General features: G+C 43.0%; 5 protein-coding genes across 12 annotated transcripts in view; 1 reads left to right on the forward strand and 4 right to left on the reverse strand.

The window, feature by feature from the left end:
* Positions 1 to 382, forward strand: part of LOC129826478 (arrestin domain-containing protein 3-like) — a 3787-nt gene extending 3405 nt beyond the window's left edge. Inside the window, exon 6 of the mRNA XM_055887251.1 lies at positions 1 to 382. This exon is cut by the window's left edge and continues 885 nt beyond it. The gene's annotated coding sequence lies outside the window, so the exon portion shown is untranslated.
* A 5730-nt stretch (positions 383 to 6112) lies between these two features.
* On the reverse strand, positions 6113 to 44005 carry LOC129826479 (tricarboxylate transport protein B, mitochondrial-like). Of its 3 annotated transcripts, XR_008755040.1 has the most exons (10): positions 42263 to 44005; positions 24470 to 24577; positions 16323 to 16422; positions 13709 to 13847; positions 12636 to 12720; positions 12293 to 12397; positions 11942 to 12057; positions 11743 to 11816; positions 11425 to 11617; positions 6113 to 11177 (listed from the first exon to the last, which is right to left on the reverse strand). XR_008755040.1 is itself a non-coding variant. In XM_055887252.1 (9 exons), exons 1-9 carry the CDS (start codon positions 42372 to 42374, stop codon positions 11503 to 11505), a joined length of 954 nt encoding a protein of 317 aa, XP_055743227.1. In that variant the 5' UTR covers positions 42375 to 44005; the 3' UTR covers positions 6113 to 11502. The 3 variants fall into 3 exon arrangements, 1 of the variants encoding a protein (XP_055743227.1); XR_008755041.1 differs by lacking the exons at positions 24470 to 24577; positions 42263 to 44005 and adding an exon at positions 18722 to 19227; XM_055887252.1 differs by having other exon boundaries at positions 6113 to 11617.
* Positions 44006 to 44087: 82 nt separating this feature from the next.
* LOC129826476 (clathrin heavy chain 1-like) lies at positions 44088 to 103815 on the reverse strand. 2 transcript variants are annotated; one of them, XM_055887245.1, is made up of 33 exons: positions 102938 to 103815; positions 96446 to 96653; positions 91677 to 91945; positions 91325 to 91486; positions 82608 to 82721; positions 82060 to 82233; positions 81614 to 81811; positions 81121 to 81321; positions 80626 to 80778; positions 80273 to 80395; positions 79437 to 79574; positions 79196 to 79360; positions 78938 to 79118; positions 78133 to 78296; positions 77914 to 78039; positions 77609 to 77751; positions 77193 to 77427; positions 76982 to 77104; positions 76732 to 76877; positions 76387 to 76570; positions 75991 to 76183; positions 74992 to 75149; positions 73103 to 73267; positions 72895 to 73002; positions 72593 to 72760; positions 72334 to 72483; positions 72055 to 72186; positions 71811 to 71921; positions 71534 to 71704; positions 70681 to 70902; positions 70085 to 70111; positions 65688 to 65763; positions 44088 to 46214 (listed from the first exon to the last, which is right to left on the reverse strand). In XM_055887245.1, exons 1-33 carry the CDS (start codon positions 102977 to 102979, stop codon positions 46093 to 46095), a joined length of 5052 nt encoding a protein of 1683 aa, XP_055743220.1. In that variant the 5' UTR covers positions 102980 to 103815; the 3' UTR covers positions 44088 to 46092. The 2 variants fall into 2 exon arrangements, with proteins under 2 accessions (XP_055743220.1, XP_055743221.1); XM_055887246.1 differs by lacking the exon at positions 70085 to 70111.
* Positions 103816 to 103913: 98 nt separating this feature from the next.
* On the reverse strand, positions 103914 to 117983 carry LOC129826477 (B-cell linker protein-like). Of its 4 annotated transcripts, none has more exons than XM_055887249.1 (19): positions 117831 to 117983; positions 114371 to 114396; positions 114204 to 114238; positions 113969 to 114009; positions 113565 to 113658; positions 113217 to 113311; positions 113054 to 113105; positions 112651 to 112761; positions 112433 to 112461; positions 112213 to 112249; positions 111528 to 111606; positions 108786 to 108813; positions 108611 to 108641; positions 108097 to 108202; positions 107621 to 107658; positions 106916 to 106947; positions 106666 to 106734; positions 104868 to 105026; positions 103914 to 104587 (listed from the first exon to the last, which is right to left on the reverse strand). In XM_055887249.1, exons 1-19 carry the CDS (start codon positions 117837 to 117839, stop codon positions 104471 to 104473), a joined length of 1188 nt encoding a protein of 395 aa, XP_055743224.1. In that variant the 5' UTR covers positions 117840 to 117983; the 3' UTR covers positions 103914 to 104470. The 4 variants fall into 4 exon arrangements, with proteins under 4 accessions (XP_055743224.1, XP_055743223.1, XP_055743222.1 ...); XM_055887248.1 differs by lacking the exon at positions 117831 to 117983 and adding an exon at positions 115928 to 116057 and having other exon boundaries at positions 112651 to 112734; XM_055887247.1 differs by lacking the exon at positions 117831 to 117983 and adding an exon at positions 115928 to 116057.
* Positions 117984 to 131644: 13661 nt separating this feature from the next.
* Positions 131645 to 144179, reverse strand: part of LOC129826481 (tissue-type plasminogen activator-like) — a 21198-nt gene continuing 8663 nt past the window's right edge. For both annotated transcript variants that reach the window (XM_055887254.1, XM_055887253.1), the window contains exons 5-15: positions 143889 to 143999; positions 142764 to 142938; positions 142473 to 142564; positions 141791 to 141968; positions 141577 to 141662; positions 141199 to 141267; positions 140555 to 140762; positions 140244 to 140380; positions 139809 to 139949; positions 133352 to 133500; positions 131645 to 132983 (exon numbers count right to left, since the gene is read on the reverse strand). In XM_055887254.1, coding sequence (XP_055743229.1) covers positions 132816 to 132983; positions 133352 to 133500; positions 139809 to 139949; positions 140244 to 140380; positions 140555 to 140762; positions 141199 to 141267; positions 141577 to 141662; positions 141791 to 141968; positions 142473 to 142564; positions 142764 to 142938; positions 143889 to 143999 — 1514 coding nt within the window. In that variant the 3' untranslated portion in view covers positions 131645 to 132815. The remainder of the gene's footprint in view (positions 132984 to 133351; positions 133501 to 139808; positions 139950 to 140243; positions 140381 to 140554; positions 140763 to 141198; positions 141268 to 141576; positions 141663 to 141790; positions 141969 to 142472; positions 142565 to 142763; positions 142939 to 143888; positions 144000 to 144179) is intronic.

The following is a 144179-nucleotide window of genomic DNA, read 5'->3' on the forward strand; positions in this document are numbered from 1 at the left end:
ACTTGCTCTAACAAATCTTACAACATAACAAATTGTAGGATTTATGTTAAATGCCTCTTAAAAAGGTTGATTTGCAATAGTTCTCAGGGTTGTACCAAATACGGTACCATATTTTCTAATATTTTATGCATGAACTTTTAAAAGGTGTTTGTTCCATTAATATTTCTGTTACATGTTTTTCTAGCCATACAGTTTTATTTACAGTTGTATGTGTGTGTGTATATACACTGCTCAAAAAAATAAAGGGAACACTTAAACAACACAATGTAACTCCAAGTCAATCACACTTCTGTGAAATCAAACTGTCCACTTAGGAAGCAACACTGATTGACAATAAATTTCACATGCTGTTGTGCAAATGGAATAGACAAAAGGTGGAAATTATAGGCAATTAGCAAGACACCCCCAATAAAGGAGTGATTCTGCAGGTGGTGACCACAGACCACTTCTCAGTTCCTATGCTTCCTGGCTGATGTTTTGGTCACTTTTGAATGCTGGCGGTGCTCTCACTCTAGTGGTAGCATGAGACGGAGTCTACAACCCACACAAGTCGCTCAGGTAGTGCAGTTCATCCAGGATTGCACATCAATGCGAGCTGCGGCAAAAAGGTTTGCTGTGTCTGTCAGCGTAGTGTCCAGAGCATGGAGGCGCTACCAGGAGACAGGCCAGTACATCAGGAGACGTGGAGGAGGCCGTAGGAGGGCAACAACCCAGCAGCAGGACCGCTACCTCCGCCTTTGTGCAAGGAGGTGCACTGCCAGCGCCCTGCAAAATGACCTCCAGCAGGCCACAAATGTGCATGTGTCTGCTCAAACGGTCAGAAACAGACTCCATGAGGGTGGTATGAGGGCCCGATGTCCACAGGTGGGGGTTGTGCTTACAGCCCAACACTGCAGGACGTTTGGCATTTGCCAGAGAACACCAAGATTGGCAAATTCGCCACTGGCGCCCTGTGCTCTTCACAGATGAAAGCAGGTTCACACTGAGCACATGAGCACATGTGACAGACGTGACAGAGTCTGGAGACGCCGTGGAGAACGTTCAGCTGCCTGCAACATCCTCCAGCATGACCGGTTTGGCGATGGGTCAGTCATGGTGTGGGGTGGCATTTCTTTGTGGGGCCGCACAGCCCTCCATGTGCTCGCCAGAGGTAGCCTGACTGCCAATAGGTACCGAGATGAGATCCTCAGACCCCTTGTGAGACCATATGCTGACACATGCACATTTGTGGCCTGCTGAAGGTCATTTTGCAGGGCTCTGGCAGTGCTCCTCCTCCTCCTCCTTGCACAAAGGCGGAGGTAGCGGTCCTGCTGCTGGGTTGTTGCCCTCCTACGGCCTCCTCCACGTCTCCTGATGTACTGGCCTGTCTCCTGGTAGCGCCTCCATGCTCTGGACACTACGCTGACAGACACAGCAAACCTTTTTGCCACAGCTCGCATTGATGTGCCATCCTGGATGAACTGCACTACCTGAGCCACTTGTGTGGGTTGTAGACTCCGTCTCATGCTACCACTAGAGTGAGAGCACCGCCAGCATTCAAAAGTGACCAAAACATCAGCCAGGAAGCATAGGAACTGAGAAGTGGTCTGTGGTCACCACCTGCAGAATCTCTCCTTTTTTGGGGGTGTCTTGCTAATTGCCTATAATTTCCACCTTTTGTCTATTCCATTTGCACAACAGCATGTGAAATTTATTGTCAATCAGTGTTGCTTCCTAAGTGGACAGTTTGATTTCACAGAAGTGTGATTGACTTGGAGTTACATTGTGTTGTTTAAGTGTTCCCTTTATTTTTTTGAGCAGTATATATATATATATATATATATATATATATATATATATATACACACACACGTTTCATACTACTTACATGTAATGATGCCTTGCCATCCTTCAGTGTTTGAGGTGACAGACAGTGCTTTAAATATCTAATGGTGCAGTCGTCGTTCATCTCTTTCCAGGTCATGTTACTTAGCATTTCTTTCAAGGTGCTTGAGTGATTGTTAACATAAGATAATTGGGCTTTGTGACTGTGTTTACTCATGTTTGATCAATCGCTCCGTGGTGTATGTCTGTGTCTCACCCTACTTGTCTTTTTTATCATGGTTAATTTAAGGATTCGATTTGTTATTCATGGTCAACATTGTTTTGCCCCATTCATTTGGAAAAATAGAGTATTCAGGATGCTTGTGATTCAATCACTAATTAGTTTGTACGTCCGTTTTAAAATGACACTGTAATGCTACTACACTGTTCTCATGCTGTGGTCTGAATAACAAAAGCATGTTTTTACACTCCTAGTTGTATGAGCATAATCCAACAGAAAGGCTGAAACATTTGACATTTTATATGGTTGAGCTTACTATATGAAGAACCACTCAAATTCACACACAATAATATATTATTCATATGAATTGTATTGATGTGTGTTTGTGTAAACTATATATTGTATTTATGTTTATGTTATAACAGTGTTTTTATGTCTTAACACTCCCAAGTTCATCCATTGAGGACATCTACTCATTTTAAACTATTTCAAGCTCCCTTGAAGAGTTCAGTACTGCCGTTCAAAGATGTGCACAACCCATTGTTTTGAAGATGTATTGGTGGTAAATGCATTATGTTGTATTGAACGTGGACCTTTTTTTTTTTCATTTGATTTCAAATGTCAAAACTGGCCTTGTTTGTGACGTAGTCCTTGCCATTGAGTTCCCTTGAACCTTCTTAATGAAGACAGGGAAGTACACATCTCTAGACTCTTTGTGTATTGCCAAAAATGTATCACTTGTAGTATCACAATAGAAACATAGACAGTATTCTGATAACATGTTGCATTGTCTCTGTGTGTACATACATACATACATACATACATACATACATACATGTTTTAACCACAATACTTTTTAGCAATGTACTGTATATTTTGTTGTGTTTGTCAAACTGAGTATCAAGGTAGCACTTTAGGAAAGCCCACTGATAAACTAAGATCTTCACAATTGGCCACCTGTAGAATTTAACATTTTGTAAGTACTGTTTGAAGGATACTACTTATATGCCATGAATGTTATTGACCTGTAATAAACACATTAACTTCCATTTGACCATTTAAAAAAACATTTGAACATGATTTCAGAGTGGTTGGGTTAAATGCGGAAGACACATTTCAGTTGAATGCATTCATTGTACAACTGACTATGTATCCCCTTTTCCTTTCCCATTCTTGTTTCAACATCCATCAGTGTTTGTGACAATACTATACCTACAACGTACAATAACGAAATGTTGGTTAAATATTTCTTTCGTATATTTTATATACCTGCATTTGTTCTGGGTATAAATGGTATGAATTTCCTGTCCTTATATTTGAGATGAAGGTGCATTAGTTTTTATTCCTAACGAGGGCAATATGGGTCAGGGTATTTTCACATACACTGAGTGTACAAAACATTAGTTGAGTTGCACCCCCTTTTGCCCTCAGAACAGCCTCAATTCGTCCGGGGCATGGACTGTACAAGGTGTCAAGCGTTCCAAAGGGATGCTGGCCCATGTTGACTCCAATGCTTTCCACCGTTGTGTCAAGTTGGCTGGATGTCCTTTGGGTGCTGGACCATTCTTGATACACACACAGGATACTGTTGAACATGGAAAAACCCAGCAGCGTTGCTGTTCTATACACACTTAAACTGGTGTGCCTGGCACATACTACCATACCCTGTTCAATGGCACTTAAATCTTTTGACCTGCCCACTCACCCTCTGAATGGCACACATACACAATCTGTCACAATCTGTCTCAAAAGGGTTAAAAATAATTTAACCTGTCTTCTCCCCTTCATCTACACTCATTGAAGTAGATTTAACAGGTGACATCAATAAGGGATCATACCTTTCATCTAGATTCATCTGGTCAGTCTGTCATGGAAACAGCAGGTGTTCCTAATGTTTTATACACTTCTACAACCAATCTCAGTCCTCTTTAAAGTGAACTCCAAAAAAGGAAAATAACTCAGTTCTCTTAGTATTCACACTGCCTTTGATTGAGGACCAGTTCACTTCACCTATTTTGTGGTCCTCTTTGCATTCACATAGGTATGTTAAGAAAGGAAACAAGATCTTTTTCCAAAATTCACTGAATGCACTGGGTTTTTCCAAAGTGCAGGACAAGCCATTCCATCAGTTTGTCATCGGACAGCTAGATATACCTACTTACATTTTGGAAGCTACTATATTGCATTTAGTTAAAAGATGAGGCATAATAATTGTAATCAAAAGATACTATTAACATGTAAATATTATTGGTAACAGAATAAATAGCGGAAGAATAACTGCAGATTAAATAATGTTGTAATTATAAATTGTACACCCAAGGTAGGCTACTACCCCTTTAAGAGCTAGAATAGATTTTGTACCCTATGTGATTCTCACCAAATATATTGTCTTCTAATATTGTCGTCTTCTATTCAAAGCCCACAATCAATAAACAGCTTATGAGCCTCTCTAATTTATAGATCACATATGGCAAACAAATCATCTGAACTAAACTCCACATATTTTTGAATTTCTGTGCATCCTTGACAATCTCTAATCAATATCCAAAACTAGCACACGTTTTTTCCGGACCTGCACATCAACTTCTCTTTTTTTTTGTGGCACCAATATGTTGTGGCAGGGACAACAGCGTTGCAGTAGTCTCGTGCAGGGTTTCCCAAACTGGTAAATGTGTGGTAGGGTATTATATTTGTGGTAAATGGATGGTGGTGTATTGTATTTGTTGTGGTAAATGGATGGTGGTGTATTATATTTATTGTGGTAAATGGATGGTGGTGTATTGTATTTGTTGTGGTAAATGGATGGTGGTGTATTGTATTTATTGTGGTAATGGGGTTTCATTGATTCAAAAACTTCAACCTTCCTTAATTGATGGTAGTACCTAAATGTAATGCTGTACAGTATATGCAACAAAAAATACTATATCAAATAAGGGTAGTACAGATAGTATTTGTACAATGTGGGGCGGTAGGTAGCCTAGTGGTTAGAGTGTTGGGCCAGTATCAGAAAGGTTGCTAGATCGAATCAGTTAACCCACTGTTCCTAGGCTGTCGTTGTAAATAAGAATTTGTTCTTAACTGACTTGCCTAGTTAAATAAAGGTTAAATAAATGAATGTGCGTATATAGTGCATTGGAAAAGCCAATTGTGTCAGCAGCATTAGGCTTTCCCCTTGTACTATGATAGGTCTATTACGAAGTATTAAAACCCAATTTGGATAGTCCCAAGTAGATGGTTTGTAGATGTTCAATAACTGTCAACGTTTCAACTAACTATCCACTTGCCCTAAACCTAACGTTAACCTTAGCAAGCAGTTGCTTATCAACAGATAGTTTGTTGATAGTATGACCATCTGTAGATTGTCTATAATTGGACTATCTAAATAAAGTGTGACTTAAGTATTCTCCCAAAATCATATGATGGCCTATAAATGAGAAATTGCTCAACGCCATAAGGATTTCAATCTCTGTCCAATCTCAAGTGTGTGTATTCATTTGGGTCCTACAGTAGAAAGCCTACTCTTCAAATATTCTAAGGACATTTAATGGAGAATTTCCATGACTCAGCTGTAGCATCATGTTGCAGGTACAGGTAGTAGCCTCTTCCTTCTGCATGTTACAACCAGTAAGTCTATCCTGATCCCAAAAAGTGGTTTCCAATCCATTTAATTGTGGAGTGGAGGTATGTTTTTATCACAGCTAGATTATAAATCATGAGTGAGAGATCATCAGGCTAATAATCTCGGTCTTGTGACCAAATGTAATAGATCACTCACGTGTGACTCAGGTCAGGTGACCGTTCACCATGGCAACTTAAATGGTTAATTCAGATCCTCATCCCCACATGATTCATGACTACAGTCTATGTACAGTAGGATTACAGTAGGTGTATTATTCCTCTCAAAGAGCAAACATTACACCAGATAGCATACACAGTAGCCTTTAAGAGCATCTGGTATACAGAGTAGCCTACAATTACGCATTGGCTTGGCAGCACAGTCTTGTGTTATCCAGAGTTCTCAGTGTCATACAAGGCGATAGTCAAATAATTTTTTGAATGGAGATGTCATATCGGGAAATACAGTCTTTATTGTTACAAGCCGAGGGTAAAGCGTGTGTGTGTGAATATTACTGAACCTGGACGGCATGAGTATCTCACCCCTTTCCTTTTCAGATTTCTAAAAAGTAAGTTCTATTCACTCACTGTAATACACTTTGGATAACAGTTAAATTATATTATAATATCCCTTCTATTGAAAAAAGTAAACTTTTTTCTCTATGTAGCCTACAAAATATCCTGAAATGCACTTTTCACCTCTGTCATCAGAGACATGCCGTCATCAGCAGATCTATGCATTGAAAGCCCAATCTTCTTTCAACATTGTCTCAAAATGGGCTGCACCCACTCCACACCTGTTGTCGCCTTAGGATGCCACCATAGAGAAGAAACTGAGTTTTGGATTGAAGGAGAAGATTCCGGAGAGTGAAAAAGAGGTGGAAAAGGGAAGGAGGAAATGGAAATGAAAAAGAATGAGAGGGAGAGAGAGGAAGTACATGGAGAAGAGGGTGAAGAAGGGAATGGAGCAGATGAGAGAGTGAGAAGGATAATGGAAGGTGGGGAGGAGAGAACAAAAGAAGAAAAAAAGGAAGAGAAGGAAGTATATGAGGAGTCGTTAATGGAGCTGGAGAAAGACCAAAAACGACTGGAAAGTGTAATACAGAATCTGGGGGACGTGATGGACAGCGTAGTGATGGCAAGGGATTCCCTCAGAAAGAGCAAAGAGAGAGAGCAGGAGGACTATGAGAGGACGATAAAAGAAATGCAGGATGAGAGGAGGGAGTTGAAGACTTTTCAAGAAAAAGTGCAAGAAAACAGAATGGAAAATACAGGTACAGACACTTCACATAACAAGATAATTTGAGTGTACTAACTTCTGTAATTACCTCAACTGTAGTCTATAAGAGAATGATATTGACACCCTTGTTTGTGTACTGCACAACACCAGAGCCATATGAATAGAAGAATACTATACAAGTACCTACAGTTGAAATCAAAGGTTTACATACACTTAGGTTAGAGTCATTAAAACTCGTTTTTCAACCACCACCATTTTCTTGTTAACAAACTATAGATTTGGTAAGGCAGTTAGGACTCGTTTTTCAACCACTCCCCCAAATTTCTTGTTGACAAACTATAGTTTTGGTAAATCGGTTAGGACATCTACTTTCTGCATGACACAAGTAATTTTTCCAACAATTGTTTACAGATTATTTCACTTATAATTCACTATCACAATTCCAGTGGGTCAGAAGTTTACATACACTAAGTTGACTGTGCCTTTAAACAGCTTTGAAAATTCCAGAAAACTACGTCATGGCTTTAGAAGCTTCTGATAGGCTAATTGACATCATTTGAGTCAATTGGAGATGTACCTGTGGATGTATTTCAAGGCCTACCTTCAAACTCAGTGCCTCTTTGCTTGACATCATGGGAAAATCAAAAGAAATCAGACAAATTGTAGACCTCCACGAGTCTGGTTCATCCTTGGGAGCAATTTCCAAATGCTTGAACGTACCACGTTCATCTGTACAAACAATAGTGCGCAAGTATAAACACCATGGGACCATGCAGCCGTCATACCACTCAGGAAGGAGACGCGTTCTGTCTCCTAGAGATGAACCTGCTTTGGTGCGAAAAGTGCAAATCAATCCCAGAACAACAGCAAAGGACCTTGTGAACATGCTGGAGGAAACAGGTACAAAAGTATCTATATCCACAGTAAAAAGAAAGCTATATCGACATAATCTGAAAGGCCGCTCAGCAAGGAAGAAGCCACTGCTCCAAAACCAGCATAAAAAAGCCAGACTATGGTGTTGCAACTGCACATGGGGACAAAGATCGTACTTTTTGGAGAAATGTCCTCTGGTCCGATGAACCAAAAATAGAACTGTTTGGCCAAAATGACCATCGTCATGTCTGGAAGAAAAAGGGGGAGGCTTGCAAGCCGAAGAACACCATCCCAACCCTGAAGCACGTGGGTGGCAGCATCATGTTGAGGGGGTGCTTTGCTGCAGGAGGGACTGGTGCACTTCACAAAATTGATGGCATTGAGGCAGGAAAATTATGTGGATATATTGAAGCAGCATCTCAAGACATCAGTCAGAAAGTTAAAGCTTGGTCGCAAATGGTTCTTCCAAATGGACAATAACTCCAAGCATACTTCCAAAGTTGTGGAAAAATGGCTTAAGGACAACAAAGTCAAGGTATTGGAGTGGCCATCACAAAGCCCTGACCTCAATCCTATAGAAAATTTGAGGGCAGAATTGAAAAAGTGTGTGCGAGCAAGGAGGCCTACAAACCTGACTCAGTTACACCAGCTCTGTCAGGAGGAATGGGCTAAAATTCACCCAACTTGTTGTGGGAAGCTTGTGGGAGGCTACCCGAAACATTTGACCCAAGTTAAACAATTTAAAGGCAATAATACCAAATACTAATTGAGTGCATGTAAACTTCTGATCCACTGGGAATGTGATGAAAGAAATAAAAGCTTAAATAAATAATTCTCTACTATTATTCTGACATTTCACATTTTTAAAATAAAGTGGTGATCCTAACTGACCTAAGACAGGGAATATTTACTAGGATTAAACGTATTTGGCTAAGGTGTACGTAAACTTCTTACTTCAACTGTATATGGCCACCGCAGATGTCATTCACTAACTAACATTAGCTTGTATACATAGCCAGAGCCACTATTCAGTTGCAAATGAATGGTAGCATGGTCTTGTTTGAATGCAGAAACCACATCATGATGCTGTAACTATAAAACTGTTTCTTTCACTTTCAGATTTCCAGATAGGACAGCTACATCCCTGACCTCATCAAAGGGGAGTAGGATGGAGGAGTGCATGCACGCACACACACACAAGATAGTACTTTTCAAAAATGTCTTAGTGAAAAACTCAAATTCAAATAAAGGCATGCAAAGGCAAAGCGGTCATGTTTTGGTCCTTAGTGTACCACCTTAGCTTTAGAGGTTATAATAAGGTAAGAAACACAGCAAATTCCTCTAGGTATTTGAAATTATATCCATTTAATTTTGATATTATGGAATCTGGTTGGTTTCAATCCATATCGCAGAAGTATCACAGAAGATCTGCGTTATAGCTTGATTGAAATGTAAAGGCAATTGTCATGGTAAACTCTGCATATGTCGGCTCAATCGGAAATTACCTTTACATTTTAACACGAATCTTCTGCGATACGGATTGAATCCAGTCCTAAAACAGCATATGCTGAGGAGAGGACTGAGGCCTTCTGCACCTTACAGTACATATTTTATGCAGCACTTACTGTATGTAGGTAAAAGCAAGAGTCAAAACAGTCAATCTTCCGTTACTGACAACGCAGTCAAAACAGTCAATCTACCGTTACTGACATCGCAGAGTCAAAACAGTCAATCTACCGTTACTGACAACGCAGAGTCAAAACAGTCAATCTACCGTTACTGACAACGCAGAGTCAAAACAGTCAATCTACCGTTACTGACATCGCAGAGTCAAAACAGTCAATCTACCCTTACTGACAACGCAGAGTCAAAACAGTCAATCTACCGTTACTGACAGCGCAGAGTCAAAACAGTCAATCTACCGTTACTGACATCGCAGAGTCAAAACAGTCAATCTACCGTTACTGACAACGCAGAGTCAAAACAGTCAATCTACCGTTACTGACAACGCAGAGTCAAAACAGTCAATCTACCGTTACTGACAACGCAGAGTCAAAACAGTCAATCTACCGTTACTGACAACGCAGAGTCAAAACAATCAATCTACCGTTACTGACAACGCAGAGTCAAAACAGTCAATCTACCGTTACTGACATCGCAGAGTCAAAACAGTCAATCTACCGTTACTGACAACGCAGAGTCAAAACAGTCAATCTACCGTTACTGACATCGCAGAGTCAAAACAGTCAATCTACCGTTACTGACAACGCAGAGTCAAAACAGTCAATCTACCGTTACTGACAACGCAGAGTCAAAACAGTCAATCTACCGTTACTGACAACGCAGAGTCAAAACAGTCAATCTACCGTTACTGACAACGCAGAGTCAAAACAGTCAATCTACCGTTACTGACAACGCAGAGTCAAAACAGTCAATCTACCGTTACTGACAACGCAGAGTCAAAACAATCAATCTACCGTTACTGACAACGCAGAGTCAAAACAGTCAATCTACCGTTACTGACAACGCAGAGTCAAAGGCATTGGGCGCTAAAAGCTAAATAACAATGCATTTCATTTACTATTCCACTGATGCAAAATAAAGCCTTGTTATCTTGTTGTTAGGGCAGACATTTGTGCAGACTCAGACTGTTCTCACATTATTACACTACAATCAAGACCCTGAAAACCTAGATGAGATGGATTCAAAAATATATAATACATTGTAATGGTTTCAAAATGGTTGTTTTCGTAAATGAATAGGCACATCTGCAAGGCAACAATAACGAAAGAATTTAAAACACTAAAACAACCCCCAAAATGGCACCAAATAACAGAATGTCAATGATTTAGAATTTTAAAACGTTGACAACAAAGGCCTCTGAAATGATTGGAACATGTGTGGATGGAATGGGAATGTTCCCCCAGGGTTCCATCTCAGAATATGGCTGATCTATCTGGAACACAAACATCTGTGGTAGGATGCCATCTGAGCTAGGAAACTGAGTTATGGTTGAGTCGGAATGAGCTGTAATGAACCCAATGCGACCTCTTGCACCCACCCAATCCCTACAGTACTTTAATGTTAACACTGTAGCGCATTGGCTTACTATTTAGTACATAACACTGCACAGTATAACAGCAACGGTCTCAAACACAAAGACGCATTAGTCAACATTCAACGTTCAATAAATACATTGATAAAGACTCTGATCAATATATTATGATTCAGTATATTATTTACATTTTTTCTCTTCTCTTGGTCAGAATATATTGCTCTATGCATACTTCTCACTTGAGGAAAACGCTGTTAGCCAGCCCAAAAGGGTGAGTTGTATTACAGTAGAACTGTAACAATAATTAGGTTTGTCACAATTTGGCAGCTTGCTACTGGAGGGCTTGGCATCTGGAACAGAGTAAAACAAATTCTGCAATTAAACATTTATTATTATAATCATAAGTATTATAAAAAATAAATGTCATATCACACTTAAAATTATTGCATTAAAGGCTTGATCATAAATGATCAAAAAGAAAACCCTTTTCATTGGGTTAGCTGTTACATGTAGCTGTTACTGTAACTGTTACTGTAGCTAGACCGTCAGGCCAAGGCAGAACCACTATGCTTTAACTCAGAATGATAAGGAACCCACTACAGAGTGGTAGTAGGCTCATTTGTCCGGTCACATCCTGTTTGGCCCAGAGAGGTCAGAGGCTCCAGCTGCACCCCCTCACTCCGTCTTCCAGACCGTGTTGAGAACCTTGACCACCTCCTCATAGATGATGAAGACGATGGCCACATCCAGACACACACGGCCCAGCCGAGGAACCGTCCCCTTATAAAACCTAGAGAACATAGAACAAGAAGAGTAGAACATAGAATTGCATATAGAACCTCAAGAATCCTTATGCTCCTGAAGGGTGTCATGAATAAAGTTTGATTGTATAGAAGAGTATAGTGGTGCACTTACGCTCGTACACCCTCGTGTCTCATGATCTTGACGGCACAGTCCAGTGTACTCTTATACTTATGAGCCTCCAGACCCTTAGAAAGAAAGAAACTGGGTTATTCCCTTAGACAGAGATGGAGTTAAGTCATACATATATTTTTAACACATTCAATCCTTTTAGATCTAAACAAGTGCCCATAGATGTTACCCTATGCTTTACCTGCATCCTGGTCTTGATGACATCCAGTGGGGTGTTCCCGAACACACTGGCTGCTCCTGCAATGGCTCCAAACGTTCCCGTCACCACGGGGTTAATAGCCTTATTGGGGTTATCCCCTGGGAAAAGGAGACACAGACAGAATGCTGTTTAACAATCACCCAAGTGACGTACTCTCTTTTGACACTTGTCAAAGAGAGTACCTTTTTACAATTGACCACTAGAGGTCAGCATTTTCTGTGTGGTGTAGATCTGTACTCAAGCTTCCTGATGATGATGGCTCAGGGTGCTTTTGACCAAAGCCCTATATAGGGAACAGGATATCATCTGGCACGCAACTTTGAAGTCTCATACCTTTGTACCAGTTCCTGAGGGAGGTCATGACGTAGAATCGGATGGCTTGGTTGGAGCCCTGCTTCAGAACGGTGGCTGTCAGGCCCTGGTAGGTCCCCCTAATACCTTGGGGACAAAAGCAGACAGCAGCAGTTAGCATCACTGGATGTAGTAGCAGCATATGCATTATCCTCTTTAAACAGTGGATGTCAGTGTGAATCCACATGTAAGGCCTTTGTTGACTGCTCCAGTTTAGGGTGGTAGGACCAGATTACCCTCCCTAAACCCTAACCTTACCATGGAGAAATGCAAAAGTGATCTTAGATCAGTGTCTATGGTTAACCTCCCCCTACACCTTTCTTACCTTGGGTTCTGATGATCTCCCTGACTCCATGGTAGAAGCCTCTGTATTTGGGCTTGACTGAAGACTGGTCGTGGATGAACTTAACCTTGAGAAAGAACACAGGGACAGTGTGATCGCCAAACACACACACACACTTTTATTAACAATCCCACGCCTGCTCCAGGAAAATAGCATTATCACTTTTTCCCATTGTTCCTTATTATTTTATTATCAGTTTCTCAGAGCACTGAGAGCAGACAAGACAGCCTTGGGCTTTACTTCAGAGAATATCAAAGAGTACCCTCCTTGAACCATCGGGTCAACTCACCCTCATACAGCTGTTGGATTAGACAGTTAACAAATCTAGAGACTGATTTGGGATCAGCTCTTTCTACCCATCTCCACATCTAAAACAGATAGCCTAGCGGTTAGAGTGTTGGGCCAGTAACCATGGGTCGCTAGTTCAAATCCCCAAGCTGACAAGGTGAAAATATGTCGATGTGCCCTTGAGCAAGGCACTTAACCCGCATTTCTCCAGGGTTGCCGCTGATAATGTCAGACCCTGGCTGTGACCTCAATCTCTGAGGGTGTCTCAGGGAGAGTGGGATATGCAAAAAAAACACATCTTCAATTCACATGTGTGAAATAGGAAAAATATAAGCACCCACCAAATGATTATTAAATATTATTATCATCAGCTGAACAGCCAATCTGACCTCAGATCAGTGGGTAGGGGATGTCATTGACACTGAATCTGAGAGTGGAAAATAGAGAGGTGGGCATGGAGGAGAGAAAGGGAGGAGGAGAGAGACAGGGAGAGGGGTATAGAGGAGAGAAAGGGGAGAGAGACAGGAAGAGGAGAGGAGGAGGAGGAGGAGAAGGAGAGCGACAGGAAGAGGAGAGGAAGGGGAGAGAGACAGGAAGAGGAGGGGGTATAGGGGAGAGAGACAGGAAGAGGAGGGGCTATAGGGGAGAGAGACAGGAAGAGGAGGGGGTATAGAGGAGAGGACGGGGAGATAGACAGGAATAGGAGAGGAGGAGAGAGAGACAGAAATATGAGAGGGGGGTAGATAGATGCTCTGTCTCAGACGTACCTTGACAGTCTCCATGGGGCAGACTATGACTACAGCCTCCATGACTCCAGCCCCCAGCCCACATAGCAGACCCCTGGTGCTGTTCAACTTCCCTGCCTCGTCACGGGCATGGTTACTGAGATACTCAAACACACCAAACCTGAGGGAGGGGGGGAGAGAAAAGAGAGATGGAGAGAGAGAACAGGTTAATATACAGTCCATTCCAGTCAGTTTGACCAGTTCAATCAATGTGGTTCTTCTGAGTTAGAGTCATTAATAACAAGCAGAGCTGATGCTCAGGTTTGAGTGTGGTACAGTGATATCAGGAAGAGGAGTTAGGCTTGAATGTTAACATTAGTCTATCTCTAAGAATATCAGACTAGAACCTAAATCTAACATGTTTTAGAATCATATTAGAATCGAATTAGACTCTCAATAGAATCTCCCTCTAGCCTGCCTCCTCTTCAGCTGAGTGGCTGAGCTTGTTACCTAGGTGACAGTAAAACACAGAAACTGATACTGTATAACTGTGAAGATGAGGAAGGTCAGAGTTACTGATATCTCTGGATGAGCTACAGAAACAATGAAAAGTCTTCAAAGAGTTCGAACCCCACTGGACACCTTAGAGGAAGCAATTTTGGGTTTAATCAGTTAAACTACCGATGAACAGAATTTCACACCAGTTTCCTCTCTGAACCCATAGTACAGAACTGCTTAGTAATCACAGTCGAAGTCTTGCCTCAGTCCCATGGAAGTGGATACATAGATACACCTCAAGGCAAGAGGCAAATGGCTTCCTTCGATGCCCAGGTGAAGTGAAACAAACTGCTAGTGAACTCGATTTTTTTTACTACCCAGCACAAGGCAATTCCATGTTAAAAAATGTAGCAATAAAGTCTGATGCCTCAGCAAGCAACGGATGCCCAGCAACTGCAACCATGGAAGTGAGTTGAGAGTTCCGTTTCACCTCAGGAAGTAAGTGTGTGCGTGCGTGCGTGCGTGCGTGCGTGCGTGTGTGTGTGTGTGTGAGAGAGAGTAATCAAGTAATCAGTTAGGAGATGCTGTTCCATAGAGTCCTTCACTTGGAAGGTTATTTATAGCAGGAATTGGATTGTGGTGATAGCAGGGACAAACTGAACATGGTGGAAGATAGGAGGAGGAGGAGAGGGGGAAGAAAGACACTTTGCCACTTAGTGTTGATTAACAGTTTGTTTTCATGTAGCCTGTTAAAGCAGTACACTCACAGAATGTGAACTACTGCAAGATCAGGTTGGTTTCACAAGGCTAGAGTTCTTGTGCCTCTGCCCTCTCACCCGAGAGTGTCTAGTCTGAGCGATGTCTTCATGTCTGTCTCAGACATTGACGATCTGTCTCTATCTCTGGGTTTGTTTCGCTGTTCTATTTCCTCATCTCTTCTCCCTCTACCCCTCCTTTTGCTCTCACTATCTTTCCTTCTCTTTTTTTCACCTCATATTTCTTTGTTCTTTAAAATTCTGCATATGTTTATCTGTCTCTATTCATGTTTGTTTGTTTGAGTGACAGCCGCTTCACGACTCACATACTCTCTCCACCGTGCAGGAACACACACACACTCTGACTGGCAAACAGAAGGCAATGATACCTTTATACCTTGAAAGGAATTTCAAAACAGGTGTCTCTCTTCTCCCTCTCTCTTTCTATTTCTCTCCCTCTCTCTTGGTTTCTCTCTTTCTCTCACTCTCTCCCATCCACCTTACTTGGACTACAAGGAAGTGGCAAAATGCTTTTTTGAACTACACTTTAGATTAGCACATTAAAATGACTAAATGGACAAGAACTACCAAGTCAGAGGCACTTTGGTTGTCACAGAGACCATGGAGAGTCTCCTAAACCCCATCAGGGCTCTATCTGCAAGGTCAATCGCTCTTTGCCAAGAGATGGAGGGCAGGAAGGAGGATGCAGGTACATGGAGAACGGGAGGGGGGGGGGGTGTATGGGGATGAAACGATGGGAAAGAGGATGAGGAGGGGAGGGGGGGCAGGTGGAGTTAGGCGGGTGGATGAAAAAGATCAGTCTCTCTACATTAAGGCCTCTTTCAGCCCCCCCCCCCACACACACACACACACACACAGTACATAAAGGCAATCAGCTAATGGAATGCGGGAGATGGTAGGAAAGGGGAGAAAAGGATGGATTGGAAGGGGAAAGAGGGAAACGAGGGAGAGGTGGGGAGAAGACAGAAGATGAAAAACAGCCCCCCCCCCCCTACACACACACACACACACACGGCTGTCAGACCTGGAGTGTAGACAGATGGTGTGGCCTACTCTTGTTGCCCTGTCCACCTCTATGCCCTGTTTGCCTAATGTCCCCCTCCCCTATCTGACTGACTGACACACACTGATACACACACACAAACACACATCCACAGGTTTTCCTCTCTGTATCTCCACTGAGACACTGAGTGGCAGCTCTATCCAGTCTACAGACAGGCTCTGCCCTTTAAGACACACATACAGAGAAAGATGATAAATGCCCCAGTCTAAGACGTTCCTTCTGCCACACTACAGAGACCAGCGTGACATTTGAGCTATGCATTGTGGGTATGTGAGTGAGTGTGCATGTGTTTGTGTGGGGTTAGGTGCCTTCTACATACCTGACAGCTGATTTGGGTATGGATCCGTAGAGGAGTGAGCTGAGTCCTCTATACAGTCCCCTCACCCCATGACCATGTACTGTCTGCTTCACACAATCACCTACACAGACACAATTAACACACAACCTAAAATGAACATACAACCAGCTATAGACACACAGAGAGCATTAAAATCACATATTCATACACATGGAAAGACACAACAGTATGAAAACTCCTTGGTAAGCATAGCTAGCTAGTATGAGACAGAGACATCTGTCTGCAGGGCTCATTAAGATGGTCTCAGATCCTCAGAGCTCCAGCCAAGAGAAACCAGACTGACACTGTGTGTGTGTGTGTGTGTGTGTGTGTGTGTGTGTGTGTGTGTGTGTGTGTGTGTGTGTGTGTGTGTGTGTGCGTGCGTGCGTGCGTGCGTGCGTGCGTGCGTGCGTGCGTGCGTGCGTGCGTGCGTGCGTGCGTGCGTGCGTGCGTGCGTGCGTGCGTGCGTGCGTGCGTGCGTGCGTGCGTGCGTGCGTGCGTGCGTGCGTGCGTGCGTGCGTGTGTGCCTGTTAACAGTCATACAAACAAGCACAGTGGACAGCCTGCCAGAATCACTAATGCACCTGAGGATGATGGGTAATTTGATCATTAGATCCTGAGAGGGCCAGAGAGAGAGAGAGAGAGAGAAAGAGAGAAAGCGCACGCAAGAGAGAGAGAGAAAGAGAGAAAGTGCACACAAGAGAGAGAGAGAAAGAGAGAAAGCGCACACAAGAGAGAGAGAGAGAGAGATGAAGGTTGATTGGTTTGGTAAACACAATGACGACCTTGTATCTTTTGAGGGTTAGATGCATTGGGGGAGAAAAGGTGTAGATGTATTAAAGGAGATGGGTGGGGTAAGGGTTAGGGTTAGGGTTAGGGTAAGGGTAAGGGTTAGGGTTAGGGTTAGGGTAAGGGTTAGGGTTAGGGTGAGGGTAAGGGTAAGGGTTAGGGTTAGGGTAAGGGTTAGGGTAAGGGTTAGGGTTAGGGTAAGGGTTAGTGTTAGGGTTAGGGTAAGGGTTAGTGTTAGGGTATGGTTGGGATTGTTGTTTCAAGTTTTATTAGTCGTATGCAGGGGCGCAACATTCACTAGGGACGGAGGGGACATGTCCCTAACCCACATTCTGAAATTACATTTCTGTTCCCCCCAGTTGTATTAGTGGAATGTGATACAAAATGAGACAACCGTGTGCTTTAGGACCATGGGGACGCCTCCGAACGGTACGGTAGGCTGTTTGGAGTGTTTATCAGACTGGATTTAAAAAATGTATATATACAGTACCAGTCAAAAGTTAGGAGACACCTACTCATTCAAGGGCTTTTATTTAGTTTTACTATTATCTACATTGTAGAATAATAGTGAAGACATCAAAACTATGAAATAACACATGGAATCACGTAGTAAGTAAAAAATTTGGACTCATCAGACCAAAGGACAGATTTCCACCGGTCTAATGTCCATTGCTTGTGTTTCTTGGCCCAATCAAGTCTCTTCTTCTTTTTGGTGTTCTTTAGTAGTGGTTTCTTTGCAGCAATTCGACCATGAAGGCCTGATTAACGCAGTCTCCTCTGAACAGTTGATGTTGAGATGTGTCTGTTACTTGAACTCTGTGAAGCATTTATTTGGGCTGCAAAGAAGTTAACTCTAATGAACTTATACTCTGCAGCAGAGGTAAATCTGGGTCTTCCTTTCCTGTGGCGGTCCACATGAGAACCAGTTTCATAATAGAGCTTGATGGTTTTTGCGGCTGCATTTAAAGAAACTTTCAAAGTTCTTGAAATTTTCCGGATTGACTGACCTTCATGTCTTAAAGTAATGATGGACTGTTGTTTCTCTTTGTTTATTTGAGCTGGTCTTGACATAATATAGGTCTATCTTCAGTATACCACCCCTACCTTGTCACAACACAACTGATTCGCTCAAACGCATTAAGGAAAGAAATTCCACAAATTAACAAGGCACACATGTTAATTGAAATGCATTCCAGGTGACTACCTCATGAAGCTGGTTGAGAGAACACCAAGAGTGTGCAAAGCTGTCAACAAGGCAAAAGGTGGCTACTTTGAAGAATCTCAAATATAAAATATATTTTGATTTGTTTAACACTTTTTTGGTTCCTACATTTTTCCATATGTGTTTTTTCATAGTTTTGATGTCTTCGCTATTATTCTACAATGTAGAAAATAGTAAAAATAAAGAAAAACCCAGGAATGAGTAGGTGTGTCCAAACTTTGACTGGTACTGTATATACATCTCCAGGCTCTAAATCTAAAATCTAAAATACACTTTTTTGCTTACTACATGATTCCATACGTGTTATTTCATAGTTTTGAGGTCTTCACTATTATTCTACAACGTAGAAAATAGTAAAATAAAGAAAAACCTTTGAATGAGTCGGCGTGTCCAAACTTTTGGCTGGTACTGTACATGGTCAACACTGTCCAACGAAATGCTTACTTGCAGGTTCCTTCTCAACAACAATAATACATATTAAAAGATAAGAATAGGAACATAAACTAAATGTCTCAGTAGAATAGAACAAACATTTTAGCATCAGCATAATACAGGATTCAATAACTCAATTGTGCAGTATTTAGCAATTATAATAAGAGTCTGGTAGCAGCAGTTGTGATGTATGTGAATCAATGTACATACAAAAGCACAACTATGCAGATGAGTTACTTGGCAAAAAGGAAGGGGGTAAGTAATGTGTGTTATTGTCAAATCCAATCAAATTTTATTGGTCACATACACATGGTTAGCAGATGTTAATGCGAGTGTAGCGAAATGCTTGTCGAGTGTAGTGAAATGCTTGTTATTGTGTGTGTGTGTGTGTGTGTGTGTGTGTGTGTGTGTGTGTGTGTGTGTGTGTGTGTGTGTGTGTGTGTGTGTGTGTGTGTGTGTGTGTGTGTGTGTGTGTGTGTGTGTGTGTGTGTGTGTGTGTGTGTGTGTGTGTGTGTGTGTGTGTGTGTGTGTGTGTGTGTGTGTGTGTGTGTGAGTGCATGTGTGCTATGGTGCAGAGAATCAGAGCAGGTGGTCAGTCCAGTTCAAGTGTTCAGCAGTCTGATGGCTTGTAGATATAAACTCTCTGAGCCTGTTAGTATCAGACCTCATGCTCGTATATTGTCTGTCCGATGGTAAGAGAGTGAACAGCTCGTGGCTGGGGTGTGTGGGGTCCTTGATGATGCTGCTGGCCTTCCTAAGGCACCATTTTGAATAGATGTCCTGGATGGCCTTGCGGTCGTGGACGGAACAATTCCCGTACTAGGCCGTGATGCAACTGGTCAGGATGCTCTTAATGGACCCGGGGTGGTTTTCTTCAGCCGCCTTAGGAAGTAGAGACAAGAGTGTTGGACCCTGTCAAGTCCTCGGTGATGTGGACGCCGAAGAGCTTAAAACTGCTGACTCTCTCTACTGCAGTCCCGTTGATGTGGATCAGGTCATGTTCTCTCCTCTGCTTCCTGAAGTCAACAATCAACTCCTTTCTTTTGCTGACATTGAGGGAGAGGTTGTTGTCCTGGCACCACAATGCCAGTTCACTTACATACTCCTTATAGGCTGAATGGTTGATGTTAGTTATAGACCTACAACCGTGGTGTCGTCAGTAAACTTGATGATGGAGTTGATGTCTTGCAAAGCCACGCAGTCGTGGGTGAACAGGGCTGAAGACACACCCCTGGGGGGCCCTGTGTTAAGAATCAGTGGGGAGGAGGTGTTGTTGCTAATCCTCACAGCCGGTGGTCTGGCCATCAGGAAGTCCAGGGTCCAGTTGCAGAGGGTGGTGTCCAGACCCATGGCTCTGAGTTTGGTGTCGAGCTTGGAGGAAACAATAGTGTTGAATCCTGAACTGTAGTCAATTAACATAATTCTCACATCGGTGTTCCTCTTGTCCAGATGTGTTACGGCCAGCTGGTCAGCACACACTCTGAGGACACGGCCAAGGCCTGCGGCTTTGTGAGTATTCACTCTCTTGAGAGTTTTCCTCACGTCAGCCTTGGAGAGTGAGAGCACCTTGTTTCATCCGGAGCAGCGAAAGCCTTCCTTATACACAAGCAGGAACGAGACATCAGGGTTTGTTCTGCTGACATAGAATGCTGCAGTACGGGCTCTCAGAATGGTACAGATATCTCTGTTCATCCAGGGTTTTTGGTTGGGGTATGTCCGGACTGTTATTGTGGGTACAACATCCTCAACACATTTCCTAATGAAGCCTGTGACTTCATTAGGAGAATGAAGCTGAGCACGCCCCCATTCTCATCGACGGGGCTGCAGTGGACCAGGTTGAGAGCTTCAAGCTCCTTGGTGTCCACATCACCAACAAACTAACAGGGTCCAAGCACACCAAGACAGTCGTGAAGAGGGCACGACAAAACCTATTCCCCCTCAGGAGACTGAAAAAAGTTGGCATGGGTCCTCAGATCCTCTCGCACCATCGAGAGCATCCTGACTGGTTGCATCACTGCCTGGTATGGCAACTGCTCGGCCTCCGACCGCAAGATGCTACAGAGGGTAGTGCGAACGGCCCAGTATATCACTGGGGCCAAGTTTCCTGCCATCCAGGACCTCAATACCAGGCAGTGTCAGAGGAAGGCCCTAAAAATTGTCAAAGCCTCCAGCCACCCTAGTCATGGACTGTTCTTTCTGCTACCGCACGGCAAGCGGTACCGGAGCACCAAGTCAAGGTCCAAGAGGCTTCTGAATAGCTTCTACCCCCAAGCCATAAGACTCCTGAACATCTAGTCAAATGGCTACCCAGACTATTTGCATTGCCCCCCCTCCCCTCTCCACACCACTGCTACTCTCTGTTGTCATCTATGCATAGGCACTTTAATAACTCTACTTACATGTATATATTACCTCAACTAACCGGTGCCCCCGCATATTGACTCTGTACCTGCACCCCCCTGTATAGATTGTTATTTTTTACTGCTGCTATTTAATTACTTGCTACTTTTATCTCTTATTCTTATCCATATTTTTTGAAACTGCACTGTTGGTTAGGGGCTCGTAAGTAAGCATTTCACTGTAAGGTCTAAACCTGCTGTATTCGGCGCCTGTGACTAATAAAATCTGATTTGATTTGATTTGACTAACGATATATATTCTTCAATGTTGATGGATGAGTCCTGGATGGATGAATCTTTGAACATATTCCAATTAGTATTCTCAAAACAGTCCTGCAGCATTGAGTCTGCCTCTGTCCACTATTCTCTGTGTTGGTGGCTCCCTATTGAATTGCTGCTTGTAGGCGGAGAGTAGGAACAGAAAGACGTGATCTGATTGACCGAAGTGGGGGTGGGGGATGACTTTGTATGTATCAGGGATCTTTGTATAGACTGAATTCAGTAAGTATTCAGAACCCTTGACTTTTTCTACATTTTGTTACGTTACAGCCTAATTCTAAAATTGCTTACATAGTTTTTTTCCCTCACCAATCTACAACAAAACCCCATAATGACAAAGCCAAAACTGTTTAGACATCTTTGCAAATGTATTACAAAAAAACGGAAATATAACATTTATATAAGTATTCAGACCATTTACTCAGTACTTTGTTGACCCTGTTAATTACAGCCTCAAGTCTTCTTGGGTATGATGCTACAAGCTTGGCACACATGTATTTGTGGAGTTTCTCCCATTCTTCTCTGCAGATCCTCTCAAGCTCTGTCAGGTTGGATGGGGAGCATCGCTGCACAGCTGCTTTCAGGTCTCTCCAGAGATGTTTGATCGAGTTCAAGTCCAGCGTCTGGCTGGGCCACTCAAGGACATTCAGAGACTTGTCCTGAAGCCACTGCTGCGTTGTCTTGGCTGTGTGCTTAAGGTCGTTGTTCTGTTGGAAAGTAGACCTTCACACCAGTCTGAGGTCCTGAGTGCTCTGGAGCAGGTTTTCATCAAGGATATCTCTGTACTTTGCTCCGTTCACCTTTCCCTCGATCCTGACTCGTCTCCCAGTCCCTGCCGCTGAAAAACATCCACACGGCATGATGCTGCCACCACCATGCTTCACCGTAGGGATGGTGCCAGGTTTCCATCGGGTTCTTGGTCACCTCCCTGACCAAGGCCCTTCTCCCTCAATTGCTCAGTTTGGCCGGGCGGCCAGCTCTAGGAAGAGTCTTGGTGGTTCCAAACTTCTTCCATTTAACAATGATGGAGACCACTGTTTTCTTGGAGACCTTCAATGCTGCAGAAATGTTTTGGTACCCTTCCCCAGATCTGTGCCTCGACACAATCCTGTCTCGGAGCACTACGGAGAATTCCTTCGACCTCATGGCTTGGTTTTTGCTCTGAAATGCCCTGTCAACTGTGGGACCTTATATAGACAAGGGGTGTGTCTTTCCAAATCATGTCCAATCAATTGAATTTCCCACAGGTGGACTCCAATCAAGTTGTAGAAACATCTCAAGGACGATCAATGGAAACAAGATGCACCTGAGCTTCATTTTGAGTTTCATAGGAAAGGGTCTGAATACTTATGTAAATAAGGTATGTTTTTATTTTTAATACATTTTTGAAAAATTCTAAAAACCTGATTCACTTTGTCATTATGGGGTATTGTGTGTCGATTGATGAGGAACTCACACACAAAAAACTATTTAATCAATTTTAGAATAAGGCTGTAACGTAACAAAATGTGGAAAAAGTCAAGGGGTCTGAATACTTTCCGAATGCAGTCGTGGCCAAAAGTTTTGAGAATGACACAAATATTAATTTTCACAAAGTCTGCTGCCTCAGTTTGTATGGTGGCAATTTGCATATACTCCAGGATGTTATGAAGAGTGATCAAATGAATTGCAATTAATTGCAAAAATGAACTGAATCCCCAAAAAACATTTCCACTGCATTTCAGCCCTGCCACAAAAGGACCAGCTGACATCATGTCAGTGATTCTCTCATTAACACAGGTGTGAGTGTTGACGAGGACAAGGCTGGAGATCACTCTGTCATGCTGATTGAGTTCGAATAACAGACTGGAAGCTTCAAAAGGAGGGTGGTGCTTGGAATCATTGTTCTTCCTCTGTCAACCATGGTTACCTGCAAGGAAAAACGTGCTGTCATCATTGCTTTGCACATAAAGGGCTTCACAGGCAAGGATATTGCTGCCAGTAAGATTACACCTAAATCAACCATTTATCGGATCATCAAGAACTTCAAGGAGAGTGGTTCAATTGTTGTGAAGAAGGCTTCAGGGCGCCCAAGAAAGTCCAGCAATGCCAGGACCGCCTCCTAAAGTTGATTCAGCTGCGGGATCAGGGCACCACCAGTACAGAGCTTGCTCAGGAATGGCAGCAGGCAGGTGTGAGTGCATCTGCATGCCATGGCTACCATCAGTCCTGTGTCATGCCAACAGTAAAGCATCCTGAGACCATTCATGTGTGGGGTTGCTTCTCAGCCAAGGGAGTGGGCTCACTCACAATTTTGCATAAGAACACAGCCATGAATAAAGAATGGTACCAACACATCCTCCGAGAGCAACTTCTCCCAACCATCCAGGAACAGTTTGGTGACGAACAATGCCTTTTCCAGCACGATGGAGCACCTTGCCATTACGCAAAAGTGATAACTAAGTGGCTTGGGGAACAAAACATCGATATTTTGGGTCATGGCCAGGAAACTACCCAGACCTTAATCCCATTGAGAACTTGTGGTCAATCCTCAAGAGGCGGGTGGGCAAACAAAAACCCACAAATTCTGACAAACTCCAAGCATTGATTATGCAAGAATGGGCTGCCATCAGTCAGGATGTGGCCCAGAAGTTAATTGACAGCATGCCAGGGCGGATTGCAGAGGTCTTGAAAAAGAAGGGTCAACACTACAAATATTGACTCTTTGCATCAACTTCATGTAATTGTCAATAAAAGCCTTTGACACTTATGAAATGCTTGTAATTATACTTCAGTATTCCATAGTAACATCTGACAAAAATATCTAAAAACACTGAGGCAGCAGATTTTGTGAAAATTAATATTTGTGTCATTCTCAAAACTTTTGACCAAGACTGTGTGTTGTGTGTTGTAGGGTGGGAGGACACACACACACACACACACACACACACACACACACACACACACACACACACACACACACACACACACACACACACACACACACAAACATACAGTCAGAAACTCACCGATGCCCCTGTATTTGGGAGGGTTGGCCTTCTCGTCCAGTTGTAGCTGAGTCTTCACATACTCTGTAGGGAAGGTGATACAGATCTCTATACCCCCTGCTATACCACCTGTAGAAAACACAGAGAGCAGAGGTCAGATAAAGCTATACCACCTGTAGAAAACACAGAGAGCAGAGGTCAGATAAAGCTATACCACCTGTAGAATAGATAGCCTAATGTAGTTACTGTCAACCTGGCACTGCTAAGGACTCAGGGATGAACCAAACATTGTAAATGTATTCAGAACCATATGTGCTTACTATCATTACAGTTTGGTGAATTCCTTCGAACTGGGCTGAACAGAGAGCAATGGTCAGATAAAGCTTATCAACCAGAAGATTTATTTTGTGAATCTTCAGGTAGCTAGCCTTGGTACCAGACTGCTTCTGCTTTTAATAAAGTACACAATGACAGGCTGGCTGAAGCAGGCTTCACTTTGGGTAAAGTCGTTATATCAACATAAAAAACAATAACCCTACAAATAGCTGTTATCCATAAACTTTAAAAGCTCAGAGAGTGTGAGAGGAATGTTATGGGGAGATGAGGCCATTTTCTCTATGTATGAACGTGTAGCTGTTAGATCGAACAAACAAACAAACAAATGAATCGATGTATTAATAAATTATGTTGGATGTTGGACAGCTCTATATTGTGGATGAATTCAGAGGATGGGGATGGGGATGGGAGTGTCAAGAGCAGAACTATGCAGATGAGTCACTTGGGAAGAAGGGATGATGAGTGAGAGGCAGGGAGAGAGGGAGGGAGGGAGGACGAGGAGGCTGATATTAATTAAATGATCTGCTCTGCCCAGACGGAGGGGCTCCCTTACACAGCCCAAGACCCTCCATTAGCTCAATAACACACACAAACACTTTCCAACCCCCCCTCCCCCCCCTCCCTCTCTCCCCCTCTCTCTCTCACACATGCACACTCACATTCTAATCCCAGAGGCCCTCTCTGTATAAAGAAATAATGGGAAGTATACAGATATGTCATCCAACTGTGTGACAGCTTGGCATCCATCCCACTGCTGCCATTATTGTAGGCCAAGGCTCTCAATCTCTTCTCTACAGCACATAGCATTTTATCCTTCTGGAGGTGGTAGAATATATATTTAACCTATGACACATACAATACATGTACAGTAGATATAGAAGGATTTTAAGTTGTTGGTCAATTACACATTGATATATGGTTGAGTGAGAGTACTCAGCAAAGCAAGGCAAAGCCCTGTATACAGTAGCTGAAACATAATGCATTTGTATAGTATTTTCCACGGGCAAGATAAGGTTGTACAACAATCTAGAAAGCTGAGTCACGATACTGCATTATTTTTATTGCATTACAACCTGTAATTTAAAAGGATTTTTATTTGGATGTCATGTAATGGACATACACAAAATAGTCCAAATTGGTTAAGTGAATTGAAAAAAATAACTTGTTTCAAAAAATTCTATAAAATAAAAATGGAAAAGTGGTGAGTATATATGTATTCACCCCCTTTTCTATGAAGCCCCTAAATAAGATCTGGTGCAACCAATTACCTTCAGAAGTCACATCATTAGTTAAATAAAGTCCCCCTGTGTGCAATGTAAGTGTCACATGATCTCAATATATATACACCTGTTCTGAAAGGCACCAGAGTCTGCAACACCACTAAGCAAGTGGCACCACCAAGCAATGAAGACCAAGGAGCTCTTCAAACAGGTGAGGGACAAAGTTGTGGAGAAGTACAGATCAGGGTTGGGTTATAAAAAAATATCTGAAACTTTGAACATCCCACGGAGCACCATTAAATCCGTTATAAAAAATGAAAAGAATATGGCACCACAACAAACCTGCCATGAGAGGACCGCCCACCAAAACTCACGGACCAGGCAAGGACCACTTAGGACCACTTTAAGCCGTACACTCCACAGAGCTGTGCTTTACGGAAGAGTGGCCAGAAAAGAGCCATTGCTTGAAGAAAAAAATAAGCAAACACGTTTGGTGTTCGCCGAAAGGCATGTGAGAGACTCCCCAAACATATGGAAGAAGGTACTCTGGTCAGATGAGACTAAAATTTAGCTTTTGGCCATCAAGGAAAACGTTATGTCTGGCACAAACCCAACACCTCTCATCACACCGAGAACACCATCCACACAGTGAAGCATGGTGGTGGCAGCATCATGCTGTGGGGATGTTTTTCATCGGCAGGGACTGGGAAACTGGTCAGAATTGAAGGAATGATGGATGGTTCTAAATACAGGGAAATTCTTGAGGGAAACCTGTTTCAGTCTTCCAGAGATTTGAGACTGGGATGGAGGTTCACCTTCCAGCAGGACAATGACCCTAAGCATACTGCTAAAGCAACAATCGAGTGGTTTAAGGGGAAACATTTAAATGTCTTGGAATGGCCTAGTCAAAGCCCAGACCTCAATCCAATTGAGAACACTGTGGTATGACTTAAAAATGGCTGTACACCAGCAGAACCCACCCAACTTGAAGGAGCTGGAGCAGTTTTGCCTTGAAGAATGGGAAAAAATCCCAGCGGCTAGATGTGCCAAGCTTATAGAGACATATCCCAAGAGACTCGCAGCTGTAATTGCTGCAAAAGGTGGCTCTACAAAGTATTGACTTTGGGGGGGTGTCACGTTCCTGACCTGTTTTCCATTGTTTTTGTATGTGTTTAGTTGATCAGGGTGTGAGTTGGGGTGGGCATTCTATGTTATGTGTTTCTATGTTTGGTTAAATGTGTTGCCTGATATGGTTCTCAATTAGAGGCAGGTGTTTGACGTTTCCTCTGATTGAGAACCATATTAAGGTAGGCTGTTCTCACTGTTTGTTGGTGGGTGATTGTCTTCCGTGTCTGTGTATGTCGCACCACACGGGACTGTTTCGTTGTCGTTCGTGTATGTAGTCTGTTCCTGTTCGTGCGTTCTTCATGTTATTGTGTAAGTTCCATGTTCAGGTCTGTCTAATTCGTTTTGTTGTTTTATAGTTTATTCAAGTGTTCATCGTGTTTCGTCTTGTTTAATAAATTCATTTATGTCTTCATACAACGCTGCGTTTTGGTCCGACCCTTACTCCTTCTCCTCATCCGAGGAGGAGGAAGTAGACAGCCGTTACAGGGGGTGAATAGTTAGGCACGCTCAAGTTTCCTGTTTTTTAAATCTTATTTCTTGTTTGTTTCACAAGAAAAAATATTTTGCATCTTCAAAGTTGTCACCGATGGGTGTAGCTGGTGCATGGAAGTCAGGCGCAGGAGAGCAGAGATGAATGGACAAAGCACTTTACTAGGCAATCATAATACAGAACGCAACCGCGTCACAAAACAAATGCCCACAGAACAAGTGAGGCAGCAAAAGTACAAAACCCAAGTACAAAGTACCGGCTGCCACAAAGCACGGGTAAAACAAAACCCGGCGCAAACCAGCCGGAAGCGTGCCAACCTTGACAATAAAAAATACCCCACACAGACATGGAGGAAACAGAGGGTTAAATACACATGTTAATTAGTAGGAGATGTAAACCAGGTGTGCAGGAAGACAAGACAAAACAAATGGAAAATGAAAGGTGGATCAGCGATGGCTAGAAGACCGGCGACGTCAACTGCCGAACGCCGCCCAAACAAGGAGAGGAACCGACTTCAGCGGAAGTCGTGACAGTACCCCCCCCTTGACGCGCGGCTCCAGCAGCACGCCGACACCGGCCTCGGGGACGACCCGGAGGGCGAGGTGCGGGGTGATCCGGACGAAGACGGTGGAACTTCCGCAGCATTGAAGGGTCCAACACGTCCTCCACCGGAACCCAGCATCTCTCCTCCGGACCGTACCCCTCCCAGTCCACGAGATACTGAAGGCCTCTCGCCCGCTGCCTCGAATCCAGTATGGAGCGAATGGAGTACGCTGGGGCCCCCTCGATGTCCAGAGGGGGCGGAGGAACCTCCCGCACCTCAGACTCCTGGAGCGGGCCAGCCACCACCGGCCTGAGGAGAGACACATGGAACGAGGGGTTAATACGGTAATCGGGGGGAAGCTGTAACCTGTAACTCACCTCGTTCAGTCTCCTCAGGACTTTAAATGGTCCCACAAACCGCGGACCCAGCTTCCGGCAGGGCAGGCGGGGGGGGGCAAGTTTCGAGTCGAAAGCCAGACCTGCGGTGACGGTCTACACAGCGCGCTGAAGGTGAACATGGGCGGCGTCCCATGACTCCTCCGCGCGCCGGAACCAGTCGTCCACTGCAGGAGCCTCGGTCTGACTCTGATGCCAAGGAGCCAGAACCGGCTGATTCCCCCTTCCAGTGCGTACTGGGGTGAGGTTAGTGGAGAAGTGGAGGAGCGAGTTCTGGGCCATCTCTGCCCAGGGCACAAACGCCGCCAACTCCCCCGGCCGGTCCTGGCAATAAGACCTCAGAAACCTACCCACGTCCTGGTTAACTCTCTCCACTTGCCCGTTACTCTTGGGGTGAAAACCCGAGGTAAGGCTGATCGAGACCCCCAGACGTTCCATGAACGCCCTCCAGACCCTCGAAGTGAACTGGGGACCCCGATCAGACACTATGTCCTCAGGCATCTCGTAGTGCTGGAAGACGTGTGTAAACATGGCCTCTGCAGTCTGTAGGGCCGTAGGGAGACCCGGCAGGATTTAGAAAAATGGTCCACAACAACCAGGATCGTGGTGTTACCCTGTGAGGGAGGAAGATCGGTTAGGAAATCCACCGACAGGTGCAACCAAGGCCGTTGTGGAACGGGTAAGGGATGTAGCTTACCTCTGGGCAGGTGCCTAGGAGCCTTACACTGGGCGCACACCGAGCAGGAGGAAACATAAACCCTCACGTCCTTAGCCAAAGTGGGCCACCAGTACTTCCCACTCAGACAGCACACTGTCCGACCGATGCCTGGATGACAAGAGGAGGATGACGTGTGGGCCCAATAGATCAGCCGGTCACGGACAACAGACGGAACGTACGGACGACCAGTGTGACACTGGAGGGGAGTGGGCTCTGCACGTAGCGCCTGCTCAATGTCCACGTCCATCTCCCACACTACCTGCGCCACCAGGCAGGAGGCCGGGAGTATGGGGGTGGGATCAATGGGCCGCTCCTCTGTGTCATACAGCCGGGACAGTGTGTCTGCCTTCACATTCTGGGAACCTGGTCTGTAAGAAAGGGTGAAAACAAAACAGGTAAAAAATATGGCCCACCTTGCCTGGCGAGGGTTCAGTCTCCTCGCCGCCCGGATGTACTCCAGATTGCGGTGGTCAGTCCAGATGAAAAAAGGGTGTTTAGCCTACTCAAGCCAGTGCATTCAAAGCCTTGACGACAGCCAACAGCTACCGGTCCCCCACGTCATAGTTTCGCTCCGCCGGGCTGAGATTCCTCGAGAAGAAAGCACAGGGGCGGAGCTTCGGTGGCGTACCCGAGCGCTGAGAGAGCATGGCTCCTATCCCAGCCTCGGACGCGTCCACCTCCACTATGAACGCAAAAGAGGGATCTGGATGGGCCGGCACGGGAGCCGAGGTAAACAGAGCTCTCAGATGACCAAAAGCCCTGTCCGCCTCAGCCGACCACTGCAAACGTACCGGTCCCCCCTTCAGCAGTGAGGTAATGGGAGCCGCTACCTGACCAAAACCCTGGATAAACTTCCGGTAGTAATTGGCAGACCCTAGAAACCGCTGCACCTCCTTTACCGTGGTGGGACTCGGCCAATTACGCACGGCTGAAATGCGGTCACTCTCCATCTCCACCCCTGAGGTGGAAATGCGGTACCCTAGGAAGGAGACAGACTGTTGGAAGAACAGGCATTTCTCAGCCTTGACGTACAGGTCATGCTCCAACAGACGACCAAGCACCCTGCGCACCAGGGACACATGCTCGGCGGGTGTAGCGGAGTATATCAGAATGTCATCCATATACACCACTACACCCTGCTCGTGCAGGTCCCTGAAAATCTCATCTACAAAGGATTGGAAGACTGATGGAGCATTCATCAACCTGTCACGAAACAAAATCTGGAAAAAGTCAGGGGTCTGATAACTTTCCGAATGCACTGTATGTCTACATTAGACTTCATTCATGCCAGACAGTACTACAACACTTTTACATGTGAAGGCTATTGGGGAAGCAGTGTCTCCATCACAAATACATATGCATGCACACTAACAAAACTCAGATGATTAATTCTCATCAGACATACAGGAATATGTTTGCCATCCAACCCATGTTTGCCATAACCATCCAACTCCAGCAGTACTATACCACAGCTGAATGAGCAGACCTTTCATCTTGATATATTCCTGAACCAGACACAGAAAACAGAACATTCTCCTCTCTCTCTGCCAGGTCCCCCCTCTCTCTCACCTTCCCTCTCTGCTTCTCTCTCTCTCTGCCAGGTCCCCCCTCTCTCTCACCTTCTCTCTCTGCTTCTCTCTCTCTCTGCCAGTTCCCCCCTCTCTCTCACTTTCCCTCTCTGCTTCTCTCTCTCTCTGCCAGTTCCCCCCTCTCTCTCTGCCAGTTCCCCCCTCTCTCTCACCTTCCCTCTCTCCCTGCCAGTTCCCCCCTCTCTCTCACCTTCCCTCTCTGCTTCTCTCTCTCTCTGCCAGGTCCCCCCTCTCTCTCACCTTCCCTCTCTGCTTCTCTCTCTCTCTGCCAGGTCCCCCCGCTCTCTCACCCTCCCTCTCTCCTTCTCTCTCTCTGCCAGTTCCCCCTCTCTCTCACCTTCCCTCTCTCCTTCTCTCTCTGCCAGTTCCCCCCTCTCTCTCACCTTCCCTCTCTGCTTCTCTCTCTCTCTGCCAGGTCCCCCCTCTCTCTCACCCTCCCTCTCTCCTTCTCCCTCCCTGCCAGTTCCCCCCTCTCTCTCACTTCCCTCTCGCTTTCTCTCTCTCTGCCAGTCCCCCCCCTCTCTCTATACCTCTTCTCTAGGTTGTGCTCTCTCTCACCCTCCCTCTCTCCTTGTCTCTCTCTGCCAGTTCCACCCTCTCTCTCACCCTCCCTAACTCCTCTCTCTCTGCCAGTCCCCCTCTCTCTCACCCTCTCTCTCTACCTCTTCCCTAGGCTGTGCTCTCTCTCTCACCCTCCCGCTCTCCTCCTCTCTCTCTGCCAGTTCCCCCTCTCACCCTCCCCCTCTCTCTCCACCAGTCCCCCCCCTCTCTCTCACCCTCTCTCTCTCTACCTCTTCCCTAGGCTGTGCTCTCTCTCTACCTTTCTGTGTCAGTTCACAAAATCAATGTGTTTTCATATGACACTGACACTTGTTATTAGTGGGAATTGATGTACCTAGAAACCAGTTTACCATTTCCTACCCAGCAGTCACTGGGAGAGAGGCTTTGCAGGGACAGAGAGAGGGGCTATCAAATACAGAGCATGCACAGCATGTAAACCAATCTGTCACGTTCATTGAAAGGATCGGATCAAGGCGCAGCGTGCGTAGAGTTCCACATTCTTTAATAGTGAAACTTACAACAAAGAATACAACAAACGTGCAGTATTGCAGTGCACAAGGCAACTATACAAAAACAAGATCCCACAATACAAATTAGGAAAATGGCTACCTAAATATGATCCCCAATCAGAGACAACGATAAACAGCTGTCTCTGATTGGGAACCATATCAGGCCAACATAGACATACAAAACCCCAAGACATACAAAAACCCTAGACATACAAAAACTAGCGTACCCACCCTAGTCACACCCTGACCTAACCAAAATACATAGAAAAACAGAGATATCTAAGGTCAGGGCGTGACACAATCAGACAACTAGGATATACAGTTGAAGTCGGAAGTGTACATACACTTAGGTTGGAGTCATTAAAACTCGTTTTTCAACCACTCCACAAATTTCTTGTTAACAAACTATAGTTTTGTCGGTTGGGACATATACTTTGTGCATGACACAAGTAATCTTTCCAACAATTGTTCACAGACAGATTATTTCACTTATAATTCACTGTATCACAATGGGTCAAAACTTTACATACACTACGTTTACAGTGCCTTTAAACAGCTTGAAAAATCCAGAAAATTATGTCATGGCTTAAGAAGCTTCTGAGTCGCTAATTGACAGAATTTGAGTCAATTGGAGGTGTATCTGTGAATGTATTTCAAGGCCTACCTTCAAACTCAGTGCCTCTGCTTGACATCATGGGCAAATCAAAAGAAATCAGCCAAATTGTAGACCACAAGTCTGGTTCATCATTTGGAGCAATTTCCAAAATGCCTGAAGGTACCGTGTTCATCTGTACAAACAATAGTATGCAAGTATAAACACCATGGGACCACGCAGCCATCATACCGCTCAGGAAGGAGACGCGTTCTGTCCCCTAGAGATAAACGTACTTTGGTGCGAAAAGTGCAAATCAATCCCAGAACAACAGCAAAGGACCTTGTGAACATGCTGGAGGAAACAGGTACAAAAGTATCTATATCCACAGTAAAACGAGTCCTATATCGACATAACCTGAAAGGCCGCTCAGCAAGGAAGAAGCCACTGCTCCAAAACCGCCATAAAAAAGCCAGACTACGGTTTGCAACTGCACATTGGAAGAAAGGTTGTACTTTTTGGAGAAATGTCCTCTGGTCTGATGAACCAAAAATAGAACTGTTTGGCCATAATGACCATCATTATGTCTGGAGGAAAAAGGGGGAGACTTGCAAGCCGAAGAACACCATCCCAACCGTGAAGCACGGGGGTGGCAGCATCATGTTGTGGGGGTGCTTTGCTGCAGGAGGGACTGCTGCACTTCACAAAATAGATGGCATCATGAGGCAGGGAAATTATGTGTATATATTGAAGAAAGACATCAGTCAGGAAGTTAAAGCTTGGTCGCAAATGGGTCTTCCAAATGGACAATGACCCCAAGCATACTTCCAAAGTTGTGGCAACATAGTTTAAAGACAACAAAGTCAAGGTATTGGAGTGGCCATCACAAAGCCCTGACCTCAATCATATAGAAAATCTGTGCGCATAACTGAAAAAGTGTGTGCGAGCAAGGAGGCCTACAAACCTGACTCAGTTACACCAGCACCAGCTATTTTCGTCAGTACATTTTGATAGAGGAACTAGTGAGTTTATTTGCAGGAGTGTATTAAACACAAGGTAACAGTGAAGGAGTGTATCACCTCATATAAATAACACCTAAATAGAGCCCTACCCAACCCTGTCCACCCTTACCCTTAATTTAACCCATCCACCATACAGGACACCAGAGTTACAGCAAACGTTCCTGTGTTTTAAAAGTCAACTCGGCGATCGCGTGATTGTTGACGACCGCAGGCTAGCACACTTGGCAAATGATGACACGGCCAAAATGAAAACAAAAAAAGCAAAAAAGGAGAAGAGAAAGGAAACAATGTGAACATTACCATCTCTCACACACACGCAAAGCAGATTTATAGTTTAAATCAACAACCTTCAGACTTCACAGCTGGTTTCGTGCTTGCATCACATCGACTCAGAGCACACACACACACACACACACACACACACACACACACACACACACACACACACACACACACACACACACACACACACACACACACACACACACACACACACCACTGAGGCTGATCGTCAGTCCAGAGCATGTACAGTGCCTTCAGAAAGTGTTCATACGCCTTGGTTTTTTCCACATTTTGTTGTGTTACAGCCTGAATTTAAAATGGATATATATATTTTTTTATATATTACCCCAAGTCAAGGGGTATGAATACTTTCTAAAGGCACTGTATAACTGTGGACCTGGTTGAGTGGATAGGCTGCAGCCCAGCAGTAGACACACATCCCAGCCAAGCCATCCATAGGCACTTTTCACACCATTACACACTATTAGATCAAACATGGAGGAGAGACAGAAAGAGAGAGAGAGATACAGAGAGAGAGATACAGAGAGAGAGAGAGAGAGGTAAGATACAGTGGGGAGAACAAGTATTTGATACACTACTCTCAACTGTGAGAGACGGAATCAAAAATCCAGAAAATCACATTGTATGATTTTTAAGTAATTAATTTGCATTTTATTGCATGACATAAGTATTTGATACATCAGAAAAGCAGAACTTAATATTTGGTACAGAAACTTTTGTTTGCAATTACAGAGATCATATGTTTCCTGTAGTTCTTGACCAGGTTTGCACACACTGCAGCAGGGATTTTGGCCCACTCCTCCATCCAGACCTTCTCCAGATCCTTCAGGTTTCGGGGCTGTCGCTGGGCAATACGAACTTTCAGCTCCCTCCAAAGATTATTTCTGTTGGGTTCAGGTCTGGAGACTGGCTAGGCCACTCCAGGACCTTGAGATGCTTCTTACGGAGCCACTCCTTAGTTGCCCTGGCTGTGTGTTTCGGGTCGTTGTCATGCTGGAAGACCCAGCCACGACCCATCTTCAATGCTCTTACTGAGGGAAGGAGGTTGTTGGCCAAGATCTCGCGATACATGGCCCCATCCATCCTCCCCTCAATACAGTGCAGTCGTCCTGTCCCCTTTGCAGAAAGCATCCCCAAAGAATGATGTTTCCACCTCCATGCTTCACGGTTGGGATGGTGTTCTTGGGGTTGTACTCATCCTTCTTCTTCCTCCAAACACGGCGAGTGGAGTTTAGACCAAAAAGCTCTATTTTTGTCTCATCAGACCACATGACCTTCTCCAATTCCTCTTCTGGATCATCCAGATGGTCATTGGAAAACTTCAGACGGGCCTGAACATGCGCTGGCTTGAGCAGGGGGACCTTGCGTGCGCTGCAGGATTTTAATCCATGACGGCGTAATGTATTACTAATGGTTTTCTTTGAGACTGCGGTCCCAGCTCTCTTCAGGTCATTGATCAGGTCCTGCCGTGTAGTTCTGGGCTGATCCCTCACCTTCCTCATGATCATTGATGCCCCACGAGGTGAGATCTTGCATGGAGCCCCAGACCGAGGTTGATTTACCGTCATCTTGAACTTCTTCCATTTTCTAATAATTGCGCCAACAGTTGTTGCCTTCTCACCAAGCTGCTTGCCTATTGTCCTGTAGCCCATCCCAGCCTTGTGCAGGTCTACAATTTTATCCCTGATGTCCTTACACAGCTCTCTGGTCTTGGCCATTGTGGAGAGGTTGGAGTCTGTTTGATTGAGTGTGTGGACAGGTGTCTTTTATACAGGTAACGAGTTCAAACAGGTGCAGTTAATACAGGTAATGAGTGGAGAAGAGGAGGGCTTCTTAAAGATATATATATAAGAGGGAGAGGGAGTAAATAAGTGCATTTATTTATTTATTATTTATTTATCCAGACATGTCAATTAAGAACAAATTCTTATTTACAATGATGGCAAAGAGAGAGGGAGATAGCACTTCAGAGGTCTTCTCTATCTATCTGCCTGCTGTTGAGGTAACTCTAATGAGTGTTGGCCACATCTGCTCCTGTTCACTGAGAAAAACAAACTTTCAAATCACCCAACCTGGCAACCAATAAACATAAACAAATGTGGCAACCCCACAGTTTATGGACCAGAACACAGTTTATGGAAATGTTATGGACCATAACATGCAAGAACCAAAACACAAATAATACTAAACAGGGGGGGAAATCATTTGTACTTTAAATGTATTCTTATTTATCCAGACTAGTCACATTAAAATGACATATGTTCTTCAACAACAGAGAGAGCGAGTGAGAGATCAAACTACAAGTTTTTTTCAGGCCAACTCATACATTTAATCATATACATATATGGACCAGAACACTATAATGTGCAAAAGCCAGGACACCAAATTACCCGAAAACCCTCTCTATACCTTTAGTTATCCAGGCTCATCTCATTTATGTAAAATAGGTTTATCAGGGACCTGGTGTGAAGAGAGATGAGAATACAGGAGAGAGTGTAGAAAGATGGTGCCACATGTCTTATTCCTCAACCCCAATGTAGACCATAGCCAGAGGTCTTAACATCAAACATGATGTATTAATACAGTCTTAATATTTCTGTTTGCCTCTTCTGAAAGATGAAAGGAATTATTCATCTATCGTCTTCCTTTTTAGGCTTCGCCTGTTCAAAACATCACTCCCAAACCCTACACTAATGTTTAATTACACATGTCTATTAATTTTACATGGAAAATCTTTTGAACTGCTTCTAACCCTCCAGTAGGCCATTCCCTGCAGACTGGATGGACGGAGTCTGACGTTGTTCTGGCAATGTTGTTGTGTTTTCCTAAAACAGTAAGTGAGAGAGAGAGAGAGATGAGAGAGAGAGGTGAGAGAGAGAGAGAGAGAGAGAGAGAGGTGAGAGAGAGAGAGAGAGAGAGAGAGAGAGAGAGAGAGAGAGAGATGAGAGAGCGAGAGAGGTGAGAGAGAGAGAGAGAGGTGAGAGAGAGAGAGAGAGAGAGAGAGAGAGAGGTGTGAGAGAGAGAGAGGTGAGAGAGAGAGAGAGAGAGAGAGAGAGAGAGAGGTGTGTGTGTGTGAGAGAGAGAGAGAGAGAGAGAGAGAGAGAGAGAGAGAGAGAGAGAGAGAGAGAGAGAGAGAGAGAGAGAGAGAGAGAGAGAGTGTGTGTGTATGTGTCTGACAGAAAGGACAACAGGTGTATCATGATTTGACGTCTTGCCCCCAAAGGCGCTGGTGGGTCATGAGTCGTAGATTCAGAGTGTATTGCCTAGTGCATAGTGTGCAGAGTTCAGTGGGGTATGAATGAGCAGGGAGTGAGTGCACACTTTGACAAGCCCTCTGAGTCTAAGAGGAGACAGCCACTCAAAGAACTTAACTGGCTGCCCTGCGGCAAGAGTAATGTGGGGTTTTTATAAGGTTTTTTGACACGCTTAACTAACTATAAGCTAGTAGGGCTTCTTATGCATTAAAGTTTGAATTGCTGACTCTTGTGAACCTGCATTTTCCATTGTTCTCACTTTTACCAGTGCTCTGTCTAACCATGAGGCCACAGCCTGAAATGTGTGTGTGTATGAAATATGTGTGTGTATGCAACAAAGTATCAGTAGTGTGGGCGCTGTACTGTGTGACCGAGACTGTGCTAATCTTAGAGAGACACAGGAGGGGGTGAATCATGAGATCGCTGACTGTGGTGTACAATGGACAATAACAGATAAGCTATACACACGAAGAACATATGTGAGGTTCTGAGTCATGCACTATAACCCAATACTATAACAAACGTGATTAGCAACTATATCATATGTGATTGAATACTATAACAAACGTGATTAGCAACTATATCATATGTGATTGGATATTGACAAACTGTTGGTCTGGGCGCCTGGATGTCTGTGTGTGTGTGCTGGAAGTAACAGTTAGCTCAGATAAGAGTGCTGAGAAGCTGTAGTTAGCCTTGAGCGAGAACAGTGGACAATGTATACAGGTGCAGATATCTCAGACAATGTTATAAAACTGTCTGACCCCAGTCTCTGGGGTGAAGGAGCGTAATCTACACAGCAACAGCGAAAGGACACCAGAAAGCGCAAAAAAGCTGGGACCAGCTTATGTGCCAACATCAACGATAGGCTGGGTGAGTCTAAACCACGCCCAGTCTCTACTCTGACAGGCCGGCTCGGAAGCGGGAACTATCTCTGTCACGAGTATAATATACTATCTTTGTCAGAAACAAATCAGTTCCTTGTTCCACCCTGCGGGGTGGTGCAGTGAACCCGTATATACGAAAGATGTATTTGCCATTTATTAACTTTTGAATTAAACAATTATTTTAACCAAGTTCAGGTGTGGTATTGTTCCTATCTCAGTTGAACTTTCGCAACCCTAACAGTAAGAGTGAGAGAGCGAGAGCGAGAGCGAGTGAGAGAGCGAGAGCGAGAGAAAGTTACAAACACAGAGCAATACAGTACTCTCTCAGACCTCACACACACGCACATATGCACACGCACACAAACACACACATACATACACACATTGTTTGACAATAAAAACCTCTACTACAAAGGAACACACAAATGCAAAGAAAATCAGGACCAGAAACCCATTTAAAGTTCTCAGCTCCAGGCCAATCCTGTCTCATATCATAGCCTCCACCTCTCAACATCGGCCATCACCATTGGCTGCTGAGCCCAGGAGAGGGAGTTAAAAGAGCTCATACACCCTTCATGTAGAAATGTGCCTCATTGCCATTGTCTGGGTTTGTAAGAGATGTACGACTTTTCTTCCATTAAGCTACGACTCTCAATGTTCTGTCCATATAACTTCCCCCCAGTGCCTCCAGGCCTATACAAGAGACCAACGCACGCACGCGCAGTGGGTTACTGTAAGGGTGAGACAGCACCATTAGCTAAGACTAAACAATGTTTATTTTACAATGCCAGATGTCATCTAAGAAGACATGCTCTCTCTCCTCTCGCTCTCCCCCTCTCTCTCACTAACTCACTCCATCCGGTAGGCCATCATTGTAAATAAGAATTTGTTATTTACTGACTTGCCTAGTTAAATTAAGGTTAAATAACTTTTTTTTTTTTAAATCCTCTCATCCCATCTTGCATTACATCAGTCCCAAAAGTGGAATATTTCTCACAAGCTAAGCTAGGTCTGTTATGGCACCAGACACATGGAGTCATACTAGAGGCATCCAGGCTATGGTCTTTATCTACGGCCCTGAGTTCAAACAACCAAGTTTATGTAATTGGCACAGAAAGATAATGTCTTGCTGTGGTCCTAGGGCCAACAAGGATACTCTCAAGGATATGTACTTTGGGCCTCAGCCAGTTACTGAGAAAAGACTGCAGGCAAAGGAGAGAGGGTTCTAACAAGCAGCACACACTCACAATCTCTTGCATACACACACACACACACACACACTCATTACCACTCTGAGTGCAGGGTTAAATAACCAGATATAGCTGTGGTTCCATGTCTAGGCACTGAGAGAAGTGCTTGTCAGATTTATTAACTGTCAAACCGGGTGTCAGGGGGATTCTGTATCTTGGCGTAGTAAATCATTGGCTTGGCTGTTGATTGAGTAATATCTCAGGTCAGAGTTGTAAACACAAGTGCATTTTACCTGATTGCTTTTATCTCACTGAGTCATAGCGACTCCTTCTCTGAGTAGATCAGTTCCTAGGGTACCACAGTGTGATTTCAACACACACTCATATACTAAACATACATACACAAGCCATTAAACAAAATAACAAAATATTCTTGGTCTTCCCCTAAATTTGCACCCATAGATTCAGACAGTAAGAAAAACAGAGAAAGAGAGAGAAATATATTCTATAGATAAGGAGTAATCAACTGACTTTAAAGAGTGGAGTGTACAACTACACAAACAGGTTAAATAAGAGTTGGGCTGACAGAGAGAGTGAAGAAAGATGGAGCCTGTTTCGGCTGTTAGCGTTCCCAGCCAGCTTGTCTGGTTAGTCTGGTTGAAAGGATAGGAAGGGAGGGAGGAGGCCAGGCGGGTTTCTCCAATCTATCATCTAGATGGATGGCCTCATTTAAATGTACCAATAGCTGAGAGGAGGAGAGTCCGGAGAGACTGTGTGTGAAATGGCACCATAGGCTGTTAGGATTGTGAAAGGATATCTACAGAGAAAAAAAGGTTGCACAAACCTGCAGTACCAAAGAGTACTGTATGAAACTGTGCATGCTGGCCGGTTTTATTGTTGCTCCACAGTTGGAACAACATTACTACAGTACAAGGTTTGTCAGGGTCACTGTGGTCTCTTGTCAAGGCTGTAATCAATAGAGTGGTGCTAAATGCCTCTCCATGAGGGTGCCTCTCCATGAGGGTGCCTCTCCATGAGGGTGCCTCTCCATGAGGGTGCCTCTCCATGAGGGTGCCTCACCATGAGGGTGCCTCTCAAGGCCTCGAAATGCACCAGCCTGCCCTGCCTCACTCTAATCACACACAATGTGTGTGTGTGTGTGGGGGGGGGGGGGGGGTCATGAGTTTCAAATGCAACCAGGTTCAGTCTGAGGTTACTTTGACAAACCAATATGCGTAATATCCTATGGAAGAGTATGTATGGGATAGGAGCCTATGTTATAACTGCATACTGCAGCATTACTAAGAGTCTGTAATAGTTTGTATATTACTACTGCATTATTCAACCTAGTCCTCCACTATAACAGACCTGATTCTGCCTTTTTATACATGCACTCACGCCACTGAGGAATATGTTTATTGTGAATCTCATGCTTTCTACATGTAGGCCTAGTGTATGGCAACTCTGTAATCAAACTACTGAAACCAAATGGCATATCAATGGTTTATGTATAGTACAAGCACAACCCCAGATTCCTGAAGCCTTAATTTAACTTAATAGCATCATCGAAGGACAGCATCTCTCTCCTTCAGCATGGTCTACATTTAAATATATCCAGTGTGATGTGGTTGAAGGTAACTAGCAGTGATCACTGGACTAGATCAGAGTAACAGAATAATGTCAGTGCACTGATCCATCCGTAGCAGTTTGGGGATACGGAGAGGGACCCTGCCAGCCAGGCAGGATAAGGACACAAGTAGAAAACAGATTATTTAATTCAGTGCTTGAGAATGTCTTAAGACCTCGCTCTACCAGTATCCCTCACAGCAATGGAGGTTTCAGAGATGAAGGCTACTAGCCTACTACTACTAATAGGTAGATGTCTGATGTCAATACTCATTTTAGAGACATTCTCCTGCTCAGTCCACAGTGCTTGGGTTTCTATATTTGATCCTCATCCAATGCTTGTTATGGTCTTTCTTCAGGGACAGAGGTGGTGGTTTTGGGTGGTTTTACTTCAAAGACATTCCAGTCCAATTTCAGGGTTATTCGTTTTAATTTCACTGTGTGGAGGGGGCAGTCCAGAGGAGAAACATGTAATTTCAGAGAAGGATACACCCGAGAAAGATGACTGTGTCTGCTGCCTAAAAGAACAGGGCTGCAGAGTGGGGAATACATGCCTTGGCCTGCTAAAAGTCTACCTGTTAATTCCTCTGAACCAGATGGAGATGCAACAGATGCTCTTTGTCATCTCAGGTAAATTGCACAGTAACATGAATGAAGGATCTGTATATCCTAACATATGCAGGAGGTAAACATTTCAGCATTCCCCAGTCCTTCTACCTGAGTAACTACTGTCTGCCGCTAGGGGGGGGGGGGGGGGGGGGGGGGAATGAGGGGTGTTGGCTTTGTGGTGTCCTTTCATAACCAGGCAGTTGTTTTGCAATACAGTATTAGAAGGCTAGTGTTACGACAGTCAGTTACAGAAAAGATCATAAGATAATTTCATAATCATCAATGTTAAAGTATATTCGAAATCGTATTCATTAGAATCTAAATAATATTAAGTGAATAATAATAAAGCCTACAATTCAACAGTTCCATGTAGCCTACTAGTCTAAAAAGAGTTCCACTATTTTGTCACGCGCTCTACAGGCAGCTAAGCTAATCGCCTCTTTATTGAAATGCAAACATACAGTGCATGTTAAACTGACAATAATAACACCGAAGACTAGCATATTCCAGTTTTTGTTGTGAATTAACTGTTGAACACAATACAACACATGACAGTTGACAGTTCTAACTTATTCAAATGGACGCTCTCGCTTCGTGCACGGCTTCCAATGAAACATCGTCAGTACATCATTTACAACAACCCCTGGCTGTCAAGTGAAAGTGACATGATCAGAAACAATGTTACTTTATTCAGAAACAATGTTACTTTATTATACAGGCTAATGCTTTCTCTCCACGACGATGCGCTATACAGTAAAGTCACTTTAGTGTGTATCTGAAAAATGTTAAGTCATCTCTATTGGCAATAGGTGATGTCTGAACAAAGGATGACAAAACTTACCTGCTAGAATTGCCTTCCCTGGGTGAGTTAATTTCGCTTTTCCTCCAGGTGCCGCCGCCGCCAGACACCTGGGTCTGTGAAAGAGGCTGGTGAATTTACTGTTTCCTTCCATTGTCAATAAATAATTAAACCAATATCTATCTAGATATAAACTAAGTCTACGAAAGTCCTTAAACTAGTTTCTAGTTGATATAACGTTCAGTGCATACCATGGATATCATGTCAGACATCCGCTGTATGTGGACAGTAAGCTACTACACAGCTCGCAGTTGCGGGGAGAAAGCCTATCTATCCCTGGAGCCGAGGGAGGAGAGACGGGGCATTTTCGTTCCACACCAGGAGAAGGGCGGGGCTGTGTCTCTCTCTCTCTCTCTAGTCTAGGCGCGTCACATCCTTGTACGCGTCAACTCGCAAAAAGGAATACATTAGCAAAGCAATACATTTCTCAGTTCAGCAAACAAACACACAGCGATGTCAATTAAAGTATCAGCCCCAGTAGAGAGCGTCATGTTGAAATAGCACCTTCCTCCACCCTGCTCCCACCAGAGCAAGAGCGAGCCGTGGTACAAAGGCGCCTCAGACCCAAAACACCATCAATCAAGTGGTGTGCCTCAGTGACATCCATCCTCCTTATAGGCTACATCCATGAGAAGACTGCATCCACAACAATATTCATACAGATTGCTGTCTTGCTATGAATAGAAAAATCATATAAAAATAAAGTTTAAACCATCAACCATTTTCTTTTGTTCCAAACCTCCTTTACAAATAAGACCTATGCTTACATAATTTTTTATTTTGTTACCATAACCAATTTTTCACTTATCTATTCTGATTATCAAGTTGAATAGATGCTGCTTTGCATTGATGTAGCCTGTACAGAAGGCCTAGTACAACAAGTGTACAAAAAGGCAGTTTCTCCATCAGTAGTAGTTCCCAGAATGAGGACAAAGTGCAGCACTACATTTCACCTCCACTGATCCAGGGCCAGTTTCTCCATCTGTAGTTGTTCCCAGGATGTGGACAAAGTGCAGCAGTACATTTCAACTCCACTGATCCAGGGCCAGTTTTGCTCCTCAGCTTCAGCTGGTGATCCTCAGGACTGTGGCATCAGAAGTTGAGGGCACAAGTCACAACACTCTCTCCACTATTTATTGTAAATCCAAAGTTAAAAACATAGCCTGACGTATCGGTCAGAGACCTTCATCAGACAGACCCTCAGGACTGGTCCTGGAACAGTTCTAGTAGAGTGAAGTCTTGCCATGGAGTAGTCTGGCCTGGTTACAGACCTATATGTGCTTTTACAAACTCCCCTGACTTGTCATTTCATAGGAGTAGCTAGGCTGCTAGAGGATTTCTGCAGTGCAAGACAACAACCAGTTGGATAGAATAGAAACAGATATACAGTCCATTGTATAGTATTGATTGCATTGTCAGAACTAAAAGAAGCAAGAACATCCTTGAAGTGGAGAAAACCGCTCAACACCAAACCTGATCTCAGACGTTTGCTGATGACCAATGCCCCCCAAGGCAGTAAGTCAGATTGCATTGTCAACTTACTCCATACACTTTGCTTGCACTATTCATCATAAGCGCCACACAACATATCAATGACATAACACTTCATGAACAGCCAGGAGGGAGTGTTATAAGCTGAGATGAACTATTGTGACAGTCTGTGCCAGTGTTATGTAGGCCTTATGACCAAAGGTTCTTAGGAAAACCCGGAGTTAATAGTATGACAATGCAAACACATGGTATTACCAGACATCCAAGTTCCCTCTGGGGTTACTACTAGGAGCATTGTGAAATGATCAAAGCCAGATAATGTGTGTGTGTAAACTTTATTATCCTTGAGAAAGCTTGACTTGAACAGAGAGTAATGGGTGTACACAGGTCAGATTTCAGTGTTTTCTACAAACCTCAATTCAACATTTGTACAATGTCGTGGCACAGCTCCGGATGCATGAGGCCAGATTTACCCATAAACCGTGGCGGTAGTTTTCAAGAACATTCTCACTAGACATGTGCTACTTGAACAGGAAGAAAACAAACCCCAGAATGATGGCTGCTGCAAGCAATCGTGCTGAAGAGTTTAATGTTTGTATTCTGCTCTTTTTGTAAATTGTCATTTTAGTTTTAAAAAGTATCATGTTTATGACTAACTACAACAATACACTATAGACAATGCATACTGTATGGTATTCCATCATACTGAACTTCTTCCTTAAGTATCACAACATATCTTAAATTCTACAATGTTTTTTCAGTACATTAAATAGCTCTGGACCACTGGCACAGGGATATACAGGAGTTCTATTCCCTCATATGTTTTTATTCTCCTTTGTGTAATATTGGCATTTCTTCACCATTCTGTTAGTTGGTGTCAGTGGTGGGACAGTAAAGGCTTCAAAATACCTTTGTTCAGCCTTGAACACAACATAGGTAATACTTATTATTAAATGAATAACATGGAAATTGTGCTCCTGGTTGCATTGTTACAGCATTATATGTTTGGCAGCACATGCACAGACATCAGCATATGGCAGTTATGTTTCACATCATCATCATCATCAACTCCAGAGCTGTGGGATTGTGTACCATACCTCACAGTGTTAAGTGGAAAGACCCAAACGTCCATGTTGACTTGGATATTATCAACTAGCACAAGAGCATTGGAGAGGAGAATCAATGCAAACCTTCCCAGTCTTGGTGTTGTCAACAGATCCCAACATGCTCGATAAACTACACACAGTAAGTACACCATAATCCCAATAACTAGTGATCCTAGTCCATAGTACTGTATAGTGTTACATCTTCAACATAGTACCTGTTCAGATGGACAAACAAAAACTATTGAACAGAAACAGTCGTGAAACAAACGTAGGAGACAGTCGTGAAACAAACGTAGGAGACAGTCGTGAAACAAACGTAGGAGACAGTCGTGAAACAAACGTAGGAGACAGTCATGAAACAAACGTAGGAGACAGTCGTGAAACAAATGTGAAAAATGACTCAGTTGACACCTCCTGTACAAGGCCTAGCTGTGCTCAGAGGGCGGGGGCACTCCGTGATGAGCCCCTCACCCACACCCTCTCTGGCTCCTCAGTAACAAAGTCTTCACTACCAGTACTCTATCATCTCTAGAAAAACAAATATTTAAAAAATATGCTCTATGGTTGATACTGTCTATGGAACAGTGATAGAATATACCTGGACAGAGTGGTGTACGTTAGCTCCTAGAGAAAATAGCTAACAGATAAAAGCTAAGAGCTGTCGCCATGCTGTGCAGTGGTGAATGGGGGGGGGGGGGGTGGTCAGGCCAGCCTAAGTAGAGGGGTCAGTTAGCCTTGCTCTAGTCCATTGGAGAGGGAGGGGGAGCAAGAGGAGGTGGGGATTGAGAGGAGATGGGAGCAAAGTGGAGGTCTTTTCGGTTGAGAGAGTTGGGTATGGTGGTGGGGTTTGGAGTGTTCAGAGGTGGACTAGGTGTGTCTCAGAGTAGAGAGATTGTATATCAGGGGTTTCAAGGCAGGGAATCCATTTTGAATCCGAAAGCAAGCTGCATCTGTAATGTATTTGATCCCTGTGTAGGGTAAGTGTGATTCAGGTTGGGTAAGAGGGGTTGGGATGTGGGGTTACTGGGGCCTTATGCTCTACATAATCTGCAACCCAAAAGGACACCTTATAGCCTATATAGTGCACTACTTCTGACTGGAGCACTATTGGCCCTGGTCAAACGTAGTGCACAAAACAGGGAATAGGGGGCCCCATAAGGGGGCTGGGTGGGGTAGTCTACATGTTGTAGCTGTAGGGGGGCTGGGTGGGGTAGTCTACATGTTGTAGCTGTAGGGGGGCTGGGTGGGGTAGCCTGGAGGAGCGTATCCATAGCCTCCTGGATATCCTGGCTGGGGAGCCACTGGAGCGGAACCTGCTGTCAACATCAGCTGTTGACCTGTATGTGTACACACACACACAGTTATACATATACACACACACACACAGTTATACACACACACAGTTATACATACATACACACACACACACACAGTTATACATACATACACACACACACACACAGTTATACATACATACACACACACACACACACAGTTATACATACATACACACACACACACACACAGTTATACATACATACACACACACACACACACAGTTATACATACATACACACACACACACACAGTTATACATACATACACACACACACACACAGTTATACATACATACACACACACACAGTTATACACACACACACACACACACACAGTTATACATACATATACACACACACACACACACACACACACACACAGTTATCCATACATACACACACACACACACAGTTATACATACATACACACACACAGTTATACATACATACACACACACACACAGTTATACATACATACACACACACACACACACACACAGTTATACATACATACACACACAGTTATACATACACACACACACACACACACACAGTTATACATACATACACACACACACAGTTATACATACATACACACACACAGTTATACATACATACACACACACAGTTATACATACATACACACACACACACACAGTTATACATACACACACACACACACAGTTATACATACACACACACACACACAGTTATACATACACACACACACACAGTTATACATACACACACACACACACAGTTATACATACACACACACACACACAGTTATACATACATACACACACACACACACAGTTATACATACATACACACACACACACACAGTTATACACACACACACACACACACAGTTATACACACACACACACACACAGTTATACACACACACACACAGTTATACACACACACACAGTTATACATACACACACAGTTATACATACACACACAGTTATACATACACACACAGTTATACATACACACACACACACACACACAGTTATACATATACACACAGTTATACATACACACACACACACACAGTTATACATATACACACAGTTATACATATACACACAGTTATACATATACACACAGTTATACATATACACACAGTTATACATATACACACACACAGTTATACATATACACACACACAGTTATACATACACACACACAGTTATACACACACACACAGTTATACATATACACACACACACACAGTTATACATACATACATACACACATATACACACAGTTATACATATACACACACACACAGTTATACATATACACACACACACAGTTATACATATACACACACACACAGTTATACATATACACACACACACAGTTATACATACATACACACACACACAGTTATACATACATACACACACACACAGTTATACATACATACACACACACACACACAGTTATACATACATACACACATATACACACAGTTATACATACATACACACATATACACACAGTTATACATACATATACACATATACACACAGTTATACATACATACACACATATACACACAGTTATACATACATACACACAGTTATACACACACACACACAGTTATACATACACACACACAGTTATACATACACACACACACAGTTATACATACACACACACACAGTTATACATACACACACAGTTATACATACACACACACACAGTTATACATATACACACACACACACACAGTTATACATATACACACACACACAGTTATACATACACACACACAGTTATACATACACACACACACACACAGTTATACATACATACACACACACAGTTATACACACACACAGTTATACACACACAGTTATACACACACACAGTTATACATACACACACACACAGTTATACATACATACATACACACACACACACACAGTTATACATACATACACACACACACACAGTTATACATACACACACACACAGTTATACATACACACACACACACAGTTATACATACATACACACACACACACACACACACACACACACACACACACAGTTATACATACATACACACACAGTTATACATACACACACAGTTATACATACATACACACAGTTATACATACATACACACAGTTATACATACACACACACACAGTTATACATACACACACACACAGTTATACATACACACACACACAGTTATACATACATACACACACACACACAGTTATACACACAGTTATACACACACACACACACAGTTATACATACACACACACACACACACAGTTATACATACACACACACACACAGTTATACATACACACACACACACAGTTATACATACACACACACACACAGTTATACATACACACACACACAGTTATACATACACACACACACACACACACACAGTTATACATACACACACACACAGTTATACATACACACACACACACACACACAGTTATACACACACACACACACAGTTATACACACACAAACAGATATACACACACACACACACAGTTATACACACACAGTTATACACACACACACACAGTTATACACACACACACACAGTTATACACACACACACAGGTATACACACACACACCCAGTTATACATACACACACACACACACACAGTTATACATACACACACACACACAGTTATACATACACACACACACACACAGTTATACATACACACACACACACAGTTATACATACACACACACACACAGTTATACATACACACACACACACAGTTATACATACACACACACACACAGTTATACACACACACACACAGTTATACACACACACACACACAGTTATACATACACACACACACACACAGTTATACATACACACACACACACACAGTTATACACACACACAGTTATACACACACACACCCAGTTATACACACACACACCCAGTTATACACACACACACACCCAGTTATACATACACACACCCAGTTATACATACACACACACACAGTTATACATACACACACACACAGTTATACATACACACACACACAGTTATACATACACACACACACACACACACACACAGTTATACACACACACACACACACACAGTTATACACACACACAGACAGTTATACACACACACACACACACCCAGTTATACATACACACACACACACACACAGTTATACATACACACACACACACACACAGTTATACATACACACACACACACACACAGTTATACATACACACACACACAGTTATACATACACACACACACACAGTTATACATACACACACACACACAGTTATACATACACACACACACACACAGTTATACATACACACACACACACACACACACACACACACAGTTATACATACACAGTTATACATACACACACACACACAGTTATACATACACACACACACACAGTTATACATACACACACACACACAGTTATACATACACACACACACAGTTATACATACACACACACACACAGTTATACATACACACACACACACAGTTATACATACACACACACACACAGTTATACACACACACACACAGTTATACACACACACACACAGTTATACATACACACAGTTATACATACACACACACAGTTATACATACACACACACAGTTATACACACACACACACAGTTATACACACACACACACAGTTATACACACACACACAGTTATACACACACACACAGTTATACACACACACACAGTTATACACACACACACAGTTATACACACACACACAGTTATACACACACACAGTTATACACACACACACAGTTATACACACACACACACACACACACACAGTTATACACACACATATACACACAGTTATACATACACACAGTTATACATACATACACACATATACACACAGTTATACATACACACACAGTTATACATACACACACACACACACACACACAGTTATACACACACACACACACACACACACACACACAGTTATACATACACACACACACACACAGTTATACATACACACACACACACAGTTATACATACACACACACACACAGTTATACATACACACACACACACAGTTATACATACACACACACACACAGTTATACATACACACAGTTATACATACACACACACAGTTATACATACACACACACAGTTATACATACACACAGTTATACACACACACACAGTTATACATACACACACACACACAGTTATACATACACACACACAGTTATACACACACACAGTTATACATACACACACACACACAGTTATACACACACACAGTTATACATACACACACACACACACACAGTTATACATACACACACACACAGTTATACATACACACACAGTTATACACACACACACACACACACAGTTATACACACACACACACACACACACACACACAGTTATACATACACACACACACAGTTATACATACACACACACACACACACAGTTATACATACACACACACACACACACAGTTATACATACACACACACACACACACACAGTTATACATACACACACACACACACACAGTTATACATACACACACACAGTTATACATACACACACACAGTTATACATACACACACAGTTATACATACACACACAGTTATACATACACACACACACACAGTTATACATACACACACACACACACACACACACACAGTTATACATACACACACACACACAGTTATACACACACACACACAGTTATACATACACACACACAGTTATACACACACACACACAGTTATACACACACACACACAGTTATACACACAGTTATACATACACACACAGTTATACATACACACACACACACAGTTATACATACACACACACACACAGTTATACATACACACACACACACAGTTATACATACACACACACACAGTTATACACACACACACACAAAAGTTATACACACACACAGTTATACATACACACACACACACACACAGTTATACATACACACACACACAGTTATACATACACACACAGACACACAGTTATACACACACACACACAGTTATACACACACACACACACAGTTATACATACACACACACACAGTTATACATACACACACACACACACACAGTTATACATACACACACACACACACACAGTTATACATACACACACACACACACACAGTTATACATACACACACACAGTTATACATACACACACACAGTTATACATACACACAGTTATACATACACACACACACACAGTTATACATACACACACACACACACACACACACACACACACACACAGTTATACATACACACACACACACAGTTATACACACACACACACAGTTATACATACACACACACAGTTATACACACACACACACAGTTATACACACACACACACAGTTATACACACAGTTATACATACACACACAGTTATACATACACACACACACACAGTTATACATACACACACACACACAGTTATACATACACACACACACACAGTTATACATACACACACAGTTATACATACACACACACACAGTTATACACACACACAGTTATACACACACACACACACAGTTATACACACACACAGTTATACACACACACAGTTATACACACACACAGTTATACACACACACACACACACACACACAGTTATACACACACACACACAGTTATACACACACACAGTTATACACACACACAGTTATACACACACACACACACACACACAGTTATACACACACACACACACACACACAGTTATACACACACACACACACACACACAGTTATACACACACACACACACACAGTTATACACACACACACACACACAGTTATACACACACACACACACAGTTATACACACACACACACACACAGTTATACACACACACACACACACACACACAGTTATACACAAACACACACACACAGTTATACACACACACAGTTATACACACACACACACACACAGTTATACACACACACACACACACACACACAGTTATACACACACACACACACACACACACAGTTATACACACACACACACACACAGTTATACACACAGTTATACACACACACAGTTATACACACACACAGTTATACACACACAGTTATACACACACACACACAGTTATACACACACACACACACAGTTATACACACACACAGTTATACATACACACACACACACAGTTATACATACACACACACACACACACACACACAGTTATACATACACACACACAGTTATACACACACACACAGTTATACACACACACACACAGTTATACATACACACACACACACTTAAACATACACACACACACACACACACACACACACAGTTATACATACACACACACACAGTTATACACACACACACACACATTTATACATACACACAGTTATACATACACACACACACACACAGTTATTAATACACACACACACACACAGTTATACACACACACAGTTATACACACACACAGTTATACACACACACACACACACACAGTTATACATACACACACACAGTTATACACACACACACAGTTATACACACACACACACAGTTATACATACACACACACACACTTAAACATACACACACACACACTTAAACATACACACACACACACACACACACACACACACACACAGTTATACATACACACACACACAGTTATACACACACACACACACATTTATACATACACACAGTTATACATACACACACACACACACAGTTATTAATACACACACACACACACAGTTATACACACACACAGTTATACACACACACAGTTATACACACACACAGTTATACACACACACAGTTATACACACACACACACACACAGTTATACATACACACACACACACAGTTATACATACACACACACACACACACAGTTATACATACACACACACACACACACAGTTATACATACACACACACACACACACAGTTATACATACACACACACACACAGTTATACATACACACACACACACACAGTTATACACATACACACAGTTATACACACACACACAGTTATACACACACACACAGTTATACACACACACACAGTTATACACACACACACACAGTTATACATACACACACACAGTTATACATACACACAGTTATACATACACACACACACACACAGTTATACACACACACACACACACACAGTTATACACACACACAGTTATACACACACACACACAGTTATACACACACACACACACACAGTTATACACACACACACACACACACACACACAGTTATACACACACACACACAGTTATACACACACAAACACACAGTTATACACACACACAGACAGTTATACACACACACACCCAGTTATACATACACACACCCAGTTATACATACACACACACACAGTTATACATACACACACACAGTTATACATACACACACACAGTTATACATACACACACACACACAGTTATACACACACAGTTATACACACACACACACACACACACAGTTATACACACACACACAGTTATACACACACACACCCAGTTATACATACACACACCCAGTTATACATACACACACACACACACACAGTTATACATACACACACACACACAGTTATACATACACACACACAGTTATACATACACACACACAAACACAGTTATACATACACACACACACACACACACAGTTATACATACACACACACACACAGTTATACATACACACACACACACAGTTATACATACACACACACACAGTTATACATACACACACACACAGTTATACATACACACACACACAGTTATACATACACACACACACAGTTATACATATACACATATACACACAGTTATACATACATACACACATATACACACAGTTATACATACATACACACAGTTATACACACACACACACACAGTTATACATACACACACACAGTTATACACACACACACACAGTTATACATACACACACACACACAGTTATACATACACACACACACACACAGTTATACACACACACACAGTTATACACACACACACAGTTATACACACACACAGTTATACACACACACAGTTATACATACACACATATACACACAGTTATACATACACACACACATATACACACAGTTATACATATACACACAGTTATACATACACACACACACACACACACACAGTTATACACACACACACAGTTATACACACACACACACACACACACACAGTTATACACACACACACACACACAGTTATACACACACACACACAGTTATACACACACACACACACACACACACACAGTTATACACACACACACACACACACACAGTTATACACACACACACACACAGTTATACACACACACACACACAGTTATACACACACACACACACAGTTATACACACACACACAGATATACACACACACACAGTTATACACACACACACACACAGTTATACACACACACACAGTTATACACACACACACACACACAGTTATACACACACACACACACAGTTATACACACACACACACACAGTTATACACACACACAGTTATACACACACACACACACACACAGTTATACACACACACACACACAGTTATACACACACACACACACAGTTATACACACACACACACACAGTTATACACACACACACACACAGTTATACACACACACACACACAGTTATACACACACACACACACACACACACACACACAGTTATACACACACACACACACACACAGTTATACACACACACACACAGTTATACACACACACACACACACACAGTTATACACACACACACACACAGTTATACACACACACACACACAGATATACACACACACACACAGTTATACACACACACACACACACAGTTATACACACACACACACACAGTTATACACACACACACACAGTTATACACACACACACACACAGTTATACACACACACACACACACACAGTTATACACACACACACACACACACAGTTATACACACACACACACACACACAGTTATACACACACACACACACACACAGTTATACACACACACACACACACACAGTTATACACACACACACACACAGTTATACACACAGTTATACACACACAGTTATACACACACAGTTATACACACACAGTTATACACACACAGTTATACACACACACACACAGAGTTATACACACACACACACACAGTTATACACACACACACAGTTATACACACACACAGTTATACACACACACACACAGTTATACACACACACACACACACAGTTATACACACACACACACACACACACACACACACACACACAGTTATACACACACACACACACACACACACAGTTATACACACACACACACAGTTATACACACACACACACAGTTATACACACACACACACAGTTATACACACACACAGTTATACATACACACACACACACACACAGTTATACACACACACACAGTTATACACACACACACAGTTATACACACACACAGTTATACACACACACACACACACAGTTATACATACACACACACACACACACAGTTATACATACACACACACACACACAGTTATACACACACACACACAGTTATACACACACACACACAGTTATACACACACACACACAGTTATACACACACACACACAGTTATACACACACACAGTTATACATACACACACACACAGTTATACATACACACACACACACACACAGTTATACACACACACACAGTTATACACACACACAATTATACATACACACACACACACACAGTTATACATACACACACACACACAGTTATACATACACACACACACACAGTTATACATACACACACACACACACAGTTATACATACACACACACACACACACAGTTATACATACACACACACACACACAGTTATACATACACACACACACACACAGTTATACATACACACACACACACACAGTTATACACACACACACACAGTTATACACACACACACACAGTTATACATACACACACACACACACACAGTTATACATACACACACACACACACACAGTTATACATACACACACACACACAGTTATACATACACACACACACACACAGTTATACATACACACACACACACACACAGTTATACATACACACACACACACACACAGTTATACATACACACACACAGTTATACATACACACACACACAGTTATACATACACACACACAGTTATACATACACACACACACACACACAGTTATACATACACACACAGTTATACACACACACACAGTTATACATACACACACACAGTTATACATACACACACACACAGTTATACATACACACACACACAGTTATACATACACACACAGTTATACATACACATACATACACACACAGTTATACACACACACACACACACAGTTATACACACACACACACACACAGTTATACACACACACACACACACAGTTATACACACACACACACAGTTATACACACACACACACAGTTATACACACACACACACAGTTATACACACACACACACAGTTATACACACACACACACAGTTATACACACACACACACACACACAGTTATACACACACACACACACACAGTTATACACACACACACACACACAGTTATACACACACAGTTATACATACACACACACACACACAGTTATACATACACACACACACACAGTTATACATACACACACACACACACAGTTATACATACACACACACACACAGTTATACATACACACACACACACACAGTTATACATACACACACACACACACAGTTATACATACACACACACACACACAGTTATACATACACACACACACACACAGTTATACATACACACACACACAGTTATACATACACACACACACACACAGTTATACATACACACACACACAGTTATACATACACACACACACAGTTATACATACACACACACACACACACAGTTATACATACACACACAGTTATACATACACACACACACACAGTTATACATACACACAGTTATACATACACACACACACACACAGTTATACATACACACACACAGTTATACATACACACACACAGTTATACATACACACACACACACAGTTATACATACACACACACACACACAGTTATACATACACACACACACACACAGTTATACATACACACACACACACACAGTTATACATACACACACACACACACAGTTATACATACACACACACACACACAGTTATACATACACACACACACACAGTTATACATACACACACACACACACAGTTATACATACACACACACACACACAGTTATACATACACACACACACACACAGTTATACATACACACACACACACACAGTTATACATACACACACACAGTTATACATACACACACACAGTTATACATACACACACACACACAGTTATACATACACACACACACACAGTTATACATACACACACACACACAGTTATACACACACACACAGTTATACACACACACACAGTTATACACACACACACAGTTATACACACACACACAGTTATACACACACACAGTTATACACACACACACACAGTTATACACACACACACAGTTATACACACACACACAGTTATACACACACACACAGTTATACACACACACACACACACACACACAGTTATACACACACACACAGTTATACACACACACACACACACAGTTATACACACACACACAGTTATACACACACACACACACACACACACAGTTATACACACACACACACACACACACAGTTATACACACACACACAGTTATACACACACACACACAGTTATACACACACACACACAGTTATACACACACACACACACACACACAGTTATACACACACACAGACACACAGTTATACACACACACACACACACACAGTTATACACACACACACACACACACAGTTATACACACACACACACACAGTTATACACACACACACACACAGTTATACACACACACACACACAGTTATACACACACACACACACAGTTATACACACACACACACACAGTTATACACACACACACACACAGTTATACACACACACACACACAGTTATACACACACACACACAGTTATACACACACACACACACAGTTATACACACACACACACACAGTTATACACACACACACACACAGTTATACACACACACACACACAGTTATACACACACACACACACAGTTATACACACACACAGTTATACACACACACACACACACAGTTATACACACACACACACACACACAGTTATACACACACACACACACAGTTATACACACACACACACACAGTTATACACACACACACACACAGTTATACACACACACACAGTTATACACACACACACACAGTTATACACACACACACACACACAGTTATACACACACACAGTTATACACACACACACACACAGTTATACACACACACACACAGTTATACACACACACACAGTTATACACACACACACACACACAGTTATACACACACACACACAGTTATACACACACACACACACACACAGTTATACACACACACACACAGTTATACACACAGTTATACACACACACACACAGTTATACACACACAGTTATACACACACAGTTATACACACACACACACACACAGTTATACACACACACACACAGAGTTATACACACACACACACACAGTTATACACACACACACAGTTATACACACACACACAGTTATACACACACACACAGTTATACACACACACACACAGTTATACACACACACACACAGTTATACACACACACACACACACACAGTTATACACACACACACACACACACAGTTATACACACACACACACAGTTATACACACACACACACACACACAGTTATACACACACACACACAGTTATACACACACACACACAGTTATACACACACACACACAGTTATACACACACACAGTTATACATACACACACACACACACACAGTTATACATACACACACACACACACACACAGTTATACACACACACACAGTTATACACACACACACACAGTTATACATACACACACACACACACAGTTATACATACACACACACACACACAGTTATACATACACACACACACACAGTTATACATACACACACACACACAGTTATACATACACACACACAGTTATACATACACACACACACACACAGTTATACATACACACACACACACACAGTTATACATACACACACACACACACAGTTATACACACACACACACACACAGTTATACACACACACACACAGTTATACACACACACACACAGTTATACATACACACACACACACACACAGTTATACATACACACACACACACACACAGTTATACATACACACACACACACACAGTTATACATACACACACACACACACACAGTTATACATACACACACACACACAGTTATACATACACACACACACACAGTTATACATACACACACACAGTTATACATACACACACACAGTTATACATACACACACACAGTTATACATACACACACACACAGTTATACATACACACACACACAGTTATACATACACACACACACAGTTATACATACACACACACACAGTTATACATACACACACACACAGTTATACATACACACACACACACACACACAGTTATACACACACACACAGTTATACACACACACACACAGTTATACACACACACACACAGTTATACATACACACACACACACACAGTTATACATACACACACACACACACAGTTATACACACACACACACACAGTTATACATACACACACAGTTATACACACACACACAGTTATACATACACACACACACACAGTTATACATACACACACACACAGTTATACATACACACACAGTTATACATACACACACAGTTATACATACACATACACACACAGTTATACATACACATACACACACAGTTATACACACACACACACACACAGTTATACACACACACACACACACACAGTTATACACACACACACACACACACACAGTTATACACACACACACACACAGTTATACACACACACACACAGTTATACACACACACACACAGTTATACACACACACACACACACAGTTATACATACACACACACACAGTTATACATACACACACACACAGTTATACATACACACACAGTTATACATACACACACACACAGTTATACACACACACACAGTTATACACACACACACACACACACACAGTTATACACACACACACACACACACACAGTTATACACACACACACACACACACACAGTTATACACACACACACACACACACACAGTTATACACACACACACACACACACAGTTATACACACACACACACAGTTATACACACACACACACAGTTATACACACACACACACACACAGTTATACACACACACACACACACACACACAGTTATACATACACACACACACACACAGTTATACATACACACACACACACACACAGTTATACATACACACACACACACACACAGTTATACATACACACACACAGTTATACATACACACACACACACACAGTTATACATACACACACACACACACAGTTATACATACACACACACACACACAGTTATACATACACACACACACACACAGTTATACATACACACACACACACACAGTTATACATACACACACACACACACAGTTATACATACACACACACACACACAGTTATACATACACACACACACACACAGTTATACATACACACACACACACACAGTTATACATACACACACACAGTTATACATACACACACACAGTTATACATACACACACACACACACAGTTATACATACACACACACACACACAGTTATACATACACACACACACACACAGTTATACATACACACACACACACACACACAGTTATACATACACACACACACACACACACAGTTATACATACACACACACACACACAGTTATACATACACACACACACACACAGTTATACATACACACACACACACACAGTTATACATACACACACACACACACAGTTATACATACACACACACACACACAGTTATACATACACACACACAGTTATACATACACACACACACACACAGTTATACATACACACACACAGTTATACATACACACACACACACAGTTATACATACACACACACACACAGTTATACATACACACACACACAGTTATACATACACACACACACACACAGTTATACATACACACACACACACACAGTTATACATACACACACACACACACAGTTATACATACACACACAGTTATACATACACACACACACAGTTATACATACACACACAGTTATACATACACACACACACACACATACACACACACACACACAGTTATACATACACACACACACACACAGTTATACATACACACACACACACACAGTTATACATACACACACACACACACAGTTATACATACACACACACAGTTATACATACACACACACACACACAGTTATACATACACACACACACACACAGTTATACATACACACACACAGTTATACATACACACACACACACAGTTATACATACACACACACACACAGTTATACATACACACACACACAGTTATACATACACACACACACACACAGTTATACATACACACACACACACACAGTTATACATACACACACACACACACAGTTATACATACACACACAGTTATACATACACACACACACAGTTATACATACACACACAGTTATACATACACACACACACACACATACACACACACACACACAGTTATACATACACACACACACACACAGTTATACATACACACACACACACACAGTTATACATACACACACACACACAGTTATACATACACACACACACACACAGTTATACATACACACACACACACAGTTATACATACACACACACACAGTTATACATACACACACACACACAGTTATACACACACACACACACAGTTATACACACACACACACACAGTTATACACACACACACACAGATATACACACACACACACACAGTTATACACACACACACACACACACACAGATATACACACACACACACACACACAGTTATACATACACACACACACACAGTTATACATACACACACACACAGTTATACATACACACACAGTTATACATACACACACACAGTTATACATACACACACACACACAGTTATACATACACACACACACAGTTATACATACACACACACAGTTATACATACACACACACAGTTATACACACACACACACAGTTATACACACACACAGTTATACACACACACAGTTATACACACACACACACAGTTATACACACACACAGTTATACACACACACAGTTATACACACACACAGTTATACATACACACACACACACAGTTATACATACACACACACACACAGTTATACATACACACACACACACAGTTATACATACACACACACACACAGTTATACATACACACACACACACAGTTATACATACACACACACACACAGTTATACATACACACACACACACACAGTTATACATACACACACACACACACAGTTATACATACACACACACACAGTTATACATACACACACACACACACAGTTATACATACACACACACACACACAGTTATACATACACACACACACACACAGTTATACATACACACACACACACACAGTTATACATACACACACACAGTTATACATACACACACACAGTTATACATACACACACACAGTTATACATACACACACACACAGTTATACATACACACACACACAGTTATACATACACACACACAGTTATACATACACACACACGGTTATACATACACACACACAGTTATACATACACACACACAGTTATACACACACACACACACAGTTATACACACACACACACAGTTATACACACACACACACACAGTTATACACACACACACACAGTTATACACACACACACACACAGTTATACACACACACACACACAGTTATACACACACACACACACAGTTATACACACACACACACAGTTATACACACACACACACAGTTATACACACACACACACAGTTATACACACACACACACAGTTATACACACACACACACAGTTATACACACACACACACAGTTATACACACACACACACACACAGTTATACACACACACACACACAGTTATACACACACACACAGTTATACACACACACACAGTTATACACACACACACACACACAGTTATACACACACACACACACAGTTATACACACACACACACACAGTTATACACACACACACACACAGTTATACACACACACACACACAGTTATACACACACACACACAGTTATACACACACAGTTATACACACACACACACAGTTATACACACACACACACACAGTTATACACACACACACAGTTATACACACACACACACAGTTATACATACACACACAGTTATACATACACACACACACACACACAGTTATACATACACACACACACACACACAGTTATACATACACACACACACAGTTATACATACACACACACACACAGTTATACACACACACACACAGTTATACATACACACACACACAGTTATACATACACACACACACAGTTATACATACACACACACACACAGTTATACATACACACACACACACAGTTATACATACACACACACACACACAGTTATACATACACACACACACACAGTTATACACACACACACACAGTTATACACACACACACACACAGTTATACACACACACACACACACACAGTTATACATACACACACACACACAGTTATACATACACACACACACAGTTATACATACACACACACAGTTATACATACACACACACACACAGTTATACACACACACAGTTATACACACACACACACACAGTTATACATACACACACACACAGTTATACATACACACACACACACACAGTTATACATACACACACACACACAGTTATACATACACACACACACACACAGTTATACACACACACACACACACACAGTTATACATACACACACACACACACAGTTATACACACACACAGTTATACATACACACACACACACACAGTTATACATACACACACACACAGTTATACATACACACACACAGTTATACATACACACACACACACACAGTTATACATACACACACACACACAGTTATACACACACACACACAGTTATACACACACACAGTTATACACACACACACACACACACACAGTTATACATACACACACACACACACAGTTATACACACACACAGTTATACATACACACACACACACACAGTTATACATACACACACACACAGTTATACATACACACACACAGTTATACATACACACACACACACACAGTTATACATACACACACACACACAGTTATACACACACACAGTTATACACACACACACACACACACACAGTTATACATACACACACACACACAGTTATACATACACACACACACACACAGTTATACATACACACACACACACACAGTTATACATACACAGTTATACATACACACACACACACACAGTTATACATACACACACACACAGTTATACATACACACACACACACACACACAGTTATACATACACACACACACAGACAGTTATACATACACAGTTATACATACACACACACACACACAGTTATACATACACACAGTTATACATACACACACACACAGTTATACATACACACACACACACACACAGTTATACATACACACACACACACACACACACAGTTATACATACACACACACACACACACACACAGTTATACATACACACACACAGTTATACATACACACACACAGTTATACATACACACACACACACACACAGTTATACATACACACACAGTTATACATACACACACACACACACACACACACACACAGTTATACATACACACACACAGTTATACATGCACACACACACACACACACACAGTTATACATACACACACATACAGGGTTGTCTACATTTCATCAGTAACACAGCCTGCTTTCTAGCGGCACATTCAGATTCCCTGACTCATTCCCCACCACAGAGGATTCCTTTAACAAGCTAGAAGGAACCGGAGCAGAAGGACTGGAGCCAGTTTGGGATTTTAAAAGCATCATAGACTGCCCTACTGAACCTACCAAACACTATGGGGGTGGGTTCTGTGACTTTTTCCTCAGTCTTCCTTTGGCTTTCTGACACCTCCAGTTTCTCCACCTGAGAACAGAGGGCAAGACAGGGGTCAGAGAGAGTCGGTCGCCTAATGGGTGGGCTCACTAGACAAAAAATTTTTCATCAAAAAAAAAAACGACAAAATCTTAATGTTCTGCAGACAGAAATTAGGACAATTTATTGGTGTTAACTTTTTGTCATGAAGACAACACTACACACAATATTATACACTACACCTTATAGACTAGTATCAATCTCTACAGTTTGGATGCCTTAGAGAAGATGTCATGCGGAATTGGTGAGAAACTTCACGACAGCTTTCTTTACAGGTGAGGAAGTGTCTTTAAAACTACTCTAAAAGCACTGTTTACAGCAGGGCTGGTGTAAATGTACTTCTTATTAGCATTTCATTGCGTCTCCTGTTGAGGAGAAGCTCAGTCCATGCCAAGATACTGACAGTCCACTTTAATCCAATCTTAGAAAACACATCTCAGTCCAGGAGCAAAACAGACAAACCTAATTCATAACTTAGCATGCTTCTACTACAGGACACTCCTCCTTGCCTAGCAAAATGCTAGATGTCATCAACGCATCTAGAGCTGTTTATCAAAGATATTTTGCTTGGTTAAGAGCATGCATCTTTTTTTTAACTGTAAGTGGTACACTTAACTGCTATCTTATCCAAGGCTAGTTTGTGGTCATTATGTTAAAGTAAAATGTGCTGCGATCTTCCCAGGCAATGCTTTAGAAGTGTGAGAAGCACATGGTCAAATAAAGGCTAATATAACATAAATCAAGCAAGGTTTGATGTATTCAAGTCAAACAGAAATGTTTAATTTACGTCATGTAATACTCTTTGTATACGTCTTAAAAATCACTCCATCTACAGTTAGTTCAAATGCTGCAGCTCAGCTTTTAACAGGCACCAGGAAATGTAACCATATCACACCTGTTTTAGCTTTTCTATAGTGGCTACCAGTCACTTTTAGAATCGATTTTCAAATTGTATTAATCACGTTTAAGGCTAGGAGTGGTTTAGCCCAATCCTATATCTCAGATCATTCATCTCCCTACGAGCCAGGACACAGCCTGAGATCCTCTGGCAGGGCAACGTTGACCATTCCAAAGTCTAGGTTGAACATAAAAAAAACTGGGCATTTGCCATTAGGGCCCTTAGACTTTGGAATGGTCTGCCAGAGATCAGATTTGCAGATTGTGCCTCTTTCTAAATCCCCACTGAAGACCCTTTCATAAAGATACTTGTCACGTATGATTTATTAGCTATCTTGTTTCATTGTCCTTCCTCCGGTCTTTGTTTCTTTGTTGGTACTTTTATTGTATTATTTTATGATGGGAAGGACTGTTGCCTCCATTGAAAAGCGCTATACAAATAAAAGTAGTATTAATAATAAATTCATGCAATTAAATAATTTTGAAGTTAATCCAAACAGCAAAGGCCATTTGGAATCTCTTACGAGTAATAGCTCCAAGTGATGAAGATGTGCCTGGTCTGAACAGCCAATTAACTAAAACCAACTGAACAATTAATGGAATAACTACAACAAACTGCCACAAACAAACTGATTCAAATCATTAGTGTAGAAAGCTAGTAGGGAATATGGTGCATTTGGTTGTCTGTATACCTAGCGGATGCTTCTCACCATGTGGTACTGTGCACTACACTGTTACTGTACATAGCTGTTAAAGCTATATGAGAATAGTCCTACAGATGTGCAGTAGGGATCTGCGACTCCAGTCATCCAGGAAGCGTCACTGTGTCTGTGACACTTCATCTGCTGCCCATCTAACCAGGCGAGTACATTGGAAACCAGCAGACCCTGCAGCCCTGGAGCTGCTGACTAGCCTGGTCCCAGATCTGTTAGTACTATTGCCAACTCCATTGCTGTCATTGTCAGGCCAATACATGACAAGGAGTTGGCATGATAGAACAAACAGATTGACACTCAGGCTAGCTGACTACTGATGTGGAGGATTACAGCACAGCACCTTCCAGAGTTATGGACTGGAGTCACAAATTTGATGACTCGAGACTTGACAGAAAATATAAATAACTTGACTCAAGACTCGACTTTAGTTCTAGTCAGTCTCATCTGGCCAGATTTTGTCTCTCACTCATTTAGTGGAAGAGTCTATGTGGATTATTCTACACACAGCCAGAGGCAGTAGCTGCAGCTACGCACTTGCAAAAAAAACTGCAAAAGATTGGCTAGTGAAATGTACACTGATTGGAGCTAGTGAACAGCTTGCTGATTTGCTGTACAAATGTCAAATTGTGGGGAGAAAGGATTGTGGGGAGAGAGGATTGCCATATTAAAAGAAAATAAATATGTATCTTCAAAAATTGTTTGGTGATCAAGAATATTAACTGTTTACTTTGCAAGCTCACCAGCAATGGGGCAACAATTACTAGCATTGGCCTACTGGTCTTTTGGTATGTAACAATTGCTTGAAATTGATCATTTACTTATGAAGCTTGCATTTGGAATTTGTTTTTAAAATGAATTATTACTGTGGCGAAGACACACCATAGTCGCGTTCTTCACTTGCACTCTCCAAACTCCCGTAAGTGAAGTGCTTTTTCTCTTGTTGAAAATGTTTGCTTTTTCTTTCACACATTTAAATGCATTGGTCCTATGTGGTCAATCTATATTACATCTAATACCACAATAATTGCTAGCGTTTCATCATTCCATCCCTGTACAGTTTATTGCAACACGTAGACATTTCTATTTCATGTTTGATAGGCCTTTCATTTAGCCAACCATTTCTTACCCTCCGAGTGGCGTGATGTTTATTGTGCACACGAACGTTCACAAGATTCATGAGGTACAAGTTCTCTTTTATTTAATGTATGGTTTCCTTTGTTCAAATTTCCCAGAGTTGCGTGTGTCTGTGTCCTACTGCCGCGTTCAAAACAACTGGAAACTCAGGAAATCTCCGACTTCGGTACATTCAAGACAACTGGGAACTTGAAAAAAAGCGAGGTCCGACTCAACGGTCATCCAACTTGGGAACTCGGGACTCTATCTAGAGCTCCGACTTTCCAACGTGATATCACTCACGTCATGATTTGACCCTGTACTTTTCAGAGTTCCCAGTAGTCTTGAAAGCACCATTAGTCTCGGTCATTCTGGTTGTGCGTAACAGGAGCGGGCACACCTCAGTGCCCATAGAAATAGCCCTGTGCTCCACGCTTTGGAGTCAGAACATTGAATAAGAGAAAATTGTGGTGTTGAAATACCATTAATAATCATTACGTCTGATTAAGAGGAATGTACCAATGGATGTGGAAATTGCAGAACCAGTTTATTGGTTGTAATTGCCAATTGGGAAATTGTATTGTCCTAGGCCAAGTGCTTTTATTATTTATGTAGACCTACCTGTTTGAGCTTTGGTTTCTCAAGGCGAGTCTGTACAGTCTTGCCCTCTACCTGTGTCTGTTCAGATGGGACAGGTTAAGCCTGATACAGAGGATATTTCTTTTGGGCTATTGCTTATGTATATTTGGTAAATCTATATATACCTTTTGTAGGATATGGCACTTTCACCATTGGATTACCAAGGCCTGTAAATAAATCTACACTGAGCACGTCAACCTGCCTTGCCTTCTGCTGATGTCATGCCCTCACGACTGATACATGTCCCTATTTTACACTTACATTGACTAGTCAAAATGTGTTGTGTGTGTATATATATATATATATATATATATATATATATATATATATATATATATATATATATATATATAAAAATAATGTATTTTACTTGACAACCTGTGACTCAACTTTGAATTGACTCGAGTCTTGACCCGTTTTACTTGTGACTCGAATAATAGTGACTTCCATCATGTGTTACTGTTCTATCACACTGTTATACCACACTGTTCTACCATGTGTTACTGTTAACTAGGAGCAAGCAGTCAGGGATTAGCAGTTAGAGGAGAGACTCCGGGGTGGCCAACCCTGGTCCTAGAGCACAGGAGGTTGGTGGCACCTTAATTGGGGAGGACGGGCTCGTGGTAATGACTGGAGTGGAATCAAACATATGGTTTCTATGTGATTGATGCCTAGAGGTTTTTGTTTCAGCCCTGCACTTACACGCCTCATTCAGTCTTCAATCTAGAAACACAATTTGCTGAATCAGGTGTGTTGGTGCTGGGCTGGAACATAACTTCACAGGGGGTGCAGGGTTCTCGAGGACCAGGGCTGACCAGCACTCCCTCCATTATTCTCAGTCTACAGTACATGCCCATGGTAGGTTCCTACATCAAAAACCCAGGGTCTATGTTACAACAGAAAACAGACAGAACAAAAAGGAAATAAATAAATAAAGAGCCAGAGACCGTCACCTTCTCCGCAACCTCATCAACCTGGAAGAGAACCAAAAGTTCTATGACCTCATATGGCTTGGGGTCAAAGGAAGTGATGTCATGAGAGATTACTTTAATGCTAGGGTTCCCCACTTAAGTAGTGGCTCATGTTTTTAAACTTAGTGAAGAAATACAAAATAATCAAGTTGTATAATTGTACAGAATCTTTTAGCCTTTGAAAAGAAACTGAGTGAAAGCGTTCCCTAGCAGCATTATCACATCTTTAAGTAAACGTTCCACTACTTTCCTCTTCATTTGTATTGCTTCATTTCGAAACCCTGTCTGCTTTTCAATACCTACAGGACAACTGTCTGTCTGTTACAGGAAGATAAACCAATAATTATGGAAAAATAAAACAGTCAAGTTAGCAGGAAGAGATTGATTATTTATATATTTTACAACATTTTCACCCACTGAAAACAAATGTGCTATGCGTCCCAAATTGCACCTTATTCTCTATACAGTGCACTAATTTGATTAGGGCTCTGTTCAAAAGCAGTGCAGTATATAGGAAACAGGGTGCCATTTGGGACACAGCCTGTGCTTGCTGTGTTTGCAGCAGGACTGACCTTGGTGAGATACTCCCTCATGACCTGGATGAAGTATGGCATGGCAAAGTCCACGATGCTGTGTCTCCAGGCCAGCTCCAGCACCACATCAGGGTGCAGCAGGTCATAGGAGGCAAACAGACAGGCAGCGAAACACTCCTTCCTGCCCTCCTCCAGGAACCACTGCAGCAGGGTCTCAGCCAATTCCGCATCCTTAGACTCGGCAGCATACAGCATTGCATCCTGACGAACACACACAAGAAGAGGGGGCTTTATTGACTGATTGATTGGTGGATTGATTTGGGATCGATTAAAAGATTGATTGATATGAAACTACAGACAGGCTGACAGGGGAAGGTATGCATATTTTTATTTTAAACTTTATTTAACTTGGCAAGTCAGTTAAGAACAAATTCTTATTTACAATGACGGTCTACCCCGGCCAAACCCTAACACGGACGATGCTGGGCCAATTGTGCGACGCCGAATCACAGCCGGTTGTGAAATCGAACCAGTCTGTAGTGATGCCTCTAGAACTGCGATGCAGTACCTTAGACCGCTGCGCCACTCAGGAACATTTTGATTCTCATCGATGTTGCACCAGTGGTTACATACCATTGCAAAGCTGAAAAGCTACTGAGGAGAAAACTGAAGACACTTATTTCAACAGGTTGCAGTTGGCCAAAAATATTCACTAGAATTTCCCTCCTACAAAGCGAAACAGTGTCCACATCAGGCTATAGTCAGAGTAGAGTGAAATGTGAAAGGGTCCAACAAAAATGTTTAGTGCAAAAAGATGAAAACCCTGTGCACAGCAGTGTGTCTGCATCCAGACGCTGGTTTGGCAGGAAAAACTAGTATCTAAAATGTTTACCTTGTATAATTTGTCTTTCTTGCAGAGTTCCACGCTCTGTCTCCAGCGGTTGTTGCCTTTGTAGAGGTATGCTGCGATGCGTCTGAACTCAATCAGCTCATGCTTCTCCAGTCTCTGGGCCAGAACAATGGTGTCAAAGTTACCATACACATCGATCGATGCCCTCAGACCCTATAGACAACACAGGCAGACAAAATCAGGCTCAGAGTCTATGGACAACACTGACAGAACAGTCAGGCTCAGAGTCTATGGACAAAAACACACACAACTCCCTCACCTGGTAGTCCTCCTCCTCTGTCAGCAGGTTATTGAGGGCCTCGTTGACTCCCTTGTTGTTGTGACTCTGGACTGACCGCAGGTAAGGCTTTACCAACTTCAACTGGTTCATCTGGAGGCAGATGTCACATTATTTGGTCTTATGTTGCTGCTAAATATAAAGTGTTCTATTGTGCGATTCAGTTTATTTTTTATTTACATTCATTAAATTCCTGGTTTAAATGACTGTTTTTTTGATTGATTACCTTGGTGAAGTATGTGACCGCTCGGCTGTGGTCTAACCGTGGTGACAGTACGGTCAGAAGGTCGTTTGTCAGCAGAGGTTTGTAATCCAGGTAAAAGGAAAGGGATTTGTAGTACAGCTCCACATTGGCCACCTAGAAAGAGTCATACAACACAATGAAGTTCCTTGTGAAAAGAGGTGAAAGAACTAGAAAATGAGAGCGATTGGCTACAGTTGTGGTTAGTATACTTTTAGCCCTTCAGTGAGGTTCTCAACTGTTTTGTGAGAGAGGGCATGTTACCTTGGCAATGATGTCCTTGAACTGCACCTCCTTCCATGCGTCAGTAGGGTGTGACATCATCGTGAGGACAGCATTGTCATACTCCTCGTATTTATCATACAGAAACACTAGCTCCGCCCACAGGTGGGACTGCTCCGCCGCTCGCAGCACCTGATTGGAAAACCGCAGGAAGTGAGGTAACAGACATGACCGATATGGGAGAGAGAAATATTTACTTCCAATAAATATTTTCAGAGCCACACATACAGATGCATCACACCTTAGGGATGTTGACACGGGACCAGAAGAGTTCCAGATGTTCTCTCATCTTCTGGGGTTTGAATTTGGAGTAGAGGATGGCCAGCTCTGTGAACATGCCCATGTGAGCACGCTCCAAACCTAATGCTGCCTCCAACAGGGCTATCAGCTCCTCATAGTAGCCCCGGTCCTGATACAGAGACACAAACGTGAGTTAACCACAAAACATAGATACTGTACAGACACCTGAAATATCTGAAAACAGTAAACACCTGACAATAAACTATGGAGGGCCTCATCAGGTGAATGATAAAGGGTAATTACCTGATAGTCACTGATGAGCTCCTCCAGTTCATCAGCGTGGATGACGATGTGAAGACCACAGATCTGAGCCAACCGAAACTCCTCCCCAGCCACACACGCAAAACACACCTGGGGGGAGAGAAAGAGAAGTCATGATACACAGCCCAACAAATGGAGCTTCCATCTCTTCCACATAGAGCAGAATGTGTGTAGAAATGTTAAGATGTACCTCCTTCCAGGTGCGTGTGCTGTTGGCTTTCCTGGCGCTGTCCACAGCAGCCTGGTACTCTCCTAGGTGTACCAGCGTGGACGCCAGGCGGGCAAAGTTGGACACATTATTATACAGCAGCTTGGCAGCATCATACATGCCCTCCTCAAAACACCTATCTCCCACCTGGATGAGGAGAAGAACAGGAAGAGAGAGAAAGGGAGGAATGAGTGAAAAGGGAGAAAGAGGAGTTGAGACGAAGAGTATCAGTGACAAAATGTTGCATGTTAATATACAGTTACTTCGGAAAGTATTCAGTACCCTTGACTTTTCCACATTTTGTTACTTGACAGCCTTATTCTAAAAATTGATGAAATAACATTGTTTTAAATAACAATATACACAAACACAATACCCCATAATGACAAAACAAAAACAGGTTTAGACATTTTTGCAAATTTATCCCCAAAAAAACAGAAATACTTTATTTACATAAGTATTCAGACCCTTTGCTATGAGACTAAATTGAGCTCAGGTGCATCCTGTTTCCATTGATTATCCTTGAGACGTTTCTACAACTTAATTCTTATTTGGAGTCTACTTGTGGTAAATTCAATTGATTGGACATGATTTGGAAAGGCAGACACCTGTCTATATAAAAGGTCACACAGTTGAGAGTGCATGTCAGAGCAAAAACCAAGCCATGTGGTCGAAGGAATTGTCCGTAGAGCTCCGAGACAGGATTGTGTCAACGCACAGATCTGGGGAAGGGTACCAAAACATTTCTGCAGCATTGAAGGTCCCCAGGAACATAGTGGTCTCCATCACTGTTTAATGGAAGAAGTTTGGAACCACCAAGACTCTTCCTAGAGCTGGCAGCCCATCTAAACTGAGCAATCGGGGGAGAAGGGCCTTGGTCAGGGAGGTGAACAAGAACCCGATGGTCACTCTGACAGTGCTCCAGAGTTCTTCTGTGGAGATGGGAGAACCTTTCAAAAGGACAACCATCTCTGCAGCACTCCACCAATCAGGCCTTTATGGTAGAGTGGCCAGACGGAAGCCACTCATCAGTAAAGGGCACATGACATCCCGCTTGGAGTTGGCCAAAAGGAACCTAAAGGACTCTCAGAGAATGAGAAACAATATTCTCTGGTCTGATGAAACCAAGATTGAACTCTTTGGCCTGAATGCCAAGCATCACGTCTGGAGGAAACATGGCACCATCCCTACGGTGAAGCATGGTGGGGGCAGCGTGGAGGGGGGGGGGGGTTCAGCTGCAGGGACTGGGAGACTAGTCAGGATCGAAGCAAAGATGAACGGAACCAAGTACAGAGAGATCATTGATGAAGTCCTGAGCGACCTGGAGCAGGTTCTCAGACTGGGGCGAAGGTTCACCTTCCAACAGGACAACGACCCTAAGCACACAGCCAAGACAGTGGCTTCGGGACAAGTCTCTGAATGTCCTTCAGTGGCCCAGCTACAGCCCGGACTTGAACCCGAACAAACGTCACTGGAGCGACCTGAAAATAACTGTGCAGCAACGCTTGAGAGGATATGCAGAGAAGAATAGGAGAAACTCCCCAAATACAGGTATGCCAAGCTTGTAGCGTCATACCCAAGACTCGATGCTGTAATCGCTGCCAAAGGTGCTTCAACAAAGTATTGAATAAAGGGTCTGAATACTTATATAAATTTGATACATTAAAAAATAAAATAGTTTGCAAACATTTCTAAAAAAACATTTTTTTGGTTTGTCATTTTCGGGTATTATGTGTAGATTGATGAGAAAAATAAACTATTTAATCTATTTTAAAATAAGGCTATAATGTAAAGAAATGTGGAAAAAAATCAAGGGGTCTGAATACTTTCAGGCACTGTATATGCATTTTGTACGTATTTGACACCTTTACCTGCTGTACATGGGCATTGTTAGGGCCGCTAACAAACTCATCTAGTTCGGCCAGTCTGCCAGTTTTAGCCAGAGCAAAGATGAGTTCTGTCTCTACGTACGACTCCCGGGCCTTCTTACGAGCCATCTGAAGGAACTTCACCAGATCCTCCCAGTTATCTACAATGCACATCACATACACACAAACATCATACACTACATGACCAAAAGTATGTGGACACCTGCTTGTCGAACATCTCATTCCAAAATCATGGAGTTGGTCCCAACTTTGCTGCTATAACAGCCTCCACTCTTCTGGGAAGGCTTTCCACTAGATGTTGAAACATTGCTGCGGGGACTTGCTTTCATTCAGCCACAAGAGCATTAGTGAGGTCAGACACTGATGTTGGGCGATTAGGCCTGGCTCACAGTGAGCATTCAAATTCATCCCAAATGTCTTCGATGGGGTTGAGGTCAGGGCTCTGTGCAGGCCAGTCAAGTTCTGCCACACCGATCTCGACAAACCATTTCTGTATGGACCTCGCTTTGTGCACAGGGGCATTGTCATGCTGAAACAGGAAAGGGCTTCCCCAAACTGTTGCCACAAAGTTTGAAGTACAGAATCATCTAGAATTTTATTGTATGCTTCAGCGTTAAGATTTCCCTAGCCCGAACCACGAAAACCAGCCCCAAAATATTATTCCTCTTCCACCAAACTTTGCAGTTGGCAATATGAATTCAGGCAGGTAGCGTTCTCCTAGCATCCTTCAAATCCAGATTCTTCCGACTGCAGATGGTGAAGCGGATTCGTCACTCCATAGAACATGTTTCCACTGCTCCAGAGTCCAATGGCGACGCTTGGCATTCCACATGGTGATCTAAGGCTTGTGTGCAGCTGCTCGGCCACGGAAACCCATTTCATGAAGCTCCTGACGAACAGTTCTTGTGCTGACGTTGCTTCCAGAGGCAGTTTGGAACTCGGTGGTGAGTGTAGCTTAGTTATGGTGATGTGTTGTCTTACCGTTCTTGCTGGCCGCGCTGACCACCTCCATGTAGGCTGACGGGTCGTCAGCTTTGATGTAGGAGTCGATGGCCTCTTTAACCAGGTCTCTCTGGAGCTGGGCTCTGGCCAGCTGACTCCATACAGCAGCCTCATTACAACGCTCTGCAAACTCATAGGCTCTGTCCAGGTTACTGATATGCTCGATCAGAACCTAGAGACACAGGTGGACGGTATGGTTACGCTGTGTGAATGAGTAAATGGCACAAAGAAAAGTATTATTGGTATTAAATAGAGGGTACCATGATAAAATATTTGTAAGGAGCACAAAGTAAAGCAAAGCATTATTGGTGCATTGAAATAAAGCAGATACAATGATTAGTTAAATATTTGGATCATCTTCAGACTCTTGTTTACCTGAATGGCTGAGGTATTGACGTCAAACTTTTTGAAGATGGCGAAGGCCTCCTCGAAGAGCTCATTGCTGATGGCGATGTTAGCGATGTCTGGAGCGTCGTAGTTGTCTAGGCGGTTGATGTACTCCATCACACGCGTCCGGTCTGCCTTGATGGCCGTCAGGATCAACAGGTTCTGGAGGTTTCTGGGGGAGAAACAGGAGATAAAGACGCTAGATAAGACATCAACTACAGGTATTAGTAGAACTTCTGAAATATTTTTGTCTTTTCAACCTCAAAGCTTAACTGTGGTGCCAAGTAGTGTGTGTATGAGTGTGAGAGAGAGAGAAAACGTGTGGTGACTGACCGGTGCTCGCTGAAGACTGAGTTGTCCAGTACAATCTTCTCCAGTAGTTCGATGAGCTCATTGGGCAGGTCAGCTGTCATGAAGGCCTTGACCGTCACCGACACCTCCTCTGGGTCCTGGGTCTCTGACAGAGCTGTCTGCACCACCTGGCAAACACAAGGAACAACACAGGGATCCACAGGTCAGAACACAAGGAAGTAGGTAAAACACAGTATACCAACACAGGGTTATCAGAGGGTATTCTACTGACCTGGTCTATGAGTTGGCGTCTATAAGGGTTGTACTCCTCTAGAACATTGGCCCATAGTTCTGGGTCTTTCCGTCTGACCAGGTAGCGAGCCTCACTCTTGAACAGGGAGTTCTCATTGCACACCTACAACAGAGCACAATGAAACCACATCAATCAATGCATCATAGTTGTGTGTGTGGGTGGGTGTACGAGCGCGTGTGCGTGCTCAGACCTTGATAAGGTCCAGGTCACACTGGCCCCTCTCGTAGGCGACACAGGCGAGGTGGGGGTCTCTCTTCTCACAATACTTCCCCACTACAGTGCTGTCGTAGAAGGTGTTCTCCTTCAGGAAGCGCTCCGGGTTGTTGTTACTGTCTATGTAGATCTTAGCCAAGGCATTGTGGGTACCTGGCTCCTCACAGCCTTCGTGGATACGAGACTCCAGCCACGGCAACAACAGCTTCAGTCTGGGGGACACACGAAAATGTACTTCTGAGAACCCCTTTTGAAAACCTAAGTCACACACAATACTTGGACTTCGAAGCACTGCCTCACAGGGGGGGAAAAGAGGCCTGAAAGACTAAATGTTGAGGAAGTACAGGAGCAGACAGTGTTGGAGACCATGTGTGTAAGTGGTGTGTCCTGTACCTGTTCCTCTTCTCCACCTCTGCCACCAGCTCGTCTGTGGAGAACTGTCCTCTCACCACCATGATCAGGTTCTTAATGACATCTTCAGCACAGTCTACATCCAACAGACCTCCTATCACCACCGGCAGCCGGCTAGGGTTCACCTACAAACACACATCAATGCGAGGCAATGACAGCAGAAAATATTTCTAGGATAACTAATGCGATTGGTAAAACCAACACTAAGGTATCTTGACATGTTTCATCTTCCTTCCCTGCAGTGCTGTGTTCCTCACTGGGCCTACTGCCAGACTGATGACTCTTACCTTCTGAACATAGATCTCAATGTACTTCTGCAGAGTGTTGCGGTAGAGGTAGAGAACCAGGTCATGGACAAAGTCAAAGCGGTCACACACTATGATCAGAGGCAGCTGGTCTGTCAGTTTAGCCTCCTGATGGGAAAAAAAAAGAGAGATTGTAGTCTGCTAGACTAACGACTGCGCTAAACGTTCCCCCAACCAACCCTGCTAGGGTCGTCCTGGTACCTTGAGGAAGTTCTTGACCCTGTCCGGGTCGTAACAGTTGCTCTCTCTACAGATGCGTTCCACCTCCTTGATCTGTCCGGTCTTACAGGCCGCCTGGATGTATTTAAAATGGACGTCAGGGTCCTGGCTGAAGTTCACTATGGAACCCAGGAAGTAGAACACACCTGGGAGAGGAAAAACACCGTTTCACATTGGATACGTTTCCTAGTGAATGCCGCCCAGGTAAACCGACACATAACAACAAAAAAAAGGGGGGGGGGGGGGTTAATATGTATTTTTTGGGCGATAGGACCATAAAGAGAGGACAGCAAAGGTAGGAGATGTAAACCCATGGTACACCCCTTTTGTGTTAGCAAATTCATCAGGGACCCCTTCATAATCAGACTCAAGTACAATAAAAAATAACCTACAAGGAGTTTTACTTTGGCTTCTACAGTACATGGCTGATGAACCAAGTCTCAGGCACGGGAAAATATAAATTTTAAAAGGCCCGCCTCTTGGCATCGGAGAGAAAATGTTGCAGTTTAAGCTAATCTCCTGCAATTCTACACATTTTGCCATGAGGCAGATAACACTTTACAGTTCGCAAGCTTAAATTACAAAATAAATATAAAATGGGGAATAGTATTGAGTTTAACAATTTATAAATTGGTGGAGTGCTGTGGATACCAATATCCCTGTGAGCCTCCCTGGCCCATTTTGCCCAGAGTTAAGAACATACATTGTAGATAATAATATTACATTGTTTACACACAGGCCACAAGCTGACACGTTTTAAAACATAATAGGCCAGATCCAGACATACCCTCAAAGCTCTTGAAGGACTCGAAGAGATCCACCAGGGCATTTGTTCCCAGCTGTTCGTGGTATTTAGATGCCACCTGGACACACAGCTGAAGGTTCTGTCGGATGTTGGCTGATAACATGGCCCGAAGACACTCTATAGAGTCCTCTACTGACAGGGCGCCAAAGTAGTTCACCAGCCACTGCAGGGAGAGAGGATAGGGTTACTACAACACACCCCACACAGAGGATACATTTAAACACACCTACAGGTACGTACCTCAGGGTTGAGCAGGTGTGTGTGTACGAGAGTCCTTTTGATGTCGAACAGGTCAGTGTAGTGTTCTAGAGCCCTCTGCAGCAGCCCAGCCTTCTCACACAGCTGGGCGATGTGGGCTCGGTCATAGTGAGTAAACATCTGGTTTCCCAGGATTGCATCGGCCACCTGGATACACGCACAAGTTATAACACAACGGACCAATAGAAATACAACTGACATAATGAAAGGTGTGTGTGTTTACCTGGGGAGCATGGAGGAGGTTCATTTCCAGTAGGCGTGTCTGTAGGTGTCCCTCGGCTGGCTGGTTGTTCTTCAGAGCGTCCAATAGGAATGAGGTGCACTGCTGGATCAGACTGCCCTCCATGAACACATCCACGATCTACACCAATCAGGAGAGAGAGGGGACATCAGCAACCAATCACAGGAGAGAAAGAGGTAATCAAGTGTCACTACTGGACCAGATTGCTCTCGATGTTCAACCCTAATTCAACCTCTAGTGCCATAGACACTGAGTAAATGCCAAAACAATCGTTAAGGTATGATAAGTAATATGGTAATTGCGCCACTTTCTGATATGCTACGGTATACATTTTGAACCTCTCCAATCTGCTATACTTTAGTATCTAAGAGCTAAGTGTTAGAGGGGAATTTGCTCTCAAAGGAGCAGCTTATAAGAAACCAACAGGAAGACAGTATAATATTAAATTTGAAAGAATTCCATTCAGAATGTGGGAATCATCAGGTAGCATGAAATTACCTCTAAACTCATGATTCTAGGTGTGTTTCCAAAAAGGCATCTTATTCCCTATATAGCGCACTAAAGTTGACCAGGGCCCATAGGGCTTTGGTTGAAAGTAGTGCACCATGTTGGGAATAGGCAACCTAAATCTGTGGTTGTGGGCAACTTGTACCCAGAGCCAGTTCAGACAGGAGGAAGGGAAAGTTGATATGCCATTAAAGGGAAGAAGGCTCACTCAGAGAATTCCTGGCATTGCTCTCCCACATGGAATAACAAACCGGGAGGCTCCCACACTGACTGACTCTGTGTGTCTGTGTGTCTGTGTGTCTGTGTGTTACCTGGTTGATGTTGGCCAGGGGCTCCTCATCTGCAACCAGCATCTGAGAGAACTGTAGACCCTGGTCTGGACTGACCCGCATCACATTCCTCAACAGAAAAACCCAGTCTGGAGAGTAGCCCACCTACACCAGGGAGAGAGAGGGAGGCCACATCAGAGTCATCTGATGAGACAAGCAGGATCCCATGCCAACTCTGTATTCATAGAGGAAAATGCTATGAGAGTTGTGCATCCCAAATGGCACCATATTCCCTTCATAGTGTGTTACTTTTGACCAGGGCACTATACTGGGAATAGGGTGCAATTTTCAACACATCCAAAGAGATGTCCTTCCACTCTGGAAGTGAATTGTACCTTCTTGGCGTAAAGCACTATCTTCTGGAACTGTCCGGTCTCAGCGAAGCACTGGATCACCTTGCTGGGTACGTTGGCCCTGAGGTAGACGCTGAGGGCTAGAGTAGGATCTACTGCCTTAACCAGGTCACCAAGCTCCTCAGAACACTCCAGCTACACACACACAGTACATCAACTGTAGCTATAATGCAATTTCAGGGTAAATATACAAAGGGAACAGATTGAAAGTCTCTATGGACCCTGTTAAAGGACTCCTGTTTACATAGTCAGTGTGTGTGAGCATTGTACACCCCCTTTCTAGCTCAGACTTTGCTGATAGTAAGTACACTTTGTGTCAATAAAGTAGCTAAGACAGATATGTGGTTGTCCCACCTAGCTATCTTAAGATGAATTCACTAACTGTAAGTCTCTCTGGATAAGAGCATCTGCTAAATGACTACCATGTCAATGTGGCAAAACTGTCCAGTCCACAGCTGAATCTCCAGTCAGTCCTACCTTGTCCTCTTTCAGCCACTTCTCCAGCAGCTGCTTGCGTCCCTGCTGTAGCACAGGCCTGCACAGCTCCAGAGACTCAAACTTGTTGAGCTGGCCTTCGTCCAGCAGGATGCCAAAGTACTGAAGCAGGGGAGAGGCCTGGCCCGGCTGGCCTGGCACACTCTGGAACTTACGGATGGTCTCCGCTGTACGCAGGATACCCTGGAGGAGGGAGGGGGAGTATAGGAGAGGAAGAGCACAAAATAGTGTTATTGTAGCTAAGTGTATAACAAAGCTAAGGAGGATATATTCAAAGACAATTGTCTCCTCTTAGGTTTGCAAAATTCCAGTAACTTTCCCCAAATTCCTAGGTCTTACAGAAATTCTGGTTGGGGGTTTCTGGATTTCCTGCTTATTCTGGGAATCCTCCAGCTGGAATTTCAGGAAATTTACTGTAATTTTGCAACCCTCCTCCAGACCATCTCCTCTCCCCTGACCCTGGGGTCTGACCTACCTTTGGTGTGGAGGCAGCAACCTTGGCAGCCTCAGAGTAGGAGCCCTGGGCGAACAGCGTGTTGAACTTCCTGGCAAACAACTCATCTGCCCCGGCCAGGTTAGAACGCATGGCCATCCTCAGGCCCAGGTCTGGGTTCTGCAGCACGTTGGTGGCATAGTTAACTATGTTCTCCTCCTCCACACACACTGACAACACCTGAGGGGGGATGCATCAAATTAATTGTCTACTACTGAACAAAGCCCTATTCAAAGTACAACACAACATAAGGAATAGGCTGCAATTTGGTACACAGCCCAAATCAAATCAATCAATCAATCGATGATTAACTCTGAATAGCTTGTTATGTGTATATGCTTTCACATGTATCCACTAAAAACAAAATAACTCTAGTGTTCCTGTAGCATACAGACGGTAAATCTGATGGGATTTAGAGGAGTTCTTACCTGTCCCTTCTTGTTAACCCCGATGATGCCGGAGGTGGGTTCGTGGGGGGCAGTGACGAAGATGGTCTCAGCGCTGATGCGGTTCATATAGATACACACTCCCGACTCCAGATCATACAGGTGGATGTAGCCATACTTAGTGATCAGGTAGATCACGCCATGCTTGGTGCCAATCTGAAGTCAGAATCATGGGGTACAGCTATTACACCCTGTGTATGGGCCAAAGACAACTATGGGTTCTCTTAGGAATTTGTCTTGGTGTTGTACACTGCTATCAACATTGTTGAACGGCAGTTAAGGTTTTTAATAGTTAAAGAAGCCTGAACCGAGAGGTGTGTGTGCAGGTTGCTGATAAGTGAATAAGATAAGGGAAAACACAACCCGAACACAAACAGCTTCAGTTGTATTGGTTAAATACACAGAAAGAAAACCTCCCAGCCAACAGAGTCAGTCTGACCCTTCTGATATACTGCACAACTCATTCATTTCATTCAGGAATTGTGAGAGCCACCCTAAGCCTTCTCTGCAGGGTCTTAAGGGGTCCTTACCTGCATGGCAACGGGGAAGTCTGTCTGCGCCTCGGGAGGGAAGAACACATCAACCGCCTTCTTGGTAAATGGCTGGTTCCCTGTAGCCGGGTGACCCACCTCTATGATATGCAGCTGGAACACAACACGACCACACGTCAACATACTGACCGCATACTAACCACCCATGACCACAGTAACATACTAACCACAGTAACATATTGACCGCATCCTAACCACAGTAACATATTGACCGCATCCTAACCACAGTAACATACTGACCGCATCCTAACCACAGTAACATACTGACCGCATCCTAACCACAGTAACATACTGACCGCATACTAACCACCCATGACCACAGTAACATACTGACCGCATCCTAACCACAGTAACATACTGACCGCATACTAACCACCCATGACCACAGTAACATACTGACCGCATACTAACCACCCATGACCACAGTAACATACTAACCACAGTAACATATTGACCGCATCCTAACCACAGTAACATATTGACCGCATCCTAACCACAGTAACATACTGACCGCATCCTAACCACAGTAACATACTGACCGCATACTAACCACCCATGACCACAGTAACATACTAACCACAGTAACATACTGACCGCATCCTAACCACAGTAACATACTGACCGCATCCTAACCACAGTAACATACTGACCGCATCCTAACCACAGTAACATACTGACCGCATCCTAACCACAGTAACATACTGACCGCATCCTAACCACAGTAACATACTGACCGCATCCTAACCACAGTAACATATTGACCGCATCCTAACCACAGTAACATATTGACCGCATCCTAACCACAGTAACATACTGACCGCATACTAACCACAGTAACATATTGACCGCATCCTAACCACAGTAACATACTGACCGCATCCTAACCACAGTAACATACTGACCACATACTGACCACAGTAACATATTGACCACATACTGACCACAGTAACATATTGACCGCATCCTAACCACAGTAACATACTGACCACATACTGACCACAGTAACATATTGACCGCATCCTAACCACAGTAACATACTGACCGCATCCTAACCACAGTAACATACTGACCGCATCCTAACCACAGTAACATACTGACCGCATACTAACCACAGTAACATACTGACCGCATCCTAACCACAGTAACATACTGACCGCATCCTAACCACAGTAACATACTGACCGCATACTAACCACAGTAACATACTGACCGCATCCTAACCACAGTAACATACTGACCGCATACTAACCACAGTAACATATTGACCGCATCCTAACGACAGTAACATATTGACCGCATCCTAACCACAGTAACATACTGACCGCATCCTAACCACAGTAACATATTGACCGCATCCTAACCACAGTAACATATTGACCGCATCCTAACCACAGTAACATACTGACCGCATCCTAACCACAGTAACATACTGACCGCATCCTAACCACAGTAACATATTGACCGCATCCTAACCACAGTAACATACTGACCGCATCCTAACCACAGTAACATATTGACCACATACTAACCACAGTAACATACTGACCGCATCCTAACCACAGTAACATACTGACCGCATACTGACCACAGTAACATACTGACCACATACTGACCACAGTAACATACTGACCACATACTGACCACAGTAACATACTGGCCGCATCCTAACCACAGTAACATACTGGCCGCATCCTAACCACAGTAACATACTGACCGCATCCTAACCACAGTCACATACTGACCGCATCCTAACCACAGTAACATACTGACCGCATCCTAACCACAGTAACATATTGACCGCATCCTAACCACAGTAACATATTGACCGCATCCTAACCACAGTAACATACTGACCACATACTGACCACAGTAACATATTGACCGCATCCTAACCACAGTAACATATTGACCGCATCCTAACCACAGTAACATATTGACCGCATCCTAACCACAGTAACATATTGACCGCATCCTAACCACAGTAACATACTGACCACATACTGACCACAGTAACATACTGACCGCATCCTAACCACAGTAACATATTGACCACAGTAACATACTGACCACATACTGACCACAATAACATACTGACCGCATCCTAACCACAGTAACATACTGACCGCATCCTAACCACAGTAACATATTGACCGCATCCTAACCACAGTAACATACTGACCGCATCCTAACCACAGTAACATACTGACCGCATCCTAACCACAGTAACATATTGACCGCATCCTAACCACAGTAACATACTGACCACATACTGACCACAGTAACATACTGACCGCATCCTAACCACAGTAACATATTGACCACAGTAACATACTGACCACATACTGACCACAATAACATACTGACCGCATCCTAACCACAGTAACATACTGACCGCATCCTAACCACAGTAACATATTGACCGCATCCTAACCACAGTAACATACTGACCGCATCCTAACCACAGTAACATACTGACCGCATCCTAACCACAGTAACATATTGACCGCATCCTAACCACAGTAACATATTGACCGCATCCTAACCACAGTAACATATTGACCACAGTAACATACTGACCACATACTGACCACAATAACATACTGACCGCATCCTAACCACAGTAACATACTGACCGCATCCTAACCACAGTAACATATTGACCGCATCCTAACCACAGTAACATATTGACCGCATCCTAACCACAGTAACATATTGACCGCATCCTAACCACAGTAACATATTGACCGCATCCTAACCACAGTAACATACTGACCACATACTGACCACAGTAACATACTGACCGCATCCTAACCACAGTAACATATTGACCACAGTAACATACTGACCACATACTGACCACAATAACATACTGACCGCATCCTAACCACAGTAACATACTGACCGCATCCTAACCACAGTAACATATTGACCGCATCCTAACCACAGTAACATACTGACCGCATCCTAACCACAGTAACATACTGACCGCATCCTAACCACAGTAACATACTGACCGCATCCTAACCACAGTAACATACTGACCGCATCCTAACCACAGTAACATACTGACCGCATCCTAACCACAGTAACATACTGACCGCATCCTAACCACAGTAACATATTGACCGCATCCTAACCACAGTAACATACTGACCGCATACTGACCACAGTAACATATTGACCGCATCCTAACCACAGTAACATATTGACCGCATACTAACCACAGTAACATATTGACCGCATCCTAACCACAGTAACATACTGACCGCATACTGACCACAGTAACATATTGACCGCATCCTAACCACAGTAACATATTGACCGCATACTAACCACAGTAACATACTGACCGCATCCTAACCACAGTAACATACTGACCGCATCCTAACCACAGTAACATACTGACCGCATCCTAACCACAGTAACATACTGACCGCATCCTAACCACAGTAACATACTGACCGCATCCTAACCACAGTAACATACTGACCGCATACTGACCACAGTAACATACTGACCACATACTGACCACAGTAACATACTGACCACATACTGACCACAGTAACATACTGACCGCATCCTAACCACAGTAACATACTGACCGCATCCTAACCACAGTAACATACTGACTGCATCCTAACCACAGTAACATACTGACCGCATACTGACCACAGTAACATACTGACCACATACTGACCACAGTAACATACTGACCACATACTGACCACAGTAACATACTGACCGCATCCTAACCACAGTAACATATTGACCGCATCCTAACCACAGTAACATACTGACCGCATCCTAACCACAGTAACATATTGACCGCATCCTAACCACAGTAACATATTGACCACATACTGACCACAGTAACATACTGACCGCATCCTAACCACAGTAACATATTGACCACAGTAACATACTGACCACATACTGACCACAGTAACATACTGACCGCATCCTAACCACAGTAACATACTGACCGCATCCTAACCACAGTAACATATTGACCGCATCCTAACCACAGTAACATACTGACCGCATCCTAACCACAGTAACATACTGACCGCATCCTAACCACAGTAACATACTGACCGCATCCTAACCACAGTAACATACTGACCGCATCCTAACCACAGTAACATACTGACCGCATCCTAACCACAGTAACATACTGACCACATACTAACCACAGTAACATACTGACCGCATCCTAACCACAGTAACATACTGACCACAGTAACATACTGACCACAGTAACATACTGACCGCATCCTAACCACAGTAACATACTGACCGCATCCTAACCACAGTAACATACTAACCACAGTAACATACTGACCGCATCCTAACCACAGTAACATACTAACCACAGTAACATACTGACCGCATCCTAACCACAGTAACATACTGACCGCATCCTAACCACAGTAACATACTGACCGCATCCTAACCACAGTAACATACTGACCGCATCCTAACCACAGTAACATATTGACCGCATACTAACCACAGTAACATATTGACCGCATACTAACCACAGTAACATATTGACCGCATACTAACCACAGTAACATATTGACCGCATCCTAACCACAGTAACATATTGACCGCATCCTAACCACAGTAACATACTGACCGCATCCTAACCACAGTAACATACTGACCGCATCCTAACCACAGTAACATACTGACCGCATCCTAACCACAGTAACATACTGACCGCATCCTAACCACAGTAACATACTGACCGCATCCTAACCACAGTAACATACTGACCGCATCCTAACCACAGTAACATACTGACCGCATCCTAACCACAGTAACATACTGACCGCATCCTAACCACAGTAACATACTGACCACAGTAACATATTGACCGCATCCTAACCACAGTAACATACTGACCGCATCCTAACCACAGTAACATACTGACCGCATCCTAACCACAGTAACATACTGACCGCATCCTAACCACAGTAACATACTGACCACATACTAACCACAGTAACATATTGACCGCATCCTAACCACAGTAACATACTGACCGCATCCTAACCACAGTAACATACTGACCGCATCCTAACCACAGTAACATACTGACCGCATCCTAACCACAGTAACATACTGACCACATACTAACCACAGTAACATATTGACCGCATCCTAACCACAGTAACATACTGACCGCATACTAACCACAGTAACATATTGACCGCATCCTAACCACAGTAACATACTGACCGCATCCTAACCACAGTAACATATTGACCGCATCCTAACCACATTAACATACTGACCGCATCCTAACCACAGTAACATATTGACCGCATCCTAACCACAGTAACATACTGACCGCATCCTAACCACAGTAACATACTGACCGCATCCTAACCACAGTAACATACTGACCGCATACTAACCACAGTAACATATTGACCGCATACTAACCACAGTAACATATTGACCACAGTAACATACTGACCGCATCCTAACCACAGTAACATACTGACCGCATCCTAACCACAGTAACATATTGACCACATACTGACCACAGTAACATATTGACCACATACTAACCACAGTAACATATTGACCACATACTGACCACAGTAACATACTGACCGCATCCTAACCACAGTAACATACTGACCGCATCCTAACCACAGTAACATACTGACCGCATCCTAACCACAGTAACATACTGACCGCATCCTAACCACAGTAACATACTGACCACATACTAACCACAGTAACATACTGACCGCATCCTAACCACAGTAACATACTGACCGCATCCTAACCACAGTAACATACTGACCGCATCCTAACCACAGTAACATACTGACCGCATCCTAACCACAGTAACATACTGACCACATACTAACCACAGTAACATACTGACCGCATCCTAACCACAGTAACATACTGACCACATACTGACCACAGTCACATACTGACCGCATCCTAACCACAGTAACATATTGACCGCATCCTAACCACAGTAACATACTGACCGCATCCTAACCACAGTAACATACTGACCGCATACTAACCACAGTCACATATTGACCGCATCCTAACCACAGTCACATACTGACCGCATCCTAACCACAGTCACATACTGACCGCATCCTAACCACAGTAACATACTGACCACATCCTAACCACAGTAACATACTGACCGCATCCTAACCACAGTAACATACTGACCGCATCCTAACCACAGTAACATACTGACCGCATCCTAACCACAGTAACATACTGACCGCATCCTAACCACAGTAACATATTGACCACATACTGACCACAGTAACATATTGACCGCATCCTAACCACAGTAACATACTGACCGCATCCTAACCACAGTCACATATTGACCACATACTGACCACAGTAACATACTGACCGCATCCTAACCACAGTCACATATTGACCACATACTGACCACAGTAACATACTGACCGCATCCTAACCACAGTAACATACTGACCGCATCCTAACCACAGTAACATACTGACCGCATCCTAACCACAGTAACATACTGACCGCATCCTAACCACAGTAACATACTGACCGCATCCTAACCACAGTAACATACTGACCGCATCCTAACCACAGTAACATACTGACCACATACTAACCACAGTAACATATTGACCACATACTGACCACAGTAACATACTGACCGCATCCTAACCACAGTAACATACTGACCACATACTAACCACAGTAACATATTGACCACATACTAACCACAGTAACATATTGACCGCATCCTAACCACAGTAACATACTGACCGCATCCTAACCACAGTAACATACTGACCACAGTAACATACTGACCGCATCCTAACCACAGTAACATACTGACCGCATCCTAACCACAGTAACATACTGACCACAGTAACATACTGACCGCATCCTAACCACAGTAACATACTGACCACAGTAACATACTGACCGCATCCTAACCACAGTAACATACTGACCGCATACTAACCACAGTAACATATTGACCGCATCCTAACCACAGTCACATATTGACCGCATCCTAACCACAGTAACATATTGACCACATACTGACCACAGTCACATATTGACCGCATCCTAACCACAGTAACATACTGACCACAGTAACATACTGACCGCATCCTAACCACAGTAACATATTGACCGCATCCTAACCACAGTAACATATTGACCGCATCCTAACCACAGTCACATATTGACCACATACTGACCACAGTAACATACTGACCGCATCCTAACCACAGTAACATATTGACCGCATCCTAACCACAGTCACATATTGACCACATACTAACCACAGTAACATACTGACCGCATCCTAACCACAGTCACATACTGACCGCATCCTAACCACAGTAACATATTGACCACATACTGACCACAGTAACATATTGACCGCATCCTAACCACAGTAACATATTGACCGCATCCTAACCACAGTCACATATTGACCGCATCCTAACCACAGTCACATATTGACCGCATCCTAACCACAGTAACATACTGACCGCATCCTAACCACAGTAACATACTGACCACAGTAACATACTGACCGCATCCTAACCACAGTAACATATTGACCACATACTGACCACAGTCACATACTGACCGCATCCTAACCACAGTAACATATTGACCACATACTGACCACAGTAACATATTGACCACATACTGACCACAGTAACATATTGACCACATACTGACCACAGTAACATATTGACCACATCCTAACCACAGTAACATATTGACCGCATCCTAACCACAGTAACATATTGACCGCATCCTAACCACAGTAACATACTGACCGCATCCTAACCACAGTCACATATTGACCGCATCCTAACCACAGTCACATATTGACCGCATCCTAACCACAGTCACATATTGACCACATACTGACCACAGTCACATACTGACCACATACTGACCACAGTAACATACTGACCGCATCCTAACCACAGTAACATACTGACCACATCCTAACCACAGTCACATACTGACCGCATCCTAACCACAGTCACATACTGACCGCATCCTAACCACAGTCACATACTGACCGCATCCTAACCACAGTCACATACTGACCGCATCCTAACCACAGTAACATATTGACCACATACTAACCACAGTAACATACTGACCGCATCCTAACCACAGTAACATACTGACCGCATCCTAACCACAGTAACATACTGACCGCATCCTAACCACAGTAACATACTGACCGCATCCTAACCACAGTAACATATTGACCGCATCCTAACCACAGTAACATACTGACCGCATCCTAACCACAGTAACATACTGACCGCATCCTAACCACAGTAACATACTGACCGCATCCTAACCACAGTAACATACATGCCAACATACTTACTGCATACTAACCACACATAACATACTGACCACACATAACATACTGACCACACATAACATACTGACCACACATAACATACTGACCACACATAACATACTGACCACACACGACCGTATGCATTTTGCATTATGACCACATAGTAACATATAGTAACCACAAAACAACAAGTCCACACAAGTCTTAACAGTGATTGGCATTAATATGTCACATGCATATAGGGTGAGTCCTGGTTTGAACTGGAACTAGGTTCACCATGCCTGTATATCCCCCAGTGTCCTCTTCTCACCTTGCCACCAGCCTGGCTGCGCACAGCAAAGCAGAAGAGAGTGGAGGCTTTGGTGTTGCCCTCCACCTTAAACTCTCCGAAGGCTGCAGCATGTCCCTCGATGGGCTGAGACACCTTCCTGTCCACAGAGTACAGCTGCATGGCCCCCACCACACGGTTTTGCTGCAGGATAGAGGAGAGAGAATAGGGGATGTCATCACTGTCTGAACATGCTAGAAAAGGACCAAAGTACAGTGCTTTTAGAACACAAACCCTCCCTAATTTACAACGTATGTCTGATGTGTGTGCTGTGAACTATGGGTGTGTATGTATATAGAATAGAATGCTGTTCATAAGACGTGCGTGAGCATACTTGTGCCGAGATCCCGATAAGCAGAAGCCACTTCTGCTGTTCGTCTGTTCTGTAGTTTATGATCTGGCAACCGGCCAGACTGACGTGCCGATCAAACACTTTGATTGGCTGAGAGTCCCCCTCCATGCTCCAATGGTAGACGGCCGCTTCAGTCACCAATGCGACGGTGTTGACAGAAATCCACTTCCAGAACATGACTTCCTCTGTCATGGTGTGAGCCTTCATCTTACTCTTCATCTCAATGTTGAAGATCTGCAGGCACTTAGCAGCTGAGGACAAAGGGAGGGCAAGAGGAGACCAATATAACAATTCATAATATTGTTCTATCTCTATGGGAGATACAGTGAGACACTGAATGAAGCTAATGCTAAACTGTAGCTAGTGAACTGAATCTTTGGGTAGCTAGCTGACTATCCAGGACAATGGACTTCCTTCTTGGTATCCATGAGATTTGTACTTTGTATGAACAATCGCTTTAAGTTCCCAGCAAACTGGCCAAACTGGATTTCCATGATGGGTCAAAAGTACACTATTTCCCTGTCCAGTGAAAGAGCGTGACCCGAGTGGGGATAAAGAGAGGCCGATAGGTAGATAACACACTCAATGTCCTAATATATAGTATCTAGCAGACAGATCCTCCAGAACAACTGTGGAACTCTTCCCCAGGTTGTTTCTGTAAAGGAGAACATGTTCTGAATCTCTTAATTACATGGACGGTGAAATAAAAAGGTAAATAAATAGACATGTCACAAATTCCAGGCCCAAGTACTCTAACAGAGACATAGAACTCAGTGTTTTCCTGTAGAAGTATACAAAATATATATAGGTGGCGCAGCGGTCTAAGGCACTGTATCGCAGTGCTAGAGGCATCACTACAGACCCTGGTTTGTTCCGGGCTGTATCACAACCGGCTGTGATCGGAGTCCCATAGGGCGGTGCACAATTGGACCAGCGTCGTCCAGGTTAGGGGAGGGTTTGGCCGGGGGGGCTTTACTTGGCACATTGCGCTCTAGCGACTCCTTGTGGGGGGGCCGGGCGCCTGCAGGCTGACCTTGGTCATCAGGTGAACGTTGTTTCCTCCGACACATTGGTGAGGCTGGCTTCCGGGTTAAGCGGGCGGGTGTTAAGAAGCGCGGTTTGGCGGGTCATGATTCGGAGGAGGAGGCATGACTCGACATTCGCCTCCCGAGCTTGTTGGGGAGTTGCAGCGATGAGACAAGATCGAAATTGGAGAGAGAAAAATATTTGGGGGTGTCGGCAACGTTTTAGCAGCGGCGGGACGACACTGCTAAATCAATATAGGGGGAACACTTGAACTACCAGGCTATTTAGAGGATAGTGAGAGAGAGCTACTATAATCAGTGTTGGCTACTATGGAACTGTTCTAGTCTCTGGCATGCTGAGAAATTAGTGAGGAAATAGAACTCCATCCTTAACTAACCTCCCATATGACAACCAGTGTAAATGGAACTAAGCCCAAAGGACATAATTTGAAGATTAAACTAGACCAGTACTGACAGCATGTCCTATAGTTTCAGGTTTAGACAGTGAGAGAGGAATAGATCCGGGTTTCAGAGACCACCACATGTAGGTGAAGAGGTACAACATACCTGGTACGCTGCAGAGAGAGATCTAGAGATGGAGGAATACCTCACACACACACACCTCATTTTACATTACATTTACATTTTAGTCATTTAGCAGACGCTCTTATCCAGAGCGACTTACAGTAGAGTGCATTCATTTTTATTACATTTTACATACTGAGACAAGGATATCCCTACCGGCCAAACCCTCCCTAACCCGGACGACGCTATGCCAATTGTGCGTCGCCCCACGGACCTCCCGGTTGCGGCCGGCTGCGACAGAGCCTGGGCGCGAACCCAGAGACTCTGGTGGCGCAGCTAGCACTGTGATGCAGTGCTCTAGACCACTGCGCCACCCGGGAGGCACACCTAGTGTGTATGATATCTGATGAGGCATACCACACACACGTTCAACCAGCATACAACAGGTCATGCTAGCATGTACGGTTCTCATAAAAGCATGTGTGGGTGTCTGTGTTTATGGGGGGGACTGAAACTGAAAAGTTCCATACTTGAGATGTCACAGTCAGGAGACAGTTACAAAGTGTGGATTCAAATGTACAGAATCGAATGCTCATCCAAACGATCTCATCGATTTGGTTACTTTTCAGAAGGAATCTGAATACTGTGCCTTCAAAGTATTTACACCCCTTGACTTTATCAAAATGTTGTTGTTACAGCACAAATTTTAAATTGATTAAATTGAGATTATGGGTATTGTGTGTAGGCCAGTGACACAATGTCAAAGTTGGAATTATGTTTTTATAAATGTTTACAAATGAAACGCTGCAATGTTTAGAGTCAATAAGTATTCAACCCCTTTGTTATGGAATGCCTAAGTCACATAAGTTGCATGGACTCACTTTGTGCAATAACAGTGTTAACATGATTTTTGAAAGACTACCCCATCTCTGTACCCCACACATACAGATAATTGTAATGTCCCTCAGCCGAGCAGTGAATTTCAAAAACAAAGACCAAGGAGGTTTTCTAATGCCTCGCAAAAAAGGGCACCTTTTGGTAGATGGGTAAAAAAAAGCACACATTGAATATCGCTTTGAGCATGGTGAAGTTATTAATTAGCCTACACTTTGGATTGTGTATCAATACACCCAGTCACTACAAAGATACAGGCCTCCTACCTAACTCAGTTGCAGGAGAGTCAGGAAAACCACAGGGATTTCACCATGATGCCAATCGTGACTTTAAAACAGTTAGAGTTTAATGGCTGTGAAAGGAGAAAACTGAGGATGGATCAACAACATTCTAGTTACTCCACAATACTAACCTAAATTACAGAGTGAAAAGGAAGCATGCAACAAAAAAAATTGCATCCTGTTTACAATAAGGCCCTAAACTAAAACTGCAAAAAATGTGGCAAAGAAATGTACTTTATGTCTTTAATACAAAGCATTATGTTTGAGGCAAATCCAACATCACTGAGTAGCACTCTTCATATTTTCAAGCATAGTAATTGCTGTATCATGTTATGGGTATGCTTGTCAATGGCAAGGACTAGAGAATTTTGGGGGGATAAAAACAAATGGAATAGAAATAAGCACAGGGCAAAATCCTAGAGAAAAACCTAGTTCAATCTGCTTTCAGACACTGGGAGACAAATTCACCTTTCAGTAGGACAATAACCTAAAACACAAGGCCAAATATGCACTGGAGTTGCTTACCAAGACGACATTGAATGTTCCTGAGTGGCTAGTAACGGTTTTGACTAACTTCTACTTGAAAATCTATGGCAATACTTGAAAATGGCTGTCTAACAATGATCAACAACCAACTTGACAGAGCTTGAAGAATTTTTGAAAAATAATGTGCAAATATTGTACAGTCCAGATGTGCAAAGCTCTTAGAGACTTACCCAGAAAGACTCACAGCTGTAATCGCTGCCAAAGGTGATTCTAACATGTATTGACTCAGGGGTGTGAATACTTATGTAAATTAGATAATTAATGTTTATAATTTTTAATAAATTGGGTAAAGAAGGAGGGGAAGCTTTTATGAGAGACATGATGATGACCAGACACAAAGACAACACCACAGACAGAGTGACAGGCAGGAACTCACCGTCTGAGAGAAGGTGACAAGAAAGCAAACAAGGGAAAGAAAGCCAAGAGTCAGTCAGAGAAAAATAGGTTGAGAGCAAAGCAGACATCTCAGAGATAGAAGTGAGAGAAAAAAAGGTATAAAGAAAAAGAGTGAGAGGAGAGAGGGAGAGGAACACTCACCCTCTGATAGATGACAGAAAGCAAGGGAAAGAAAGGTAAGAGTCAGCCAAAGAAAAAACGAGGGGGAAAGAGAGAGGTAAAAAGAGATGTGCAAAGCCTGAAGAGATTGCATTAGAAGGCAAACCGATAGACAGAAGCCTAAATACGCCTGTGTTTTGACAAAGGTGTATAAGCAGTGGCAGAAAATCGAGTTACATGACCAATTTAGTACATTTAGGCAATGTGTCTGAGTGCACTGACTTTGTTTTTACAGCACGGGAGGAAATAGTGCATTATAACACAGTGCATTATAACACAGATACACCCAACACTGCATTTGACAGCTATGTTAAAGTTACATAAACAGCAATCCTGTGTGCTATACTTAAGCAATAAGACACCTGGGGGTGTGGTATATGGCCAATATACCACGGCTAAGGGCTGTTCTTAGGCACGACGCATCACGGAGTACGTGGACACAGCCCTTAGCCGTGGTATATTGGCCATATACCACAAAACCCAGAGGTAACTTATTGCTATTATAAACTGGTTATCAGCATAAATAGAGCTGTAAAAATAAACATTTTGTCACACGGTCTGATATTCAAACCACCCAGTTTCTAATGCTAAATAACACACCATTGCTTTTAGATAACTTTTTCAACAAACATGTTGAAATGGGTATATGAGAAACCTATGTACTAATGATTCAATTACTCTAGTAACAGCATTGGATTAACAAGTAACTACGTAGTAAGTGCATTGCAACAGTGCGTTTTTGGTTGGTTGTATTACACCAGTGGAATAAGGAGCAGTGAGGGCAGGGATCAGGGGTGTCAGCAAATAGCACCCTATTCCCTACACAGTGTGCCATGGGCCCTAGTCAAAAGTAGTGCGCTACATAGGGAACAGGGTGCCATTTGGGACGCACCCACAAGGATGTGGGACTGTGGTGGTAGCCTACCTTTCAGGGCAATGACCTTGCTTGTAGGGTTCATGATGGCGCTGTCAGCGGAAATGGGTCGCCTGCTGGGGTTATTGGGGTCAGCCATGTCTATGATCACCACCTGGTCTTGCTCACCCACCTTCTCCCGGATGCAGATGAATTTGTCAGACTCCATGGTCAGGTAGCTGAACCCGATGTTGGCCGGATTCACCCCCAGGTTCTGCAGCTGAAACACACCGCAACACACACAGCCGTTAGATCGCGTTTAAGTATTTCAGAGGCAACTGCTGTAGTCAACCAATAACCCTAGACACGTGTAGTACAGATCAATGGATTTGAAATTAGCAATGTGGGTATTTGACTTCTTTTGGGCTAGTTGAAATGTGTGCCATTATTGCTCATATCTAACCAATCCTTTAGGACTACACCAGAGCGTAGGTGTACAGTATGGGCTACAGTACAGACTAGGGGTCATTTGGAATTGGGCAGTGCAGTCAGTGGCACAATGTAAAGATATAAGTCTACAACTGATATTTCCTGGAGTCGTACAAGGATGAAAAAAAACAGAAGTTGCCAGTTGATAACATTTGCCTTGGGTCAGGGAAAACAATTCTCTAAAAACGCTCACTCTATTAAAATAACTGCTGTTCTGGTCCAATTTTCCAGAAGGATATTCTTAAAGGTTGTTTTACAAGGAGAAGGTTAGGTGTTTGTGGCACCCAGCACAGTCTGGCCTGAGAAACAACATGGGAATGGCATAGGGCAGGCAGACAACAGGATGACTCTGGAAAGCTTTATTTGCTGTGACAGCTGCTATTAATCTAGCTTTTACTGAGGCATTATACCATAACATACAGTAACAGTAATTTTCTGCTACTTATTTAATTCAAATAACCCAACACTCCCAAATACCATAGTAGTGCTTAAGAGAATCTCAAACGCCAAACAGTAATTACTATTTAATTACCATGCTATTATGTTATTTCTAAGTAAATACAATGTAAACAGCAGACTAAAATACATGTGCAGTGTAACCATAAACACTGGCTGATTCAGGCCATGCCTCTGCTAGTGGTTTCAGACTCAGAGGGGAGGGCTTCCCGGGTAGGCCTAGAATGTGCCCTGATCTCCTGTGTCCCCCCCCGAATGGCACCCTATTCCCTCGTTCATGTAGGGTCCTATGACCTATAGGGAATAGGGTGCCAATTGGGACACATATCTGACCTAGAGTGAGATTAGATGTGATCTTTCCCAGCAGGTCATACTCTTCAAACAGAGATAGATCTCCAGATAGGAATACGTGATCCTCAGTAGTAAATTATATCCATCATTGAGCTCATTGTTGTCCTAATGAGGAGATGACTCTTGATTTTTTTTATTTTTTTATTTAACCAGGTAGGCAAATTGAGAACACGTTCTCATTTACAATTGCGACCTGGCCAAGATAAAGCAAAGCAGTTCGACACATACAACAACACATAGTTACACATGGAGTAGAAACAAACATATAGTCAATAATACAGTGAAAAAAAATAAGTCTATATACAATGTGAGCAAGTGAGGTGAGATAAGGGAGGTGAAGGCAAACAGATATATGTATAAATAAATAAAATATAAAAAGGCCATGGAGGCGAAGTGAGTACAACACAGCAAGTAAAATAAAAACTAAAAAACACTGGAATGGTTGGTTTGCATTGGAAGAAAGTGCAAAGTAGAGACAGAAATAATGGGGTGCAAAGGAGCAAAATAAATTAATAAATAAATACAGTAGGTAAAGAGGTAGTTGTTTGGGCTAAATTGTAGATGGGTTATGTACAGGTGCAGTAATCTATGAGCTGCTCTGACAGCTGGTGCTTGATCTGAAGACGTAGCCAATATAATTGAGTACTGAACATGGTCAGTTACAACCACCTGAAGGTTTTCAACCATTTTCAGTACTAGTATTCACTGATACTAGTTCCAGCTAAAAGTTGTCCTTGAACATAGACACAGATCTAGAATCAGTTTGCCCTCCCCATATCCTAACCTTAACCATTATGGTGGGAAAACACTGAACTGACTCGTGTCTATAGGGCTCCTCTAGCCCTATGACAGCACTGTGAGGTGGTCAAGGGTTAGTCCGGGTGGAGCGCCAATCAGCCGATAACGAGAGGCCAGAGGAGATATCTTTACTGGCTGCCAGAAATCTCTGAGGAGGATAGAGGGAGGTGAAGGAAAAGAAGGAGGTAATGTTAGGGGAAGAAGGACCAGGGGAGTAGCTGCCAGCTGGGCTGAGGGGAGGCAGTATGGCAGTCCTATAGAACCCTATTCCCTAAATGTAGTGCACTAGAGGGAATAGGATGTAATTTAGCCCAGAATGACAGAGAAAGATGGATTAAGATGGGGGGGAGGTGAGTAAGCTAAGGCAATAGGGGAGGGAGGACATACCATGTCTAGAGAGAGAGGAGTTCCTATAATACAGTTCTTGTGAAAGGCCTGGGGAGGGGTGGCTGAGTCACCGGAAGCATCTCCCCACTGCCCTCCTTCATAGAACATTCCAAACTAAATCACTCGCAACCACAACCCAGTGTCTTCAGAACCCAATCTCTGTGCACACATTGACACACAGTTTCCACAGCCCAGTGCACGCACACGCGTGCGTTTTGACCAATCATATCAGCTCTGAAAAAGACCCGATTGGTCAAAAGACCAATTAGTAATTAGTGGGAAAAAAGATCAGAATTAGGTTGCCTGTCTAAACGCAGCATCTGAGGCGGCAGGCCTGACTAAATGTGTATGTACTCTAGTCCTAAGTGTATTGTATTAGCTAATAACACAGCTCAGATTTGTTCTCTGCATTCCTCTGGCTTTACATTTTCTAAAAATGGGCAATAATGAATATTAACTGAGACATTACCTGATCTAGTAGAGCAGGGACGATACCAGTATTGCGATACTCGTTAGTATAGTGGCAAGGAAACAAAACACTAAGTGGATTTAACTTCTTTAGGAAAACAGCCTTAATGTTGGAAACAAACATTATGTTGTCATTTAGAGTTACATTTACAGAACACAATAGTTTGCATGTTTTTAAAAGGGACCGAAGAGTTGTCTGCTTTGTGTTCTCATTTTTGCCAAAGGAAAAAAATGTGCAATACTGTATCGTCACAGCCCTATTAGGCTTATCTAGTCTCTTGCAATAGCGCTCTATGACTTTAAAGAATATTTCTCTCAAAACTGATTCCTAAAATATGTGTCCAGAAATTTGGTCAACGCTGTCAGATTTCTCTACAATCATAAATAAATCAGGAATGAACTACACCATAATGACCTCTTCTTCATGTCTTCCTCACATGTAGTACAACAAGACTACTCATGGTCTGTCAAGATATATAATTGAGAGATTTAAACAATATTGAAATCACCTTGGTCACAACCATAAACTGTCAACGCCATCTCCGTGATAGGATATACATTTTGGTTCAAATATGTTTATTTTAAATGAGGTTTTAGAGTCAAAGCAACTGAGGTAAAACTAAATTTCTACTTTGACTACCACTGGAATAAGGGGATCTTTGACAACTTCGTAAAACATCAACTTCGTCAGATTTTTGTCTAACGTCAATTCCATCAGTGCTGAAAGAATTGTTAGATTTTTTGGGAGGATTTTCAAATGAATAATATTCTATATTTGAAAATTGTTGAACTTCTAAAAGGCAAAAATAGGTCTGTTAGTATTTGTCATCAAGTCCGTCAGTGATGGCTAACCCCCTTAAGATCAATTTGTTAATATTGAGAAAAAAATATTTATATTACTGTTCTGCAACATACTTAAACAACGCATTTGCTGTGCTAGATGTAACAGATCATGTTTGCTTTATAAAATGTTTTATGTGCTGAATCTAGACAAACATGCCAAAATGCAAATGAAATGAGTGCTAGAGCATTATATAGCGTTATAAAATAAAAAATAACTTGAGATCTATATGACATATTTGAATAATCTAATGTTAGAATTACACAATCAAGTCCTTTAAACGCTTGAAAACAAATGTGAAAATTTGAATGCCTTTAAATGGTGTCTGACAGAGTTGACATGGGCTTAAATCCAGTTCATTGCATTTTATGAAGAAATTAAAGAGTTAGGTAGTTCCTTTACATGGTGTGATAGCTGATACTTTGATCTTTCAAAATAAATATTTTAATATAAATGAATTAAGAAAAAAAAAAAAAGTAGAGATTCTCATCTTTCAAAAATTCCTGAGCTGTCAGTTTAATGGCATGTTACCCTGCCATATTCAGTATCACCACTGTTGCTATAAAAAAAAAGTCATAATAATATAGACTATAGTTGAGGACAGCTCCTTCCAGTTAGGTGTATTGTTTCAGCTGAGAGAAGCTAGTGTGGGTGTGTTATTTTTAGAGTTTCATTACATAGGCTTTGTCCATATCAATGTGTTGTGCAGGGGGGTAGTAAGCAGTAATATGACTGACTGGTTGGCTGGACACCAGCCATTAGTTCCGGTGCAGACAGAGCTGTTCCAGCCGACAGCAGTGCTGTCAGAGGTGCTCTGCTGGGCATTATGATCATGATCTCACTTCCCCTTCCTGCCCTGATGTGATTTTATGGGTTAAATTGGCCTGCTTACCTAATCTGTCTATTAGTGGAGACAACAGCAACAGCCCTGAGCAGGGAGCTGCTCTTCTGTTAGTACTGGAGAGTAATATCCCAAAGCAGGGAGCTGACAGGCAACCAGCTGATGAACAGGCAACAGAGATTGACTGGGACCAGAAATCAACCCAGGCATTTAACACACCAGCCAATTTTTTTGCCAAATAATGGTAATTATTTATGTGCAAAAAACACACAAAAAACTGGCCCAAAGATGGACCAGCCATCTGGCATTTGCTCAAAGTGCCCTATGGCCAGTCTGTTTATGACTGGCTACATACCTCACAGGTCTCTCCCTCTCACTAGGGCAGTCTCAGGCTAAGGCTAAACTACAAGGTATTGAACTTGGGACTTCTGTGAGACTCATGGACTCCATTAGCCCACTGAGCTAAAGCAAAAGGTTGTGTGTTTTCAGCAACATCTGGCCTACATAATGCAGAACCTAATTTGTCAAAGACAGAACCCCAAAATAAATCATTAATCTGCTAATAGACTAACAAACACAATGTATCATAAATGAAATACTGAAGGGCACAGATCACTGATCCATTTACATTAAATACATCTCCACACACACACACACGAGTAGGGTCAGTCAGTCAAGCCTGGGAAAAAGGAGTATTACACTAAACACAGCTTAGTGTTATTGACATGTTTAAGAACACACAATGCGACACTGGCAATGTTAATTTACAGTGTGCGTGCCTATGTATATTGGGGGTGCTCTGTTTATGGATAACCTTATACATTTGGGATAAGTCCAGCAGTAGTTGTACATAAAGCTAAAACAACAAAGCCAGTCTTATCTGTGTCTACATGGCAGTGTATGTCAACCCAGACCTAACCAAACTATACTGTTTAATGCGTAGAGACTGTAAATACCAAGACAGGAGAAAAAATAAAAAAAAACTTCAGGGCCAACGTCCTCAGTTCGCAAATTCCTGGCATTTCTCTCTCAGCTGGAGCCATGACTGATCACAGCAGCCTACCAATCAGAGCAGGCCCAAAAATAAATCACACATGGAATAAAAAATAAAGGGATACACTATCAATCAATTTGTCTGGTAAAATATTGCTCAAATAATGTTGTGTTGCCTTTCAATATATCCATTTGTAGCAATGGAGGGGGAACAACCAGAGTAGGGCTTGACCCAGCAACCCTATATAGGTAAAAGGAAAGCATGCCACCTGTGCTATAGAGGTTCAGATCTCGACCCTGTTCCCAGATCTGTTAGTGCTGTTTTGCCAACTCCTCACATAAAAAGGGGCTCCACATTTTAAAATGTAACTGGTGAATGTTGGTGGGCTCTGTTGGCTGCATTGGAACGAGTGGGTAGTAGACATGGCAAATGGTAATTTGCTGGGGAGTGTCCAGAGAGAAAGAGGTCTTTAGTGAAAGGCAATTTCAGTCTTGATGTTGCCACAGCAACGAGCCACTGAAGGGGAGGGAGGTGGGCACGTCAAACTTTCTCTTTGGCCCCAAGAAACCGATGGATAGTTGGTGTTCTCCAACATGGGCTACTAATTAAAAAATATGACGCCATCTAATCTAGCCACATCCAAACACAGTGGAGCCATAGTTTATCTAACTGCATACATTTATCGTAAATCACTCAATTCCAACAAGAGTTCATTGCTTAGTCCAGTCACTGGCTGTATTGTCGCGTCCGTTGATGGCAGACTATAGGCTACCAATACGATCTGACTGTTCAATTTTTACAAGTCATCATCTGCCCCACATAAGCTAGTTAGGCCTGTGTCTATATTGAGCACTCTCCATGCAGCCCTGTCAGATTCCATTTAATTGTGGTATGGTGTTTGTCTGAAAAACTGAAAAACGGTTGTTAGCGTCTTCTTACCTGCAGATGTTCCTGAAATCGTATCGGCAGTATCTGAGCCATTTTTGAGGCTTTTTGTGTTTCAAGTGTCCGGAGAAAAGGAAAGGGGAAGGGGACACGAGGAGTAATGAATGTTGTCTTGTATTAAAAGTGCCCAAAAAGCTCTCAAAGGTAAAATACGATGTACAATGAAAGGCGTCTTGCCGGCTTACGTTGATATCACCCGAATTCAGTGCTGCACTCATTTAGTAGCCTAACACCCAAACAACACTCCTGAACCAAAATTCTACGCTTCCGCTAAGTAAAATAGTCCACAACAATTAGACTTTAAAGCTCTGAGAGAAAACAAAAAAATTGCTGGAGCTCAAATGTTTATGGTATTCTACAAAATAATACATTTGCTATTCATAAGCCCTACAGTCGGCCAATAGGATTCCCCCACAAATACCAATGCAGATGGCTAAAACATCGATGTCCTCAATGTACCCCTCCGCAGCCCCTACCCCCTTAATTTTTTCTAACTTCGAAATAAAAGGCACGTGACAAGCCCCCTCCCATTCTGATTTCTAAAAACTCCAATGCTGTGACGTCGGGAATGTGCCTTTACCCACCCGCTGAAAAGAGACCAGAAGTGAGAAAACATTAAGATGGTAAAAGAGGAACTGAAATAGTGTATGAGACAAGGTAATAGTATGCTTTTAGGCAATGTATGTGTACATCGCTACCACCACACCTCAACTAGTCAGCACCTACATCATTCACCTATCCCTTTGTCATTATCATCAAGGTTTTTATTTTCTGCCACAAATCCACATTTCTGAACTGCTCACTGGTGAGTTGTGCTATGGAAAGACATGTCGATTATGGTCTTATTTCGGTGGGTTGAAAAAGGGTGAAACCTTACAATTTTGTAAATCTAAACAACTTCAACTTTGAGGGAAAATAAAATGCTATTCATGCTGTGTTCCAAATGCAACAGAATGAAACAGACCGGATGTCAGAACATTTCAGTCTATATTATTATAAATAGAAACATACAGATGACCAACACTTATACAGTATTCACAACACAGGTGTGGACCCAAAAGTGAATCCAACATCACTGAAACAAAACTGCATAAAATGGAGTCCGAGCAAGAATGAAGAATTGAATATTCATTTTCATAGTCTACTCACTATTCTATTCAGGTGCAAGCATATTCAAATCAACCCCCCCAAAAAAAGTGTTGCTAAGGTCATACAGGCATAATTACAGCATACTTTAAAACACTCAAACATATACAGTACACAGATATACTGTAATACACTTCCAGCCATTTTCATCACAAAACAAAAAGAGGGGTTGTAATGGACATGTTGTGGGTGAGGAATATGACTATTGAAAGTAGTATTTCCAAGTTTGTAAAATGTATTTAGTTATTAATGGCAGCATTTAATGTACTTTATGGACAGGCTGGTATAGATACATTTTGTGGGTTAAGGGTAGTGTAGTTTATGGTCAGGCTGGGTGGGTGAGACATTGTGTGGGGGGGGGGGGGGTATGGGTAATGTAGTTTATGGACAAGCAGGGTGAGTGAGATATGTGGTGTGCTTGGCCTGACTCTTGCTATCGATCAGCAGCAGTTGGTTATTCTTGTGGTGAGAGATGATCTCCTGGAGGCTACAGAAAAACTGAGAGGGAGGGAGTAGCGAGGGACAGAGAGAGAAAGGGAGAGGGAGTTACTACAGTAGTTAATGCAGAGGTTACAGTATAATACTAAGTTGCATTCCTTAGTCTCTTTTCCTCACAGCCTCTGTTCCTTCCACATCCTCCCTCTATCATCTCCTCGCACACCTGACCTCTTCATTATTTTTTCAAATCCTCCTTTCCTCCTGCAGCCTCTTGTCTTTTCCCCTCATCCCACCATACCCTTTTACCCCTCTCTCTCTCTCCTTCCCCCTGCCTCTTCACCTCCTCATTCTTCTTGCCCTCCTTTCCGAGGGCGTAGCCACGCGTCTCCTCCAGAAAGCGGATGGGGATGTTATAGACCTTCTGTCTGTATAGGACAGCCAGTGTGTATGGCTGACGGGCATTCTGGGCTGAACTGTGACGTATCAGGAATGCCCCGTCCTACAAGAGGAAGAGAGGTGAGAGGGAGAAGAGGGTGAGGAGGGACGAGGGGAGCAGAGGAGAGATACAGTGGATATCAGTATCAAAACCCACATGACCTCTGAATCAGCACAGATGACTCAGACTCACTGATGGTGTGTGTGTCAGCTAAACCCAGAAGCTATATACACACACACACCTGGAAGAATACTTTATTACCCTCTGCACTGCCCTGTGCCTTTCCTGTCAACCTGTGTCTGATAGAACCTCCCTGCAAACCTGTGTGTCTGCAGTCAAATAAAAGGGGAGTTATGACTGAGATTACTCTCACATCATTGCTTGTCCATTTCAGCGTGAAATTAAACAGGTCGGCTGTGTTAGTGAAGACAAAGGATCAGAGACAGAAACACTCATAGCCAGCAGCATTATAACACATAAAACAGCAGCAGCTACTGAGCAGCACAGAGAGAAGAGGGGAGAGAACAAAATAAAAACAGGTGGATGTATTTGACAGGCTAATGCACTAATGATGCCGGACTAACTATACTGAACAAAAACGCAACATGAAGCAATTTCAAAATTTGAGTTACAGCTCATATAAGAAAATGTCTCAACTGAAATAAATTCAATAGGCCCTAATCTATGGATTTCACATGACTGGGAATACAGATATGCATCTGTTGGTCACAGATACCTTGCTGCCGGTAGAGGCGTGGATCAGAAAACCAGTCAGTATCTGTTGTTACCAACATTTGCCTCATGCAGCACGACATCTTCGCATAGAGTTGATCAGGCCGTTGATTGTGGCCTGTGGAATGTTGTCCCCTTCCTCTTCAATGGTTGTGCAAAGTTGCTGGATATTGGCAGGAACACGCTGTCACACACGTTGATCCAGAGCATCCCAAACATGCTTAACGGGAGACATGTCGAGTGAGTATGCAGGCCATGGAAGAACTGGGACATTTTCAGCTTCCAGGAATTGTGTACAGATCCTTGCGACATAGGGCTGTGCATTATCATGCTGAAACATGAGGTGATGGAGGTGGATAAAGGGAACGACAATGGGCCTCAGGAGATCATCACGGTATCTCCATGCAGGCAAATTGTCATTGATAAAATGCAATTATGTTCATTGTCCGTAGCTTATGCCTGTCCATACCATAACCCCACCGCCACCATGGGGCACTTTGTTGTGCCCACAGGTACACCTGTGTAATGATCATGCTGTTTAATCAGCTTGTTGATATCCCACACCTGTCAGGTGGATGGATTATCTTGGCAAAGGAGAAATACTCACTAACAGGGATGTAAACAAATTTGTGCACAACATTTGAGAGAAATAAGATTTTTGTGCGTATGGAACATTTCTTTGATATTTTATTTAAGCTCATGAAACATGGGACCAACACTTTACATGCTGAGTTTATATATTTTTGTTTAGTGTATAACTAATCATATTGATTCGCCTGGTGTGCTTCAGAGCTGGAGATTCTACATCTACATGCATTGTTATTGTGGAACTTCAAGAAAGGAAAGGGGGATACCTAGTCAGTTGTACAACTAAATGCATTCAACTGAAATGTGTCTTCCGCATTTAACCCAACCCCAAGAACTGTATGTCTGTGTCCATGCTCATCTCCAGTTTGTTATTGTTTCCCACCTTGTTGATCTGCAGTAAGAAGTCCTCGGCAGTCTTTCTATCGCAGTTTCCAGCGAACCACTCTTTCTCCTGTAACACACCACAGTTCTCTATGACACCCTGCCCTATCTGTCATGATACTTTACCCAAGGGCAGCCCATACATCAGGTATATCACTGCTCAACTAAGAATTGCAGCAACATTTGTAGCACTTTAACACTGTATTACACAACTATATGAGAGGTGCAGTATGAGATGGAATGACGCATACCTGCATGGTCGTCTTCATACCAGGGGGAGAAACTTTGACAGATAAAAATTAGTGTCGACCAATGTGTTGAGTGCTCTACAGTCTACTCATAATAAAGCAAGTTCACTAGTATACTGGATAGCACTACTGATAAACCACAGTGACCCTAGATTACCCAGGGGTTAAAACATGTTGTTATAATTCACGTTATAATGAAAATGGCTTCCAGTTTATGTAAGTATAGAAAAACAAACAATATGCACCTCCAACTTGTTCATGCAAAAAAACTAACCTAAAGGAATGAAGGTTGCCCACAACTCTGATAGGCAAACCATAGTTGGAGCCGAGCAATGAGAGAGGTGAGCCAGCAACCAGAGGGTTGCCAGTTCGAATCCCAGGTACGAAAATCTGGCGGGAAGTGAGTGTTGCTGGTATAAAATCCTAGATGCCATTGCCTGCCGTTGTGCCCTTGAGCAAGGCACCTAACCCCCCCACAACAACAGCTCCCCAGGCACCCAGTGTGGCAGCCCCCCAAACCTCTCCAAAACCTGTATATGTATGTGTCGTTCAGAGCAGTTTGGGTTAAAAGCGTAACTTTGTTGGACTTTGTGTGCAATTGACCAATAAAGTGATCTTAATTTCAGAGTTCCGGGCATCCTTCCATTCTTCCCATTTCAATCTTTCAGCTGTGACCCAAAACTGGTCCTGTTCCCAGCAGGCTCTTACCTGCAGCAGTAGAATGTACAACAGGAGGGGGAGGAGGGCTGCAACAAACACACCAAGTCCAACAATAGCCAACATGCTTACTATAATATGAGCAATATAGTCCAGTGGCTACATTATTTATACGCAAGAACAGTAGGCCTTTATAATCCAAAGACTTACATTATGATAGATACACACACTTATCAAATATAATCTTTATAGACCACAAAGTTAACACTGTATGGATAACTATAAACAGAATGGAAATCATTATCAGGCAATACTAAGTGGTATCTATGTGTGTTTGATTGTTGCTGCTTGTACAAGATTGAATGTTCATAAAGCATCAACCTGCTAAACATGTTTAACACATAAAACATGCATGTTGTGTGTAGCATGGTCTCATCCAGCGTGTACATGCATGTTGTGTGTAGCATGGTCTCATCCAGCGTGTACATGCATGGTGCTGTGAGCGTGGCTGTGCTCCCAAGCCTCACCTTGGTTTGGGTTCCTTTAGTGATGCAGGGAGGGGGGGTTTGATGCCCAGGGTGGGTGGGGGCAGTTTGCCAAGGAACATGGAGCGCCTGATATCAGGGGGAGGAGCTGGGGGTGGGGTGGTCACAGAAACACAGCAATGGAGCAGTTTCTGCATTTTCACATAAAGATACACTACAGGATCTTAAGCACAACAAATTGATAACATATAGTACAAATTGGATTCGTAACATATAATACGAATTGCTAAAAAGGTATACAAACTTGGACGTAACATATAAGAAATGGATGACATAGTACACAAAAGACAGAGACCACTTTTGGGTCGTGAGCTCCACTATTGGCTTAAATTATGCTAAAGTTCGAGAGTGCATCTTTGATGCTTGCATTCCAAATGGCACCCACCCAGTTCCCTATGTAGGGCTCTGGTCAAAAGTAGTTTGTGTAGGTAATAGGCCATTTGGGATGCAGACATGATCTCTTTTCAATGCAGATGTAAGGTAGTGTGTCACGTACCTGTCTTTGCCTCATTGACCAATAGTGAACTCTGGAATGGAGCAAAAAGTTAAACTAATACAAACATATGGGCATAGATTAAGCCTATACTCCTGCACTAAAAAACATGTTCAGTGGAGAATGTGTGAAACAGGCCAGTGTTGTGTTAAAACGTGTGAACCATGGAGAAACTTACAGACTTGGCTCTGGGCACTGGAGGTTTTCTACAGAGAGACAGGCAGAAAGGGTGGGACTGATATCGCATGTCAAACAACAGTACTCAAATACAATATTTAAAATATATATATATATTTTTCACCTTTATTTAACCAGATAGGCAAGTTGAGAACAAGTTCTCATTTACAATTGCGATCTGGCCATATCTGGCTTCTCTCAAGACATACAACGGTACTAGTAACTGGGGTGGTGTAAAGGCCAGTTTAACCCAGTCCAATCAAATTTTTTCATTTACATAACTATAAATGGAATGGAAGTGAGGATATACACAGGGGTGAAAGTAAGGTGGTTCGGTCCGGTACGACGTCCCATCTAAATAAATAGTGGGGGTACGCCGTACTGGTAAAACGTGAGCCTATCACAATTAATACAGCATGCCCATAGCATTCCCAAAAAACTATAGGCTACTACACCATTATTTAACATTACCGCATGTCAGCCGCATAACAAATTAGTGAATTGACTGGAAAACAGGATGTATACGCTCCAATTTCCGTTGTGGTTTGAGAACACTTTGTCAAAGCACATTTTGTCAAAGCAGAGACGAGTGGTCGAGATGTTCATGGACAAGGTGGAGATGAGTGGCCAAGACCAAGGCGCGCGTGGACAACAGTGGATGCATTAATTCAGGCTACATGTGTATATGCTGTAAGCCTAATGCCAACTGCAGAATGTCATTACACTACACGTAGGTGTTTTACAGTGGTGTAAAGTACTTCAGCAAAAATACTTGAAAGTACTACTTAAGTAGTTTTTTTTGGAGTATCTATACTTTACTATTTATATTTTTGACAACTCTTACTTCACTACATTGCTAAACAAAATTATGTACTTTTTACTCCATACATTTTCCCTGACACCCAACAGTACTCGTTACATTTTGAATGCTCAGCAGGACAGGAAAATGGTCTAATTCACACACTTAATAAGAGAACATCCCTGGTCATCCTTATTGCGTCTGATCTGGCGGACTCACTAAACACATGATTTGTTTGTAAATTATGTCTTGAGTGTTGGAGCATGCCCCCGGCTATCCATAAAAAAAAGAAAATGGTGGCATCTGGTTTGCTTAATAAGGAATTTGAAATTATTTATACTTTTGATACTTAAGTATATTTAAAACCAAATACTTTTAGACTTTTACTGGGTCATTTTCTATTAAGGTATATTTACTTTTACTCAAGTATGACAATTGGGTACTTTTTCCACCACTGGTGTTTTATAACAGATGTCTCTTTCCATTCATCAAATTGCGGGTGCACAGTACACTTGCGGTTTGGATGCTTAAATTATTTTCTGAGTGGAACGAATGTACGCGGGTACCCTACAGAAGCACATTTGTTAAGTGATTGTTTGACAATCAGATGAAAACATCATGACTGGTTGTGTTTATACCACATTAAAAAGGCATAGGCAGTGTGTCCAGGCTATGGGAAGCTTTCCCTAAAGTAAATTGAATAGAAAAAAAGATAAAAATCCTAATTAGCTTACTCCTTATACAGAAAGAAAGAAAATAATTAAAAATAAGCTACTACACCAGAAAGCATGATTTGGCTACAGAGGATCATTTGCTTTAAAAAAAAAATAATAATAATCTGAGGCCTCCGAAGTGGTGCAGCGGTCTAAGACACTGCATTGCAGCGTTTGAGGCATCACTACAGACCCGGGTTCGATCCAAGGCTGTGTTACAGCCGGCCGTGACCGGGAGACCCATGAGGTGGAGCACAATTGGCCCAGCGTCGTCCGGGTTAGTGAAGGGTTTGGCCGGCTGGGATTCCTTGTCCCATCGTGCTCTAGCGACTACTTGTGGCAGGCCGGGCGCCTGCAAAGTGACTTGGGTCACCAACTAGATGGTGTTTCCTCCGACACATTGGTGCGGCTGGCTTCTGGGTTAAGGGAGCAGTAGGTCAAAAAGCTTGGCAGGGTCGTGTTTTGGGGGACGCATGGCTTTCGACCTTCGCCTCTCCCAAGTCTGTAGGGGAGTTGCAGCGATGGGACAAGACTAACTACCAATTGGGGAGAAAAAGGGGTAAAAGTTAAATCGCATAGCCTACACTCGTACACTCGGAAAGGCCCGCAATTTGGGCAGCGGGCGCTGCAAATACCAAATAGATGATTGTTGAGTTGCGAATGTCAGTGAAAAGCAGAGATCCAGGCAGGCAAATGACAATATTTAAAAAAAATACAATTGCAGAAAAACTGTTTGTCATCTCTATACAGCAACAGCCATTTGCAATGAAAAGACTCCAATCTGTCTTTTAGTTATCAAAATTGTTAACTTAATTGAGTGAACAGTAAGTAGCCTATCTTATTGGCACCAGCAGAGAACATCAGCCTTATCCCTCCCTAGTGAGTGTGCATATTGACTGTCTTCATCATTGGGTCTGTGCCACTTTTGTTTGTTTTTGGACAATCATTTCCTCCTCCAGGTTAGATGGACGTCATATTGTATGTGCGTCTCCCCTTTTCGTAGGCCGATTATATGGATCAGACAACATCATTTTTATTCATCTGTTTGTCAGTGTCAGCAGAGTAGGCTACCGTCTAATTTTTGTAGTATAAAAATAAGTGTGCGTGCGCTTGGGTGTCCCATACCATTAAGAAATGCCATTTCTTTTTACTCCTGGATAAGATATACACTTATGTTACACCATGATGAGTTTGAGCATTTGTCATCTCATGTCTTGACAGGTGTACTCACATGGGCATGGGGGGAGGGGTGGCTGCTGTCTTGGGTGGGAGGGGCATCCTCATGGGCCCACGAGGAGCAGGGGGGCAAGCTGGAGATAGAGGAGAGACAGTAGTATATCTTTTTTTCTCAAAATAAGCCATTGACTTGTATAATTTGGAATGAATGTCCTGTCTCTTATCTCATAAAAGATAGTCTCTCTGAAGTTATAACCAATCAATCAACCAACCAATCAAACCAGTAGCTACAGGATTGTAATGTGATATGTGAATGTTTACATCTACATCACAGCTTAGGTAGTGTTAAGCACCGGCAGCAATTTTTTAACTAACCTTTACATGACAATACTTCCTTAGTTCTCTAACTTGGAAGTTACCGGTGTCTTCTCCACTCTCATCGCTAGTTGTAGGTGAAACGTTTGATTTAGAAAATGCTCTGTTATTAAATTAAATACATGCTCCATGAGGTAATCTAACAATGTGTACGCATATTGTCTATTTCAGATCTTCTCTCACTGATCGAGACAGGTGTGTGTCATTCAAAGCGACGCTTGATTTCTGATTCGTGTTCATGATGTCCAGCATTTTTGGGTGGACACCCAACTATCTCGAATACAATCACATTACAATCCTGCAATACACATACTAGTCAAAGCCTCATTATAAATGCACTGGGTGGCCCTACGGGAGTAACTGACCCGCTGTGGGCTCTAGATACAGGTCATCACTGTCTTCCTGAAACAGAGACACAACACACATATTAATCACCTCTCTCTGGCTGAATTAGAAACCACTGAATATACTGAGTATACATTGTGACTGTGTTAAAAGGGTACAGCAGATGCAAAGGCTTAAGCTTTGGGGCTGGAGGTAGGGGGTTAGGGGTGAGGCTGTTTGTTAATGATGTGTTGGACTCACCTGTCCTTCATTAGGATCCAGGTAGACATCTGCAGAGAAGAAAGAAAATAGGCTGATGTAGAAACAGTTGCAGTATCACACATCCCTCTAGTGGTCATTTGATGTAATGGCTGACTGCATACTGACTGCATAGTTGATAACGTGGCATGCAACCATTGGTAGATGCAATGCAACGTATCTAGTCAGGTAGGAACTAGACTTATGACTGTAGAGTTTACCTTCCTCTGCAGGTGGTGGGGGAGAGGCAAACTTCTTAGGAGTAGACCTCTTCCCTGGCTTCTCCTTCCTATCTACCTCAGGCGCTGGAGAGGGAGAGAGAGGGAATTCTCCTGTACAATAAATGCATCAAGAATTATACTAACTGTTACACCTTTTCATGAATCAACATTCACATCTATGTATAGGGCACAATGTGTTCATATTCAAAATACACAATCAAATAGGATGTCGTGGATTAAGAGGGGAGGGTAGAGAGCAGCAGATAGGAGGATAGAGAGCAGAGGATAGGAGGATAGAAAGAGGAGGATAAGAGTATAGAGAGGGGAGAATAGGAAGATGGGTGAATAGGAAGATAAGAGAGCGGAGGAAAGAGAGGGGGGATGATAGAGTGGGAAGTCTTACGTTTCTTGGTGTTGGGGTCAATGTAGAACTCCTCAGGGTGAGGCTGCTGTTTCTATAAAGTGGAAAGACGACATTAAATAACACTAAAATAATGCACACAGAGAGGTAGGCACACAGGCTAAAGTGAAAAGTAGATATGGGCAGTGTTACTCTGATAGTTTACCAATGCTTTGCCCATGGGCGCCATCTTGGCTGGCCTTGGGGGTGGAGCTGCCTGCCTTTTGGGGAGAACAGGATTGGACCGCTCTGACGTCCTCTCTGTGGAACCCAAAAACAGCCAATCAGAGCACTACGTTCTGTTCTACAAAGCCAAGAGCTATAGTCCCTCTGAAAAAGTTTACACATAAATGCACACCTCAATACAATAGATACAGGGATAAAACCTAAATTGGAGATCCACGCACCAAACTTAAGTTTTCAAGCAAATCTCCAATTGGCATCATTGCATGATTTACATGAAAGTCAGATTAGCGGATCTCAAATGAGAATGATATTCTACAGTGGTGGTTACCCAAATAGACATTCTCCTCCACATGTCTGGAAGGAACCTTCATGGCGGGTCTCTCACAGGGGGGTGCCTCATATGTGTCCCCATCCTCTTCATCCTGTCATCCACACACAAACACACCAAGATGACTACACAGGACCTCTCACAACAAAATATCCATTGGTGTATCAGTCGTGTGTGTGACATTTCGCCAGTCACTGTGGGAAAAGGCTATTTTAGGGTTAGGGTTCCAATTAGGGTTAGGTTTAGGAGTTATGGGTTAGGGGTTAGGGAAAATAGAATTCTGCATGGGAATCAATTGTGTGATCCCCACAAGGATAGTAAAACAAAAGTGTGTGTGTGTGTGTGTGTGTGTGTGTGTGTGTGTGTGTGTGTGTGTGTGTGTGTGTGTGTATTCTCCTACTTACAAACTCATCTTCTGGCCACCCACCATACCCCGCATTGTTCTCTGAAACAAAGAAATAGAGAGTGAGAGAAAGTAGAGAGGGGAATGGAATAAGAGAGAGAGAAATGGAGGACAAGAGAGGTAGAGTCATATGAGTGAGAGAGAGAGAGCAGAATAAGCACTTCACACTATAACTTCCATAAAGAGGAACCATATATTCCCAATAGCATAATAAGGGGGATTTCCTGAAGGCTCACCTATCCTTTTGGGTGGAGTTGGAGGCCCACTGTGTCTGTAATGAAAAAGAGGAAAGAAAATGTTGGTTACTTCTGTGCTGTATCATGGCAGTGGCTTATGGTTCTGCTCAGAGGAAGGCAGATAAGAATGAAGAACAGAACTTTGATAGACACTTTAGGCTACTTACAGGTTCTTTAATTTTCCAAAGAAACTCTGAAAAAGAAAAGAAAACAGAAGGACTAAAATCTCTCTCACACACACACAGGATCTAAACACTAACCTTTTCAAACCGTTTGTGTGACACTATACAATAAAGGGCACCCTCAGTTATACTGTATGTCTAGGCCATCCCAGACATTTACATGTAGTTAACCCTCTCCCATCAGCCTCGCTATCAGACCTATTACACAGGCTGCGTCAATGACTGCTTTAAGTACCGAAGGTCACTAAGCCAGGCAACAGCGTTTTAATCAAAAGACAAGACCTCAGGTCATAATAAATGAAAACAACTTTGATGAAGACTTAAACTATCACAAACTACAACAGGGGAATATTGATAATGGAAAATTCCCCAAATTAAAAATAAACACTACCATTCCTTTGAGGGTTTGGGGTCATTTATAAATGTCCTTGTTTTTGAAAAAAAAGCAAATTTTGTCCCTTAAAATAACATAAAATTGATCAGAAATACAGTGTAGACATTGCTAATGTTGTAAATGACTATAGTAGCTGGAAACTACTGATTTTTTTAATGGAATATCTACTTAGGCGTTATCAGCAACCATCACTCCTGTGTTCCAATGGCACGTTATGTTAGCTAATCCAAGTTTATCATTTTAAAAAGAGCAAAAAAAAGTTGCTTTACTTTCAAAAACAAGGACATTTCTAAGTGACCCCAAACGTATGAACGGTTGTGTATATTTCTTATACACTAGCCTTGCATGCGGAAATAAACTATTTACACAATTTAACAAATTATCTAGTGAAGCCACACACATTGTTGTATCTGGGAGGGGAGGTTAAGGGAGGCACACTGTACCTATGATGAAACAGAGATAAAAACAGGTGACTAAAATCAGGAAGTGAACTTGGCTGTGTTTTCCCACAAGGCTGATTCTCAGCAGGGCTGGTCAGAGGAGAAGGATTGATGTAAATTATCACAAAAATAGAGAGAGGGGGAGGGACAGGGGAAAATGAGACTGGGAGAATAGAGAAACAGCAAGAGAAGCACAGTTTGAGTTGATTCATCTGTTTAATATTTAGATTTCCTGTGCGTGAACATCGTTAATGAACAAAGCCAGCCCCCATAACATGGTATTTTCTGTTCTAGAATATCCTAATTCTTAAAAACAGTGTGTCATTGTCAATCAATCAATTTCAAGTAATCAATCAATGAACATTTGATAGACTTCAGGGATTCTTTGGCATTATGGTTAGCAAGGTGAAGGTTTGTGTATTCAGTGTAAAGGAAGATATCATGACTGATATGTATGCCTCAGGTCGACAAAACCTTGAATATAATTTCCCCAATTATTACAGTCCTAGGCTCCATCTTTAACATATTTAAGTCCTGCCACATTGTCTTAAATCATTAGCATGTCACGTTTAGTGTTGAACGAGTTAATTTAAAAATGTGTGTTTTTTCTACCTTAGAAGTAGTAGTTGGTTATTAGACCAAGAGTCACTGGAACATGTCGATGGCCAAATATAGAAAAGCACAGCAAGTAAGCTGAGGAATCCTTACTTTGTTATTGTTTGTGTCCAAGGAGTCTAAATCTGTCATTTCAGAATGCATGTTCCTTATCCAACCAACAGTATCTGTGGAAGCTCTTTCAAATAGCAACCTCTTGCTTTTCACGCAGTCTGAAACACCCGCAGTCTAATATAAGAACAGCCAACTTCTTTAAAAAGGTTTATAGCTCACCCCATATTCAAACTTTGTCAGATGTTTCCATACGTCATGTGGTCCAAAGTCAAACTGACTTTAACAAGACAACAATACACACAAGACCTCATATCTTGTTGGGATCTTTACTATCTGCATTAGGAGAGATATGTACTGTAGGTTTCAATCCCATAAAGATGCTGCCAATGTTTCCCATTCTTTAGGGATCGAGGTTGCAGATTTTAATAATATCTACAATGAAATCTACAAAACAGAGGGTGTTGTGTCCCAAATAAAATGGCACCCTATGCCCTACATAGTGGGCCCTGGTCAAAAGTTCACTACAAGTGCACTACAAAGGGAGGGAGCAGGCAATGTGTTCAATAATGAGCTTGGCTTGACTTTAGACCACATCTGAGGTATGAAAACCATACCTAAGCCAGGGTGAGTAGTCACCAAAAAGAAGGACATTGTTACGGACCCTGGGAAACCATAAGCCGCAGGAGGAAAAGGGAAATGACCTTGTGACTGTGAACCTTATCTGATGCAAACAGGGACAGTGGTGTCTGGTCCTGTCAACACCTGGTTAAAGTGCAATGGTACAGCCATACATGTATTGGGTATCTCTTTCTTGAGATTTCTCTTAGTCTATTTCACATCATGGCGCATTACTATTGTACAAGCATAACCATAAGCTATCATGGATATCTTCCTAGTATGTGTGCATAGCTACTACGACCACTTCCAAGAGGTCTGGACCTTTATGGCACAGGTCAGGTGGTTGTGGCTCTCCATGTGCATTTGTTCACTTCCCTTCAATGATTTAAAAGAAAATGACTAATATTAGAAATATAGTGGAATCTCTCTAGCCCATGCACACCAATCCTAGGCTTTTAAAAGTGTGGGAAGTATCCTAGGGAACGAGTGTACAGAAAGAAAATTAGACATTATTGGCAGTGGCACGTACCAAGCCATGCTTCAACTTCCCTTTCAATCACTGCACTATCATGATTTAATAACAAATACATAATTAACACACACGGAAATAACAACAATTGATGCACATGGACATGTTGCTATGGAACCCTTTAATTTAAGGAATTATTTTTTATGAAACATTCCTTAACATAATCCAATAGGCATTACACTGTGTTGGTGTTTATATTGGGAACTTGTGCAGACAGTGGTTGAACGCAATAACTGGGAACACTTATCAACAATAAAGCCACTGTACGAAAAGTTGAAAGTCCACGCTGCCTTTATAAAAGTATGACGCATCATTATAACAATAATCACGACGCATCATTATAACAATAATCACAGTCTTCCATACTGTAATGAAGGTAGCAGGCCTACTACAGTATTTCCAATAGCATGCGAACAAGATCAGAAGATGTAACGTTATAGACCAGCATTTCCTAAACTCGGTGCACGTTTTGGTTTTTACCCTAACACTACACAGCTGACAGGTGCACGTTTTGTTTTTTGCCCTAATATTACACAGCTGATTCGAATTATCAAAGCTTGATGATGAGATGATTATTTGAATCAGCTGTGTTATGCTAGGGCAAAAAAACGAAATGTGCACCACTTGGGGTCCCTAGGACCGAGTTTGAGAAACCCTGTTATAGGCAAATAGGCCTAGGTGCAACTTCCTTTTATCAACACGAAGTGAGAAGTCTCTATACGAATAGAAAAGTGTATATGCTCCATTACTGTCTGATTCTTTTGAGAAGGTAAAAAAATTCAAACTGTACATTACCATTGTCATGATTCAGGTGTCTCTCTCTTCTCAAATCATGAGGAAATTAATTTGTTGCTGGCCTCACATGCAAATAGGCTATAGAGAAAGAGAGCGACGAGGGATACAGAAGTGAGTGTGAACAGGTAGGCCAGCACACTAGTATTCTGCCAGCAGCACAAACGATGACGTCAAATTGATATGGTAATTAAAAACCTTTAAAATAAAAGGCTGCTTTTCAAAACATTGCAATGTGGATAACTTATTCAAATGATATGGAATTTTAATCAGTTGCCACTTTCATTGTGCCAATAAGAAAATGCAATAACTAATTTATGAAAACAAATACAAAATATGGTTTTAAAATATATTTCTTAAGACTAATAATGAAAAAATACAATGTTGACGCAGGTATATTGAGAATATTGGAGAGAACATTTCTACCTGTCTCAGCTAAAGTGGGGTGGAAAATATTCAGTGGGGTCTCTACTAACCAAATATGGTTCGTTTTGAAGGGGGACTGTGTCACACGGCCTGCTGCTGGCTTTTCACTCCGCCCCCTCTATAGTGCCTAATGCAAAACACTGTAATAGACTGTACATGTGATACATATTGGCTTGTAGAGAACTGTTCTACCTGTCTCAGCTAAAGTGGAGTGGAAAATGCTCAGTAGTCTCTACTAACTAAATATGGTTAGTTTTGGAGGAGCACTGTGTTGTAGACATGCATTTAGTCCTGCATGTTATAATAATTCCAAAACCATTAATGATTGTACGGTTGTGTTGAATATCAGTTGTAAATACAACACACTTTAATACCTTGCTTTGTTTGTTTCCAGTGTGAAATACAATATAAACGAAGAAACAATATGAACCATGATGGACTGGCATACCTGTTAACAACCTAGATCAACCTAATAGTGATCAAATCAATTCCACTTCTAAACATAAAAGGGAGAAGCACCACGCACATGTAGTAAATGTGCAGCAGAACTCAGTAGACAAACAATTTGGACCTGCATTCCAGATATTCTTGTACTTTATGTTTCTCGTGTAAGGTCAAAAGTCACCACTGTAATGCGAAAACCTGTATCCCCATCTCGCTTTATTGATCTTCCAGCAGTTGGCAATGAAAGGTTGACCTACAGATTGAGCTCAGCTAATTTCTTTGCCCATGATCTCCTCCACAATCACAGATTATACTCTCAAAATTGCAGTCAGAATGAAGTGCTGCTGGGTATGTACAACACAGTCCCCCTCCAAAACACATATTTGGTTATTAGAGACACTACTGAGTATTTCCCACCCCACTTTAGCTGAGACAGGTAGAAAAGTAATCTCTACAAGCCAATAAGTATCCCATATACCTGTGTATAGCATTGCAGTGAGTGGAGTCACTAGTACTCTGTATTAAATCCGTTGCCCAGCACAAGAGACCCATTTATGTTTTGCAGACTCTATTGAGTAATTCCAATAACATAAATGTGTATTTTATTAAAAGTGTATTTCTTTAAATATAGCCTAATCGAAAGAGATCCATCACGCTCTCCCAGAAGCGTGGCTGGTGCGTAAAACCCACAGTGGTAGGCTATCTCATGAATTGATATGATGTAGTCAGGTGAGTGGACACCTTGGGCGGTTGATTCGTGAGTTGCCCTTCATGCCTGCTCCCATATCCTTTAATTCTGTATTTCTTTGTGTCTAATGTGTATACAGGTAGACCAGAAAAGCCACATCCCTGATTGGCAGATGAGTGGCAACCCTGATTAGAAGCACCTGCTGCTCATCGGTTGTTCTTTGAAATGCTGTTTTGAATTAAAATAAAATTGTACCTACACATTGAAGAACGCTGTAAAGCTGAAATGTCTGTGTACACTATCCCTGATCCAGTGAAGAAAAAAAAACATTCCACCTTTTTGTTTGATTAAATATAGCCTACACAAAAGCTTTCAACATACCAGTATTTTTGTAAACTTTCAAAATAAACAATATTACAAATAATATACGTAAAATTATCAATACATTTTTTCAAAGGTGGTTGCAATGCTGTAAAAAACAGTTGTACTGCACTTAGATTGAAAAATAATCGATATTCCCAAATGTCTTTGCAGGGGGACTCTTATTTTGAAATATAAATCCACGATGGTGCTGTCAGTATAATATACTGCTGCTTGGAAACCCATCTATGCTATCACTCGGGAACATGCTTGATTTTCGTTTGCAAGATAGGTTGACCAGCAGTGCTGCAAAGGTCCTGATGTGCCTCTTTTTCCCTCTGAGAATTTGCATACTACTTGGTCACTGACTTGTATGTGCCACCTGCTTTCACAGCCTAGCCTTCCTGTTGCCTGTCTGTCGCAAAAAACCATTAAATGTTAATATTAATTTCTTCCCCAGCAAACTGTTGAATCAGTAAAATGTTATGGCCCTACACAGTATAAGAAAGAGCGCACTTTACTTCTGAGACCAGGCATATTGGGCTGCTCCTCAATAGTCTAAAGTTACCTCCTCTCCTCATCTTCTCTCCTTTATCTGCACATAGACTGAACTGAAAACTAAGAAGACATGGTATACTGTAGGTGAAAGCAACATGGTGGATGTCTCTTCAGAATCTGTAAGGAGAGGAAACAAATGAGACAAGAAGAGAAAGCTCATTGGAATAGTGGGATGCACCCTGCACTGGCCTTTGCTCTCACACTGTAGGGAAGCACTCTAACTGGGACAGAGAGGAAGAGGCGAAGCGAGGGGCTCTACTCCCATCAATATCCGTCTATGTGCATCCTGAGTGACGCAGTGGTCTAAGGTATCCTGGTTCGAGTCCAAGCTCTGTTGCAGCCGGCCGCGACCGGGAAACCCATGGGGCGGAGCACAATTGTCCCAGCGTCGGGAGGGTTTGGCCGGCAAGGTTGTCCTTGTCCCATCGTGCTCTAGCAACTCCTGTGGCGGGCCGGGCGCATGCACGTGTACAGTGTTGGTGTACAGTGTTTCCTCTGACACATTGGTGTGGCTGGCTTCTGGGTTAAGCATGCACGGTGTGAAGAAGCAGTGTGGCTTGGTTTGGTTGTGTTTTTTCATATGGATCCCTCTGTGTCTATGACCGTGTTGGATTTGGTCAACAAAAAATGTGATTGCTAATTTGCTAAGTGAGGCTTATTTGATTGAATAGAAATGTTGTAATATTTAGTACTGATATAAGTGGGTGCGGTGGCTTCTTGGCAACAATTTTATATCAGAGTTGTGTCTGTCTGTTGTTCCCATCTGATCTCGCCGCCTCCTAACTTTCCCCTTTTGCGACAACGACTCCTATTGTTAGGGCAGATTCAAGACCATCTCATCATTATACAGTGCATCATTATACAGTGCATTCGGAAAGTATTCAGACCCTTTGACTTTTTCCACATTTTGTTATGATACAGCCTTATTGTAAAATACATTTTTCATCGGGTTCAAGTCCCGGCTCTGGCTGGGCCACTCAAGGACATTCAGAGACTTGTCCCGAAGCCACTCGTGCCTTGTCTTGGCTGTGTGCTTAGGGTCGTTGTCCTGTTGAAAGGTGAACCTTTGCCACAGCCTGAGGTCCTGCGCTCTCTGGAGCAGGCTTTCATCAAGGATCCCTCTGTACAATGCTCCGTTCGTCTTTCCCTCGATCTTGACTACTCTCCCAGTCCCTGCCTCTGAAAAAGATCCCCCCAGCATGATGATGCCATCATCGTGCTTCACTGTAAAGATGGTGACAGGTTTTCTCCAGACGTGACACTTGGCATTCAGGCCAAAGAGTTCAATCTTGGTTTCGTCAGACCAGAGAATCTTGCTTCTCATGGTCTGAGGGTCTTTCGGTGCCTTTTGGCAAACTCCAAGCGGACTGTCATGTGCCTTTTCACTGAGGAGTGGTTTCCATCTGGCCACTCCACCATAAAGGCCTGATGGTGGAGTGCTGCAGAGATGGTTGTCCTTCTGGAAGGTTCTCCCATCTCCACAGAGGAACTCTGGAGCTCTGTCAGAGTGACCATCGGGTTCTTGGACAACCACCTGACCAAGGCCCTTCTCCCCCGATTGCTCAGTTTGGCCGGGCGGCCAGCTCTAGGAAGAGTCTTGGTGGTTCCAAGCTTCTTCCATTTAAGAATGATGGAGGCCACTGTGTTCTTGCGAACCTTCAATGGTGCAGACATTTTTGGTACCCTTCCCCAGATCTGTGCCTCAACAACCCTGTTTCGGAGCTCTACGAACAATTCCTTCGACCCGATGGCTTGGTTTTTGCTCTGACATGCACTCTCAACTGGACCTTATATAAAGTTGAAGTCGGAAGTTTACATACACTTAGATTGGAGTCATTAAAACTAGTTTTTCAACCACTCCACAAATTTCTTGTTAACAAACTATAGTTTTGGCAAGTCAGTTAGGACATCTTCTTTGTGCATGACAGAAGTAATTTTTTAAACAATTGTTTACAAACAGATTATTTCACTGTATCACAATTACAGTGGGTCAGATGTTTAGATACAGTAAGTTGACTGTGCCTTTAAACAGCTTAGAAAATTCCAGAAAATTATGTAATGGCTTTAGAAGCTTCTGGTAAGCTAATTGACATCATTTGAGTCAATTGGAGGAGTACCCGTGGATGTATTTCCAGGCCTACCTTCAAAATCAGTGCCTCTTTGCTTGACATCATGGGAAAATCTAAATCAATCAGCCAAGACCTCAGAAAAAAAACAACAGCAAAGGACCTTGTGAACATGCTGGAGGAAACAGGCACAAAAGTATCTATATCCACAGTAAAACGAGTCCTATATCGACATAACCTGAAAGGCCGCTCAGCAAGGAAGAAGCCACTGCTCCAAAACTGCAATTAAAAAAAGCCAGACTACAGTTTGCAACGCACGTGGGGACAAAGATCGTAGTTTTTGGAGAAATGTCCTCTGGTCTGATGAAACAAAAATAGAACTGTTTGGCCATAATGACCATCGTTATGTTTGGAGGAAAAAGGAAGGCGGCTTGCAAGCCAAAGACCACCATCCCAACCGTGAAGCACGGGGGTGGCAGCATCATGTTGTGGGGGTGCTTTGCTGCAGGAGGGACTGGTGCACTTCACAAAATAGATGGCATCATGAGGGACGAAAATAATGTGAATATATTGAAGCAACATCTCAGGACATCAGTCAGGAAGTTAAAGCTTGGTCGCAAATGGGTCTTCCAAATGGACAATGACCCCAAGCATTCTTCCAAAGTTGTGGCGAAATGGCTTAAGGACAACACAGTCAAGGTATTGGAGTGGCCATCACAAAGCCCTGACCTCAAGCTTATATTTGTGGGCAGAACTGAAAAAGTGTGTGTGAGCAAGAAGGCCTACAAACCTGACTCAGTTACACCAACTCTGTCAGGAGGAATGGGCCAAAATTCACCCAACTTATTGTGGGAAGCTTGTGGAAGGCTTCCCGAAACGTTTGACCCAAGTTAAACAATTTAAAAGCATTGCTACCAAATACTAATTGAGTGTATGTAAACTTCTGACCCACTGGCAATGTGATGAAAGAAATAAAAGCTGAAATAAATCATTCTCTCTACTATTATTCTGACATTTCACATTCTTACATTCTTAAATAAAGTGGTGATCCTATCTGACCTACAACAAGGAATGTTTACTAGGATTAAATGTCAGGAATTGTGAAAAAATTGTGTTTAAATGTATTTGGCTAAGGTGTATGTAAACTTCCGACTTCAACTGTAGCTGGTGCATGGAAGTCAATCGCAGGAGAGCAGAGATGAGTGAACAAAGAAGCACTTTACTGAGGCAATAGTAAGAACAGAACGCAACCGCGTCACAAAAACAAATGCCCAAAGAACAAGTGAGGCAGCACAAAGTACAACAACCAAGTACAAAGTACCGGCTGCCACAAATCACGGGTACAAATAAAACCCGGCGCAACCCAGCCGGAAGCGTGCCAACCTAGACAATAAACAATACCCCACACAGACATGGAGGGAACAGAGGGCTAAATACACATAGTGATCATGAGATGTAAACCAGGTGTGTGGAAAACAAGACAAAACAAATGGAAAAATGAAAGGTGGAGCGGCGATGGCTAGAAGACCGGTGACGTCGTGACAGCCTATCCAAATCATGTCCAATCAATTGAATTTACCACAGGTGGACTCCAATCAAGTTATAGAAACATCCCAAGGATGATCAATGGAAACAGGATGCACCTGAGCTCAATTTCGAGTCTCATAGCAAAGGGTCTGAATACTTATGTAAATAAGGTATTTGTTTAAAAGAAATTATATATTTGCAAAATTTCTTAAAACCTGTGCTTTGTCATTTTGGGGTATAATAACAAAGTAGTAGCTTGATCTAGAAAAATAATAATTTAATACATTTTTTTTAAATTCAAGGGGCCTGAATACTTTCCCGAATGCACTATAGACACGACAATAAAGCAGGATAGGACAATAAAAAGGATATGTAGGATATGCCATAGAAAAGGGTCAAAAAGGAAATCCCTTTTCAGTTAAAAAAAAAAAAAATGTCAGGGGAAAAATGGATCCCGATTATATTAAGCAATCTATAGGCCTAACAACGCTTTACTCTGCGATGCGTTAGACTAAAAACTTGCTGAACATTCCAAAACAAGACACGATGCACATGTGGATATCTTTGTTTCATATCTATGACATTCAGAGGCTGAGTTATGACCTAATGTCGAGGAGTAAAAATGACTGGAAGTGTAGCACGCTGTTTGGAGGGTTCGAAGTCCAGCATCAGCTTATATGAAAGATAAAACTTGGACACGTGACGAGACAGCATATGGAGCTCAGCAGGACGTGGCACTGGCCTTTTCTCATTTTGGAAAAAGTCAGTCCTCCGTCCTCTCTCCTCCGTGACCTGGAAACAAATGAGTGGCCGAGGAGAATGTCACTGTCAATTCGTTAGTAGCAGAGAGGAAGAAGCGAAGCGATAGGGACAACTGGCCAAAAATCTGTGTTCTCCAGTTGGTAGGGTAGTTTTGTTTCTTTTGCTCACCAAGTAGGAGTTTTTGTATGGAAGTCAATTGCTACGTGTGGTTTATTTGATTAGAATAGAAGTTTAATAATGCTTAGATTGTTACGAGTGTACTGATATAAGTAGGACACGTGACATCCTGGAAACTTTGAGAAAAAACACTTTATCGGAGTTGTCTCGAGATGGCTATGCATATTCATGACATGTATCTATTAGCATAGCATCTCTATCCGTTGAATACAGGCGGTTGACGTCAACACCCGTCATCAAATATTTTTAAAAGTATAAAAATATTGAGCTGTATCCACCAATCCAAAGAGAGGAATAGGCGGCAGCTTGACAGCCCTGCTCTGTGGACAACAAATCCCCATGTTAGGGGGGAGACAGGTATCTCGTCATTATATCCAAATCTATGTTAGTAGGCAAACGGACGACAGTCCTCACCTCCTCGATAGCCTCCTTTAGGCGAGGAAGCACAAGTGTATCCTACCTGAGTTCTTTGCAGAAGAGTATTGGAATCTGCCATACCCCCATTTGAATCAGCTATTGTTTTCTCAAAGGAATGCAAACGTTTAAAAACAACATGCTACTTATCCTTTTATCTATAAAATGTATTGGACAACTAGCTTAATTTCTTTGTATCACTTTATGTATTTCTTTTGGGATTACATCCTGTAAATGTAATCTGCCTGATGACACGCAATTGGAGAAGAAGAGTCTTATTTCATACAGCCACATTTTTGTCCACTTTCCCTCTTCTCGCTGCCTCTCCTTGATTACTTTTGACCTTTTACAAAAGGAGGCCAGAGATGACGGAGGAGAGAGTACGCAGGAGTTGAGCAAATTCAATTGAGAAAAGGCCTTTTATTCTGGGTCAAGCAACCACATAGAGAAAGACATAAGACTCATGTTTGTATCTGCACCATTATAGCGTCTGTGACAACATGGGCAGCGCCATTGAGGCTATCTACATTTTGAAGTAGTCAATTTTCTTCTTTACAATTGGCTGATCCCTCCCGATGACCCGGTTGGACATGAGCCCAACAGGGTCACCAGGAGGGATCAGCCAATGAAGTTGGAAGTCCCACCCAGTTGACTACATTAAAATGGTGGAAGCCCTCAATGGCGCTGCCCATGCTAATACTTATTTTGGCCATTAGACCCCTCTATCGTTCTCTATGGGCAGCCACCATCTCAATTAGTTGACAGGAATTTAAAGACACGCGTAAGGCATTACTAATAAATCATGAACATCCTATTCTCATCCTTACTAAAGTAATCTAATGTGTGACTGTTGCTATCAAATGAGTTAAAAATATGTTTAAATAAATTGATACTTGATGACTCAAATTAAAATGTTAAAGTATATTTGTTAGTGAAATAATCTTACCTATTCTTTGCTCTAATTAAATTTGGTCTAGGGGACAACTTTATAAAATGGGTGAAAGTTTTATATGATGATCCTCAGGCTGCTGACCTTACTAATGGGCTAAGGTCAAATAGCTTCTCTATATACAGAGGTACCAGACAGGGCTGTCCTTTGTCCCCTCTCCTATTTGCGCTCGTTATGGAACCACTGGCCGAGGCCATCAGGGTAACGCCTGCTATACAGGGGCTGCTCATTGGTGATGTTCACCATAAAATAAGCTTGTATGCTGATGATGTTCTGATATTCATCTCTAGTCCCGAGACTTCAACTACATCATTATTAATATTATTGAATTATTCAGCGAATTCTCAGGCTACAAGATTAACTTAACTAAATCAGAGGCTATGCCAATTGGTAACCTTCACTTTGTACCTAAAACTTCTCCCCCCTTCCCTTTTAAATGGTCTCCCTCAGGTTTTACGTATCTGGGTATATTTGTAACTCCTAAATTCCAGCAAATGTATAAAGCCAATTTTGTTCCCTTGTTTGATAAAATAAGACAGGATCTGGAGCGCTGGAACTCTCTCCCGATTTCTTGGTTGGGTAGAATATCCCTCTTGAAAATGAACATTTTACCTAGACTACTTTACCCAATCCAAAAGATCCCAGTATTACTCTCCAGTAAGGTAATAAAGGATGTAAATGGATGGCTAAGTTCCTTTATATGGAGTAAACGCAAGCCAAGACTTAATATGGCAATATTGCAGCTGCCAAGTTCTATGGGTGGCTTGGATCTGCCCAATATCAGGTTCTATCAGTGGTGTGCCCACCTATGTTATATTTCTGATTGGATCACAAACGATGAGTCCTCTATTTGGTTAGACATTGAGACTTCTCTTTCAAAATACCCCTTACAGGATCTTTTATTTTTCAGAAGTTTCAAGTCTGTAGAAGATCACTGCAATATTCCTATTACACTTAACACACACAAAGTATGGAGGTCAGTTCAACGTTTCCTGGGAAGGTCCAAACTAACCTCTGCTCTTACCCCAATTCTTAACAACCCAGATTTTGGTCCAGGATTGCTGGATGAGGGCTTTAACTTTTGGCTTAATAAGGGCATACGCAGACTAAATGACTTATTTGCTGATAAGATTTTATTGTCATCTGAGCAGATGGTCGAGAAATATCGACTCCCAAAGCAGGACTTTTTCCGCTTCCTACAAGTAAGACATTATATTGTGAAGAGCACCACCCTAATTGGTAACCCTGATATGTCTGTCATTGAAAGAATGCTTTTTTTCCCCACAAAGAAAAATGTCTGTAAGTCTGTTTTATGATGCTTTAAGGTCCTTTTCTGCTGTCGACACACAGAGGGTGAAACAAGTGTGGGAGAAAGAATTGCCTGTTACTATTGACGAAGAGATGTGGGAGGACATTTGGAGATATGCAAAAACAATATCTATATGTAATCGTACTAGAGCAATCCAATTAAGAATAATACACAGGGCCTCCCGGGTGACGCAGGGGTCTAGGGCACTGCATCGCAGCGCTAGCTGCGCCACCAGAGACTCTGGGTTCGCGCCCAGGCTCTGTTGCAGCCGGCCGCGACCGGGAGGTCCGTGCGGCGACGCACAATTGGCCTAGCGTTGTCCGGGTTAGGGAGGGTTTGGCCGGTAGGGATATCCTTGTCTCATCGCGCAACAGCGACTCCTGTGGCGGGCCGGGCGCAATGCACGCTAACCAAGGGAGCCAGGTGCACGGTGTTTCCTCCGACACATTGGTGTGGCTGGCTTCCGGGTTGGAGGCGCGCTGTGTTAAGAAGCAGTTGGGTTGTGGTTGGGTTGTGTTGGAGGACGCATGGCTTTCGACCTTTGTCTCTCCCGAGCCCGTACGGGAGTTGTAGCGATGAGACAAGATAGTAATTACTAGCAATTGGATACCACGAAAATTGGGGAGAAAAGGGGGTAAATGTATTTAAAAAAATATATATAATAATAAAAATAGTAATACACAGATTGCATATATCCCCAAATCGCAGACATGCTTTTAGCCCCTCTTCCTCTTCTCCTCAGTGTCTTAAATGCAAAACTGATACAGGTACCCTAACACATTGTTTATGGTCATGTACCAAAATACAAAGATACTGGTCTGGTGTTCTGCAAGAAATTGAAAAGATCCTAGGGGTTGATCTAGAATTGGACCCAGTTTCTTTACTGTTGGGTCTCCCTAGTAGGCATGTTACTTCTATGGGTAAGAGGAGGCTTTACAACATCCTTACCTTTGCAGCGAGGAAAAACATACTTTTACAGTGGATTAGTGATGAGGTTCCTTCTATTAAAGATTGGCATAAGATACTATTTGAATGGGTGCCTCTGGAATATCTGACATGTACATTGCATTCTAAAACAGATCAGTTCTACAAAGTATGGGAACCCTATCTAAATTACCTAGAACCTGAGGTATCAGTTATTATGCTGCAAGGATTCTCTTAGAATGGTGGTGATCTATGTATTTCAGAATTACACTGTACCTTCCATGTGTGGAACCTAACTTCTTAGTTAAACTGAGCTTTTTGTTTAATTTCTGTTTGTAAGTTTGTTTAAAATGTATGTATTGAGAGACGCAATGATGGTGATGGGGTGAGAGAAGTGCCGAGCGGGGAGAGGAAAATGGTGTACGTATGTATGGGTGTGTATGTTTGTGTATGTGTGTATGTGTATGTATGTATGTGTATGTGTATGTGTATATATATATATATATATATATATATATATATATATATATATATATATATATATATATATATATATATATGCGCAGGTATGTGTAAGTAAGTGCTGTTTTTTTTTTGCTTTGTCTCTGTTGTTGTATCTCTTAATATGGGTGAAAATTGTGAAATTCCAATAAAAAAAAATAAAAAAAAGGTGAGTTGTATAAAATTGTCACGCCCTGACCTTAGATATCCTTTTTATGTCTCTATTTATTTTGGTTGGTCAGGGCATGAGTTGGGGTGGGCATTCTATGTTTTGTTCTATGTTGTCCTTTTCTAGGTGTTTGGCCTGGTATGGTTCCCGATCAGAGGCAGCTGTCAATCGTTGTCTCTGATTGAGAACCATACTTAGGTAGCCTGTTCCCACCTGTGTTTGTGGGTAGTTGTTTCCTGTTTTGTGTTTTTCACCTTACAGGACTGTTTCGTGTCGTTCACTCTCTTTGTTGTTTTTTGTCATTCAGTGTTCAGTTTATTTAATTAAATTTACAATGAACACTTAACACGCTGCGTGTTGGTTCGATGATTCCTATTCCTCATCATCAGACGAAGAGGAGGAGCGTTACAAAATACACTTGTCCTGTTCTGTTGTAGCTTCAGATTGGTTAAGATGATGTAATATCTCTAGAGCAGTGGTCCCCAAACATTCTTTGAGTATTTCCTTTTGATGCACCAATTCAACACAACCAGAGTTTTTAAGCTACAAGACGGTCTTGGGTCTTTAGTTCAGGAGGAGCCAGCTTCCACCAATGGGTCCTGAACCACCATTTGGGAAACTGTTCTAGAAGTCTTTAAATGTAATTCAGTCCATTTTTGTGCCATTATACGGTTGCTTTGGTATCCTATCAGTTTTACTGTAGACAATCCTAGATCATAAAAACTGTTGTCCAATAAGAGGTATGCGAACACACTCACCATGTCTTAAGAGTTTGTTGGGGTTTTGCTTGTTCAAGAAGAGAAGACTACGCCAAGCTAATGTGACTGACGTGGAGGTGTTGGCCCCTTGGGGCCTTATATACCAGCCCAAGGGGGCTAACTTTAGCCAAACCATCAGGTTTGGCATGGAATGAGGGAGCTGAGGAAAATAGGAGAGAGAGGGAGGAGCAATGAGGTGCTTGGGGTATCACCTTTCCAGCACTCCAAAATAGGCACCGGGAGTCTTGGAATGAGGTGAATTCAATCCCAACGTTCAGGACTTACTTTGGTGTCAGTGTCACACGTGGACTAATATGGACAAACCTCTATTGCAGCCTTGGCGACTATTGAACCGTCCTGTTTTTTCAGCACTGTAAACTAAAGTGCTTCCTTTTCTTTGTACCACTTCATTCATAGCATGCCCAGGGTATTTGGGTAGGTAATTCCTGTGTACAGCACTTTACACTGCCCATCAACAAGAGATATGTAGCCTGTGTGTTTCAAGTGCAGGCTTAGGCTTCCGGTAAACATGTTTTCAAGTCATGACTTGTGTAACTGACCTGTTGAGATCTGTGTGTACAGTATGTATGTACCCCCTACTAGTGTGGAACTTGTGCCACCTGTTTAGGAGACTTTGGACAAGTGAATTCAGTGGTGTTGAAAAACAATTATAATTTAAATTATTTAACTACAAAGATGAAATTATTTGCAAATGTAAAAACATGTCTGATTTATTTCTTCTAAATAGTTTATATACACTGAGTGTACAAAACAATAAGAACACCTGCTCTTTCCATGACATAGACTGACCAGGTGTACCCAGGTGAAAGCTATGATCCCTTATTGATGTCATGTCTTAAATCCACTTCAATCAGTGTAGATGAGGGGGAGGAGACAGCTTAAAGAATGATTTTTATGCCTTGAGACAATTGAGACATGGATTGTGTAGTTGTGCCATTCAGAGGGTGAATGGGCAAGACAAAATATTTAACTGCCTTTGAACTGGTTATGGTAGTAGGTACCAGGCGCACCGGTTTGAGTGTGTCATGAACTGCAACACTGCTGGATTTTTCACACTCAACAGTTTCACGTGTATCAAGAATGGTCCACCACCACCCAAAGGACACAACTGTAGGAAGCATTGGAGTCAACATTGGCCAGCATCCCTGTGGAACGATAGACCTAAGATTTAACAATGATATGTGTGAGGACGCGCTGACCAGCTGCCTTTCCCGACTGCAATTTTTTTCTCAAAAAATGACCATGGAATAAAGTGTGTGGATGCACGGATTATGTGAGCAGCGCTACAATAGATCTGTAGCCTAAGTATTACAAACATGTTATCTGATGTGTGCCAGCATGATGATACATGAAAATGATGTATGTGCTTTTGTGTGTCTAGGCGTAGGCCTCTAGGACTACTCTAGTCGACGGCTTAGCCCCGTAGCAAGACTCTAGTCGACGGCTTAGCCCCGTAGCAAGACTCTAGTCGACGGCTTAGCCCCGTAGCAAGACTCTAGTCGACGGTTTAGCCCCGAAGCAAGACTCTAGTCGACGGCTTAGCCCCGTAGCAAGACTCTAGTCGACGGCTTAGCCCCGTAACAAGACTCTAGTCGATGGCTTAGCCCCGTAACAAGACTCTAGTCGACAGCTTAGCCCAGTAACAAGACTCTAGTCAATGGCTTAGCCCCGTAACAAGACTCTAGTCGACAGCTTAGCCCAGTAACAAGACTCTAGTCGACAGCTTAGCCCAGTAACAAGAGAAATTGAAGAGGTAACCAAAAATGTTATTTTAATGTTCTTTATTTAAAAAGATGGGTGTATGTCTTTCTCAGAAAAAGGTTATGATAGCCCCAAAAATAAATTATAAACATAAACAACTCTTTCAGAACTCTACACATTGAACTACAAAAAAAACTGCATAAACTATTACAGTAGAAAAAAACTGTAACAGGAATAGACATAAATATTAACTTAATACACACATGTAAAATACAAATATTAAACATTACTGTCCTTGAGAGGGTATATATTTTTGAGATAATAAATAATATGAACACTCACTCAAACATGAACAAATACTGTACTATGTGAGGGAGGTGGAGTCCAAAAGCTTTGCAGTGAAAGAGCTTTCGTTAGATGCAAACACCTCCCAGTCCTTTTCAACATAAATCCAACTTTAAAAGACTGGATATGCTGATCGCTGGGCTCAACCCAACGCTTATGGAATGGAGACAGATAATGGTGGCTGTGTTCAGGCTTTAACTATATTCCAATCTGACAACTCAACGCCTTAATTCGTGCCTTTCAAGCATCTGGAAGGTGGGCTCCCATATTTCCTACGCCTATTGAGAACTGTTAGGGGCTGAGGGAGTCAACAAATACAGAGGGATGGGGTTGAGTTGTCAGTTTGGAATGTAGCTGCTGTCTTAGATTGACTCTGATCCAGCAGATTGTTTTGTGGTTAGTGCTATAGTGGGGTAGGTGGGTAACATAGCAAAATTCAATTCAAACAGCAGGCCACCCATGTAAAATGAACTCTAAATGAACTGGGAAATGTTAATTGGAGTGGCTATATACATTCCTATGGAACCTTATGTGCAAAGTACATGTCCAACATTCTATAAGCTGCATATGGAGTGGTGGAAGCAGAGCCATATTCCTAAATATATACTTTACATATAGCTCTGGGTAGAACAGGAATCAGCTGGAAGTTACTGAGCTGGACTGAGTAACAGTCTATTCTCTTTGGAGGTGTAGTGAGTTTCTTCTGACCTTACTGCATTCTCCCTCTCAGCCCAAGAGTTAAACAATGTACTGGAGGTTCCTCTTGTGCATTGAGTGGTTGTCCATTCCTCGGTTAAGGCATTGTGATTGATGGACAGGAGTCAGATGAATTCTCTCACAAGTTCTCTCCGGGTGTATGTACTGTTTGTGTGTGTGTTTGTGTGTTTGTTTACTGGCTAGTTTCCTGTTTCTTGCTGCTGATCCAGTCAGTGTATTGTGTAACACGTGTGTACACCCCGGGCGTGTCTTTCTTCCCACAGCCATCACCCCAGCTGATCAGCCCCATCAGAGTCATCTTCCCATCCTTGGGACAGACGAGAGGACCGCCAGAGTCCCCCTGCATAGGAGAAGAGGAGGAGGAGATGAGGGATATGTGTCAGTTGTGGTTCAGTCATGGTTCAGCAGGAGGCCTACAGTACCATTTTATAAATATTATCAGTAGCACTAACATCCAACATGACACATCCTTGTACAGGCTAATTAGCTATTTAAGTGCTTAGTGTTGTAGAGTTTTTGGGGCTTTGGGCTACATACTGCATGGCAAATGGCACCCTATTCCCTACATATATAGTGCACTACTTTTGACCAGGGCCTATAAGGCTATGGTCAAAAGTAGTGCACTATATAGGGAATATAGTGCTATTTGGGACACAGACAGAGAGTGTTTGGGTCTTAGGAGGGTGAAAGAAGAAGAGCCCTCTTCACCTTGCAGGCATCAACCAGACCCCGGGTGTCCCCGGCACACAGCATGTTGGAGGTGACCAGACGCCCAGATAAGACATTAGGGACACAGCGGTCCTGAGGCCACAACCTCACGTGACCCCTCTTCACCCGCTCAGAGTACATCGCATCAACTATGGAGAGAGGGGAAAGGGAAGGGTATTATGCTCTGGACACACTATCCATGTTGTCGGCCTGTATTGCTCCATGCCCTCTCTGACACCTATAGCCTATATAACATTGTTTGTTTTACATCTCTAGACTGAATAAAAAAAGATAGCAAGGGTTATGCACCCCTTTGAGCCCCCAGGACCAGGATTAAGAAACACTGCTTTAGGTACACTATATATACAAAAGTATGTGGACACCCCTTCAAATGACTGGATTTGGCTATTTCAGCCACACCTGTTGCTGACAGGTGTATAAAATCGACCACACAGCCATGCAATCTCCATAGATCTCCATAGGATGCCACCTTTCCAACAAGTCAGTTCATTCAATTTCTGCCCTGATAGAGCAGCCCTGGCCAACTGTAAGTGCTGTTATTGTGATGTGGAAACATCTAAGAGCAACAACGGCTCAGCCGCAGAGTGGCAGGCCACACAAGCTCACAGAAAGGGAACTCAGAGTGCTGAAGCGTGTAAAAACCGTCTGTCCTCGGTTTTTACTATCAAGTTCCAAATTGCCTCTGGAACAGAGTATGTGAGCGGAGCAGAGCTGGAGCGGTGCGAGTAGCGGAGCGTGCCCAAATTGACTGGAGCACGGAGTGAGATTCTCAAAGGCTGGAGTGTCAGCCTTCTCGCATACCCGGCCCAGCATGCATTTGTAGTCTAGTTGTGTTCTGCTATAGACCCTTGCTTTAGCTACTGTCAAGGAATTCGTAAATATTTTCAGAAAGAAACTGATAAAACCCACAAGGTCTTAAATCAAGGTGACTTACAAATATGAGGACCAAGAGCAAGAGAGGGAGTGTGGTGATGTAGTGTCCACAACTAAATAATCATTGTGGAATCTGAAAAGACACATATCCCAAAAGCATTATGGTGTACTTACTACGAGCACACCCTAAAAGAAAGAAATGAGGTGGGTCGATTACTAAGTGTGTCATTGTAGCTAAGTATTTATTTATAATTATAGTATTTTATTTCTCTTAAACGTTTTGTTCATTTTTGTTCTATTATCTATACAATAGGCCATAATTGATTTTGGCACAATAGGCCTGGCATATTCCCACGTTCAAGGAGCTTTCCGTTTTGATTGGGTTACTTTGCCTAAAAACCTTTAGGCCGACCTATAGAAAAATGAAAAACAACTCTGTATCTCTGCCCAGAGTGGCCAAAAGGGTGTTTAGCATCCCCAGTGGCTCTACAGGTGTGGAGAGGATATTCTCTGCTGCTGGCCGGCTCTCCAGGCTCCATCGCATGAGCCTGAAGCCACAGACTGGCTAAAATCCTGTTTCTAAAAATGTATAGACTATAATGATTGAATACAACAAAATGTTGTTTAAATGCTGAATACTTTATATCTCTACCAGGCTATTGTGTCGCACTCGCAAATGCTTCACAATGTATTTCTTTGTAGGCTATAGCCTTGAAATAATTGAAATGATATCGCCTAAATAATTAATTGTTTCATCTTAGGCTCCCTGTCTGGCTCCTGACCTATTTAGAGTGATTATATGCTGTTTAATATGACATGTAGCCTATTTAGAGTGATTATATGCTGTTTAATATGACATGTAGCCTATTTAGAGTGATTATATGCTGTTTAATATGACATGTAGCCTATTTAGAGTGATTATATGCTGTTTAATATGACATGTAGCCTATTTGAAATTATGTGCGCTTCCTACATTTCCCTTTTTATCTTTATTCAAAAACTTTTCATTCAAATCCATATGGTTTGGTTTCAATACTTCAAAAAACCAAATGGTAGTTCCAGGTAATCACAGAAATAAGATGGGTGTTGGTTAAATTGTGATTTTAATGAATGGAGCGAATTTGGAGTGGCAGTTTTCTTTCCTGTGTGAGTGGAGCAGTTTTTAGCAGAAGAGTTGGAAAGGACATGGATCAGCGTTGCTGTCACGATCGTGTGGCGGATTGACGGACCAAAATGCAGCTTTTGGAAAATAAGCCATCTTCTTTATTAAACACAACGAAGATGAACACGACACAAAAACTCTATAACAAAATAACAAAACAACAAAACGACCGTGAAGCTACAAACGTTGTGCACAAACATACAGGCTACAAACGTTCTTACATAGACAATTACCCACAATTAATGAGAGCCTATGGCTACCCTAAATAAGGCTCCCAATCAGAGACAACCGACATCAGCTGTCTCTAATTGGGAACTCATTCCGGTAACCATAGACTCTTCTAGATCACTCACCAACATAGACAACGCTAGACATCTATACTAAACACAAAACCATATTTTACACCCCATAACCCCTTTACCAAATAAACATCAAAAACCAACAAAACATAAACATTACCCATGTCACACCCTGACCTAACTAAAATAATCAAGAAAACAAAGAATAATAAGGCCAGGGCGTGACATAACCCCCCCCTTGAGGCGCGAACTCCGGGCGCACCATACACAGTCTAGGGGAGGGTCTGGGTGTGCTCCCCTCCACGGTGGCGGCTCCGGCTCTGGTCGTAGTCCCCACGTCACCACAGTACCTAACCACCTCCTAGGCCTCCTCCAAACGACCCCCCTCCACATTAACCCCATTGCATTCAGGGGCAGTTCCAGACTAAGGGGCAGAACCAGGGTAAGAGGCAGTACCAGGGTCAGGGGCAGTACCAGGGTCAGGGGCAGTACTAGGGTCAGGGACAGTACCAGGGTAAGGGGCAGCACCAGGGGAAGGGGCAGCTCCAGGGTAAGGGGCAGCTCCAGGGTAAGGGGCAGCTCCAGGGTAAGGGGCAGCTCCAGGGTAAGGGGCAGCTCCAGGGTAAGGGGCAGCTCCGGACTGAGGAATGGCAGCTCCGGACTGAGGGACTGCAGCTCCGGACTGAGGGACTGCAGCTCCGGACTGAGGGACAGCCCATGGCTGGCTGACGGATCTGGCTGCTCATGGCTGGCTGACGGATCTGGCTGCTCATGGCTGGCTGACGGATCTGGCTGCTCATGGCTGGCTGACGGATCTGGCTGCTCATGGCTGGCTGACGGATCTGGCTGCTCATGGCTGGCTGACGGATCTGGCTGCTCATGGCTAGCTGACGGATCTGGCTGCTCATGGCTGGCTGACGGATCTGGCTGCTCATGGCTGGCTGACGGATCTGGCTGCTCATGGCTGGCTGACGGATCTGGCTGCTCATGGCTGGCTGACTGATTTGGCTGCTCCTGTCTGGTTGGCGGCTCTGGCAGATCCTGTCTGGTTGGCGGCTCTGGCAGATCCTGTCTGGTTGGCGGCTCTGGCAGATCCTGTCTGACGGACGGCTCTAGCGGCTCCTGTCTGGCTGGCGGCTCTAGCGGCTCCTGTCTGGCGGACGGCTCAGTGGGCTCATGGCAGACGGGCGGCTTTGCAGGCTCATGGCAGACGGGCGGCTTTGCAGGCTCATTGCAGACGGATGGCTCAGATGGCGCTGGGGAGACGGATGGCTCAGATGGCGCTGGGGAGACGGATGGCTCAGATGGCGCTGGGGAGACGAGCAGTTCAGTCAATGCTGTGCAGACGGCAGATTCCTGCCGGCTGAGGCGCACTGTAGGCCTGGTGCGTGGTGCCGGGACTGGTGGCACCGGGCTGGGGACACGCATCTCAGGGCTAGTGCGGGGAGCAGCAACAGGACGCACAGGACTCTGGGGACACACAGGAGGCTTGGTGCGTGGTTTAGACACTGGTGGTAAAGGGCTGGAGACACGCACCATATAGCTAGTGCGTGGAGGAGGCACTGGTGGTACTGGATTGGGGCGGGGAGGTGGCGCCGGAAATACCGGACCGTGCAGGCGTACTGGCTCCCTTGAACGCCGAGCCTGCCCAACCTTACCTGGTTCTATGCTCCCCGTCGCCTGACCAGTGCGGGGAGGTGGAATAACCCGCACCGGCCTATGTAGGCGAACCGGGGACACCATGCGTAAGGCTGGTGCCATGTACGCCGGCCCGAGGAGACGCACTGGTGACCAGATGCGTTGGGCCGGCTTCATGACATACGGCTCAACGCTCAGTCTAGCCCGGCCGATACGTGGAGCTGAAATGTACCGAACCGGGCTATGCACACGTACAGGAGACATCGTGCGCTCTACTGCGTAACACGGTGTCTGCCCGTACTCTCGCTCTCCACGGTAAGTACAGGGAGTAGGCGCAGGTTTCCTACCTGACTTCGCCACACTCCCTTTAAGGCCCCCCCCAAGAAATTTTTGGGTTGTACTCACGGGCTTCCAGCCTTGTCTCCGTGCTGCCTCCTCATATCGCCTCCTCTCGGCTTTCGCTGCCTCCAGCTCTTCACGAGGGAGGCGATATTCTCCAGGTTGTGCCCATGGATCTTCTTCCAATTCCTCCTCCCAACTCCAGAGATCCTGTGTAGGTATGTCCTGTTGCCGCCTTCCATGCCGCTTGGTCCTATGGTGGGTAATTCTGTCACGATCGTGTGGCGGATTGACGGACCAAAATGCAGCTTTTGGAAAATAAGCCATCTTCTTTATTAAACACAACGAAGATGAACACGACACAAAAACTCTATAACAAAATAACAAAACAACAAAACGACCGTGAAGCTACAAACGTTGTGCACAAACATACAGGCTACAAACGTTCTTACATAGACAATTACCCACAATTAATGAGAGCCTATGGCTACCCTAAATAAGGCTCCCAATCAGAGACAACCGACATCAGCTGTCTCTAATTGGGAACTCATTCCGGTAACCATAGACTCTTCTAGATCACTCACCAACATAGACAACGCTAGACATCTATACTAAACACAAAACCATATTTTACACCCCATAACCCCTTTACCAAATAAACATCAAAAACCAACAAAACATAAACATTACCCATGTCACACCCTGACCTAACTAAAATAATCAAGAAAACAAAGAATAATAAGGCCAGGGCGTGACAGTTGCGCACCGCTCCATGAGAGATTTTCAACCGCTCAACTCTGCTCACATGCTCTGCTCTGGAAGCAACGTCAGCACCAGAACTGTTAGTCGGGAGCTTCTTAAATGGGTCTTCATGGCCGAGCAGCTGCACACAAGCCTAAGATCACCATGCGCAATGCCAAGGGTCTGCTGGAGTGGTGTAAAGCTCGCTGCCATTGGAGTCTGGAGCAGTGGAAACACATTCTCTGGAGAGATGAATGCCATCTGGCAGTCCGACAGACGAATCTGGGTTTGGGGGATGCCAGGAGAACGCTACCTGCCCCAATGCATAGTGCCAGCTGTAAAGTTTGGTGGAGGAGGAATAATGGTCTGGGGCTGTTTTTCATGGTTCGGGCTAGACCCCTTAGTCTAGTGAAGGGAAATTTTAACGCGACAGCATACAATGACATTCTAGACAATTCTGTGCTTCCAACTTTGTGGCAACAGTTTGGGGAAGGCCCTTTCCTGTTTCTGCATGACAACCCCATCAAACACCTTTGGGATGAACTGGAAAGCCGACTGTGAGCCAGACCTAATCGCCCAACACCAGTGCCCGACCTCACTAATGCTCTTGTGGCTGAATGGAAGCAAGTCCCTGCAGCAATGTTCCAACATCTAGTGAAAAGTCATCCCAGAAAAGGGCCTCCCGAGTGGCGCAGCGGTCTAAGGCACTGCATCACAGTGCTTGAAGCGTCGCTACAGACCCGGGTTTGATCCCAGGCTGTGTCACAACTGGCCATGACCGGGAGTCCCATAGGGCGACGCACATTTGGCCCAGCGTTGTAAGGGTTTGGCCGGGGGGCTTTCCTTGGCTCATCGCTCTCTAGCTGACTTCGGTCGTCAGTTGAACGGTGTTTCCTCCGACACATTGGTGCAGCTGGCTTCTAGGTTAAGCGGGCGGGTGTTAAGAAGCGTGGATTAGCGGGTCATATTTCGAAGGACGCATGACTAGACCTTCGCCTCACCCAAGCCCGTTGGGGAGTTGCAGCGATGACACAAGATCGCAATTGGATAACTCAAAATTGGGAAGAAAAAGGTGGTAAAATACAAAAAATACAAAATAAAAAGTCTTCCCAGAAGAGTGGAGGCTGTTATAACAGCAAAGGGAGGGACCAACTCCATATTATTGCCCATGATTTTGGAACGAGATGAGCAGGTGTCCACATACTTTTGGTCATGTAGTGTATTTCAACATTCTTCTCCACCCTTTCACAAAAACCTGAGTGTGCCTCAGGCTACTGCCCTCTACTGGGCATCAGAAAATAAACCACAGAAACAACACTTAGCTAAGCTTCATGAGTTTAAAAAAGAAAGAAACATTTCAAAGAAAGGGTGATGTCTGTCTTACACTCCTTCTCTTTGCCGTAACCAGAGATCTCACACTCGGTCCAGTCAGGCAGTACCAGGCCTGGGTCAGGCAGACAGGCGGGCAGGACCTCCGGGGAGTTCACAGCACACAGGCCAATATCACTCTTCAACTTCAGTAAGACTGAGAAGAGGGGGAGGGAAGGGAGGAGGAGGATGACGAGGGCAAAGAGAGAATGAGTGATATTGCTTTACTTTGGTTACAACGGCTCTTTATGGCTCTTCACATATGCTACATAATCAAGCCATAAGCCTCTTGCGAGTCAGTGCTTAACATTGTGCTGTCCAATATAGCTCAGTTAGCACAGGTTCAATTCCCATGGGGCAGCAGTATAAAAATGTATGCACTCACTAGTGTAAGTCGCTCTGGATAAGAGCATCTGCTAAATGACTAAAATATAATTAAAAAATGGGTCACCAATGTCGTTGTCAAAGGTTTCCTCGTTGTATTTCTCGTGGGTCCAGTACTTATCCACCTCAAAGATCTGGTCACTGCTGGAGGAGTTCTTACGAAACGTCTGACCCAGTACCACTTGCAGATGCTCTGGTTTAAACCTAACGGAGAGAGCAAATCAGTGAGTCACACTTGGGCGTGTGTGTGTGTGTGTGTGTGTGTGTGTGTGTGTGTGTGTGTGTGTGTGTGTGTGTGTGTGTGTGTGTGTGTGTGTGTGTGTGTGTGTGTGTGTGTGTGTGTGTGTGTGTGTGTGCGCACGTGTGTATTAAACCTACCCCTCGTCGAAGCAGTGTGCAGCAGAGAGGACCCAACAGGAGTCTATGAGGACCCCTCCACACAGGAAGAAGTGTGCTTTGTATGTGGACCGGAACACGTTGATGGCTGCCTGCCATGGCTGCTCTGTGATGTCACTCTGCTGGGCCCCCCCGAGGATACGGAAGGAGGGGCGACTGTGATTGTTGTCAGCACGCTGTCCACAGGTACCTATAGGGGGGGGCAGTCAATATATCATTTTCTGTTTTTAGATGTAAAAACCTCAAAGTTTAAGGAGAAAGAAGGGGAGGTGTGAAGGAGGAAGAGAAGGACAGGAGGAGAGGGGGAGGTTTGGTGTGGAGGAGGAATAAAAGGAGAGGGGGAGGTGTGGAGAAGAGGGGGAGATGGGGAGGAGGAATAGAAGGAGAGGGTGTGGTGTGGAGGAAGAACAGGAGAGGGGGAGGTGTGGAGGAAGAACAGGAGAGGGGGAGGTGTGGAGGAAGAACAGGAGAGGGTGTGGTGTGGAGGAATAGAAGGAGAGGGTGTGGTGTGGAGGAAGAACAGGAGAGGGGGAGGTGTGGAGGAAGAACAGGAGAGGGTGTGGTGTGGAGGAAGAAGACAAGTGTACAGGTAAATGTAATGTGTTGTTTTGTGGCTGTCCTCCTACCTCTGTTGTTGTTGTTGTTGTTGGTGGGAGCCCTGGGGCCTAGAGTAGTGATGGTAGTAGGTCTCCTCCCTAAAGAACAAACAGATACTGTTCAGTATGACATTAGATATCAAATACTCATACAGCGTGACTACAGTTGCAAATGTAGTCAATTACACTCCTAGGCATTTCACTCATTGCAATCCCGACAGTCATTTGACTCCTTGTCTTCTTAGTCATCACATGCATTACAGTAAGCTACTGTAGGTGATGACGATGACAATTCTTGGCAGAATATACAGTGGTTATTCGACTGGCACATGAGAGGACATATACATGCATACTGTTGCCGATATTATTGGACAGTAGTCATGGTAACAGGGTAACAGAGATACTCACGGCATTTGGTGATGTTACAGAGCTCCCAGGTGAGCTTCATGTTTCTGTAGACGTGACACCAGGGGCCGAGATCACCATCTGGGTTCCTGAAAGAAAGAGAGAGGAGAATGTATAAGTGTGTGATTGTGGGTGCGTGTGTGTGTTTGTGTGAATGAGTGTATGTGCCCAGCATGCATGTGTGAGAGAGAGTTTCTCTGTGTGTTTATAATCCTACCTGCAGAAGTTGTGACTTCCCAGCCCCAGCTCTCTGGCCTCAGACCTCCATGCGTTGTAGAACTTGTGGGTGATGAGGGGTGAGTCCCAGGCGAGACAGCTGTAGCCCCTCTTAGTGATGGCCGTCGTCCCCCTATACGTCTGCCCTGCGCCCTGAACACACTCCACTGGGCTCTGGTCTGGAGAAACACACAGAGTGAGGCACAGATTTCATTTACGCTGTGGACCACAGTCAGTAAAGTAGCCTACTTGTCATAGTTTGGCACGGCAACAATGTAACTGTAGCATGCAGGATATGAACCCCACAGGAGAAACCAATGTTTTAGACTGTTACACCAAGAGGAAATTGCCGAGGGCAGACAATGGTTTTGAAGTTTGCAGGCGGGGCTACCTCATCACGTGACCATGACCAACTCATGTCCGTTACATTCACTCCCCATTTGACCTCCTCCCCCATGAGACACCACCCAACGTTGGGCGCCATTGTTAACAAGCAGGACATGAACCCAGGTCTCCCATGTGAACAACCAACCTCTTAGATCAAGAGGAAATTCCCTCTTGGGCCAAGTGCAGACACTGGTTTTGAAGTTCACAAGGCGGACTACCTCATTATGTGACCATGACTGACTCATGTCCGCTACATAACCAAATAGCGGTATAGTATTATGTTGTCATGTCATTACCTGCAGGGCAGCTGGAAAGAGTACAGAACTCCCAGGCTATCTGGGTTCCCTTGTAGACATGACACCATGGCTTAGTATCATCGCTTGGATTCCTAAGAGAGAGAACAGGGGAGGGGAATATTTACCTCGAGTGCTCGATTGATGTATGTGTGTGTGTGTGTGTGTGTGTGTGTGTGTGTGTGTGTGTGTGTGTGTGTGTGTGTGTGTGTGTGTGTGTGTGTGTGTGTGTGTGTGTGTGTGTGTGTGTGTGTGTGTGTGCGCGTGTGCGTTTGAGCGTGTATGTGTGTGTACCTGCAGTAGTTGTGGTTGCCCAGCCCCAGGCTGTTCGCCTCTGGTCTCTTAGCTGTGAACGTCTTCCCTTTGAGGGCTGTGGAGTTCCAGTTGATACACTCTGAGCCGGTCCGACTGATGCTCCACGTACCACGGTACCCTTTACCCTGGCCCACCACACACTTCTCAGTGGTGTCTGTTTAGAGGGAGAGAAATTAGTCTATCCAATCCAGCCATCCAAACACATCATTTGTGTCCCAAATGGCACCCTATTCCCTTCATAGCGCACTACTTTTGACCAGAACATATAGGGCTCTGGTGAAAAGTAGAGCACTATGTAGGAAATAGGGTCCCATTTGGGACACAACACGGTATCTATGGGGAAATACATTATCATAGCAACCATGTTGATCTGATAAAGTCTCTCTGTGTGTCTGTCTAGCTGTCGTCCTTTCTCTATGGCTTCCTCCTATTGTCATGCATCCTGGTTACATGACTAAGGACTCACTCACACATCTATTCCGTGTTTTGGCTCCCTGATCTTATGGTATCCATGCAATGACACACGCATGAGTTTTGAGAAAACTCATGTAGAGAGGATGTACCGCTCTTTTTAGGCTTCACTCAGAGTCACATGGGGAGAGAGTTTGGCCATTGTGGTTTCAACACATGACCAACGATGAATTATGACACTGATAGATGACATCATATAATATGACTCTGTGCTCACTCTTTTGGCTGTGAACTCACTCATTAGACCATCAACATGTGTTATGAATTTACATGTTGAGTGGGTGGGGTATGTACAACGGCCTCCCAACGGAATAAAACAAACAGATTGATGCCAGCTAACCAGTGGGTTCCATGGCGTTCCAGATTTTGGCTTCTGGGGTGTAAACAATTTTTATTTTACGGTTGGGCCACAGACCACAACTCCATAATCTTTTCTAGTCATTGTCGCAGGATTGCGTTCTACCAATCTCTATGTGTCTAATGCCCTAATGATAGTAGTAACCAACATTACTACTAGATGCTAATAGATAGGCCTCAATAGAATCCCTTGTCCTTGTATTTCAGTAGTATATGAGGCGAGAGGAGAAGTATTTATTGACAGTGTAGCGTGGTCTCTGATTGTGCTCTACTTACTGATCTCACACTGAGCCCCAGTGAAGCCTGGTGGACACTTGCACAGGTAGTCAGAGGAGTAGACCGCCTCCTTACAGGTTCCCCCGTTGTAGCAGCTTGACTGATAGCAGGCTAGAGGGATGGAGAGAGGGATGGTTTGACATGTTGGAGTTTTGTTGTTTTTTATTTTTCTCTAACAACAATATTTACTAGATCACAGACGAAGAGCCCACCTGTTATACCAAATGCCCACCTGTTATACCAATTATTTTACATCACATACAAACTGTCATAATTTCCCTTTTTTCAGAA

This window comes from Salvelinus fontinalis, chromosome 28 (assembly GCF_029448725.1).
Source record: "Salvelinus fontinalis isolate EN_2023a chromosome 28, ASM2944872v1, whole genome shotgun sequence".
Lineage (NCBI taxonomy): Eukaryota > Metazoa > Chordata > Actinopteri > Salmoniformes > Salmonidae > Salvelinus > Salvelinus fontinalis.

What these genes read in the sequence shown, in the direction of transcription:
- LOC129826479 (XM_055887252.1), bottom strand. Translation starts at nt 42,374, where the DNA reads ATGGAAGGAAACAGTAAATTCACCAGCCTCTTTCACAGACCCAGGTGT. An exon ending in AGGGAAGGCAATTCTAGCAG is followed by an intron (nt 24,578 to 42,262) that starts GTAAGTTTTGTC and finishes TGTTTTCTACAG; the next exon opens with GTGGTATAGCAGGGGGTATA. An exon ending in AGACACGAGGGTGTACGAGC is followed by an intron (nt 11,618 to 11,742) that starts GTAAGTGCACCA and finishes TATGTTCTCTAG; the next exon opens with GTTTTATAAGGGGACGGTTC.
- LOC129826476 (XM_055887245.1), bottom strand. Translation starts at nt 102,979, where the DNA reads ATGGCTCAGATACTGCCGATACGATTTCAGGAACATCTGCAG. An exon ending in TCAATACCTCAGCCATTCAG is followed by an intron (nt 76,184 to 76,386) that starts GTAAACAAGAGT and finishes CTGTGTCTCTAG; the next exon opens with GTTCTGATCGAGCATATCAG. An exon ending in GCACACGCACCTGGAAGGAG is followed by an intron (nt 73,003 to 73,102) that starts GTACATCTTAAC and finishes CTCTCCCCCCAG; the next exon opens with GTGTGTTTTGCGTGTGTGGC.
- LOC129826477 (XM_055887247.1), bottom strand. Translation starts at nt 115,978, where the DNA reads ATGCATTCTGAAATGACAGATTTAGACTCCTTGGACACAAACAATAAC. An exon ending in TGGATCCTAATGAAGGACAG is followed by an intron (nt 112,250 to 112,432) that starts GTGAGTCCAACA and finishes TCTCTGTTTCAG; the next exon opens with GAAGACAGTGATGACCTGTA. An exon ending in CTAAAGGAACCCAAACCAAG is followed by an intron (nt 107,659 to 108,096) that starts GTGAGGCTTGGG and finishes TGTTTGTTGCAG; the next exon opens with CCCTCCTCCCCCTCCTGTTG.